Source organism: Dendrobates tinctorius, unplaced genomic scaffold (assembly GCF_039654945.1).
Source record: "Dendrobates tinctorius isolate UK_male_01 unplaced genomic scaffold, ASM3965494v1 ptg000057l, whole genome shotgun sequence".
In the NCBI taxonomy this organism is placed as follows: domain Eukaryota; kingdom Metazoa; phylum Chordata; class Amphibia; order Anura; family Dendrobatidae; genus Dendrobates; species Dendrobates tinctorius.
In genome coordinates this window covers 18,983,855-19,128,033 of record NW_027361725.1, presented here as the reverse complement: position 1 = coordinate 19,128,033, position 144,179 = coordinate 18,983,855, and positions in this window count along the sequence as shown.

Below are 144,179 nucleotides of genomic sequence, written 5' to 3'. Positions count from 1 at the left end.
ATATCCAATGAAAAACGTTATGCTGGGTCCTTGAATTAAAAAATATCCTTGTCTTTATTTATACGACGAAGGCTCTTGCCGAAAAGTGTCAACCAGTTATTGAATACCCTGATGTGATCTTTTAATGATTTTCAAATAAAGACAAGGATAATTTTTAAGTCAAGGACCCAGCATATTTTTTTTCACTGGATATATTTATGCACCCAGCCGATGGGTGGCTGTGTTCCTTATTTGCCTGGATGGGTCAGGTCAGAGGAATTTCTGGTGAGCAACATATCCTTTATTGACTTTTATAATTTTTCCATATTTTGGCCCACAGAGTCATGTGAGGTCTTGTTTTTTGCGGGACGAGCTGACGTTTTTATTGGTATAATTTTCGGGCACATGACTTTTTTGATCACTTTCTATTCCGATTTTTGGGAGACAGAATGAGTTAAAACCAGAAATTCATGAATTTCTTTTGGGGGGGGCGTTTATACCATTCCGTGTGGGGTAAAATTGATAAGGCAGTTTTATTCTTCAGGTCAGTATGATTAGGGCTCATGCTCACTTGCAATGAAATCAGACAAATTCAATCTGATAAAAAAATCGAATTGAATTCGGACCAATGTTAATCTATGATGGTGTCTTCATCTGCATTTTTTTTCCAGCTCGGATCGGATCCTGATCGGACCGGAAAAAAATCGCAACATGCTGCGATTGTTAGCAAAAATTGGATCACATCCCGCAATAGAAGTCAATGGGTTCAATAAAAAAATCGCACCGCACTCGCACCATGCGAGTGCTGTGCAATTTTTACGCATCATTGTCCTTTGAAAAGCCCTCAATTCATATGCCGTGACTGTGAAAACACACTGACAGGTGAGCATAGAAAAGGTAGAATACACAAATACACATATGATAGGTATAGATAGATATTTATGTCAGAGACACACACATATATATCTTTATATTGCATAGAGATAAAGATAGGAAGATTAGTCATTAATTCATTTATCAGCTTCTGTAAAATCAATGCAGGAGCCAACAGGATAGGAGACATGGTTTACATAAACACATGCAGAATAGTTTTATATATAGATGTTTGTGACCAATTTAATTAGTATAGTGTGTGTGAAAATTATGGAACATGTGTGTATTTAATAAAATAATCTTTTTGGGGAAAAAAATGGCGTGTGCTCCTGTGCAATTTTCCTCCCAAAGAAAGGGAAAGTCAGGGACTGGGGGCAGATATTCATGGCCTAGGAAGGGACCATGGTTATTGCCCCCCCGCTAGCTACAAACATCTGCTCCCAGCCTCCCCAGAAATGGTGCATCTTTAAGATGCATCAATTCCAGCACTCAGCCTCTCTCTTCTCACTGACCTGTAGTGGTGGCATATGGGGTAATAGTTGGGGGTTGATGCCACCTTTCTATTGTAAGGTGACATCAAGCCTGGCTTAGTAAAGGACAGGTGTCAATAAGACACCTATCCATTGCTAATCCTATAGTAATAAAAGTGGTAAATAAAGACACACAGCCAGAATAAAGTATTTTAATGAAATAAAACAATAAACACAATTTGCCGTCTTTATTGCTCTGCTAATCCAAGCGACGCCCTCGTTCAACTGTAAGAAATAAAAAAAAAACAACAATATACCATACCTGTCCGGCGTTCAGTCCCACGCCGTAATCCATACCTGGGGACTGTAGAGTTTACAATTGGGAGCGGTGCTAAATGCGACCGTCCCGGCTGTAAACTAGTGCTGAATGACTGAGATGATGTCAGTGCTTGCTTCAGAGACAAGCGCTGACGTCAATGAGTCTGCCCTCCCTGCCAGCCTGACCGGCGCTGAACTCTGCAGCATGGGAGAATGAACTGGCATTTTGCCACGCTCAAGAGTTCAGTGCAGGTCAGGCTGTGAGTCAGCGCAGCATCAGTGATGTCACCGCCATTCACTGATGCTGCTGGTGCTTGCTTCAGTGGCTGTTAATCGATCTATCTAATATATATATATTAGCTTGGCCCGTGCAAAATTTTCACACATTGGTCGTTGGGGGCGCAGGCAATTTCAGAAAAAGCAAGCTGGTCAAATGTAAATGTATTTCATGAGCTGATGAACACAGATAGGTATTTATATATGTAGATTGGTAATACAATAAATTGTTTTGATAAGTAGAGGCCAAAAAATGTTTTCCGGTTGAGGTGCCACCTGCAGGTCATTGTGTCTTTCTGCAGGTTTATGAAAATGAATGTTTAAACTGTATTTAGTGATAAGATCATGAATGTGTGGTTTGTTTGGCTCTTTTCTTGCTGAAGGGAGCAAGTTTACCTTTCAAATGATGTATCATGTTTACAAATGTATTGGTAGTGTGCTTTGGGGTACTGTGGTACCACCTGCAGGTCATTTTTCCTTACTGCAGGTTTATGAAAATTAATGTTTAAACTGTATTTTGTGATCAAATCGTGGAAGTGTGGTTTGTTTTGTTTGCTGAAGGGGGCAAGTTTCAAATGGTGTATCATTTGTGTGTGTGGGTGCAGTATGAACGGAGATACAAAGGAATCACCAAAAACAGTGTTTAGAAATAATAGAATAGATACAGTATACTACCATTCCAAAGGTTAGGGTCACTTAGAAATTTCCTTATTTTTGAAAGAAAAGCACAGTTTTTTTTTCCAATGAAGCTAACATTAAATGATTCAGAAAAACACTCTATACTTTGTTAATGTGGAAAATGACTACTCTAGCTTCAAATGTCTGGTTTGTAATGCAATATCTTCATAGGTGTATAGAGGCCCATTTCCAACAACCATCACTCCAGTGTTCTTATGGTACTTTGTGTTTGCTAACTGTGTAAGAAGGCTAATGGATGGGTAGAATACCTTTAAAACCCTTGTGCAAGTGTGTTAGCACAGCTGAAAACAGTTTGGCTGATTAGAGAACCTATAAACCTGACCTGTCAGGGATTTAGTAAGTAAAATACCCCGTGACAAGTTACTTCGACACAAAATGAAAGAGATTGATAACACTGTTATGGGGGAAATTCCAATCATTACTCAGTATAATGCCAATAGTCATATTTTCAGAAAAATGACCAAACATTGGAGGATATTGAAGAAGGATAAAGTCATTGGGGAGTTATTGCCGGCACATCCTAGGTTTATTTTTAGAAGAGCTAATAACTTGGGCAATATAGTAGCTCCCTCTATTTTAAATCCCTCAATGACCTTAAGCCTCCATTCACAACAACATCCACATGTTTTTTTTCCCTGCAGAAAATGCGCCCCTTGTAATAAATTAAGGGTGAGTAAACAGTTTTCCATTTCTAATAAATCCAAAGAAGTCGCGATTAAAGATTTTATTACATGTGACACAAAGGGGGTGATATATTGCATTATGTGCCCTTGTGAAAAACTCTATATAGGGCGTACTATATGTCCGCTACATGTTAGGATTGGAGAATATTTGCGGAATATCTGCAAGAAACACACAGGACATCCCCTTTCCAACCATTTTTTGCTACACCATGGAGGCTCCATAAGGAATATTAAATTCACAGGTCTTAAAGTAGTCAACAAAAGTTGGAGGAAAGGCAATTTTATACACCAGATGTCCAGAGAGGAAACCCGATGGATATTTGAACTGGATACTTTGATTCCAAGTGGTCTGAATAGTGAGATCGAACTATTTGCTTTTAATGTATGAGTCTTTTTTTTTTTTTAAAGTGATGCAGGCTATATAAGAAGGATCTGTGCTACATGGGGCTATCCCTGAGGAAGGAATCCTAGATTCTGAAACGCGTAAGATTAGCATTCAAGCCCCCTGAAGCGCTTAGTTGCGCTCCTTAGCCTGTCACGTGATAACCCACGTGACTGTGACGTCATGCAAGGTCCTGCAGCGTCTCTGCACCTTGCAGGCTTCCCAGCGAGGCTCCTGTACTTCATACAGATGGCCGATACAGATACAGATCTATAGATAGGACCTTAGTCACCGGCCGGGACTACGTCTTTTCTTAAGACCCTGCTCACTTTCTGGCTTTCAACTTTTGGGCGTTATCTCCCTGTGGAACTTTTATGAGAAGGACCTTCTGACTTCCTGGATGTCAAGCACTGCTCCTGGGATCTCAGTGCCAGTATGCTAATGTTTGCATGAAAGGTAATTCATCTGCTATCTCAGCCCTGCTTTCAGGCATTATCTTTGGCATGTTAATTGCCTTACAGGACTTAACCCTTTAGGCATACATTTTGTTGTGAGTTTCTAAACTTCTATGAGAAGGACTATTTGATTCCTGGCGTCAGTATTTTAATGTTGGCATAAAAGGGAATCTACATGCCATTTCAGTTCTATTTTTTGGCACATGAAATTGTCCTATACGATTTAACCCCTCAGGTATACACTTTAGCGCGAGTTTTTCATCGTTTTTTTTCCAGATTCTCAATTCATTTGGCAACTCCTTTGATTAATAAATGTATGAATTTTCATGGGAAACACAAAATTGTCTGGGTGACCCCAAAGTTTGGAACGGTAGTGTATTTATATATATATATATATATATATATATATATATATGTGTGTGTGAATATATATATATGTATATATATATTTCTGCCCAGTCATGTGCAGCAAGACATTTCTTAAGTGCTGTTCCAGCTATAGCCATTAGATGTCATAGTTGCCCTTCTTTTTCTATTCATGGATGTAAATTCCTTTCCCTTTAATTGTTGTTCTGTTCAGAAACGCCCCTTCAGGTTTCCCGGAATTGAAGCTTGTAGCCATTTCTCCCAGCTCTCTGAGCTACTCACACGTGTCCTGCTCTCTGCAAAATTATTGCTTCTGACAAGCGGATTTCGGTGGGGGTTTAATGCAGTTATGTGCAATATATCTGTGTTAGCTAGCCTTAATCCAGCCTTGTGATATGTGCAATGTATTCCCAGCTCATTGTAATGCCCTTGCTCTGCATGTAGTGCATTTCTGTTCATGGTAGTGCAATGCTAGCAGCCTAAGTTTGCTTAGAGATCTCTTTTCACTTTGCATTGTGTGTTGTATTACTCAGCCTCTGTAATAATGCCTGCTACTGATATGCCAGCACTCTGTAATGATGCCTGCTACTGATATATTAGCACTCTGTATCATTGCCTTTACCTATGTAATAGCACCCTGCATTATTGCTGTGCTGTTATCTGCCAGTACTGATGTATTGTACTGCCTGTTTCTTTATAGTTTTTACCCCATCTCATCCACAATTGTGTTCACCAATCTCCTCCACTATATCATCCATTATCATCTACCATTGTTGTTCACATCATTCCAATAAACTAGACTTAAGCACCCAAACAGTCTTTTTACTGGAAGTGGATGAAGGGTTTAGCCATATGCTGGAATCCACACAGCGTCATACGTGGAAGAAGGCAGAACATATTTACAGTATATATATATTTTGAAGAATATTTCATCTTAAAATGATGTGTAATTGACTTAGAACATTTCTCTATGTAAAAGCTCATGTTAAAATTGCATTGTAGTCTGATAGCAATCGCACTGCATTCGGATGTAAATCGATGCTAGGTGTGAAAAATCAGATTGTAATTGCATAAAAAAGCATGACACTGGCATGACATTTGCATTACACTTGTCCAACTCTCCTACACCAAAATCAGCTATAACTTTTTCATTTTTTCGCTGATGATGCTGTATGGTAGCTTGTTTTTTGTGGGACAAGATGACGTTTTCAGTGGTACCATGTTTATTTATATCCATCTTTTTGATTGCGTGTTATTCCACTTTTTGTTCGGTTTTATGATGATAAAGCATTATTTTTTGCCTTTTTTATGGTGTTCACTAAAGGGGTTAACTAGTGGGACAGTTTTATAGGTTGGGTCATTATGGACTCGACGATACCAAATGTGTTCTTTTATTGTTTAGATTTTTTTTCATCCAAATATTTATTTAGTGATAGAATAAATATTGATTTTTTTTAATTATTTTTTAAAAAAAAATATTTTTACAATTATTTAAACTTTTGCACTTTGTCCCATTATGGGACAATCATCTTTTTACAGCCTGATCGCTTATATAGCATGCAGATGAAGCAGCATCTGCATGCTATAGAAGCTGTCAACGCTGCACTCAGTGCACACTGACCTGAGAGACTTCCTCTCATGCACTGCACATGACAGGAAGTTTCTCAGCTCTGATAACCCGGATGTCATCATGACGACATCGGGTAACCATGACAGCGATTGAGACCCAGAATTGAGTGCATTTACTGAACATACATTTCAGTAGGCCAACATTTTGGATTTTAAAACCATTTTTCAAGCTGGTGTTATAAAGTGTTCTAATTTACTGAGATAATGACTTTTGGGTTTTCATTGGCTGTAAGCCATAATCATCAACATTAACAGAAATGAACACTTGGAACAGATCACTCTGTTTGTAATGACTATATAAAATATACGAGTTTCACTTTTTGAATTGAAGAACTGAAATAAATTAACTTTTAGATGATATTCTAAGTTTGTGAGAAGCACTTGTATGACACATGGATAGTAAAAATGGATAAACAATAGTGTTGAGCGATACCTTCCGATATCGGGAAATATCGGATCAGATTGGATCGGACCGATACCCCAAAAATATCGGATATCGCCGATTCCGATACCGGAAACCAATGCAAGTCAATTGGACACAAATATCGGAATGAAAAAAAACCCTTACTTTCCTTGTAAGTTAATTCTACATGAAGGAAAACAACTAAGAATAATGTAGAATGTATTGGGGAAGGTGGAGGAGACATTAAAGGCATAGAGGTTTAGCCCAATCAAATGGAATAGCAGGAATTAATTTTTTTTAAGACGTTCGGAGTTACAAAGATATTGACTATGTTAAACGGGTTGTCCGGGCTTTTCACATAATCTCAGTGCATATCTGGGCTGCAGAATGCTGACAATAAGTAATTTACCTTCTGTGGATAGTCTGCACGATTTCCAAGATATCATCACTTGCTTCTAAGATAAACGTCCGGGGGGGTGTTCTAGCATTGAAATGAGAACTGGTCGTTTCCTCCTCCCTCACTAGTTTCACTTTCCATAGATCACTGTTCAGCGTGTGTCTAGGGGAGGAGCAGCTGGTTGGTCTGCTCGCAGCCAATCACAGCCATGCCATTAGTTAACATGCCTAACATGCCTAACAGGATGTGCCCACACTTCTTAGGATTCCTCATTGGCTGAATAAAATGGCTCATTGCATTATGGGAACTTCCGATTCCGGTATTCAATATTCTAAAAGTATCGGAACTCAGTATCAGAACTCCGGTACAGCGAATATCGGACGAAACCCGATATTGCAGTATCGGAATGCTCAACACTAATAAACAAGCCATTTCATGGATGACAGACTGATGCAAAATACTGACTGACACAAGTACCATTTAAACACGGATGTATAAATGAAGCCTTAGGCTAATGGAAAAAGTGCTTAGCCAGATATGGAAAAAAGAAAACAAAAGAGTTGCTCCCTGTGTAAATACGCAATATAGTTTTAAAGGTGGTGGGGAGAGAACTACTCTACTGGGCGAATTATGTGCAGCACAACTTTTTTGTAAGTTTGGAAGCTAACACTGGATGGCTGCTGCTGCAGCCACTGCACTCACTACCACCCAAGTGAAGAAGGAAATACAAAGCATTGGAGGAAGATTGGCAGTGGTGTTTGGGCACTGCCAATGTTTGGATTACCAGTGTTTGGACACAATCACCAATCTTCCTCCAATGCTTTGTACAGTACATACAGATATGGAATCAGTTACCACCTCCATCAGAATACTGCAACAAATTGACAAGCACTTTCAAATACAATACATCAAATGTGAACAGGTGCAAGCTGATGTCTGCATATATTGAATACAGCAAATTTGGATGGCATTACTGCTATACAGAATATACTTTTAAAATTAAGATGCTTAGCGCACAAATTGGCCAATTCATGAGAACCCACTAGCCATGACAAGGCATGCTTTTGTAATATTATAATATAATATTCCTTTTGACTTTGTAGGATTTTATCCAAGGAAAGGCACGTTTGATAAATATTTGGTTTAGGTACCCATCAAAGATAGGTTTAAGGTTTCATATGTTCTCGGCTAATTCAAAAAAGTAATTTTTAAAGAGGTTGTGACACGCCCCCCAGGGCTGGGGGTACTCGGAATCGGGCTGGACAGTTCTTTGGGGGAGGTCACGGGGTCGTGATCCATTTCAGTGGCCCTGGCCGTGTAATAAAATGGGGGATAGTTATATGGTATTGAGTCATGACACCACCCATGGTGTTCGACAATGGGTGGCCGACGCTGCGGCTCAGGTCCACCGGGGCCAATAGTGACACAGCAAAGATGATTGAGCTCCCCAGGAGTAGAGCGGGGTCACAGGGCAAATATTTTTGGCTGTTCAATTGATTATGAAAGTTGGTGCAGAGAAAAAGTAAGGGACACAGAGAAGTGCAGTTTCCTTTACCTTTTACGTCTTGGTAGATGAAAATGCAATCCGGGGTACCAGTTACAGATGACAGAAGGAGTCCAGCTAGCCTGGAGGTATGCAGGGGGTCAACACTGCCAGGTGGGTTGGTGTTGGAATCTGTTTAGTTTGTGACTATCCGCCATTTTCTTGTAGTGATCTGACTGCTGGTCTTTTTCCTCTGCTGCTGTGTTTGTCTTGGGTCAGGTGATTGTATCACCCTTTACTAACCTGACCCTGTCTCCCAGTCCTTGCTGGACAACAGTGTTAATCCGCTTGAGTTCTGGCTTGGAGCTTTGCTTTGCCTTCTGTGTGTTTAATTAGTTCAATACTGCGACCTCTGGTTCTGCTAGTCTTAGTTTCTGTTTTCAGTTTGTTTCTGCAGCCTTCTCTTTGTTTTCTATTAGGAGGTTACCCGTTTTTGTACCTGGTCCATAGATCTTTCAGGGAGCCCCTACCCCCTATCTATAGGTCTTCACTTGAGATTAACCTAGGATTCTCGGTGGGTCTATTCGCAAGGAATGGGTTGCCCACTCCATCATAGGGTATCAGCCTAGTCGTAGTGCAGGGTCAGTTTCCCCCTTCTTCCCTAGTCCTGTGCTGCAGATCTGTAACAGTTTGTCCAGCCCGAGAAAGTATATATATAAAAAAACCTCCCAGATTTTTTCAATATGAACAGCATTCAGGATCTTGCTCAATGCTTGCAAGGGTTAACGTTAGAATCTAAGGTGGGTTTCCCTGAATGTGTTTCTGGTAAACAGCAGGAATTTTTTTCATTTAAAAATGCATGTTTGCTTTATTTTTGGCTTAGACCCAGGTCTTCAGGGGCTGAATTACTGCGTGTGGGGATTATTATGTCGTTATTGCAAGGTGAGCCGCAAGTTTGGGCATTTTCATTGCATCCGAATGACCCTTGTTTGATGTCAGTAGAAGCATTTTTTTCCGCAATGCAGGCAATATATGATAACCCTGATCGGGTCCCTACAGCCAAAGCAAAATTCAGATGGCTAAAACAGGGTTCTGACGATGCTGAGAGATATTGTACCCAGTTCAGACGATGGTCTGCAGAATTCAGCTGGAATGATCCAGCACTCAAGAGTCAGTTTTTAGCTGGTTTGAATGACAGGGTTAAAGATTTACTCATTGCTTACCCTGCACATGCTATACTTGAGGCTGCCATGCAGTTAGCTTTCCGGATGGATAGAAGATTGAGAGATAGAATGAGGAGAAGGTTTAAATTGTGCTGGACCCTGTCTCTCAAGAGACCCTCTTGGGGCGATGTCCTCTCGTTCCCAGGAAAGGGAGAGAAGGTTCTCTGAGGGGCTATGCCTTTATAGTGGTAAGACTGGTAATTTTATTAAGCAGTGTAAAGGACGCATAAATCAGAAAAAGAACAAAGAAAGGTCAATCAGAGTAATCCTCCCGTTCGTATTGCATTTTTACGGTCCGCAGGAGTTTCTTTTTCTGGTAGTTCTACCTATCGTGGTCAGTTTATTGAATTTCAAGTGATGGTGGACTGTGGTTCTGCACTTAATTTGATTGATCAACAATTTCTGGACAAGTATAAGATTGATCCTGTACCTTTATCATCCCCTTTTCCAGTAGTGGCGATTGATAACACTCCTCTAGAGCATGGGTGCATTTCTCGAAAGGTCACTGGGTTTCCAATCACTATGAATATGGAACACCAGGAATCTTTAGATTTGTTTGTACTTGATAAATTGCCTTTTCCAGTTGTCCTGGGTTTACCCTGGTTAAAGATGCACAAACCTGTACTGGACTGGTCGGCAAGTACGGTAAGATCCTGGGGTCAGGGGTGTTATGGGAAATGTTGTAATGTGCACACTGCTGCTGTGGTGAAAAATGAGCTACCTGATGCCATTCAGGAATACTGGACAGTATTTTCAGAAGTGGAGTCACAAGCTCTACTGCCTCGTAGAGATTAGGATTGTGCTATTGAGTCCGTCCCAGGTGCTACTCTCCCTAAGAGTCCTTTATTTAATTTGACGATTCCCGAGTGGGAAGCTTTAAAGTAATACCTGCAGACTAGTCTTGCTTCAGGTCATATAAGACCCTCTAAGTCCCCTGTAGCCCTGGGATTCTTTTTTGTAAAAAAAAAAAGATGGGGGTCTTAGGCTGTGCCTGGATTTCAGAGAGATTAATAAGATCACTGTGTGCAATCCTTACCCCTCGCCACTAATTCCGGATTTGTTTAATCAATTAGTTGGAGCCAAGTGGTTCTCTAAGATTGATCTCCGTGGGGCATATAATTTGCTGCGGGTAAAAGAAGGCAATGAATGGAAGACAGTCTTTAATACCCCGGAAGGCCATTTGAGTGTCTGGTAATGCCTTTCGGCCTCACAAATGCCCAGGCGTTCTTTCAAAATTTCATTAATGACATTCTGAGGCCGTTGATCGGTAGGAGTGTCATTGTTTATCTGGATGATATTTTGATCTACTCGCCCGATCTGGAGTTGCATTGGCAGAGAGTCCACGAGGTTCTGCAGATTCTGAGAGAAAATACACTCTTTGCTAAACTGGAGAAATGCGAGTTTGTGGTACAGAAAATCAGTTTTTTGGGGTACTTTGTTTCCAGTGATGGGTTTGAGATGGACCCGGTGAAGGTTCAGGCGGTATTGGAGTGGCCTAGATCTGAATGCTTGAAGTCGATTCAGATATTCTTGGAGTTTGCTAATTATTATAGAAAATTCATAAAGAATTTTTCTGTTATCGCAAAGCCCCTTACTGATCTGACTAAGTAGGGTTGCAATACTGTCCAATGGTCCCCTGATGCTGTTAAGGCCTTTGAACATCTAAAGGAGAAGTTTAGCTCTGCTCCTGTTTTGATCCAGACAGATGAGACTAAGCCCTTTCTGGTAGAGGTGGATGCTTCATCAGTAGGAGTGGGGGCTGTTCTGTCACAGGAGGGAGAGGATGGGGTACATCCCTTTGCATTCTTTTCTAAGAAATTTTCAGAGGTGGAGCTCAACTACGATGTTGGGAACCGAGAATTGCTGGCTATTAAGCTTGCATTTGAGCATTGGCAACATTTTTTGGAGGGCGCTAGACATCCTATACAAGTCTTCACTGATCATAAGAATCTGATCTATCTGGATGCTGCTAAACGTTTGAATGCCCGTCAAGCTAGGTGGGCATTGTTTTTTGCCCGATTCCATTTCTCTGTGACATATATCCCTGGGGCAAAGAATGTTAAAGCTGATGCTTTGTCTTGAAGTTTCTCCCCAGCGGTTAATACTGAAAAAGAGGAATCTATTCTGCAGAGAGGGGTGGTGGTGGCAGCATTAGGTTCTGAGTTGGAAAATAGCATTCTTAAAGCCCAGGATGCAGCACCAACTAATACTCCGTACAGGAAATTATTTGTGACTAAAGTCATGAGGAGAGCTTTGTTTACAGAATGTCATGAGTCTCATTTGGCAGGTCATCCAGGGATTGCCGAGAGTAGAAAGTCAATCGGTCGGAGTTTCTTGTGGCCGGGATGGCTAAGAGAAATCGTCAAGTGGGTGCGTCAGTGTACCGTGTGCGCTAGGTCTAAGGCTTCTCATGCTCCAGCGGCAGGGTTGCTGTGCCCGCTAGAGGTTCCTGTCATGATACCAGTGCTCGGTGACCGGCACTGCTGGGGTTAATGTTCTGACCTCAGTGCAGACTCTCACCTGCACACCTGGGACCTATTATGGTGGCCTCTCATTGGTTCTCCCATCCCCTGTCAGTTATACTTTCGCCCTTGGCATTGTGTGGTGATCCCTGAGTGTGTTAGTGCTGTGTTCTGGTTGCATGTTTCTCTGTACATGACTCGGTCTGTTCTCTGGATTTTGCTTTGGATTCTGCCTGGTACCTTCCACGTCTGTTTGGTTTTGATCTCTTCTTGGCCCTGACTATCCATTCTGTCTCATCCCTTGTACTGTACTGATATCTTGTGTATGACCTTTGGCTTTGTCTGACCTTCCATCTGTTCATCTCTCCTGTACCTTGCTTGTCTGTACTGTGCATGACCCCCGCTTTGCCCGACTTTGAGTTTTCTACCTTCTTTGAAAGCAGGACGCTAAGCCCTGCCCCCTTGCAGTCACATGACCGTAGGTCCTGTGCCGGCTTGCTAAACTTCTACATTCAGGTCCTGTGCATCTTTATTTTCTGGCTGTTCTTGTCCGCAGGTGTCCCTACGGTGCGGGTGAGTCCCTGCTTAGCGGAGGCTGTACGCCGGCACTGTCAGGACCCTGGCAGTTCCTAGTTCCCCACGGACGCATCTTGCAATGGATTTTATCACCGACCTGCCGGTCTCTGAGGTTTTTCTGTCATCTGGGTTGTAGTGGACCGGTTTAGTAAGATGTGTCATCTGGTCCCGTTCAATAAATTACCCTGCGCTAAGACACTTGCCAGGGCATTTGCGAAAGAGATTGTCATACTCCATGGTGTTCCCACGGACAGTTTGTGGCTCGATTTTGGCGTGTCTTTTGTGACAGACTTAAGGTTCATTTGTCATTTTCATCGGGTTATCATACGGAGTCTAATGGACAGATCGAGAGGAAGAACCAGGACGGTGAGCAGTTTTTGAGATGTTTTGTAGCAGACAATCAGGAGATGTGGTCAGAATATCTACCATTAGCTGAGTTTGCTCTCAATAATCATACATCTTCTTCGGCTGGGTGTTCTCCTTTTTTTGTTGCACTGGGAAGCATCCATCTTTTGGTCCTTTTTCTAGGATTGGGGCAGCAGTGCCTGAGGAGGAGAGTTTTTCTGGAAATTTGGAAAGGGTTTGGACCAGTGTGCTCCATAATCTGAATCAGGCTAATAGGAGGTCTAAGAAATATTTTGACAAGAGAAGAAGGGAGGCGAGGTTTGTTGTTGGGGACATGGTTTGGTTGTCCTTTAGGAATCTGCATTTAAAGATCCCTTCTAAATAGTTGGGGCCTAAGTTTGTAGGACCCTTCAAAGTGGTTCAGATTGTCAACTCGTCAGCGGTGAGATTAGACATTCCTTCGCCCTGGAAGATTAATTCAGTTTTTCATGTATGTTTGCTGAAGAAAGTTGACATGCAAGATAAGGTGGCGGTGCCGTCTGCTACTCCAATTGATGAGGACTGCGAGTTTGAGATTTCACGCATTCTTGATTCCAGATGGCACAGAGGAGGGTTACAGCATCTCGTGTCCTGGAAGGGTTTCGGTCCCGAGGACAATTCCTGGGTGAAAGCTGTGGACATCTCAGCCTCAAGATTAATTAAGGATTTTCACAGGAGATTTCCGAATAAGGCCCGGCCTAGAGGATCCGGGGGATCCTCGTTAAAGAGGAGGTTCAGTTAGAATCTGTTTAGTTTGTAGCTATCCGCCATTTTCTTGTAGTGTTCTGGCTGCTGGTCTTTTTCCTCTGGTGCTGGGTTTATCTTGGGTCAGGTGATTGTATCACCCTTTATTAACCTGAACCTGTCTCCCAGTCCTTGCTGGACAACAGTGTTAATCCGCTTGAGTTCTGGCTTGGAGCTTTGCTTTGCCTTCTCTGTGTTTAATTAGTTCAATATTGGGACCTCTGGTTCTGCTAGTCTTAGTTTCTCTTTCAGGGACCCCCTTCCCCCTATCTATAGGTCTTCACTTGACATTAACCTAGGATCGTCGGTGGGTCTATTTGCAAGGAATGGGTCACCCACTCCATTGTAGGGTATCAGCCTAGTCGTAGTGCAGGTTCAGTTTTCCCCCTTCTTCCCTAGTCCTGTGCTGCAGATCCATAACAGTTGGAGACCTCCCTGCTGTGCTCTCTTTTCATGTCTCTGCTGCCTGTAGCTAAGCTTCGACCCTCTCCTGCGTGTTGGTTTTAATCTGTATGTCAGACAGCGTAAGCCTATCATGGACACTGCCTTTTCACTGTCAGCCCCGGGCTCTTGGTCTGATGCAGTACCTCTGGGTGTTCGGTGTGGCGAGGGAGCTTGCAGTCCCCTGCCCTCCAGATTCGGCTGTTGTGGGGTACAGCTCCCACCCAGCCATAACTCTGGGGTCCATTTTGTCAGCGCTCTGCTCCGGGGTCAGCTCTATGCAGCTTCAGTTCCCTTGACTCCGCTCCTATCCCTTCCCTCTCCACCGACCAACTAAACAACAGACTTAAGAGATTCCTCCTCCCGACCAGAGAGAACAACTCCCCTGAAGTCAGGTCTAGAGCTTCCCCCTCTGGCCTGGAGCAGGAATTGTGATTCATGCTGTGTATTACCTGGCATCGGGATCCCCCCTGCCTCTAGGCATGGCATCACCCCTAAGAGGGAGGCAATGTCACCGTGGTAAACGGACTCTGGGGTGCTACATTTGCAAAATGTGATACCTGATATTTTTTAGCAAATCTTACATTGTTTTTGCAAAATGTATGAAGCTAAACAGTTGCAAAACAATTTCAAGACAAAATAAAAGCAATTTTCAACATTGCACAAAGTTCAAAGTACACCATTTTGAAGAATTTGACACAAAAATAATACAAGTCAAAAAAGAAACGTAACTGAAAAAAAGCAAATGATGAGTCGTGGCTATTTTTTTTCCATGCTTCTTAGAATTGTGATCTGACCATCCTGTGGACTAAAATATGGTGTGTTTTTCACTGATGCCAGAAAATTAATAACATTTTGATCACACATACAGAAACATAATGTATGCATTACCTAAGCAAATATAATCAATATAGTGAATCTCTTTTAATTTAACACCAGTGACTTCAGAAAGAGCATCTGCTATGGAGAAACATTAATTAGACGTGTGTTGTTTTGACTATGTTATTGATAGAGGTTGATGCAGACTGACTGCTCAAGTGTTCTTGTGCAGATGAGAAGTAATGAAACATGGACAGAACTGTGGCTGGGTTAATGAAAGTGTTTTGCAAAGTTCACTTCATTCAGTAATTGAAAAATTCTTATGTAAAACTTTAGCATAATAGATAATTGGTAATAAATGTAGAATTTTCTATTTCAAGCAAGCTTTACTATTACAATGAGGGCAACCTCGACTTATTGAACATTATATGGGAAACTGATGAAGAACCTCTATAGGAAAAATGATATGAAGCACTGAGTTAAGCTCCAAAATATTAAAACGACGTGCACAGATATTCAAATCCACTACAGTCTCTTTATAAAGATAGATATACAGCATTTAAAAGGGTTTTCCTAGCATATATTATTGATGATGTATACTTACGATTAGAGTTGGGCGGAGGATCGTGCTTCTGGTTGAGTTTCTTCAAATTTGCAAATACGCACATTTCCAAATTCACCCCCAGAAAAGAAAAACTTGCCTGAGACCATTTTCCACACATTTTTCTTAGGCACTCTGGTTTCCTTTTAGTTCACATGCTCAGTATTTGGTCAATATTTTACATCAGTATTTGTAAGCCAAAATAAGAAGAGGGTGAAAAATTCACAAATGGTGATGTCTTTCTATTATACCTTTCCTCTGATTGTTCCAGTCCTGGTTTTGGCTTACAAATATTGAGGTAAATACTGACCAAATAGTGAACATTTGAACATGGCCTTAATTACCTACAGCTATGACATCTAGTGGATTATCATACATTGCGCAGTGGTGGTCAGTACCTGGGACATCACAGATCAGTGTTTCCCAGTGAAGCACAGTTTGAACAGCAGAGTCATTTTCCATCTCCAATGTTACTGGGTAAGGGCTCATACTCACTTGTGAGAGACTCGCCCGATTCTCATGCGAGTCTCTCGCATGAAAACCCGGCATTGCTACCGGTACTGGGACCGGAGACTGCAGCTGCATAGAAATACATGTAGCCATGTAGGGAAGGTGGACTGACGTACGGACCTGTCTGTAGAAGAAGGGCGGAGGTGTAGTGTATAGAAGGTAGACTGTTGTAGTAAAACAGGGGAAACAGCTGAAGATAGGAAGGAGGGCTGTGGTATTGGATTTTGACCATTAGAGGGCAAAGGAGAGCTGAGAGGTTAGAACTGAACAACAGCCATTGGCTAAGAAAACTGTTGAGTCATGGTGGGCGGGGTTACCAGAACAGAAGTGCATAAAAGAGGGAGAGAAGGTTCTGGAAGAGTGAGTCAGCGAAGGGAGCACAGGAAACAAGAAGCACGGCTGAGGAGAAAGGAAGTTCCTAAGAGGACTGACAGTTGTGCCAGTTACGGGGGGTGGCCCTGACAGGATTAGCCGCAGACAGAGACAGCAGAGGCCACAGACGGAGAGCAAAGAGAGGCCGCAGACAGAGACAGCCGAACGGACTCGGACTGGTGAAACGCTGTGGTGATAGGCCTAGGGCAGCCACAGTGACAGAGCCGTGAGGGACGTCCATTTGTCAACGAAAGAAAGTGAAGGTACCCAGGCCTGTGTGCGAAGTCAAGCAGCTACTGTGTGTAGCTGAGGGAATCGTCGAGCGGCTGCTGTGTGCGGCTGTGGAGAGTGAAGAGCAGCTGCTGTGTGCGGCTGTGGAGATTGGCAAGTAGCTACTGTGTGTGGCTGAGGGGATTGTCGAGCAGCTGCTGTGTGCGGCTGTGAAGATTGACAAGCAGCTGCTGTGTGCGGCTATAGGGATTGTTGAGTAGCTGCCATGTAAGGCTACTGAAATTAACATGCCGTTGCTGTGAGGTGCTGTGGGTCGTGGAAGGACGATCAATAAAGAAGACCTGTTGAACACGATCCTGTCTCTGTCTCAAGTCTGTCTGCGGCAAGTAACGGACCACCCCCCGGTCAGTTGCCCTCACTCCTACCTTACCTACAGCCGCACGCTCTGGTCCGATTGCTGGCGGGAGTGCCAGGTTTTCATGTGAGAGACTCGCACGAGAATCGTGTGAGTCTCTCGCAAGTGAGTATGAGCCCTAAGTCTCTCTTTTGAAGAGTGTAAGATCTTATGGTCAGACTTATTCTCTCTCTCTAATGAGACTTGTAATCCATCTTATGATCAGTGGCATCCTCTCTAGGGATGAGCGAGTATACTCGTTAGGACTCGGTACTCGCGGTACTCGAATCTGAGTAAATTTCACTACTCGCCTTGCAATATTTTGCACAGCCCACACAGGCCCCGCACAGCCCAGCACAGTCCCACACAGCACGGCACAGCCCCCGCACAGCCCGGCACAGTCCCCGCACATCCCCCGCACAGTCCCCGCACAGCTCAGCACAGTCCCGCACAGCTCAGCACAGTCCCCGCGCAGCCCGGCACAGTCCCCGCACAGCCTAGCACAGACCCAGCACAGTCCCCACACAGCCAAGCACAGCTCTGCACAGCTCGGCACAGTCCCCGCACAGTCCCCGCACAGCCCCCGCACAGCCCCTGCACAGTCCCCGCACAGTCCCCGCACAGCCGGGCACAGTCCCCGCACAGCTCCCGCACAGCCCGGCACAGTTCCCGCACAGCCCGGCACAGTCACTGCACAGTCCAGCACAGCCCCACACAGCCCGGCACAGTCCCAGCACAGCCCCGCACAGCCTGACACAGGCCCGGCAGAGCCCGGCACAGGTCAGCACAGCACCCCCCACACACACACAGCCCATTACTCGCATTTCCCATAGACTTACATTGGACTCGCTACTCGTTACGAATACCCGAGTATTAGGAACTACTCGTAACAAGTACAGCGAGTCCGAGTATTTCACTACTCGCTCTTCCCTAATCCTCTCTCCTGTAAAGTGTAAGCTGTTATGGTCACTTCGGATCTCTACCCCATATTGTGGATGCCTTGTCTCAATTGCAGGGCCCATGAGGTACCAAAATGGCCACAAATGACCACATTTTGAAACTAGACCCTTCAAAAACTCCATCTAGAGGTGTACTGAGCATTTTGAACACATAGGTGCTTCACAAAACATTATAACATTTGGGCGTGATAACGAAAAATAATTTTTCATTGTAAAATGTTGTTTTAGCTAAAAGTTTGTAATTTTTACAAGGCGTAATAGGTCTAAATGAACCACATAATTTGTTATGCAATTTTGGTCAAAAATTAATGTTTCAACACATGGCAAAATTCGAAAAGCAAAGAGCAGTATTTAAATTTTTTTTTAACACAAATTTGTACACTATGTTGCATTTGCAGAGCCCTTGAGGTGCCAAGAAAGCAGAAAGCCTGAAAAAGTGACTCCACTTGGGAAACTATGCTCCATAAGGTATTCATCTTGAGGTATAGAAAGCATTTTTAACTTACAGACTACATCACAGAATTTTATAAGATTGGACATTTATCTGCTCTTTTTTTTTAACCCCCAAATTTTAATTCACACAAGGAGTAATAGGAGAAAATGGACATGACAATTTGTTTGTGGGCCCAATTATTCGAGTTCCTGAAGTGTCAGAACAGCAGAAGCACTTAGAGTATGTGCACACATTGCGGATTGCTGTACGGAATTTTCTGCATGGAATCTGCATCTCCCGGCAGAATCTGTAGGTCAATATCTGCACGTTTTTTATGCGGATTTCCTGCAGATTTTGTGCAGATTTAGCATGCGTTTTTACACCTGCGGATTCCTATAATGGAATGGGTGTAAAAACGCTGCGGAATCAGCACAAAGAATTGACATGCTGTGGAAAAAAAACACTGCTATTCCGCGTGGATTTTTCCACAGCAAGTGTGCTGCAATTATTTTTCTATAGGTTAACATTGCTTTGATACACTCTTGCGAATTAAATGTGGATCCGCAGCGGAAAATCCTCTGCGGATCCGCAATAAATCTGCAACGTGTGCACACAGCCTTACAAATAACCCTATAAAGGAAACTTAACGGTTTAAGAAATTTATCTAGAAATGTAGTGAGTATTTATGACATTGAATTTTATAACATTGGCACTTGGAAATATAACATTTTAGGGATATAAATGATTATTTTTGTTAGCTGCAATTTTTTCTTAAGGGTTAATAGGTGAAACTGACCCTACAATTTGTTGTGCATTTTCTCCCAAATGTGTCATCAGAAACTACTGTTAGGCTATATGGCAGGGCTTAGAAGGAAGAAGTCCCTGAGGTGCCAAAACAGCAAAAACATAAATTGATCTCATTTTAGGATTTACACATCTGAATGAATTAATCTAATGCTGTTATGACTATTTTGGCCTTTTAGGTTCATGGAGATGGAAGCTTTCCGCAACCTGATGGCGGCGGCCATCCCTTAGTACTCAGTCCCCAGCCACCACAATTTCTCCCCGTGTGACACAAGCACGTGTTCCACAACATTGTACTTGCCCTCAACATGCTGTTACTGGGAAAGTCCACCTAACCACGGACACATGGACAAGTGGTTGTGGCAGGGATGGTACGTCTCACTGATGGCACATTGGGTTAACATAGTGGAAGCTGGGACCCAGTCGGTCTTTGGGAAGGAAAATATCCTTCCAATGCCAAGTATAGCAGGCCCTAGGTCAGTGGGGTGGCCTCCACAGTCTAAAGCTCCTGCACCTCCTCCTCCTGTTCATCCTCCATCTCTGAAATGAACACATCAGTCATAAGCAGGAAGCACTGCAGCACTGCCTCAGCCAAACAGCAACAGGCTGTACAGAAGCTAATATGCTTAGGTGACAAACCGCACAATGCTAAAGAGTTGTGGACAGCTCTGAAAGAGCAGGCAGATCTGTGGCTGACACCACTGAACCTACAGCCAGGCATGGTCATGTGTGACAATGGCCGTAACCTGGTGGCGGCTCAGAGGTGAGGTGAGCTCACACATGTACCATGCCTGGCCTATGTGCTTAATCCTGTGGTTCAGCGGTTTCTGAAAACCTACCTGAAGATGCCGTACTTGCTTGTCAAAGTATGCAGCCTGTGTGCCTATTTTAGAAAGTCAGCTACAGCTTCCGCCACCCTTGCCATGCTTCAGCACCGTTTGCAGCTTCGGCTCACCGACTGGTGTGTGATGTCTCTACACATTGGAACTCTACACTGCAGATGTTGGGAAAGGCTGTCGGTATGCAGTTCAGACTCCACACATAAGAACTCACAAGTGGACATGGATTTCAGACATATGTACTATCCTCCAAAACTTTGAGGAGTCCACCAAAATGGTGAGCGGCAATGACGCCATAATTAGCATCACCATCCCACTTCTCTGTGTACTGAAACACTCTCTGCTCACAAAGAGGATGCATTGCAGGAAGAGCATGATGAAATGGAGCAAGGAACATTTTGGGGTGATTACACACAGCATAGCCTCATCTCATCCCAATGTGGATTGGGTGACAATGAGGAAGAGGAGGAGGAGGAAGGACAGGACCTAGTTTCAAGTATTTTGACAGCACTACCTGTACAACTGTCATACCGTCTGTTCAGCGTAGATGGCCTGATGACAGGGAGGAGGAGGAACGGATGGTCAGTCGTCCTCTTAGTGAGGACACGGAAGTCTTGCCAGTTAGCAGTCTTGCACGCATGGCTGAGTTTATGCTACGCTGCCTTTCTCATGACCCTCGCATTCTAAAAATTTTGGGTGACAGTCATTACTGGTTTGTGACACTTCTAGACTCATGCTACAAGGAAAACTTTCAATCTCTTATTCCAACACGGACAGGTCTACTAAAATGGGGAAGTACCAGAAGGCCCTTGTTGCAGAATTATTAAAAAAATTCTCATCTTAAAACACTGATGGCAGAGGTCATAGTTCGTTGGACAACCAAGGAGTACAGGTGAGAGAGACACAACTCCAATCCAGCAGAGGCAGAGGAACACTGGCAAAGTTCTGGGAGACTTTTCTCAGACCCTCCCATCGCACAGGCCCTGAGGCGCGGGGTACTCTCACAAGGAGTGCAAAGTTTGAGAAGATGCTGAGCAAGTACCTTGCTGACCGTGTCAATGTCCTCTGTGATTTCTCTGTGCCTTATAATTATTGGGTATCCAAGCAGTGGCTTGAACTGGCTCTTTATGCCTTGGCGGTCCTGGCCTGCCCTGCCGCTAGCGTTTTGTCAGAGCAGGTTTTTAGTGCCGCTGGTAGAATTATAACTGATAAGTGCATCCACCTGTCAACTGAAAATGTTGACAGGCTGACTCTTATAAAAATGAACAAGGGCTGGATTGAGCCAGACTTCTCAACACCACCGAATGATTGCAGCGTGACATAAACTCAAATCCATTGTCTTTCTTGAGAGGTCTATTCCCATGCACCTCTTCACACCCACACATGGGTATACGCTTCCTGATTTTCGCTATTTGCTGGTGTCATCCTCCTTCTCCTCATCCTCCACCACCATATCTCCAGGATGACCGTGGTCCGTGATGCAACCCCCACATAATTTTTTTAAAGGGTGTTTATGATGCCCATAAAAAAATTGTTACACAGTATATTCATGTATACCTCCCAGGGGTAAATGTTTGTCAACCCATAAACTTAGTGTATGGGCATTACAAGTATAGGAGACACACTCCTTTCTAATAGGAACTTTTTTTTATGAGGCCCTCCTCCACGTCTCTTCCAAGGGGCATTGGAGTGCCTCCAGATTTTTTAGCAGCCCTTGTATTCACTGCATAGGCAAACAGTATGGGACACCCACTTCCTAATAATGGGAACATTGTTTTCACGAGGCCCTCCTGTGCATCTCTTCTAAGGGGCAATGGAATGCCTCTAAATTTCTGGCAGCCTTTGCATTCACTGCATAGGCCAAAACTGTGGGAGACCCACTTCCTAATAGTGGGAACATTTTTTCATGAGGCCCTCCTCAATGTCTCTTCAAAGAGTCATTGGAGTGCCTCCAAATTTTTGGCAGCCCTTGCATTTACAGCATAGGCAAACAGTATGGGAGACCCACTTCCTAATTATTGGAACAATGTTTTCAGGAGGCTCTCCTATATGTCTCTTCAAAGGGGTTTTAGGGTGCGTCCAAATTTTGGGCAGCCCTGCCACTCACTGCATACGCAATAACAGTATAGGATACCCACTGTTTAATAATGTGAACAAAAAAGCATAGCCGGCTCATGGCTCTTTAAGAATAGTGAGGGCCAACTGCTGGTCCTTTAAGAATAATAAAGGCCGCCTGATGGCCCTATAAAAATAGACTTTGTGACTTTCAGAGTCGCTCCTTCGTAAATGAAACAGGATGTGTCTGATGATGTGTCACACACCACATGGCCAGATAAGGTTGTAAAATGCTAAAATGACATTTCCCAGTGAATGCATTTGTCTTGGTTGAAGCAATGCTAAAGTTTGAAAGCGCTACGTGTGAACATAGCCCAAGGTGTGGAGGAGCATTTTTGTTTTTGGCTATTTATTTTGCCTTATATACAACTCATTACCCCGGAAAGGATGTTCCTTAACATATTTCCCAGGAAAATCCATTTTGGTTTCATTTTTGTATGTTTTATTGTGAGTCTCTAAAAGTGGCCTAAGAGTCTGACAACATTGTCCACAGCAGTGACCTTGGAGTCAGAAAGGCTTCCAGGGGTCTTCCCCATGCTGTTCCCATATCATTTGAGCCACTGCTCTTATCGATTTCCACAATTTTTAGTCAATCTGCCGTCCGCCGGGGGGGCGCCGGAAAAATGCTCGAGCTTCCCATAGACTTACAATGGGCTCGTTCAAGCACCTGAGCACTCTAATTTACTCGACCCAAGCAACGGGCACCCGGACATTTTAGTGTTCACCCATCACTAGTCTACACCAGTTATGTGTATGTTTTGTTATTTGTTGTCACACAAAAGCTGCATTTTTTATTTTCTACTTACTTATCTTGATTACCCAGCTTCTAAAGCCCCCGTCACAAGTTTTGTGATGCAACAGCGATCTCACCAGCGAGATCGCTGTGTGTGACACTGACCAGCGACCGTCCCCCCTGCCAGTTATCGCTGATCATCCTGGAATGGCCAGGACATTTTTTTGATCGCTGGTCTCCCGCTGGCCAGCAGGCATCACTGCGTGTGACAGGCGGGAGACCAGCGATCAGCATGCTGGTAACTAAGGTAAATGTTGCGTTTCTAAGCGGTGTGCAGCGCTTAGAAACCCGCTGTGTACCTTAGTTACCAGCGCGCTGGTGCAGGGAGCTGGTAACCAAGGTACACATCGGGTTTCTAAGTGCCGTGCGCTGCTTAGAAACCCAATGTGTACCTTGGTTATCAGCTCCCTGCACCAGCACGCTGGTAACTAAGGTACACAGTGGGTAACTAAGCGACGTGCGTCGCTTGTTACCCTCCTGTCGCTGATGCTGATCGCTGGTGAAGCTGCCTGTTTGGCAGCTCACCAGCGATCATGTAGCGAAACACCAGTGATCCTGACAAGGTAATATCGTTGTCGGGATCGCTGGTGCGTCACTATGTGTGACGGGGCCCTTACAGTTCTTTCACCAAACTGCAGCTAAAATATCACACTGGTCAGTACAATCTGCAGCTTTTCCAGGCTGGGTGGACAAAGACTGGATATATTTGTTCTCATAAGCTTTCATCTTTAGCCAAATTTATAAATATAAATAATTTATAAACAATATCAGGATTTTGTATTTTTCCTGACATGAATTTTCAAAATAAGCATATATGCTTTGTCAAGTCTAAGATCTTAAAGATGATTTGCAGATAAGGTATAAAATTAGGCAGGGAGTCTAATATGAGGAATCCTAACAGTGTGTATTGTACACAATGCTATGATTCTGCTCTTTTTGCAGTTCCAGCAATTGCAGCATGAATGCTCATATGAGATTTGCATATTTGTGGTCATGTGCCATCCGCTTTTTCTTCAACTTCTCAGCATTGAGAGAAGCAGAATAGAAAGCAATCAGCACAAAACTGCAAGTATGTAAATACAAAGGAGAGGTAATGGGAGGACCAGTGGAATTTTGAAACACAACGTAATCCTAACGGTGTGTATAACACACACTGTTAGTCCTCATTCAAACATACATGGATTTTCATGTACATAAAAAAATGGAATAAGTGGCATTACTGTTTTGGATCCGAGTGTCATCAGTATTTGGTCATTGTCATTTCTTATAATCACTTTTTCTGCTGTGATTTTCACGTATGGAAAAATAAATTAATAATAATCATTTTTGTTTATATAGCGCCAACATATTCCACAGCACTTTTGACGTGCCCCAGGGGCTGTGGGATACTCAGTACGAGGCCCGTTAACTTCAATGGGAATTGTCACAGTGGCAGTGACCCGGTTCGTGGCTCCAGGCGGTCATGCAATTTGGTGTGTAATTAAAAGAGAATAAAGTTTTTATGTGATTCGTGACGCCACCTGTGGTATTCTGGTCAGAGGCGACCAGCGCTGCAATGCCGTTCCCCTGGGACCGTTGGTATGACGCAGCTGAGGTGAAAATGGCTCTCCACAGGTAGAGCAGTAGTCCCAGGGCCATTGAGAATAGTTTTAGAGGTGGTGACTGTGATGTAATGTGGAGTGAAAATGGAAGCAGTGGTGGGTTGATGACGCAGGAAGGAAACAAATGATGCAGTTGAATGTACTTCCAAGACTTTACTCACAGTTCTGTTCTGCAGTACAGATGCCCGCCTCAGTGCTGTGTTCTTTAGGTGAGGGGTCCAGTAAATTCCCAGGCAAATGAGTACATCTTTCCAACACTCCCTGTCATTATGTACCTTCCCAGGCCATCTCCACCATCCTGCTTTCCACTTTCCTTCCTTTCAGCATCTCACAGTCAGTGTCCCAGGCCTACTGCCACGGATCCTGTCAGATAATGTGACTCAGGCGTTTCTTTGATCATATGTGGCTGCCTTTCTGACAAAGATAACTGTGGTAATTCACTGTGGCCCATAAAGTAGCCACAGCTTCTCCCTCGCTCTTCCCACCTCTGAGCTTCTCCTCTTCCCCAGGGGTGGTGTCTCTTCCCTTTTCCACCATACCAGGCTAGGGCTCGCATTCCCCTGGGCATTGGCCATGATGCTGTAACATAGAAATTCAGACAGGGGAGGCCCAGGACAGTTCGCGCTCTTTTCGAGGTGCCAACCACGATGACACGCCCCTCAGCACTGCTCTGGCAGCCTTTTTGAGAGTCCATTTTACAGTCTATGAAATCCGTCGTTTTGCACATTTTCAGCAATTTTCAAATGTAATAAATCTGTTCATGACGCCAAAATTTGACGCGCCCCAGGGGCTGTGGGATACTTGGTACCAGGCCCATTAACTTCAGTGGGAAATGTTACAGTGGTAGTGACCCGGTCCGTGGCCCCTGGGGCCCCTGGGGCACCTGCATTCCACACACACTTAGAACAGAAGAACACCCTCTATGGCCCCTGCTTAGTTCATAAAGAGTGTTGGGAGGTGGGCGGAGCTTAGGAAAAGAGCAGGAGACTTGTAGTCAGTTGGTGAGTTCCCTCAGAGTGAGGGAAAGTGAAAGGACGTGTTTGGAGCAGCTCCTGTCAGGAGGAGCTGCTGGACGGATTGGTTTTGAAGGAAAGCTCCCTGAAGGAAAGAGTGGTTCTTCTAGAGGCACATGTGGTGAGTGCTCACCGTGGGGCTCGTTCCATGCTGACAGCCATCAGGTGGGGGAAGAATCCAGGTCGCAGAAGGGTCTCAGCCCCTAGCCTAGTGGAGTGCAGCGATTTACCACAGTTATCTTCGCCAGAAAGGCAGCCACATAGGATTAAAGAAACGCCTGAGTCACATTATCTGACAGGATCCGCAGCAGCTGGCCTGTGACACTGACTGTGAGATGCAGAAAGGAACGAAAGTAGCAGGAAGCATTGTGGAGATGGCCTGGGAAGGTACAAACTGACAGGGAGTGCTGGAAGAGTGTACTTTATTTGCCTGGGAGTTGACTGGACCCCCTTGCCTGGAGTACTCAGCACTAAAGAGGGCAGGGCCGGACTGGGACTAAAATTCAGCCCTGGCATTTGAAGTTACACAGGCCCACTAGTCACATGGTGACTATATAATATCTTTGTACACTTGTAGGTTACAAGAAGTGAGAGGAGATTAACATGACTATATAGCATATAGTCACAGCTGTGCCCAGTATTTCAGCTTAGTCCTATTTATTGCTTTTAGTTGCAGTACTCCTCCCAAAGCTCTTTCCCCTTTTGTACGCATGGTGACAAAATTCTTGGCAGAACTGCTATCCATTGGGCAACCAGACCCCCTGGTAATAGCCGCCCATATCATACCTCCCAACTTTTGAAGAAGGGAAAGAGGGCCAAAGACTGCAGTGCGCAAAGCATGCTGCTGCAAATTTTAGACCATGTCACGGCTACACCCATTTCACAACTAGTCACACCTATGTCCACGCCCAACCGCACCCATTTAGCACTGCTGATCACACTGGCTGGTACTGAGGGCACAGTGGCTGGCATTATGGGCACATTTGCTGGTACTGTGGGCACACTGACTGGTACTAAGGAAGAGAGAAAACAGAGAGAGAAAAAAGAAAACAGAGGGAGAAAGAAAGAAAGGAGAGCAAGAGAGGAAGAAAGAACAGAGAGAGAAAGAAAGAGGGAAAAGAAAGAACATAGAGATAGAGAAAGAACAGAGAGAGAAAGATAGAAGTAAAGAAAGAAAGAACAGAGAGAGAGAAAGAAAGAGAGGAAAGAAAAAGAAAGAAAGCGGGGAAAGAAACAACAGAGAGAGAGAAAGAAAATGAGGGAAATACAGAACAGAGAATGAGAAAGAAAGAACAGAGAAAGAAACAGAGAGAAAGAAATAAAGAAAGATTCTATAAAGATACTATAGCAGCCCAGCTCCCATTGTAGTGCCCACCTGAGCCTCCCGGTGCAGGACATATGATCCGCTCACATGGCCGGCATCCCCGATTCCAAGGCGATCCTGCTGTCTGCGCTGTCGGAGGACATGGTGATGGATCTGAAGCATTCCTAGTTCCGTCACAATCTCCTCATAAAATTATCTAATTTCCGGTCAGCTTTCAGCACATCACTTCCGGTGGAACGTCATGTGCGAGTTTTAAAATGCTCCTCGGGGCTCCGCCGTGTACTCCTGTGTCCGTGTGAAAAGTCTGCTTTGTATGCCTCGTACACACTTGGCTCCACACATCCTGTACACATATATGGCTCCACTCTGTACACACACGGCCCCGCTCCGCATACCCCATACACACGCGGCTCCGCTCCATACACATAGTACACACATGACTCCGCTCCATACACCTCATACACGTGCGGCTCCGCTCAGTACACTCCGTACACACGCGGATCCGCTCCGTACACACGCTGCTCCGGTCCGTACACCTCATACACGCGTGACTCCGCTCCGTACACCTCATACACGTGCGGCTCCGCTCCGTACACATTCGTACATGCATGGCTACGCTCCGTACACGCGCAGCTCCGTTCCGTACACCTCGTACACGTGCGGCTCCGCTCCGTACACCTCGTACACGTGCGACTCTGCTCCCTACACCTCGTACACACACGGATCCACTCACATTCACCTTGTACGCAGGTGGCTCTGCTACATCCACCCTGTAAACCCCTCCTGACCCCACACAGAAACTTACCCGCATCCAGCAGTGCACCATGACAATCAGCATGGCAGAGTCCTGCATACACACGGAGGCTCCTGATCTTGTGACCCCTGACTCCTCCCCTTCTGTGACCTCATCACAGGTCCTGTGCACACAGAGCAGCCAATTGCAGCCTGAGAATGGAGCTGCCTGCGGTGGGGTCAAAAATGCCGTGCAGCGTCTCATCCCGTCATTGCAGGAGGGGGACCCCGCATTTGCGTGCAGTGCCCTGGAAGCAGGAACAGATCGAGTGGCCCACTACAGGCATCGGCCCTTCTGGCATTTGCCAGAAGAGCCCGATGGTCAGTCCGGCCCTGAAAGCGGGCATCTGTATCGTGAACAGAACTGTGAGTAAAGTCTTGGAAGTGCATTCAACTGCGTTATCTGTTTCCTTCCTGTGTCATCAACTCGGCACTGCTTCAATTTTTACTCCCCAACACATCTCCACCTCAAAAACTACTCTCAACGTCGTGGGACTGCTGCTCTGCCTGTGGAGAGCCATTTTCACCTCAGTTGCGTCATACATATGGTCCAAGGAGAACGGCATTGCAGCGCTGGTCACCTCTGACCAGAATACCACAGATGGTGTCACGAATCACATATAAACTTTATTCTCATTTAATTACACACCAATTTACATGACCGCCCGGGGCCACGGACCAGGTCACTGCCACTGTGACATTTCCTATTGAAGTTAACGGGCCTGGTACGAGTATCCCATGGCCCCTGGAGCACGTCACTTTACAATTAAGTGGGGAATAAAAACAATGCAATGCACATATTTCAACATTTACAGGAGGAGTGAGGGTCCTGCTCGCAGGCTTACAAGCTATACAAGCTATAAAAAAATAGGGGATAGAATAGGTAAAATGTGGTTGCTATGTACAGTCCAGTCATCATTATAATAAATAAGGGTTTTCATATTAAGCTGCATCATCCGGTCATCACTTAGGATATGCCTGAGCGCAGTTACCATGTGCTATTGGATGCATGGGGAATGTGCAGACAGATGAATAGGCTGGAGCAAATTATAATAAACATTTAGGAGGGTACAGGGGAGATTTTGATTAGTGACTGAAGATAATAGACCTGTCTAAACAAATGTGTTTTTAAAGCACGCTTAAAAACATGGGGGCTAGGCATTAGGTAGATCATTTGGGGTAGTGCATTCCAGAAAACTGGTGCAGCACGAGAGAAGTCTTGGAGACGGAGGTGCAAGGTTCAATTATGGAGGATGTTAGACTTAGATCAGTTGCATAACGGAGGGCAAGGGAAGGGTAATAGGCAGAAATAATGGATGAGATATAGGGTGGTGCAGAACTCTGGAGAGCTTTGTGGGTGAGAGAGATGAGTTTGTGTTGTATTCTGTAGTGAATGGGAAAGCAGTGCAATGACTGACACAGGGTAGAGGCATCGATGAAGTGGCCTGATTGAAATGCGACCCTGGCTACTGCATTCAGGACTGATTGGAGAGGAAAGAGTTTAGTTAGAGGGAGATCGATCAGAAGAGAGTTACAGTAGTCCAGATGAGAGTGAATAAGAGTGACAATAAGAGTTTTTGCAGTTTCAAAGGAGAGACAAGATCGAATTCAAGAGATGTTTTTAAGGTGCAGGTGACACAAGTGAGTGCTTGGATATGGTGAATAAAGGAAAGTTCTGTGTCAAATATGACCCCGACACAGCAAGCTTTCTGCTTGGGAGTTATGGTTGCACCACCCAAGGAAATTGCAAAGTCGGGTATGGATATGTTAGTTGAGGGAGGAAACACAAGGAGCTCAGTTCTGGAGATACTCAATTTCAGATAGAGGGAGGATATGATGTTAAAGACAGCAGACAAACAATTTTTGGTATTTTGTATTAAAGTGGGGGTGATGTCAGGTGAAGAGGTGCATAGTTGGGTGTAATCAGCATAGAGATGATGTTGGAAACCAAATCTGCTGATGGTTTGTCTAACAGGGACAGTATCTAAGGAGAAGAGGAGGAGGCCTAGGACTGAGGATTGAGGCCAAAAGAGAGGAGGATAGTGAAGAGGAGCTGGTGATCCACGGTGTCAAATGCGACAGAGAGATCCAGGAGAAGCAGCAGTGAGTAGTGACCATTGGATTTTGCTGTTAGTAGATTATTAGAGACTTTAGTAAGGGCAATTTTAAGGTTGGGGTGCTGTTTAGGCATCTGACCCCACTCCTTGGGTCTCCCAACACACCAGCCTCACCAGGTCTAGGGCCTCAGCGGGTGCTATTCAGGACGTCCATCCCCTCCTGAGACCGTCCAACACTCACGCTTCACCGGGTGCTATTCAGGGATCCATCCCTACTCCAAGGGACTCCCAACACACCGGCCTCACCAGGTCAAAGGTCGCAGCAGGTGATATTCAGGAAGGCAGCACAGCTTCCAACACCTAGACCCTCCAGGACCTTCCACCCTGAACCAATCAGGTACACATTCTCTCCCCATGTGACCTACCTCAGGCACATTATATGGTCCGTAGCCACACCCACAGGTGATCACATGGCTATGACCTCATTTGCAGGTCCTTCGAAGACACCCAACCATACACACACATATACTTTGGGCATTCAGACACATGCCCCTGGGTGGGTTTGTAGGTGACTGGTGCCACCCATCTCACCAAGTCACCTAGAAGCTTTCCCAATACATACTGTCACAAAACCTCAGCAGTACCTCTGCTGATCAACATGTTTCAGCTTCCATCACAAGGCACCCACCCTTGTGATACTTCTTGGCTATTTACAACCCTGCCGGTCATCCATTCTCCATTACCACAATGGATATGCCTGTGTGCATGACCCATACAGCGTCCCCTAGCTGTCACAGTGGTCACTACATCACAATATATATATATATAATATCCCTAATCTACCTTCTATTTGTACAGTTTAAGGAAGACTTCCTATTATATACTTTCAATAGATGGCACCCTGAGGTGTCACCATTATATGGCAGAACAAGACATAAATTAGTGCACAAGTCCCCCCACATGTTCACCGCACGTGCAGCATCATCAGGGAATGGGACAATGACAGATTAGGGACATTTTTTTATATATACTTATGTATTTTAATCAATTAAATAAAAGTTATATCTTATGGCTTGCTAAAGAGGGATCCAATATGGGTTCTCCCCTTTTTGTATAATGGGCCTTAAAGATGAAAGAATAATGACATGGCCCCTTGCTCATCTGACCTAAACCCTGCTGAGAACTTGTAGGCCTTTTTTAAATGGGAGATTTACAGTGAAGCAAAACAGTGACCGCTCTGACCAGTGTCTGGGAAGCTGTGGTTGATGATGCCCAAAAAGTTATTAGACAACAGATCAAGAAACTGACTTACTCCATGGATGGATGGTTTGTGACTGTTATTGAAAAGAATGGCAGCTACATTCATGGGCAAAATTGTTGGTACCCTTGAAATTGTTCCAGAAAATGAGGTATTCCTCCCAGAAAATTATTGCAAGTACAAGTTTCGTTAAAAACGTTTAAAGATTGTGAGCATTCGTCGTGACTTGTTTTGCTGAAGAGTACTGTACTTGCTTTTATGTATACCCCTTCCTGACATGTAAAGTGCAGTGGAATAAATGGCATAATAATAATAATAATAATAATAATAATAATAATAATAATAATAATAATAATTTATTTTGTGTGCATTGGAACCACACAAATAATAAACTGAGAAAAAAGATAATTGGACATAGTTTCACACAAGGCCCCAAAAATGGGCAGGATGAAATTGTAGACACCTTTCCAAAATTGTGGGTAAAAACAATTTAAACTAACTTGTGGCAAGTAACAGATGTGGGCAACATGCAAATCACACCTGAAACCAGAAATAAAATGGAGAAGTTGGCTTAATCTTTGCATTGTGTGTTTGTGTGTGCTACACAAAACATGGAGAACATAAAAAAGAGAAGAGAACTGTCTGAAGAGTTGAAAACAAAAATTGTTTAAAAATATCAGCAATCTCATGGTTACAAGTCCATCTCAAGCGATCTTGACCTTTCTTTGTCCACAGTATGCAACAGAAAAATCTCCTGCAGGCTCAGGGTTCATTAGTGTCAGTGCTAACTATCCACAGACATTTGAATGAAATGAAATGCTATGTCAGGAGACACACGTGGACCCCACTGCTGACACAAATATATAAAAAAGCTAGACTGCAGTTTCCAAAATGTACTTGAGTAAGCTAAAATTCTTCTGGGAAAGCTTCTTGTGGACAAATGAAACGAAGATAGAGCTTTTTGGTAAAGCACATTATTCTACTATTTACCCAAAATGGAATAAGGCCTACAAAGAAAAGAACACAGTATATACAGTCAAATATCGTGGAGGTTCAAATATGTTTTGGACTTGTTCTGCTTTCTTTGGCATTCGGATCCTTGACTATGTGCTTGGCATTTTGAAATCTGAAGATTACCAAAGTTGGGTTAATGTCCTAGTATATTGGCCTTCCAGCAGGACAATGACCCTAAAAATACTTTAAGAAGCACCCAGAAATGGATGAAAACTAAATGCTAGAGAGTTCAGAAGTGGCCAGCAATGAATCCGGATCTAAATACCATTAAACACCTATGGAGAAATCTTAGAATTGCTGTTGAGAGAAAGCACCCTTCATATATAACAGCAGTTTGCAAAAGAGGAGTCAAAAACTCTATTTGAGTGGTGTAAGTTGAACAGAGCAAGTCAGATATGACCTTGGTCAGATTTGACATCATTTGAAGTGACATCTTTAAAGTGATACATGAGAAATATACCAGATTGATAAACCATGGTATATTCTCCTTCATGCTGCCATGTCCTGATCCATCTGCTTTCATCCACAGGTACGTCTGCTGAACCCCGCTTAATCCCGAATTCCCACTGAATCCCTGAACACTCATGCATTCCCCATCCTCTGTTCTTAATTGCTACGTCTGCTGAACCCCACTTAATCCCTAATACCCACTGAACACCTGAACCCTCATGCCTTCCCCACCCCCTGTTTTTAATTGGTACGTCTGCTGAACCCTGCTTAATCCCAAATACCCACTGAACCCCTGAATCCTCATGCATTCCCCACCCTCTATTTTTAATTGGTACGTCTGTACTCTGTTTTTTCCCCTGACTTTAATTCCATGTATCATACTTCAAATTGACTGTATGCATATTGATATACCCATGCTCCTCACACCTAGTCTTATCCTTCCATCTTATCCTACCTCTTTCTTCAACTTTGATGTTAGTCAAATGTCCTATTAACTGCAATCTGTTAATTGCTCCATGCTGTGAACCGTCCTCCAGCCCCCTTCTCCTTCTCCCTCACCTGGCTTCATTTCATGGACATTTGAATGGTATAAGTTGAACAGAGCAGGTCAGATTTGACATCATTTGAAGTGACATATTTAAAGTGATACATGAAAAATATACCAGAAATAGTCCAGAAATCAGTCAGATGGTAAGACTAACCATTGCTTTCTTACTTTACTTGCCTTTTTGCTTTTTTTTGTTTAAACTGCACTTTAACCATGCTCACATTTGCCATCACCGTTTTTGCTCCACTAATCTTCACTCTCCTTTGCTATCCCCAAACCCCTGCACCCTTGAACCAAATAACAATCTCCCCCTCTCTCTTACCCCCCACCTTGCTTTGTCTGCAGACATACTCCTTAACCTCAGACCTCTCTTACTAAAATACAATACAAGACAATCACTCTCCTTCACCCACCTGATTTCCCTTTATCTGCTTCTTCTCACTGCAGGTGACATATCCCCAATCCTGCCCCCCCTGCCTCATACATCCCACTAATCCTCACCCCTATCCTTCTCACACTAAGAGAAACTACCGCAATCCCTTACACTTAAAATCTTTGCCACTGACCCCCTCTCTCCCGCACCCTCTTTCTGGAGTACTTTGGAATGCTCGCTCCATCTGCAACAAGCTCCATGTGATCCACGACCTCTTTATCTCCCGCAACCTTTCCTTCCTGGCCCTCACTGAGACCTGGCTGACACCCCCTGACACCGCCTCCCCGACCGTGCTGAGTTATGGCGGCCTCCACTTTACCCACACTCCTCGCCCTGGCAACAGACATGGTGGAGGAGTGGGTTTCCTCCTTTCTAAAAACTGCTCCTTCAACCCTATCCAACCCCCACCCTCCCTTGTCCTCCCTTCTTTCGAAGTTCACTCTGTCCGTATTTACTCTCCCTCTAATCTCCAAATGGCTGTCATATACCGACCACTGGGATCAGCCACTGCCTTCATCGACCAATTCTCCACCTGGCTCCTCCACTTTCTCTCTTCTGACATCCCCACCATCATCATGGGGGAATTCAGCATCCCCATTGACACCCACCAGCCAGCAGCCTCCAAACTCCTGTCATTTACCTCATCCTTTGGACTTACTCAGTGGTCCTCCACAGCCACCCACACAGATGGACATACATTAGACCTCATCTTCACCAGCCTCTGTTCCCTACCCAATCTCACAACCTCTCCCTTCCCCCATCTGACCACCACCTACTTACCTTCCCATCTTTGTCCTTCTCACCTGCCCCCCATGTCCAGCCACTAGCACATCCTCGCAGAAACCTCGCACACCTAGACACTCACAGACTTTCTTCTACCTCTGTCCTCCATATCTTCACTCCACAGCACGGACAGTGCCACCGCTTTCTACAACTCCACCCTCACATCAGTCATAGACACAGTCGCTCCTCTCATGCATGGCAAAGTGCGACAAACCAATAGGCAAACCTGGCACAACAACCTCACCAAAAAACTTCGACAAGCATCCAGGGTTGCGGAGCTGCGTTGGAAGAAAACACGCCTGCCAGACGATGTCACTGCTTTCAAACAAGCTACACTTGCCTTTAAATCAGCCCTCACCTCTGCTAAACAGACCTATTTCACAAACCTTGTATCTTCATTATCCCACAACCCAAAACAACTGTTCAGCACATTTAACTCGCTCCTCCGCCCACCACTGCCACCTCCAACTCCCCTCATCTCTGCTGAGGACTTTGCCACCTACTTCAAAAACAAGATCGACCAAACAAGGCAAACCTTTACAGTTCCACCACCCCAACCACTCCACATACCAGACCTCTGCCCTTCCCTAATAACCTCCCTCTCCAATATCACTGAAGGAGAGCTTACTCATCTCCTTTCCAAATCACACCTCACCACCTGTGCACTTGACCCCATCCCTTCCCACCTGCTCCCCAACCTCACTAACATGCTCATTCCAGCCCTAACCCATCTCTTCAACCTATCCCTAACTTCTGGTACCTTCCCCTCTGCCTTCAAACATGCCACCATAACACCCATCCTCAAAAAATCAAACCTTGACCCAACTGCTATGCCCAGCTATCGCCCCATATCACTACTCCCGTTTGCTTCCAAACTCCATGAACAGCATGTCCATGCTCAACTTTCCTCCCACCTCTCATCTAACGCCCTCCTTGACATCCTGTAATCTGGCTTCTGCCCCCACCATTCCACTGAAACTGCCCTGACCATAATTACTAATGACTTACTCACAGCCAAAACTAGCAGACAGTTCTCCATCCTCCTCCTTCTCGATCTGTCCTCTGCCTTTGACACAGTTGACCACTGCCTACTGCTACAGCTTCTTTCTTCCCTTGGCATCAAGGACCTTGCTCTGTCCTGGATTTCCTCATACCTTTCTGACCGCACATTCAGCGTTTCCCACTCCCACACTACCTCCTCATCCCGCCCTCTCTCTGCTGGAGTCCCCCAAGGCTCTGTCCTGGGACCCCTACTTTTTTCCATCTATACTTTTGGCCTAGGACAACTCATAAAGTCCCACGGTTTCCAGTACCACCTGTATGCAGATGACACTCAGATCTATCTCTCTGGCCCAGATGTCAAATCTCTGCTGTCCAGAATCCCGGAATGTCTATCAGCCATATCCTCCTTTTTCACCTCTCGCTTCCTAAAACTCAATGTAGACAAAACTAAACACATTATCTTTCCTCCATCTCACGTATCTTCCCTACCCGATCTATCTATTATGGTAAACGACATCACGCTCTCTCCCGCATCTGAAATCCGCTGCCTCGGAGTAACTCTCGACTCTGCCCTGTCCTTCAAACCACATGTCCAAACTCTTGCCACCTCCTGTTGCCTCCAACTCAAAAATATTTCCAGAATCCTTCCCTTCCTCAGCCCTCAATCTACTAAAACTCTTGTACATACCCTCATCATCTCCCGCCTTGACTACTGCAACACTCTCCTCTGTGGCCTCCCTGCTAACTCTCTTGCACCACTCCAGTCTGTCCTCAATTCTGCTGCCCGACTAAGCCACCTCTCTCCTCGCTACTCCCCTATCTCTCCCCTCTGCAAATCCCTCCACTGGCTCCCAATTCCCCAACGAATCCAGTTTAAACTATTAACACTGACCTACAAAGCCATCCACTACTTTTCCCCTCCCTATATCTCGGAACTAATCCCCCAATATCTTCCCTCACGTAATCTTCGATCCTCCCAAGACCTGCTCCTCTCCTCCACACTTATTCGTTCCTCACACAACCGCCTCCAAGATTTCTCCTGAATATCCCCTATCATTTGGAATTCCATGCCTCAACACATCCGATTATCCACCACCCTCGGATCCTTCAAACGGAACCTGAAAACCCATCTTTTCAGGAAAGCTTACAGCCTGCAATAACCATTCTGCCGCCTCACCACCACCTGAGCTGCCGCCTCATCACCACCAGAGCTGCTGCACCCCTGACCTTCTGTCTCTTCCCCACTATCCCGTAGAATGTAAGTCCGAAAGGACAGGGTCCTCTCCCCTTGACATCAGTCTGTCATTGTAAATTTGTTTACTGTTAATGATATCTACAACTTTGTTTGTAACCCCCTTCTCATGTACAGCACCATGGAATTAATGGCGCTATATAAATAAATAATAATAAGAAGAAGCTTGTTGATGGTTATAGGAAGCTATTGATTGCAGTTATTTGTTCCAAAGAATGTGCAGCCAAATATCAAGTTGAGGGTGTTAGGCACCTGGATTCTCACTCTGCACAGGATGAATCCCAAGCCTTATCTTCTTCTGCGGTCTCCCATTCAGTCTCGACTGCAGTGGATGCTGCTTAACAAAGGCGTCGGACTCAGGGTCTTGCTCAGACTTGGGCTGTGGGCTTTGTTACCGCTGCCTCTCCAGGTCCAACTATGGTAACTTGCAATAGACAGTGGCGAGCAGTCGTTCCTGAGGCTAAGTCCAGGATTCGCTCTACTGAGCATGCTTGTGAGGTGGTGACCTCTCATTGGTGGTTGGCCATCAGCTGCTCAGGTCCAGTGCTGTCTCCGGATTGGTCCGCTAGCAAAGTCCTGTCTGATTAGCAATGTCTATAAAAGGATCTTTGGCGCACCCATTGGTGCACTAAGATCATGCATATTTGCTGTGTGTGTTGGTGTGTCAGTTACCACCCTGTATGCACATGTGCCGCTAATAGCGCTACAAGTGCGTTTCTAGACAGGCACTGTAGGGTAGGAACTCCCGCTTGAACTTAGCGTCTGCATCGGGCGTCCTCAGGCATGGGCTCAAAAGTCACTGTGTATCAGAGCAGGTTCAATCACCAGCGTAGTGGGGGGTGAGTTATAGGGACCCCACTAGCATCAATTCATCTATGCTCCTGTGACATCTAACAGGGCATAGCTTAGAGTGCTCTCAGTCTTGGTACTGCTATTTGGAGTAACAGAGTCAGGCACATTGCACTCTGTTCACATCGAGTGACGTTTAACTCGGTGTGATTACGGTGCTTGCTTACAGCTACACGCAGCCATTGTCTTTTAGCTGCAGCATTTCCATCACCGCACAGTGGACCCTGGGTTGCGATCGCACCTTCTCATAATTTACATTTGGTGCAATCCACAAACCCTAACAGAGGGTGTCAACAATTTTGTTCAGCCTATTTTGGGGGTTTTGTGTGAAATGATTTCCAATTTGCCTTTTTTTCCACTGTTTTTATGTATTGTTCCAATACACACAAATGAAAAAAAAGTGTATGACAAAACGTGTAATTGCAATAATTTACTGGGAGAAATACTTCATTATTCTGAAGAATTCAAAAGGTACCAACAGTTTCGGTCATGATTGTATATTGCTCATATATATATGTTTTTTTAAACCGTCATAAATGTATTTTTGTACATATTGGAACCAATTAATCTAGACTTGCAGGAATAAATTGCTCTGAACTAAGAGGCGCATGCTATTTAATGAATTTAGCGCCTCTCCTAAGTGGTGTATGCCACAGTACGCTGCACCTGAAATCCATTCAGGTATGGAGTTTTGTTTCTGGCTTACAAAAGGGGGCACCTTTCAGGAATTTGATGGGCAGGCTTAGCCCTGACCCATTTTCCGCAACACACATGCACTCGTTTTTGCAAAGCTGATTCAAACTGGCTTGTAAATGCCAAATGTTTTTGTGCAACTCTGTGTTGCAGAAACATTTTATGACTTTTCAAAGCTTTTTACCCTTGACGAATTGGCCCCTTTGAGTTGTTATTATTCTCACTTTTATATATGAAAATAATCGAAATTGGAAAATTTACATTTTTCACTTAGTTGCATAATAATTCTGGACACTAATAGTTGGTCATTAATTTTGCACACATAGATATTCTCCTAAGAAAGACAAAATCTCACTTTTTTTCTTAAATATTCATTTTCAGGTTTAATAATCTTTTGGATTGACTGAGTGCACTGTAGCTGTTCAATAATTCAATTTATTATAATAAAAGTAATTATTAAAAATACTAATTATGCACACTGTGAATTTATGCAGAGCACATACACTCAAATATGCATATGAATATACACACATGTATAATATGCATATCCCAGCCCTAGCCCATCTCTTCAACCTATCATTAGACTCTGGTGCTTTCATGGCAGATGACTTGTAGAGCCTTATACTTGCTTGGCTCTGCTATTAGACAGAAATCCGTCAGAGTCCTCTTGCAATAGCCATGGGACACATGGGTCACTCTTAACATCTACCATTTTTTATTGCAGTTGCGGCATCTCTGGCCTTTACATATATATAAATATAATAATTTTTCCTTAGTGCTGTCCATGCTACCGGGTCATTTCGGATACTAGGCTTTGCATTTAACCTCTTGGTAGTATTTTCATCTATATATATGTATTTTTCCTACTGACAATTGAGTGTTGGTTTTACAGTTGCTATTCTATACATGCATGTGGGGACGCCCACCAATACATATGTCTTTACTTTTTTTACTTTGAGCTATTTATGACTATTTGCATGTTAATATTCAAATAGGTTTGTATTCCACCACCATATTGGTCAAAAATTTTATGCAATCAACCACCCGCACTATAGCCTTCATTGATGGTATCACCTACCAGGGAATGTTATTTATATCACTTCACTTTGTGATTTTTATGTGGTTTTGATTGTTTGTCAGTAGGTGTAATAAAGTTGTTAATCTTTTATATCACTTTACCCTAGGTGTGGGCGTCAATTTGCATGGCCTTTCCTCTTTTTTCTATATACCCTACCTCATGTGGGACACAGCACCCTATCCTTGGCTTACTTTTGATTTAGTAGTGCACCCATTAATCCATATTTATACACAGTAGTTAGCGATCTTTTTGAAAGATGGTAAAGAAAAATCTCTTGAGATAGATGAATATATGACTATGATTATTAGATGTTTTTCCATTAGTTTATAGAAAACTTATCAGTGATTTATAGTACATCTTGTCAATGCATAGCTTTTCTTCAGAATTGCAAAAAGTTGTTTTAGATTCCTAAATCATGATTTTGCCTTCTTGCGGGATATCATCAGCTCATCTTGGCTTTTCGCCTCATAGACCTGTCTTGGTTTCTGTCGCTAGCTGCAGTGGCATTAAATGTCTGTGCTTGCTGAGAATTTCTGCAAACAAACACAGAGCAAATAACTGTGCCATAAACCGACATCTTTGTACGTGTTCCTACTCCCAATCTCTGCATCTCCTCTGCATTATTCCCAATCTTCCACCGGTTCCCCTATCCCCTGATGCTCTGAGTGCCATAAACTCATTCCTCCCTCCCTATGCCTACAAACTGCCTTTGCACAGATGCTGGGAGCTTTCAGGAGTCGGCAGCACAATTACAAATCTCCGAGTCCCTGTGTAACTGGTAAGAAACGTGAGGAGCATGGACAAAATGAACACTGCAGAGATTGTCCGCCTGACCGAGTGTTCATCATGACACCTTCCACCTCTCCATTCCATTACCTGTGTATGGGGAATTCCTTGCATTGTGGTTCGGACATAAAAATCAAACATTAGCTAAGGAGATTTGGCTGAAATCAACTTATGTCAATCAGTTTCTTTTTAGCCAAACACCAATTCTGTACATACAAAAACTTACTTTTATTTCCAAAAAATCCCCACATGGCTCTTTAGATGTTTCATTCATTACAGGAACTGTTAATATTCTAGGAGATAATTTTGATTAAACAAGTTTTTTTCTGGGATTACTTCTGATATATTTTACTTGAAATTCACAAATTATAAAATTATAAAGAAATCGACATCAATAGTAAATGCAACCATTGCTTAGAATGATTAAAAGAGAAAACCTCAATTATGAAATCGAATCTACCGTAATTCTTCTGACAGTTTCATAACGGCAAGAAAAACTCCGTCCTGCATTACGCACGTTGTATTCTCTGTCAGCACCTACGTCTTACACCTTTCACAGAGAGAAAGATATAAAAAATAAAAGAATGAGTCAGACGAAACCCGTTATAAGAATGATATCACAGTTTAACTTGGATGAAATTAAATCATTTCTTTTCATATTAAATGTTCATGCAACACTTGTAGATGATGTTGGGCGTGAAATACCCTTTTTTGGTTTGGAGCATGTGATCGGTAAATGAAAAAAAAATATTACTCAATATAGAAAATATTGTTTTATATTGAAAAAATTGGAGAATGAGTAGAGCAACTTTGTTTCTGGTCAAGCGAATAAATGAGTTTCCTAGATACATGAAATAGTCATAAAGTATGGACAAATAAAAGGAAAATATTAGCATCTGGGGGACAGAGGGAGTTGATAAAAGATGCAAAGGGAGCTTGATTCTTTAAACTTTGTTTCCCCTACCAATAAAGACAGAAAAATTAGTCAATCTTTCCTACTGATTTATTCACACAGTGGTTTTCATGGAATTTTTTAAAGCTTGCAAAAGAAAAATACACACATTTTTAAGCCCTAAATGACTATCGATATGCCCTTTCCTGGATAGGCGTTATTTCTAAGAGCCACCTTTTTTGCGGGTCTGAAGAATAAGTTTATAGCGCCCCCAAGCTGCTGCAGGCTAAGCTAGTGTTAGATGAAACCCTGTTGCATTGGCCACGATCAATGCTGGCATGCTATAGTACAAAGAACCCACTTAATCTATGAGAGGACATGTCTCTTGAAGCACAATATGGGCACTAAAATTTAATATTTCCAACTTTCACTCCGCAAAATCCACTGCATGCTCATTTCTTGTAAATGCAGGTACAGCAAAAATAGTCACTACGCCGGGAGTTGAATTTACTGAGAGGCTAAATTCCCAAAATGGGGTCTCATTGGGGAGGTTTATGCTGTTCCGGCACCTTATAGGCTCTGCAAATGGCACCCGCAAGCTATTCCAGCAATATCTATGCTTCAAAGTCCAATAGTGCTCATTCCTTCCAAGCAATGCAGCGTGCTCAGCCAGCAGGGTATAACTATATATCGGTCATTGCCATATTACAAGATGCAATGTCCATTTTCTCTCATTACCTCTTAATTAATACTTTAAGTACTTAACAGGATTTAATGCACATTGCAATAAAATTTAAAAAAAAAAACAACTTCTGGACAACAGTTTTGAATACTTTCAGGATTGCATTCTTTAAAATCGTATCCTTTTTAGCTTTTTTTTCAATATAAATGGTCAGTCAAAGTCAACTCAGATCTGAATAGATCACTTAACCCCTTCAAGACATGACTATTTTCATTTTCGTGTTTCTGTCCTCTTCTTCCAAAAGCTATTGCTTTTTTATTTTTCCATTAAAAGCGGTAAAAGGGCAAAATTGTGAAAAAAAATGCAATTTCACAATTGTTTTTTTGTCTTTCTTATAAATCTAATGATCACTATACAGCAAAAATTATTCAGCAATATGATTTTCCAGGTCAGTAAGATTGCAGAGTTACCAAAAATGCATTGTTTGTATTTATTTAAAGGGAATCTACCAGTAGGATCAACCCTCCTAAGTCGTCTATATGGGCAGGTAGGTCATAGGAATCTGTATAACATGGTACCTTGTTATCTGCGATCCAAAGAAAAATTTGAATTTCTCCGGAATATATAAATGAATTAAGATCTATTGGCCGGACACTGATTTCACTGAGAATCCACCTCCAAAGCTTATTTTAAATAAAAGGGGTGTCACATGTAACTAATAGAGAACAGTAGAACTGACCTTTGTCGCCTTACAAACGCATTTGCTACAGCTCTTAAAGCTCTGCTGTATTACAACAGAATTGTGACTCTCTGTGAGATGGACGCTATAGCTGAGAGGAACCTGCAGATATCAATCATAATCACGCAGAGAGTGGCCATCGCATGTCACAATGGTAAGGCCATGTTTCATTTAAAATAAGCTCTGAAGGCAGATTCTCAATGAGATCTAAGGCTCATAGCCCTGAACCCCTTATTTACATGTTAGAAAAAAGGTGGATTTCTCTGGAATAAGACATTGGATCGCAGCTATGAAAGTATCATTTTATTCAGCTTGCTATGATCCACATGCCCATATAGATAGATTAGGAGAGTTGATCCTACTGACAGATTGCCTTTAAATGGTGAAAAAAAATTGAAATTTGTAAAAAAAAAAAAAATATATATAATAATAATTTGCTTGTGTCACCATATTCAGAGAACATTTTCAATTTTTGGTCATGAAGGCTCAGTGAGGGCTTTCTTTTTTGCACACTAAGCTCACATTTTTATTGATACCATTTAGTGGTAGATACAATGTTTTGATAGCCTCTTATTACATTTTTTGTAGTGTTACACCGGGCAGAAATTCATAATTCTGGCATTTAGATTTTTCTCTCATTATGCTGTTTACTGATTGAGTTAATTTAATTTATATTTTCATATATGTGACTTTTATGGATGTAGCGATATCACATATGTCTTTTCTAATTATTATTTCTTCATTTTTAATTGGACAATAGAAGGGTGATTTGAACTTTTACATTATTTACACTTTAAAAAATGTTTTACACTTTTCATTGTATTTGTTAGTCCCTATAGTGGACTTGAACCTGTGATTATCTGATCGTTTGTGCTCTATACAGTGTGAGGCAGTAATGGGAGTCATATGTGAGGGTCGTTATGTGTCCCCCAGGATGTGTCTAGCAACATACTGAACCCATTGAAGTGGTTACAGTGCAAAATAAAGGTTTTTGTGGACTGGATCAAGCTAGTTGACTGAGTCAGATTAAGAAAACCTGACATGGGTTTTTATTTTTTGGAAAGATTTGTAGGAAGGTAGTGGGATGGATCTTTCCCTTCAAACCGCATCTTGCAAGTGGCCTATGGCCACGGTTTACATTTAAACCTGCAGGAAAGTATAGCATGTGATTCAGTTTTGGGTTCATGTGCTGCAGAGCTGAAGGTTTTGAGTGTGCCTGGCTGTGTGAGGTCAACACAGACCAGTGCCAGGGTCCTGGGTAAAGCCAATGCCACATTCGAAATTTCTACAGTACAGGTGCTAGAGACCTGGGTAAAGCCAACATAGCACTCGAGATGCCTATGGAAGTGCAGGCGCTCACGCTACCGAACTGGAGGGGGACGATACCAGCTGCAATCCAGACGTAAAAGGTCTGTGTTTAATTTGTGTTTTTGGAAAATGAAGACTTTTTATTTTCATTACACTGAACTTGTCTGCGTCACTGACTCATTACTTTTCTGGAGAAAAAAACAATTTCTTATAGCAAAAATCACTTTCTCTGATGCACACCAACCAGAACCTGGTGTTTGTAGTAATGTCATCATGACAAACAGGTCTTCAGCAGACACCCAGCCATCATGGCACCCCATTAGCACCCCATGATTGCACCATGAAGGTGCTGATGGGCGCATAGAATAACACCACCTACTGTTGGTGTGGTGTAAATTATGCTGTCCATGTGCAGCTGTTAGAGGCAGAAGATCTCTGAATATCACAGCTATCAACTACCTGAAAAAAAATGTGAACTCAGTCAAGTCAGAGCCTTCATCAAGTCAGGGAGCCAACATATGACATACAAGCATCTCATATGTCAGTAAGTGATCGAATAAATGATGTTTTGTAAATTTCATTGAAAAAAAATTACTGAATAACTGTTAAGCTTTCTAACATCTTATCAAAATAACAGGATGTTTAAAACATGATGCTGACATATGGAAGACTTAAAGTAAATGTTGTTTATCAACTTTTATTTGTGGTAGGACTATCTGGTTTAAGGTACAAAAATGTATAAGTGAATAATTTCAATAATTTTCACTTTCATCAACTTTCAGATGTTTGTTTTCATAAATGCAAAATATATCAAGTTAAATTTATTACTACCATTAAGCACAATGTGTTACAAAGAAAAAAACATTTCAAAATCACTGGGATATGTAGAAAAATTCTAAAATGATATATTCAAGTAACACATGTCAGATTTGAAAAAGAAATCTTGGTTATAAACAACAAAACTGGCTGAATCACTATAGGGTTAATCAGATTTTTATACCATTTACTTTGTAGCAATTATAGCATACTTTTTTGGCATCTTTCAAGTCAGAAGAGTACCAGAAATAATATCATGCAAAGAAAATGCTGCATTAAAGAAAAAAAAATATATATATCATTTTTACTTATAATTAAGTTTGTATATTATTTGACCAGATAAAAACACTAACTAAAAAGAAAAATGCTATTTATGAAGACACGTTAAAGGGAATCTGTCACCTGGTTTTGGCGGGCGATGAAAACGAGGCCGGTCCGGTCCGATGGGCAGTGTTCCCAATGTGTGCCGCCTCCCCATCCTTGGCCGCTTTCCGCAGTTTTTTGAGGAATAGGAGTAGGTCTCTGCCGTTTGTTGCGTGTGCGCTAAGCATTCTTGGCTAGCGCACGCGCAGTATGCTTTGCCCAACTGCGGGCAAAGCCGAAAAGCCTGACTGTGCATGCGCCAGTTAACTAAGCCCCGGAAGTATTTTGCTGTGTTCCGGGGGCTTAGTTAACCAGCGCATGCGCAGTCAGGCTTATCGGCTTTGCCCGTGGCTGGGCAAAGCATACTGCGCGTGCGCTAGCCAAGAATGCTTCGCGCACGCGCAACAAATGGTGGAGACCTGCTCCTATTCCTCCAAAAACTGCGGACGGCGGCCAAGGATGGGGAGGCAGCACACATCGGGCTCACCGCCCATCGGACCGGACGGACCTCGTTTTCATCGCCCGCCAAAACCAGGTGACAGATTCCCTTTAAAAGAGATAGAAAGTTTGTATTTGCAATTACACTTGATCAATCTTCAAGTATATCTCCAAAGAAACTTACCGTATATACTTGTGTATAAGCCGAGATTTTCAGCCCATTTTTTGGGCTGAAAGTCCCCCTTCTCGGCTAACACACAAGTCATATATGGGGGTCGGCGGAGGAGGGGGAGTTGGGGATGTCAGAGACCATACTCTCCCCTCCTGGCATGGTCTCTGCAGCCCCCCTGCTTCCCCCATAATCTCAGTGTCCCAGCTGTTCCTGCATTCAGCGGTCACATGGTACCGCTCATTAAACTCATGAATATGCACATATTTAATGAGCGGTACCACATGACCGCTGAATGCAGGAACAGCTTGGACGCCGACATCATGCTGGAAGCAGCTGGGGCTGAAGAGACCGGGTGCCAGGAGGGTGGTGAGTATGACGGGGAGGACGGGGAGGTGAGCAATACTTATGCTCCCATTCCATTGCTGTCTCCGGGTCCTCTGGCTGTGACATTTAGCAGAGGGCATGATGACATAGTCAGTGCGTGCCCTCTGCTAACGTCACTGCACAGGACCCAGAGACAACGATGGAACGGGGAATGGTAAATATAGCCAGTGCCTGGGGCCTGAGCCAGCGGCTACACCGGCGCCTGGCCCCCAGCAACAGAGAGGTGAGTATGTGTTTTTTTTATAGCAGCAGCAGCATATGGGTGGTGTTTATATGTGGAGCATCTAATTGGGCCACTATTAACCCTTGTGCAGCATATGGGGGGTGTTTATATATGGAGCATCTACTTGGGCCACTATTAACCCTTGTGCAGCATATGGGGGGTGTTTATATATGGAGCATATACTTGGGCCACTATTAACCCTTGTGCAGCATATGGGGGGTGTTTATATATGGAGCATCTACTTGGGCCACTATTAACCCTTGTGCAGCATATGGGGGGTGTTTATATATGGAGCATCTACTTGGGCCACTATTAAGCCTTGTGCAGCATATGGGGGATATTTTATGTATGGAGCTTCTACTTGGACCACTATTAACCCTTGTGCAGCATATGGGGGTATTTATGTATGGAGCATCTACTTGGGACAACATTAACCCTTGTGCAGCAATATATGGGGGTATTTATCCTTGGAGCATCTTGTTGGGCCACCATTAACCCTTTTGCAGCATTTTATGGGGGTATTTATCTATGGAGCATCTTTGTGGACCACCATTAACCCTTGTGCAGCACCACCCTCGGCTTATACACAAGTTAATAAGTTTTCCCAGTTTTTTGTGGCAAAATTAGGGGGTCGGCTTATACACGGGTCGGCTTATACACAAGTATATACAGTAATTAACTTTTTTTTTTTTTAAATGGTCAAAAAAAAATAATTAGCCATAGTCAAATTGTTTATCAAAGAAAAAAGCCCCCAAATATTTAACTTCTGCTATAGAGGAATATAAGCGGAAGTAGAATATTTTTAATTGTACTAAATTTTACAGCTGGCCTTAGAAAATAATCTTGATGAAGGATTCCAATTTCTAACCACTTCAGGTTTGTGGGGAATTTTTTTAAAACTCTTCAATTTACACAGAATTTTTACAATGTTAATGAAATTTCTAAGCTAAATTTGGATGATTTTGCCAAATTCAAATTTTGGCAAATTCTCCAGTACCATGTCTATCAGTCCACTAACAACAGATTATGAATGTTGGTGAATGGCAAAAACTCAGGATATAATATTAAAGGGGTTGTTCAAAATCAAAATTTATTTTCATCCTAAATTCCTATCTACTTAATGCCATAAACTAAACTATTTTCTAATATACTTAAGTTAAAAATCCCCTAGCTTTCCCTGACTACACTATCTAACTGCTTTTCTTTTTTTCTACTACTCCTGCTTTATAAAAAGGAGGAAAAGAGACAGCTTACCATTACAGATGTCAATCGCACGTACCACAGGAGAAAAAAGGGTGAAAAATCCAGCATGCAAATCTTCAGTAAAAATAGAAAACTTTATTGGATAAGATTAACCCCTTTCCGACATGTGACATAATTGTACACCCATGTCAGACTCCCTCTGATTGGTGCGGGTTTCTGTGCTAAGTCCGCACCTTTCTGGGCACATGACAGCTGATCTATACAGCTGACATGTGACTGCAACAGCTGTGGGTGGAATAGCAATCCACCCACTGTTGTTAACTAGTTAAATGCAACTGTCAATCTCTGACAGCTTCATTTAACTCACGCTTACAGGATGCATGTCACTAATCCCGCCCATCGGTGACCTCATCACATAATCGTGTGTCACCCATTGTTTGGCATGACAACTAGAGGTCTGCAGCAGATCTCTATGGTTGTCATTGCCAGATTGCTCATAGCAAGTGAGTATTTCTACTACACACAGGAGATCTGATCATTGCCTGTGTGTAGCAGAGATTATTAAAGTACTGCGGTTTCTAGTCTCCCGTGGAGACAATTGAAGCATGCAAAAAGTAAAAAAAAAAAGTTTTTAAAAATATTAAAAAAATAAAAAATAACCGTTCAAATCCCTTCTCTTTCACCCCATTCAAAATAAAACAATAAAAAAACAAATATACACACATTTGATATCACCACATTCAGAATCGCCCGATCGATCAATATAAAATAAAATAGAGAAAGAAATTGGTTAAAACCAAAGCCAGCTCACCAACCAGACCATCAGGTGCATGGAACTCGATCTTGAAGTAATGTCATCTTTCCAGATATAAAGAAAATAGTATGTTCCAGCTCCTTTAAAAATTTGATCTTTATTATTCTAAAAGTTGAAAATTTACACGATAAAAAACTCCACAGACAGTGTGCATCTGTCAGTACAAGCAACGCGTTTCGATCTATTACAGATCTTTCTCAAAGCTCTGCACCCACTAACTTGCATAAGCATATAAGTCATGCAGATACCAACTGGAAAAGCTTGGAAATCAACTAATTATTTGGCAGGTGCTGATCTGTACTAACTTTCCAACATAATTGGTTCCCAACTGGTCTTTGCACCACCCATTTAAAACAGAGAAAACATATAATATTAATCAACATTTATACACAAATAAAACAAAAATTCCTTTCGCTTTAATAGTGAAACATAATTTCATTACTGTTGTTAAAGCTGTTTGGTGTCCTAGTTAGAGTTGAGCGAAACGGGTCGAAAAATTTCAAAAGTCGCCGACTTTTGGCAAAGTCGGGTTTCATGAAACGAAACACGACCCTAGGATGAGGTCGGCCACGAGGTCGGCGACTTACGCGCCAAAGTCGCGTTTCAAAAGTTTGTTTTGCGCTCTTTTTCAGCCAATCAGGATCCACGGACACTGTGGGCAACGTGATGACATAGGCACGGGTCACCACCATCTTTCAGAAGGGCATGCAAGTGATTGGCTTGCTTTGGGGGGCGTCACAGGGGGTATAAAAGGGCGTGCATGCCGACCGCCATGTTACTCATGCTGATCTCAGAATAGGGAGAGCTGCTGCTGATGATGATTTTGTAGGGAGAGCGTTAGGCAGGGAAGAAGACACCAAAAACTGCTTCTGCTGCTAGCAATTTTGCCTGTACAACACACTGTGTGTGCAGTGCAAGGGGAGGCTATATAGTGGTGTATCAGTGGTGTTGGTTGTTGGGCTGCCTTCTAAGGCTTCCTGACATTCCTGCATTGCTGTTTACCCACTGCTCCGCAAACTGCTTTTTTAAAAGCAATCCCAATTTTTTTTTTTTGTCCTGCTGAGGTACTGAGCGTGCATTTTTTCACACCATACAGCGGTGTACGCTCCTCAAACAGTACCGTGTAACGGCTGTTATCACAGCCACAGTGAAGCTATCAGTGTGTCACTGTGAGAATAAAACGAGGACATGTTCCGTTCTTACAGACCTGCACTCTAGGGAGATTCCTATTCTGCCCAATTCTACATACACCTTGTAGTTTGTGATACACTAGCCAATTTCTGCCTGTGACATAGCGCTGTGATATTCAGTGGGCCTCACACAATCCATAAGTGTCCAGTGTCCACAAGTGTGTGCAGAAATTCAAAATCTCCCTTATCCTCTAGTCACTTTGGTCACAGCTGTGCCATCGAGCCTGTGACAGAGCACTCAGATATTCAGCGGGCCTCACACAATCCAAAAGTGTCCAGTGTCCACAAGTGTCTGCTGAAATTCAAAATCTCCCTTATCCTCTAGTCACTTTTGTCACAGCTGTGCCATCGAGCCTGTGACATAGCGCTCAGATATCAGTGGGCCTCACACAATCCAAAAGTGTCCAGTGTCCACAAGTGTCTGCTGAAATTCAAAATCTCCCTTATCCTCTCGTCACTTTTGTCACAGCTGTGCCATCGAGCCTGTCATATAGTGCTCAGATATTCATTGGGCCTCACACAATCCAAAAGTGTCCAGTGTCCACAAGTGTCTGCTGAAATTCAAAATCTCCCTTATCCTCTAGTCACTTTTGTCACAGCTGTGCCATCGAGCCTGTGACATAGCGCTCAGATATCAGTGGGCCTCACACAATCCAAAAGTGTCCAGTGTCCACAAGTGTCTGCAGAAATTCAAAATCTCCCTTATCCTCTCGTCACTTTTTTCACAGCTGTGCCATCGAGCCTGTCACATAGCGCTCAGATATTCATTGGGCCTCACACAATCCAAAAGTGTCCAGTGTCCACAAGTGTCTGCTGAAATTCAAAATCTCACTTATCCTCTAATAACTTTTGTCACAGCTGTGCCATCGAGCCTGTGATATAGCGCTCAGATATCAGTGGGCCTCACACAATCCAAAAGTGTCCAGTGTCCACAAGTGTCTGCAGAAATTCAAAATCTCCCTTATCCTCTCGTCACTTTTTTCACAGCTGTGCCATCGAGCCTGTCACATAGCGCTCAGATATTCATTGGGCCTCACACAATCCAAAAGTGTCCAGTGTCCACAAGTGTCTGCTGAAATTCAAAATCTCCCTTATCCTCTAGTGACTTTTGTCACAGCTGTGCCATCGAGCCTGTGAAATAGCGCTCAGATATCAGTGGGCCTCACACAATCCAAAAGTGTCCAGTGTCCACAAGTGTCTGCAGAAATTCAAAATCTCCCTTATCCTCTCGTCACTTTTGTCACAGCTGTGCCATCGAGCCTGTCACATAGCGCTCAGATATTCATTGGGCCTCACACAATCCAAAAGTGTCCAGTGTCCACAAGTGTCTGCTGAAATTCTAAATCTCCCTTATCCTCTAGTCACGTTTGTCACAGCTGTGCCATCGAGCCTGTGACATAGCGATCAGATATCAGTGGGCCTCACACAATCCAAAAGTGTCCAGTGTCCACAAGTGTCTGCAGAAATTCAAAATCTCCCTTATCCTCTAGTCACTTTTGTCACAGCTGTGCCATCGAGCCTGTGACATAGCGCTCAGATATCAGTGGGCCTCACACAATCCAAAAGTGTCCAGTGTCCACAAGTGTCAGCAGAAATTCAAAATCTCCCTTATCCTCTCGTCACTTTTGTCACAGCTGTGCCATCGAGCCTGTCACATAGCGCTCAGATATTCATTGGGCCTCACACAATCCAAAAGTGTCCAGTGTCTACAAGTGTCTGCTGAAATTCAAAATCTCCCTTATCCTCTAGTCACTTTTGTCACAGCTGTGCCATCGAGCCTGTCACATAGCGCTCAGATATTCATTGGGCCTCACACAATCCATACTGGGCCTAACACCATCTGAGCCTGCCTCCTGATGTATAGACATATATTTTGAATGTGTACGCTATCCATACATGTTATCCGGGGATACGGTACCCTTTCTAACCTTTTTGCAATCACGTGCAATCCATACTGGGCCTAACACCATCTGAGCCTGCCTCCTGATATATAGACATATATTTTGAATGTGTACGCTATCCATACATGTTATCTGGGGATACGGTACCCTTTCTAACCTTTGTGCAATCACGTGCAATCCATACTGGGCCTAACACCGTCTGAGCCTGCCTCCTGATGTATAGACATATATTTTGAATGTGTACGCTATCCATACATGTTATCCGGGGATACGGTACCCTTTCTAACCTTTGTGCAATCACGTGCAATCCATACTGGGCCTAACACCGTCTGAGCCTGCCTCCTGATGTATAGACATATATTTTGAATGTGTACGCTATCCATACATGTTATCTGGGGATACGGTACCCTTTCTCACCTTTGTGCAATCACGTGTAATCCATACTGGGCGTGAGAACGGCTGGCGAGCTGTTAAGCAAGCTACAGCACCTGTGGTTTGCACACGTAAGTTTTTCATTTTTTCAGGAATGACGGTTAGGCCTAATTCCGGAACTGCGGTTGACCTGCACTTACTGGGAAATCATTGTTCGCGGGTAATAATTGTAATCAGTGATCCCCATCACTAACGTTGTTCAGCGGGTTATCTGCACCTGTAAGCGACAAACGCTGGCCTTTTCAGTGTAGCGCACATGCAGCCACGGACATGTAAGGGCATGACACACCAGTTATTGGCCAATCTCATGTGCCAGTGCCTCACGTGTCCCTCTAGTAAGCCGTACTCGGACCGTGTGGCATGACGGAGTCTCGTTCGTTAACGGAATTAAGCTTGCAATGTGTGCATCTGTTCTGTAGCTGGCATGGTTGAGGTTTCCCAGGTGGAGTCGAATTTAACCATAGGCTCCACTCCTGGTGGTGCCCTTCTGGACATTCCTTTAAGGTTCAGCTTTGCAACCATACTGCCCACGTAAAACAAACACTTTGCCTTCATGAACGCTGTTTGGAGGGTCATGACTCGTGGGAATAACGCCGCCCAATCAGTTAACCTGCTAGAGAGATCGTTCGTTGCTCCCAAGCATGACATCACACTCCCTAGGAAGAAGGTAATGCCACTGTGGCGACCGTACTCATGGGGGCGACACAAGTGCACTGATGCCCAGCCACTGCTCGATGAATCTGCTGGTACATTGACCCAGACCACTACATTCCCCTCGCACGCTACACGACCTGAATCTGACCCTGATGAAACTCAGGTTACCCTTCCCATATACAGTTCCATCTTACACGGTGACAAAGAGGAAGCTGCAGATGAAAGTGCAGGTTCAGCCCACCCGCCATCAGACACACCACTGTACTATCAGGGGCCCTGTGCCAGTGCCGTCGCCAACGAGTGGGCCCCCCCTGCTTGCTCAGGATCACAGCACTTGCAAAGTTGAAATACTGTGCAGTGAGATGGAAGATGGGGACGACGAGGAGTCCAGACAAGTACAGGGATTCCCTAGCGAGGAGACTTATTTGATTGTTTTCAATGTTGGGACAGCAATTTTAGGGAGCACTATACTCTGGAGAATGATAGATGGGGCCCACCATACACTGGAACATTCCAAAGGTGGACATCAGACACTGGAGCAGCATTTACAGGGCCCATTATACACTAGAGCATTAGAAATGGGGCCCATTATGTTTGGAGCATTATTTGGGCCCATAAGACAGTGGAGCTTCATCCATGGGGACCAACATATACAGCATTATGTGGAGCTCATCATATACTGTTTCAAACATTATATGGGACCAATGATTCAGTATGGAGAAATAGATAGGCCTCGTCATGAGATGTAAAAAGTGAAGTATTTTTCATTGTACTATACCGCTATTTCTCTGCCGTATCGGAGCATGATGAGTTGTGGTATGTGTTAAAGGGGCGCTCTTTCGCCCAGGGCACATGAAAACCTGCAGCCAGCCCTCCCCCCCACAACTTTAGCCAAATAACCCCCATTTTTCAGTGCGTAACTTGTATTATGAAGTTAATTAAGGTTGACAAGCTTACGTAAGAAGAATTGATGCTTTTGGCATTCAAATGGGCACTGTAGGTGTGTTTCCTGTCCTCCTCTCACTGCCGACTTTTATTCCCCATTGACTTACATTGGGTATCGTGTTTCGGGACGACCCCGACTTTTCCCTATAATCGGACGATCTTGCTCGACCCGACTTTTGGAAAAGTCGGGTTTCACGAAACGAAACTCGACCCTAAAAAACCAAAAGTCGCTCAACTCTTGTCCTAGTATTATATTAATATATCCAGAAGGCTTCACGTATGAGGAGGTGTCTTTTCCTCCACGTTCAGACCTCTGGATTTGTTCTATACCATTAACTTGTAATGATGCTAGCTTACCTCCATGTTCCAAAATAAAATGCTTAGCCGCTCCCGATATATTTCGGCTTATTGCGTTATTGTGGATATGGCTCGCCCCCAGAGGCCGTGGGGTACTCGGTGCCGGGCCCGTTGATTACAATGGGAGATGTCACAGTGGCGGTGACCCAGTCCGTGGCCTCAGGCGGTCAATGTAAAAGGGGATAGAGTGATGGGGATAAAGTTGTTGAGATGATTTGTGACGCCACCTGTGGTTTCTGGTCAGTTTGACCAGCGCTGCAGGGTTGCTTCTCTGGGACAGATGGTGTGATGCAGCAATGATGTTGAAGCTGGCCACAGGTGGAGCTGTAGTCCCAGGGCAGAGTAGATGAAGTTGGCAAGTGGGGAGATGGTGTAAAGAAGTAGATGTAGCAGAGCCGGGTGTAAGGCACAAGAATAAGTGGAGGACACAAGGGCATGTAGTTCCAATTCTTTACTCACAGTCTATTGCACACAGATGCCCGCTTTGGTGCCTTGTCCTCCAGGTCAGGGGCTCAGCCAACTCCCAGGCAAGGTAAAGTACACCTTTCCAGCACTCCTCCAACATGTGCTTTCTCTGAACGTCTCCACACTAGCGCCTAATCTGAAGTACTTGTAGTTGCGTATTAAACTCAAGTTCCTCCTTCTTGATGTTACTTAGAACTCTACTTGTACGGCAGACAGGTGTAGCCTGCTTCGGGGACTCCTTGCTATCATGTCCCGGCTCACCCACATTGCTGTTGTGCCCCCAAGTGTTAGATGGGAATAAAGTGGTGATGACTTCTATTCCACCGGTATCTGCTGCAGGAACATCAGTATCCATACAACCTTGGGGACTGGACCCCGGCCATGTGCTTCAAACTTGAGGAAGGGCTCTGCTCTGACCCTAGTCCTTAGTTCTCTTCTTCTCCTTACATTCTCTTCTAAACTATCTTTCTTCTGAAGAATCAGGCTTTCTATTGCTCTTTCCTGTGCCAGCAGCTCCAGGTCACAGGAGTCTGCTGCAGCACTTCCTTCACTCCATCCCTCCCAGGGAATCTCCTCTCACAGACTGACCCTTTCCTAATATTCTCCTGCTCTCTTGTGCAGTCTAAGCTCCACCCACCTACCAGCACTCTTCGTGTTCCAAGCAGGGAGCCACCAAGGTTTCTCTACTACACTACTGGTGTGCTTGTGGGATGCGAATGTTGGAGTGTGGTCAGGTGTCTCCACCTTACCTGGATAGCAGGGTACCACACCTCAGGAGGAGGTGCAGTACCTCTGTGGTGACTGAACCCTCAGGGGCGCCACAAATATCCCTCAGGTGCTCTGTAATGCTCGTTTTTAGTTTGCGTGTGGTACAACCTATGTATGACATATTACAGATGGAACAATTTATTTTGTACACCACATTTTTTGAATTGCAATTGATATATGTTTAATATTAAACTCTTGTGTGTTTTCCTGATTTTTGAATGTTTTGGTTACCAATGCAAGTTTACATGTAGTGCAATTTTTGCTTCCACATTTATAGAATCCCTGAATCTCCAACCAAGTTTTTTTTTCATACTTTTAGAACTATACATGCTAGTAGATACAGAGTTTCCTATAGTTTTACCTTTCCTTGCCACTACATTAATCACTGGAGGATTCAGTAATGTAGCTGAAATTTTATCTTGAAAGAGAATTGGCAAAAACTTGTTAATAATGGATTTAATTTGTCCAAACTGTGCACTATACTGCAACAAAATATATGATTTATTTTTATAATTATTTTTATTTCTTTTGCTATTTACTTCATTATTTTTATTTTTCGTAGTGGTTGATGTAATTAAATTATCCCGTATTTTCTCATTCGCTATATGTCTCGCTCTGTCTAGCATCCAATCAGGATATTTGCATTTTTTGAGTTTTTCAGTTACCATATCAAACTCTGATTGCATATTACTCTCATTACTACAATTTCTTTTATGTCTTATATACTACCCAACTGGAACCGCCTTTATGGTATGTTTAGGATGACTACTTGTCGCGTGCAAAATGGTATTCCCACTAAATGGTTTTTTATGGGTGTTTGTGATGATAATTTCATTGTTTGTACCTCGTAAATCCAAATCCAAAAAAGAATTAGCATCCAGACTGTGTTTATAGATGAATTTGATATTATATTCATTAGTATTAATTTATTCATAAAATCTAGGTATGGCAGATTTATCTCCATCCCAAATAATTAAGATATCATCAATATATCTGCCATAGCAGACTATATACTTTGAAAATGGATTGTCATGAGAAAATATGACCTCAGATTCCCAAAATGCCATGACTAATTTTGCAAGCGATGGGAAAATTTTGTCCCCATCGCTACTCCTGTTCTTTGCAAAAAAAGCCCATACCATCAAAAGAAAAAAAGTGAGTAAGCAGATAATACGTAGCTTGCAGAATATAATTAATAAGGTCCTCAGAATACAAACTATGTTGGTATAAGTGATGTTGTAAAGCTTGTATAGAGAATTTATGGGGAATATTGGTATATAGTGAAATTACATCACAACTTAACCATGAATAGTTTGGTATCCACTTTTTTTTAAAGAAATCACTTAATACATCCCTAGAATCCCTAATGTAGCCTGGTATTTTTGCCACTAGGGGCTGCAAAAGTGAATCAATCCATTCCCCCTGATGCTCATTAGCGGAGCCTATTCCCGAAACTATAGGTCTCATAGCTGGTATTCCTATTCCTTTGTGTATTTTTGGTGTACCATATATTATGGGAAGAAATGGATCCGTAACATTAAGGAAATCCCCCTGTTTTTTAGTGAGCACCCCTAATTTTAATCCATCCACAATAATCTCATTTATCTCCTTGAACAATCTAGTTGTAGGATTAGTACTTTTTTCATATATATTTGCATCTGATAACATTTCCATAATTTTCATCCTATAATCTTCTGGATTAAGAACCACCACGACTCCTCCTTTGCCCGAAAATTTTATAACTGTGTTTTCCATTTTTTCTTACTCTGACAGCGCTTTTCTTTGATTACTAGATAAATTCATTTTATTGTTACAATAATTATTATGGGTTTTGCTGTCCAGAAGTTTAAGTTCTCTCTCCATGAGTTTCTGAAATTTTTCCATACATTCCAATCTGGTGTTCACCGAATAAAAATATGGATTTTTGACACTGAAGTTTTCTGCTTGCTCAATTTTATCCTGGTTAACATTCCCATCTTTGCATAAATCTTTCAGTGTCAATAGCGCCATTTGTTCCTTAAAATCCATATAACGATATTCATTTGTAGGTGGCTCTACATCAAATTCTGTCACTTCTTCTTCATTCCAAAAGTGTTTCTTTATTGTCAAGTTTCTGATAAATTTGTTAATTTCCAAAATAGTATTGAATAGATAGAATTTTTAACTAGGTACAAAATTAAGTCCCAGAGAAAGAACGTTAATTTGGTCATCTGTCAATTGCTGTGAAGACAGATTTTGTACACTGTTTAGACTATTTTGTCATTTTCTTTTTGTACTGCATGGTTACACCTGGATTTATGCTGGTGTTTCCTGCCTTCTCTCCTCTTCCGTTTTTTGTTTGTTGGAAATTTTTGTTCCTCTGTGTTGTACCATCTTCACGGAATGACGTCTCAGACGTGCTAGAATTGATGTCAGATAAATCCAAATCAGAGGAAGTAAACGACACGTGCATCCTATTTTGTGATCTGTTGTGAGACAGGTTACACTTAAGAATTGATGTTTTTTTTTTTTTTTTAAATTTCCATTGACCCCACTCATACACTTTATTTATGTAGTAGTCATTTAGGTCTCGTGAAAATTAGATTTTGGACTACCCCTTTAACCTACTCATTGCTATCTTTCTGTTAAAAAAGAAGAATAATTTTACCATAAATATGAAAGAAAAATCAGGTCGTATTGTTTTTGCTCTTTGCTTGTCTGTAAGTTTTGAGATTTCCTACAACTATTTAAATCCTTTGGAAGTAATTAGTGATGAGTGAGTATACTCATTGCTCGGGTGATCTCTGGGTATTTTGGCGTGCTCGGAGATTTAGTGTTTGCTGACGCAGCTGCATGATTTGTGGCTCCAAAGAGATGTAGACAAAGAGATGTAGAAGATAAGAAATCACTACGGGTGTATAGATGGCGGAATCCGCAGGACCGTTCAAGATCACAATTTAGGAGCTATTCACGTTCTAGGTCCAGATCTACCTCTAAGAGGTCTAATTATTCGGGAGAGGATGAACAGACTCCCAAAAATTCCATGAAAGCGGGTTCCTCTGGGATTATTTCCACAAATAAACGATTCTGACGAGACAGACGTTGAGAAATAAACCTAACAATTTAAAGGCCTCGCAATCTCAGGGGGGGCTTCAGGTACTCAACTTATCATCACATATATTGTCTGACACCCAATTGGAGGTTCTATCTAGGGGCCTCTCTTTTTGTCCCACTAACTCTTTCCATTTTTTCACAGCCATGAAGGACCTGCATTTATTTTCTCGTAAACTTTTGCTATGCAAACTACATATGAAGAGAGACTCCAGCGAATCAATGTGTGAGGTCGAGAGAGAGGCTTTACGCAATTTGGAGGAGCTCTTAAATGAGCAAACATCTACTACCTCAAGTAGGTTTCCGTCATCTATTTTACCTAGGTCAACAAAATTCCCCCCCTTGTCACTAAGTCCGGCAATTGAGGTCTTTACGAGGCTGGTACAAGAGGAATTTAAGGAGTTAACAACTAGGCGTCACTATGATAATCTTACTCATGTCCAACGCACTGCTATATCTGAACTCCAATCCTTGCCTGATGTTGTCTTTAAACCAGCTGACAAGGGGGGGAATATTGTTATCTGGCCTCATGAGAAATATGAACGTGAGGCATTTTGTCAATTGAGAGATACGAGTACTTATTCTCGTTTATCATATAATCCTCTTGCGACCTTCTCTCTCGACCTACAACGTATTCTCATGGAGGCACTTGAAAATAATATAGAATCATAGAATCATAGAATCATAGAATCGTAGAGTTGGAAGGGACCTCCTGGGCCATCTGGTCCAACCCCCTGCTCAAAGCAGGATTCGCTAAATCATCCCAGTCAGATGTCTGTCCAGCCTCTGTTTGAAGAGTTCCATTGAAGGAGAACTCACCACTTCTCATGGCAGCCTGTTCCACTCATTGATCACTCTAACTGTCAAAAAGTTTTTTCTAATATCTAATCTGTGTCTCCTCCCATTCAGTTTCATCCCATTGCTTCTAGTCTTTCCTTGTGCAAATGAGAATAAAGTTGATCCTTCTACAACGTGACAGCCCTTTAGATATTTGTAGACAGCTATTAAGTCTCCTCTCAGTCTTCTCTTTTGCAAACTAAACATTCCCAAATCCTGCAACCTTTCCTCATAAGACAGGGTTTGCAGACCGGTCACCATTCTGGTCGCTCTTTTCTGAACTTGCTCCAGTTTGTTGATGTCTTTTTTAAAATGTGGCGCCCAAAACTGGACACAATATTCCAGATGAGGTCTGACCAAAGAGGAGTAGAGGGAAATAATGACTTCACGTGATCTAGACTGTATGCTTCTGTTAATACATCCTAGAATTGCATTTGCCTTTTTTGCTGCTGCATCACACTGTTGACTCATATTCAGTCTGTGATCTATTAGTATACCCAAGTCTTTTTCACATGTGCTGTCACTTAGCCCTATTCCTCCCATTCTATATATGCTTTTTCCATTTTTATTGCCCAGATGTAGTACTTTGCATTTCTCCCTGTTAAAAACCATTCTGTTAGTTGCTGCCCACTTCTCCAGTTTATTTAAATCTTTTTGAATCCTCTCTCTCTCTTCTCTAGTATTAGCTATCCCTCCTAGCTTTGTGTCATCAGCAAATTTAATCAGTTTACCCTCAATTCCTTCATCTAAATCGTTGATAAAGATGTTGAACAATACAGGGCCCAGGACAGAGCCCTGTGGTACCCCACTTGAGACATTCTTCCAACTGGATGTGCAGCCATTTACGACCACTCTTTGGGTCCGATCACTAAGCCAGTTATGAATCCACCTAACAGTTTCCTTGTCCATTCCATACTTAATCATTTTTTCAATAAGGATTGTATGAGAGACTTTGTCAAATGCTTTGCTGAAGTCAAGATATACTATATCTACAGCATTTCCTTGATCCAACCAATCAGTGATACCGTCATAGAAGGAAATTAAGTTAGTCTGACATGACTTATTAGTTACAAACCCATGCTGACTCTGTTTAATCACTTCATTCTTATCCAGGTATTGACATACATGTTGTTTAATAATTTGTTCAAAGATCTTTCCTGGTATAGAAGTCAGACTCACCGGCCTATAGTTACCTGGGTCCACCTTCTTCCCCTTTTTGAAGATAGGAACAACATTTGCTCTTCTCCAGTCTTCTGGCACTTCTCCTGTTCTCCAAGAATTTTCAAAGATTATAGAGAGGGGTTCAAAAATTTCTTCTGCTATCTCCTTCAGTACTCTGGGGTGTAATTCATCTGGACCTGGAGACTTGAATTCATTTAGGCTAGCTAAGTGTTTCCTCACTATCTTTCTGTTTATAGATATCCTGGATTCTTCTATTCCCTTAATAGGACAGTGAATAACAGTTGATGTTACATTTCCTTTCTGAGAGAAAACAGATGCAAAATAGGAATTTAAAAGTTCAGCCTTCTCAACATCCTATCTTACCATTTCATCATTTTCATCCTGTAAAAATCCTATAGCATCTTTGACTTTTCTTTTACTTTTGACATATCCCCAAAATCCTTTATTATTGCTTTTGACATCTCTTGCAAGCCTCAATTCATTTTCAGCTTTAGATAATCTGATTTGTGCCCTGCAGGTTCTGCAGACAGCATTATATTCTTCTTTAGATATGCCTCCCTCTTTCCATTTTATAAACATTTTTTTCTTCCTTTTTAGCATGTGCTTAAGTTCTGTGTTCATCCATCCTGGTTTCCTTAACTGCTTCCTATTCTTCCCTCTTTTCGGAATTGTTAACAACTGTGCTTTGAGAATTTCATTTTTCAAGATTTCCCATCCTTCCTGGACATTTTTGTCTTTAAGGATATCCAGCCATTGGATCCCTCCAATTCTCTTTCTGAATCCCTTAAAATCTGCCTTTCTGAAATCTAACCTTGACGTCTGAGTCTTCACAGGTCTTCCGCCTCTAGTTATCCAAAATTCTAAAATAGCATGGTCGCTACCTCCTAGGGTCCCAGCCACTTTTACCTCCTCAACCATTTCCTCCCTGTTTATAAGGATTAGATCCAAGGTAGCAGTTCCCCTTGTTTTCTCCCTTACCTTTTGGAAGATAAAGTTGTCAGCAAGAGAGGATAAGAATTTCCTTGACCTGTTAGTTTTGCCTGAGAGAGATTCCCAACAAATGTCTGGATAGTTGAAATCTCCCATGACAACTATGTCATATTTTTTGGAGAACTTGGCCATTTGATGCATAAAGAGTTCATCCATAGCTTCAGCTTGCACAGGCGGCCTGTAGTAAATGCCTACAATGGTGTCCTTTCCATTGTTCTGTCCTTGTATTCTTACCCAAACAGTTTCCACAGAACTCCCAGTCTCTGAAGCTTCAATCTCTGTGCAGATATACGCGTTTCTAACATACAATGCGACACCCCCTCCTCGTTTATCAAGTCTGTTTCTTGCAAATAAGTTGTATCCTTCTAGTCTTGTATTCCAATCATGTGTATTGTCCCACCAAGTTTCAGTGATTCCAATGACATCATATTTCTTTTCCTGTGTTAGTAGTTCCAATTCTCCTTGTTTGTTGCCCATGCTTTGTGCATTAATATAGAAACATTTTAGTTTGTGATTGGTTTCTCTTTCTCCAATTACTAAGCAGGTCTTTGATGGGCTGATTGCTAAATATCCGAGAGTCCCTACATTTTATTTACTACCTAAAATCCACAAAGATGCCCTCGACCCTCCGGGACGCCCTATAGTGTCGGCCATCGATGGACTATGTGATCCTGTATGTCGTTTTATTGATTTCTACTTAAAACCTCTAGTAGAAACTTTACCATCGTATATACGTGACACTACGGACGCCCTGGCTAGGGTCGATGGCATCTTTGTGGAATGTGGGACATTGTTGGTGACTGCAGACGTGGAGAGCCTCTATACTTGCATTGAACACTCACATGGGATCGATGCGGTCCGCCTCTTCCTGGGCTCCTCCGACCTGGACAGCCCCTTATGTGAGTTGATCCTCGAGCTGTCGCACTACATCCTCACCCACAATTTCTTTACATTCAAGGATCAGTTCTTTCTGCAGAAATGCGGCACAGCCATGGGCGCGGCCTGTGCGCCTGCGTACGCTAATCTCTTCCTCGGATCGTGGGAGAGATCTGTTTTTGGCTACGCGGGCGTGCTGGCCGCCTCCCATGTGCTGTGCTGGCATCGGTATATCGATGACATCCTATTTTTGTGGGATGGGACTGTGCAACAGCTCAGGGATTTTATGAGGACGCTCAATCAAAATGCATTTAATATTGATCTAACTTATATTTTTGATTCTAAAAAAATTAACTTTTTGGATGTCACTCTGAGTGTTGATTCTTCGGGCCACATTCAGACTGACGTCTATCGCAAACCAACATCTGTGAATTCTTTGGTGCATGCGTCCTCTGCTCACTATCCATCTACTATTAGGGCTGTCCCTGTCAGACAGTTCTTACGGATGAGGCGGATCTGCTCATCGGATATGAAATTTGAAGCCCAATCGGCTGATCTAAAATTACGATTTTCCAGCCGTGGATATTCTAATAGATGCATAAAAAATGGCTATCTTAGGGCAAGGGCGACTCCACGATCTGGTCTCCTCAAATCCCACTTTGGGAACTCTCGGACTGGCAATGATGGACCTATTAGGTTCATTTCCACTTTTAATAATCAGTGGGACAATATGAGACGTGCCCTTACTAAACATTGGTCTGTTTTGAGTACTGAGCCTTCCCTGGGGTCGTGTTTGGGTAAGAATCCTCTGATGACTTCAAGGAGGTCTAAAAAGCTTAAGGACCTTCTGGTTAATAGCCATTACGTACCCGCTGTGGTTAATCCATTTGGTACGAGGGGCCCTATTACTGGTTCCATACCCTGCGGTCACTGTCTGGCATGCACAAATGTCCTGCGCTGCTCTACCTTTACCTCCTCTGACGGACAGAAACAATATGATATCCGGCATCGGATATCATGCAGCAGCACAAATGTCATATATTATGCCACATGTGGCTGTTCCAAGATATATATTGGCTTAACGTCTAGGGAGTTAAGAATACGGGTACGTGACCATGTGCGGGACATTTGTGCGTCAAAGACAGTGACCGACCCTTCACTTCTTAAAACATTACCCCGCCATTTCCGGCAATACCATAATAGTGAGTCTTCTTCGCTTAAGATTAGAGGTATTGATCAGGTCCATTTTGGCATAAGAGGTGGTAACTATAAACGTAGATTGGCCCAAGTTGAGGCCAAATGGATAGTAACGTTGGACACTCTGGCCGCGAGGGGCCTTAATGAATCTCTATCTTTTTCCTCCTTTTTGTAGGATGTTTTATTGTAGTGGTTAGACATTCTCAGTATCTTATTATAATATTTTCTCATCTCATCATTTTTCCCTCTCATTTTTCCCTGACCCCCCCCCCCGTCTCTCAGATGAGGGGTTTCTTGTGTTTTTATTATGTGTTTTTAATATTTTCTTATTTTTTTCTTTTTCTCTCTTTTAATCCATTTTCTTAGTTTGTTATGGGACCTTCTGATTCATCTGGAAGTGAAAGTATATTTTCAACACCTCTGGTCATCTATTGTACCATCAAGCTCCTCTACTATATGTTTATATGATCTTTTGTATTGTGCCTGCATGTACGTTTGAAATTATATTCCTGACTTAGGATGTTTTATATATGATTATATATTTGCATACTTGCGATTGTAAGAGCGCACAATTTTGGCACATTTTTGATCTATATTACATTATTTTTATGTGGAGGCTTTCCCCTTTTTTCTACTAAGATATGACTTTCCGGTGGTGATTTAGTGGTTGTGCGCGTGCGCTCTGTTTTCCTTGGTGTTGGCGATCGGGGGCGGCATCTCTTTACCTTCCCCCGGGCTCTGGGAGGGTTTCCTCCTCCTTGCGCCCGGGGTAACGTGTGACGCCTTCCCCTGCATCTGCTGACGCCTCTGGTCTCCAGCGCGCACGCGCCGTTTAGAACCACGCCGATTGGCTCACTGATTCCCATGTGACTCAGTCACATGGGATATAAGAAGGTCCTGTGCTCCACCACACACAGACTTCCCTTGAGAAAGCGTGGTCTTTCCACGCGAAACGCGCGTCCGGCTCTCTCTCACCTGGCCCTGGGGTCATCCCGCTCCTGCCTATACCTGGGTAAGATATCGGGCTACCTATGCTATCTTCAGGCGATCGGTATCTACCTGCACTTCATGGTGTCTTCTTGGACATTACTGCTTGACATGTCGGTTTATGATTGCACCTGCTGTCTACTTTTCTATATATATACCGCATGTACATTTTACTTTATAAGACATGATGTAGTGGGTATTACCCTGGGTGAGCTGTTTCTACCCTGTGGTGTTGTTATTTTATTTACTATATTTCTTGATATGATGTTACTCTATGTATTTCAATAAAGATTATAAGATTTTTTAACCTAATTCACCTGTTGACTCATATTTCCTCTTGCATGCAAAAAAATTTTTTGGAGTGGGTGTCTCTTCTTTTTTAGGGAGCACAATTTATCTCCCTTTGTTGTGACACGCATGATGTCACTGAGGCATTTGTATCTAATATGATTTGTGGCTGCTAGACAGGCTGAATACATGTGGGGATTGCCTGTTTGTTAGGAATTCCACACATGTATTCAGGCTGTATAGCAGTCGCAAATCATGCAGCTGTGTCGACAAACACTAACTCTCCGAGCATGCCAAAGTACTTGGAGATCACCCGAGCATGCTCGGGAAATCCCAAGCAATGAGTATACTCGCTCATCACTAGAAGTAATACGTTAACTGGTCACAGCTATTAACTTGCTGGTATCTATCTGTTCATATAAAAAAATAAATAACAAAATACAGAAAATCTCAGAAAGTGTTTTGGTCAAATGTTCAGTATTCAGTAACTCTACTCTTTCAATGACTGTCGTCACAGTGACTCCCTGTAGCATCTTCATAGTCCAGAGCTTTATTTAAGCACTTAGTGTTCAGAAATATTCAGTAATTCTCCACTAAACTTCTTAATGCATATAAAAATCTCCATCACATCCATTAGTCTCTCTTTATATGTCACCCTCAGCTATAATGGATGTGCTGAATCTAGTTAGTTAGAACAGGTTAGCATTGAAAATTTCTGATTGAAATATTTTTGCACAGTAATAGAACTTAAGATGTCGACATTTGTTGATTAGTCTAAAATTATATTACTCCGTTTTCTGAAAATTATTATATTTATTGAAAATTCTCAAAAAGGTCCTTACTTGTTCCTTATCTGGAAATCTCTCTGTTCATTTGACAAAATTGAATATATACTGAGCAGACACAACATTAAAACCACGGACAGGTGAATGGAATTCTGCTGATTGTCTTGTGACAATGGCTCCAATCAAAGAGTAGGATATTTTGTGCAGCAAGCTAAGTCAAATTGTGTTGAAAGCAGGAAAAATAGGTCCTCAAAATGCTCTAATCCAGATGTCTACCCATTATAATTTATCTCTAGAGGCTCAGATCATCTTTAAAAGTGCAGTCTTACAGTATGCAGTGGTTAGAATACGTCAACATGAATAGAGGTAAAGCAGCACAGGGCCAGAAAAGCTATATAGATTAAATTATTAGCTCAAAAAATGGAACAACCCCCATTTATACAAAAATGCAAGAGATAACTTCAAAGCCAAAATACTGAGCTGGATTATAAACTAGTATACGTGCAAATTTTAAGAGCACATACACATGGTGGCCATTTCATAGACAAAGTCCAAGAAAAAAATAAAATGAGCATACACTGACAAGCAAAAGGGTATACCCTACAGCAAGTAAATCAGTAAATAATAAAAGTACATGTAAATAACATAGGGTACTTAGTTAACCTTATTTTGATCAAATAATACATGGTATTGTTTTAATACTGGACACATGGTAAGGTTTTCATACTAGAAACAGGTTAGGGCCCGATGGGCTTTCATGATTTCTTTAAGTGAGCAGTATCGATGAGTGAATGTGCTCGGATAACACATTATCCAAGCATGCTCGGGTGTTATCAGAGTTTCTTCGGCATGCTTGAATAATATGTTCGAGTCCCTGCGGCTGCATGATTCAGCTGTGATAAATGCGGAGATTGCCTGTTTGCTAGGCAATCTCCACATGTGTGCCAGCTGTCTAACAGCCGCAGGGACTCGAAATATTTTTCGAGCATGCCAAAGAAACTCTGATAACACCTGAGTGTGCTCGGATAACACCTTATCCTAGAACGTTCACTCATCACTAGTGAGTAAACAAAAAGTGACAACAAATACTGATGAATAAAAAAAGCATATTTTATTTGGAATTCATTAAAATGCAAGACAGCTTACTTGGCAAGTGAGCTCACTTGTTTGGCGATCTTAATCCTAACACTGATGTTACGATTAAGACTGTAAAGCTGTCAAAACGCATCCACGAACTTGCTGCTACCCTGTTTTTTGTTTTTTATTGAAGACCAAATGTGCCCCATCTACAAGTAATTGGGACTGTGCGTGCATATTACTACTTTATTAATTCTCTATGTTATTTCCTGAAAAACCCAAGACTGTATTCGGCTCTATCCATAGAAAATTATATGCTGCCCCATAAAGAGTGAATGGAGCAATCATGCGCATGCGCCATAGAACCCCGTTCTCGAGATTGGTGGAGGTTCCAACAGTCTACCCACACTGATCTATAAGTCATCCCCTATCCTATTGGCTAAGTGATATATTCTAACGATTAAAATAACCTTTATAGTCTATGGCTTAATTTATCTATCTGTCCTTACATAACATGAAAGGGATTGAGGAGCAGTTTCCTCTAATTAATCCTGACTTGTTGCTTTCTGTACCCATTTTATACTTTGTTTTCAATGAATGTTGGCAAAACAATGCTGGTTCATAGTAAAGAAATGGTCTGGTAGGTACATCGATAAATTTTATTTGCACACATATATGTAAAAAATGGGCATTCTGATAAAAAAAATGTAGTAATTGTATATTGTTCATTGATATTTCTTTTGAACATTTGTGGTCTATGTAGTAAAGTTAATACAGTTTGCTTAGTGAACATTTGTTTTGGTCTCTTGGCTTGTAGTTGAAGTTGTAGCATGTTGTTATACAACGATACATATCTTTCATTTTACAGCAGATAGAGGCAAGGAAGTCAATATTAATATGGAATACAGACCTTGCTTATTGTTTTGCTATGGGCCCAAGTTAGCAACTACCTGCCTTTAAGTTCTCAGACCCAATAACAAAAAATAAGTTAAGTTTCTGATAACCCCTGTACAATGAATTCAATGTGACATTTTAAAATACAGTTTTAGTTGCTGACATAGATAAAACCCTGTAATGAAGATACATTATTAGGGATTTTCATAGAATTACTAGCATAAAAACTAAAGTTCTCAGAAACTTTTTGTATCCTACAGCTGTCTAATCATATTCTCATCCATACCCTATGACAGTCTCAACTAAATCACTTATGACTAGACTACTGCCTTGTATCCATATCAAATAGTTATTGGACTGTTCATTTCTCATTATCTAATATTAATGCAGGAAAAAGGGCTTACACAGTGGAGTCCATGAACATATTAATTCAGTTATGGAGGTCCTTTTTGCAGCTAGAACTGTATTTGGAAATTACAATCTGTGGATACAGTGTGTTACCATATGAAAATGCAATGCGAATAAAGATACACATCTGTAATATAACATGCATTGTAGCATTCCATGATTTTGTTTCTGATATATTTTTTATAGTGTGAGCCTAAAAAATACTGCTAGAACCCTTGTAGGGATTTATCTGAACCATGCATGTTGGTCTAACTAGCTAACATGCAAGTGCAGTGCTCAGCATAAATGAGTACACCCCCTTTGAAAAGTAATAGGACAACATCTGCAAGGTGTTTGTATGTTCTACCCCTGTTAGCATGGGTTTCCTCCAGTTTCCCTGGTTTTCTCCCACACTCCAAGACATACAGATAGCGAATTTAGATTGTGAGCCCCATTTGGGACAGTAATAATAATGTATGTAAAGTGCTGTGGAATATGACAGCCCTATATAAACAAAGCATAATAAATATACAAATATCTCACTCAACACAAGAATAATTTCCAAAATTCAGAGAACATTTTATCCCACAGTATGAAAGTAAGGCTAACAATATAATTTAATTACAAATCTTCTGTTTTACTCAAATTAAACCCCCGTTACACAGCGATATCGCTGTAACGTCACCAATTTTGTGACGTAGCAGCGATATTGCTAGCGATATCGCTATGTCTGAAACTTACCTCCGACCAGTTCCCCCGCTGCTCATCGCTGATCGCGCGAGAAGGTCCTGGATCATTTCTCGTCGGGCGCTTCCTGCTGGGCTTCCTGTGGCGCCGACGAGCAACGCGTGGACGCGGGCGGTAGGACGTCAGGATCGCTGTGTCTGACAGGTAAGTAGCGATCCCCGACCGCTGCTATGTCACTGGAGAGATCTGCCTGTGTGGCAGCTCACTAGCGACCACTTAGCGATGCACCAGCGATCCATATCGTTGTCGGGATCGCTGGTGCATCGCTAAGTGTAACGGTACCCTTAGTTGATGTAAAACTGAATATACCCCACATCAAAAACTACTACATGAGGGAGTAGCCAAACAAAATGCTAAAAAGTGTATTGAATGAACAAGCACAAACTGACCCTGATTTTTTGGCAAAAATCATCATAGGGGAATAATCTTGGTGTTATGCCTATGATTCTGAAACAAAACAGCAGTCCAGCCGGTGGAAGACAGCTTCATTCCCCAGACCAACAAATTCACAGCAAGTGAAATCAAATTTGAAGTCTATGATGGTTTATTTTTACAGCATCAAAGGAGACGTTCGCATTGAATTTGTTCCTTAGGGTATCACAGTGAACCAACATTACTATCTGCAAGGGCTGAACCGATTGCGTGAGGCAGTGAGAAAAAGACTACCTGAATTGTGGCGATCGGGAGACTGGCTGCTTCATCATGACAATGTGACTACCCACACTCCGTTGAAAATCAACCAGTCTTTCTTGAAAAATGACATGACAATGGTTTCTCACCCCCTTACTTGTCTGATCTAGCCCCCTCTGACTTCTTATTATCAAGAATGAAGAAAAATGTAAAGGGAAAGAGTTTTCAGGACATAAAAAAAGATTAAGAAAAAATAGATAGCGGCACTTAGTAGCATTAGTTAAGAAGAATATTAAAAATGTTTTGAACAGTATAAAAACTGCTGGGACAAGTGCAGATCATCTAATGGGCAGTATTTTGAAGGGGACTAATGTTTTCAAGCTGTTATCTCAAATAGAAAAAATTAAATAAGCAATTCTCATTTTTTAAGTACCTTCTGATATTTTGTATGAACGCCATGATTTTTAACTACAGCACCAAGTCTTCTAGCCATGTAATGAACAAGTTGGCGACATATTGCAACATCTATCTTCTTCCATTTTTCAAGAATGACCTCATTTAAAGCCTGTATCCTGGATGGAGAGTGATGTCAACTTGTCTCTTCAGAATTCCCAATAGGTGTTTGATTGGGATCAAATCAGGAGACACTTGGCCACTGAATCACTTTCACCCTGTTCTGCTCTGTACACCTCACTTTTGCGATGTCAACCAGTTTTGAAGCTATCCATTCCAAAAACATTTACCTTGGTCTCACAAATCCAGAGTATAGATTCCCAGTATTCTTCATATTTATCAGCATGGACCTTGACATATTTTAAATGTGCTTTTTTGTGCATATATTTTAAGAGGCTAAGAAATAAAATTGCACTCTGTAGTGCTAAAGCATGTAAATATTTCATATATGAAATATGAATAGCATTACTGCTCTAGATAATTGGAAAAAATAGAGATGCTTAGCATATAATTTGGCCAATTCATGCATGCCCAGCAACCAACGGCAAAGGTGGTCTCAGATCTGCTGGGAACCTATATATCTAGTGAGAATACCTCTCTTTCTAAGGCTGAAGCCTGAATTTCTGGGTAGGTAGGATTCTGTTGCAATTAAAACCATCACAGGCTGGAGGGCGGAGTGCTTGGTTAGAGGGCTGATATACACATAGCAAAAGACTGACTTTTAACTTCAGTTTTCTGATTTGGAAGTGCCAGTCAGTTTTTCGGTATGTGTATTTTAGGAGAGGCTTCCTTCACGGACAACACCTATGCATGCCTTTACTGCAGTGTACATCGTATTGTGTCATGGGAAATACTAACCTTGGTTTGATTTTCTACTTCTTCATCCAACTGCAGTGAATTTGCAAGTCTTTTTTCTTCTTTTCTTCAACGATTCTCATCAAAACACAGTATTGTTTAGGTGTTGATTTTCTTGGTTGGCTTGGGCGTCTGTGTGAGTTATAGTTGCATTACTTTTGCTACAGTATTCTGACTGATAAGTATTGCTTTGCTGCTGCTCTTTTAAATTTCACCTTTCTTTTAAAAAGAAATTATTTTCTTTCTCAAGTCTTGACATTTCTCTTCCATGTGGTGCCATTGTTGAAAGAACTAAATGGGAAGATGTTTTCTTTATTAAATAACAGCCTTTTATAGTCAACAATCTGCTGGACACCTGTTTAATGAATAACTAGACATACATGTGGAGGAATTTTTGTTAATTAACATTTTGTAGTCTAAACTGTAGCCTTGCTTCTAAGCGTTCAAATGGAGTGTAATCATTTTTGAAACATGGGTTTAATAATAATAATAATAATAAATTTTATTTTTATAGCGCCGACATATTCCGCAGCACTTTACATTGCAGAGGGGATTTGTACAGACAATAGACATTACAGCATAACAATAATCACATAGATTATAACAAATACCAAGAGGAAAGAGGGCCCTGCTTGCAAGCTTACAGTCTATGAGGAAAGAGGTAGACACGAAAGGTGGGTGGTAACAGTTGCCCTGATTGTATGGACCAGCCATAATGTTAAGTGTGTAACAGTACAAACACAGAGGGCTAATGGATGCATAAAGCATGTGGGAACATGATGCAGGAAATCTGGTTATGGTAAAACTTTTGGCTGTGTCACACAGGGATAGATTAGGTTAATGTGTTGAGGCAATAGGCCAGTCTGAATAAATGCATTTTCAGGGCATGCTTAAAATTGTGGGGATTGGGGACTAATCGTATTGACCTGGGAAGTGCATTCCAAAGAATTGGCTCGGCACGTGTAAAGTCTTGGAGACGGGAGTGGGAGGTTCTGGCTATTGAGGATGCTAACCTCAGGTCATCAACAGAACGGAGGGCGCGGGTAGGGTGGTATACTGAAACAAGGGAGGAGATGTAAGGTGGTGCAGAGCTATGGAGGGCTTTGTGGGTGAGGGTAATAAGTTTATACTGAATTCTGGAGTGGATGGGTAGCCAGTGTAATGACTGGCACAAGGTAGAGGCATCGGTGTAACGATTGGTGAGGAATATGATCCTGGCTGCAGCATTCAAGACAGATTGGAGAGGGGAGAGTTTGGTAAGAGGGAGACCGATTAGAAGAGAGTTACAATAGCTGAGACGAGAATTAATAAGAGAAACAGTAAGAGTTTTTGCAGAGTCAAAAGTAAGAAAAGGTCGAATTCTAGAAATGTTTTTGAGGTGCAGATGACAAGAGCGAGCCAGTGATCGAATGTGGGGGGCAAAGGAAAGCTCGGAATCAAGCATGACCCCAAGACAGCGGGCCTGTTGCTGGGGAGTAATAGTGGAACCACACACAGAAATGGCAATGTCGGGTATAGGTACATTAGTAGAGGGAGGAAACACCAGGAGTTCAGTCTTTGACAGGTTCAGTTTCAGATATAGAGAGGACATGAAATTAGACACAGCGTTTAGACAATCGCCGGTGTTTTCTAGAAAGGCTGGCATGATGTCAGGAGTAGAAGCATATAATTGGGTGTCATCAGCATAGAGATGGTACTGGAAGCAAAATCTACTGATTGTTTGACCAATAGGGGCAGTGCACAAGGAGAAGAGGAGGGGGCCTAGAACCAATCCTTGGGGGACCCCAACAGTAAGGGGAAGGTGAGAGGAGGAGGAACCGGCAAAAGATACAGTAAAGGAGCGGTCGGAGAGATAGGAGGAGAACCATGAGACAACGGTGTCCTTGAGGCCAATGGAACGGAGCATAGTGAGGAGGAACTGATGATCCACAGTGTCAAATGCTGCAGAGAGATCCAAGAGAATTAGCATGGAGTAATGATCATTTGATTTAGCTTTTAGCAGATCATTAAAGACTTTAGTGAGGGCAGTTTCAGTGGAGTGTAAAGAGCGGAAACCGGATTGGAGAGGGTCGAGAACAGAGTTTTTTGAGAGATAGCGGATAAGACGGGAGTGGACCAGGCGTTCCAGGAGTTTAGAGATGAAGGGAAGATTAGAGACAGGTCTATAGTTAGCGGCACAGTTTTGGTGGAGGGATGGTTTTTTAAGTAGTGGATGTATGATGACATGCTTAAATGAGGAGGGAAAAATACCAGAAGAGAGAGAGGTTAAATATTTTAGTTAGGTGAGGGGTGACAGCAGGGGAAAGGGAGTGGAGGAGTTGTGACGGAAATGGGTCACTGGTGCAAGTGGTTGGGCGAGAAGATGCAAGGAGCCTGCTTACTTCTTCTGTGACTGGTTCAAAATCAGAGAGTGAGCTAGATGCAGTGGGGGCGGGAGGACAGTGCATGGTATGAGGTGATTGGGAGATAATTTCCTGTCGAATCTGGTCAATTTATTCTTTGAAGTAATTGGCCAGATCGTCAGCTCGCAGCTCCGTGGTTGGGGCCTGTACTCTTTGGTTGAGTAGAGAATAAAAAGTGTCAAAGAGACGTTTTGGGTTATTGGACAGTGAGGTGATGAGGGTGTTGAAATAGGCTTGTTTGGAGAGGTGAAGAGCAGTGTTGTATGTTCTCAGCATAAACTTAAAATGGATGAAATCTTCGGTTTGAATGAATTTGCAGGAAAATTACTTTTTGTGCTGTGCAAATTAACAAATCTTGTTTGCAATCAATGGTCCACATTTGTTGGAGTATATAATAGTATCGTATCTCATAGAAAATGTTTATTCTGAAAGTAAATTAATGGTTTTTTTGCCAAATCTGTTGGGTTGTACTCATTAATGTGGAGCAGTGTATATTACTATTCCAACAGTAGTTACTGGTATGCAGTTTTCTACGGTAAAAACAAATGGATTGGGCCTGTTTTAAAAAAAGCCATTTAAAGATAGCGTATATATACCATCATTGTGACTTTTACACATTCTTCTCTTCACAACTGTACTCCAAGCCACATGCCGTGCTGGGAACTGCAACTCAATGGGGAAGAGTTTTGCGTTATATTCATGAGTTCGGAAGAAAGTGGTGATGCATTACTTGCTACATCAAACTATGGTGGCAGACATCATTTTTATTTCCTTCATAGGGCATACAAGCCAATTAACAGCTGTAGGCTTACTATTGTATTCCAATTTCAATGATGAGATGTGAAATAATTATCTAATAAAGCATGGTTCACCAGGCAATATCTTCAGACTGTAGAAGGTTTAAATTATGACAATTGATGAACTGCTGCTCTAAAAGTAATTTGTGCAGCTAGCGTAAGCAAGAAGAGTAGATGAATGATGGATTTTCTGGAGGGGAGGCTATTTTAGAATTAGTACATTTCGAAAAATGGGAACATTACGTGTGCATAAAAGGGATTTTTGCCACCTAATATGAGAGCAGCATCATGTAGGGTCCACTCTCTTTACCGACATATCCTGCATTAGATATGTGTCACTTTATACACTCTGGCAGTCTACTCTCCACAGCTACTGCATCACAGTCTCATAGCTGTCTCACATGTGGCACTGCTATTCATTTTCAGGTATCAGCTTACATAGGCCATTGATGTGGCTATTGGAGATGAGCAGATATTTTGAAATTCGAAATCGAAAACTCTGTACTGGAATGCTAGTAATTTTTCAAAAATACACATGGGGGAGAGGGAAAGAAAGAATGAATAAATCACGCTAACCATAATGGCTTTCAGTCTACAGGTGAAAGAGAGGGAGAGAAAGGATCCTGCTGATCATAAGAGCTTGCACTGTACCAAAGAGAAAGACTTACCCAGTGACTCTGAAGATAGACAAGGACTCTGTCTTTTAAACTGTTTTCCGTTGGGAACCCCTGATATTTGATGAACCAGATACTGACCACCTCTGTACAAGGTATAATAATCTGTAAGAAGTCATATCTGTAACAAATTATGGGCAGGCTTGGGAGACAATGAAATAAGACATTAGCTTGCTCCCTTATGCTTCTGCAGTGTGGGAAATAGCTCTGGCAAGTGTTTTGGGTTTTGTTTTTTGTTTTTTTTGTAAACCTAAAATCAAATCTTAAAATGTTTGAATTCACATGAAGCCACGAAAATCAGGAAATTTGTCTTGAACTCACAGCTCCGCAGATCAACTCAGCTCATCTCTATTGGCCACTATTCATCTTTTTTGGGCTGTCATTCTGGCAGCGAACTCTTCACATTGCTTTGGCAATCCTCGATTCTTTCAATGGTGGATAAATGTATAAATCTAGAAGTGGAAAGAAGAGTGCACAATAAGGTAATACCCTATGGAAGGAGAGTAGCAGAGTGATGATTATGCTCCCCTTATGGGGTTGTGACAGGCACAGTTCCTATGTAGGCATGAAGAAAAAAAAGCTGCTTCTGCCCCCTGTCTGGTGGATAAATCCTCCAGGAGATATTTGATCCAGTTGGATGAACACTTGTGAATTAAAAGCCTTTCACGCATCATAATTTCTGAAGCATTGATTTACTCCAGCAGCACAGCCCACCTATGTGTTCATCCAACTGGATCCAATGGTTGGTAATTGCAAGCTTGTAGTCTGATCTCCTTTACCACGGACAACCTATAGTGTCTGCAGCTCAGGCTAGATCTTTTTATGCTCCAATATGATACTTAGTTGGTAAACCTCAATAGTGAGTGCTACTCACATCCAATTGCATGCTATCTGTAGTAAACTCAATACATACATTTCCCTTCACTTTTCTGGTCTTTGCGATCAGTGTGTGTCTGACCTGAGTGGTGGAGCATATTTGGCTTTTATATGCTCTGTACACCATCATTGACATTGGGGGCATATCCTAATGCCAACCCCACTGCCCTTTGACACTCGGTATTAAGCATTTTGATATGCCTCACACATTTGCTACTTATTTGTCACAAGCCTGTGATATCGTACACATGGCAAAGTTGCATAAACATATACAGTATATGTACACTACCATTCAAAAGTTTGGGGTCACCCAGACAATTTTGTGTTTTCCATGAAAACGCATACTTTTATTAATCAAATGAGTTGCCAAATGAGATTAAAATCTAGTCCAGACATTGAAAAGGTTTGAAAAAAAAGATTTTTATTTCACATAATAATTTTCTCCTTCAAACTTTCCTTTCGTCAAAGAATGCAACCTTTGCAGCAATTACAGCATTGCAGACCTTTGGCATTCTAGCAGTTAATTTGCTAAGATAATCTGGAGAAATTTCACCCCATGCTTCCAGAAGTTGGTTTGGCTTGATGGGCACTTTTTGCATACCATATGGTCAAGCTGCTCCCACAACAGCTCAATGGAGTTGAGATCTGGTGACTGCGCTGGCCACTCCATTACAGATAGAATACCAGCTGCCTGCTTCTTCCCTAAATAGTTCTTGCATAATTTGGAGGTGTGCTTTGGGTCATTGTCCTGTTGTAGGATGAAATTGGCTCCAATCAAGCGCTGTCCACAGGGTATGGCATGGCGTTGCAAAATGGATTTATAGCCTTGCTTATTCAAAATCCCTTTTACCTTGTACAAATCTTCCACTTTACCAGCACCTAAGCAACCCCAGATCATCACATTACCTCCACCTCCACCATGCTTGACAGATGGCGTCAGGCACTCTTCCAGCATCTTTTCAGTTGCTCTGCATCTCACAAATGTACTTCTGTGTGATCCAAACACCTCAATCTTGGATTCGCCTGTCTATAACACTTTTTTCCATTCTTCCTCTGTCCAATGTCTGTGTTCTTTTACCCATATTAATCTTTTCCTATTAGTAACCAGTCTCAGACATCCTCAGATTTTCATATCTAGCTCTGTCCCTGAGCTTGATTGACAGGACTCCCTTTGCACCTAAACTCAAATCCCTGTTCCTATGTTTGTGCACCGACACTAGAGGGGCCCAACAGCACACTCATAGTGTCAGTGTGGGTGCAGGTAAGCTCAGAGGGGACAAGTGATCTGACAAGAGCAGAAAAAGAGCATACTTTTGTATGGATAATGCCCTGTACACCTCCGAAGTTCGTCACATCTTTGCCTCCTCTCTACCACCCTTTGCTACATAATCATTAACACCTTCAATTCTCTTGTCTTATTTTATGACTCCTACCCCCTATTTTGGGGTCTGTGCTAATTCTTCATCGATTTTTAAGTAACTCCTCTTACTGTTTCCCTCCTGGAATAATTTTTGCATTATCATCTCTATCTCTTACTTTTCAGGCAGACGTCGCTCCTCTTTATGGTACTTGTAAAGATAGACTACAGTCCAAGTACTGAATGGTAAAGACTATGGACAGGTTGCCTGCTGCTTTTTTCAAACTTCATACCGTAGTGTTGAAGAAGATATATTTTAAAATTTAGATGGTATCACCTAAGCAATTTGTAAAACTGTATCACGATGCTTTAGCTTTTTTTTCTATAAAGCTGGGTAAACAACTCTAAGGAAATCAAGAAATAAATGAAATTTCTAGTAGTCAAATTTCAGTGGTCTTCTTCATTGATTTTTCCAGCATAATGTTAGATCTAGGCTCACCACAACAACCATTCAGGCCATGCTGTGAAATCAACTATAAAGATATTAATGCTTCTCCTTCTGTAATGAGGTGATTTCAGCACAAGCCTCATTCAGTTCAATCATTTCAGACGTGTTTTGCCAAGTGACTATAATACCTATTACCTGCAGTACGTCTGTCTGTGAGCAGCACAAAATGTCTCTGGTATGTGGTAACGGGTGATGAGCATCATGAATAGGAATCATAAATGAGCAGTTTTTTCACGACCACTTACATGTCTGATTAAAAGGGAAGAACGCAGATAGGAGTTGCGGAATTATGAATAGTGTATGCAGAACTATCGTTTGATCCTTAAAGGGAACCTGTCACCTGAAAAAACATTATTAACCTGCAGATATGGGGTTTAGCTGCAGGTTAATAGGGTTTTGAACCTGCCTGGCGCAGACAATTAGACCCCTGCTGTCAGTAGAAAATGAACTTAATTCCCCCGGCAGAGTTCCGTTACCACCCCCAGGGGTTGCGCTGGTGAAGGTTCAGTCGTCATTCTGTGTATAGAGAGTGGCGGTTGTTACCAGGCTCATTGCATTTACTAACATCCCGCTCTGATGCTGAGCTGCTGTCAGTCATTGCCGGGGGCGCGGTTACAGCCAATGCGCTCTATGCACAGAGCTGGGACTGAAATTGAAACGCTGCTGGGAACAATAAAGTTAAACTTCCTCCTAGTAGCATGGGTCTCAGTACGGGTGCTTGTCAGGTTCACAACGCTATTAACCTGCAGATTAACCCCACATTTTCAGGCTAATATCTTTTTTTAGGCGACAGGTTCTTTTTAAGATCTTCTGATGAGGATCAATCATGTGGATACAAATTGATTTAAAGAAACACTGCAGCTTATACTTTAAGTGGAAAGGTCTTAAATACATGAGTTAGGACTGTCCCACAAGGGTTGCCATGACGTGGCGGGATGGCTTGTACATTCTTTTGATCAAAATTATGCTTAATAAATACCCTTATTATTATTACTACCGTCATGCAATTTTTGCAATTTATTTTTTACTTTTTTATTTTAGGATATTTGTTTTTGTTTTTTTCAGCTTATACTTTATGTTGTGGCCACTGCCAGGCCTGAGAAGTGGTGCATAACAACAGAGATTTAAAAAAGATAATCTATCGTGCATTGTCTCTACAAGTCTTTAGTGATGAGGGAGTATACCCGTTGCTCGGTGTCTCCGAGTATTTTTGCATGCCTTGGAGATTTAGTTTGGGCCGACATAGCTGCATGATTTGTGGCTGCTGGACAGGCTTAATGCATGTGATGAATGCCTGTTTGTTAGGGAATTCCTACACTTATTCAGGCTGTCTATCAGCCGTAAGTCATGCAGATGCGTCGACAGACGCAAACTAAATCTTCTAGCACTCCAAAATATACAGCCGAGTATGCTCAGGAAAACCCGAGCAACGAGTATACCCGCTCATCACTACAAGTCTTAGATTAGATTGTCCAGAACGTTCCTTTGAGGCCTCGTCTGTAAGAGGGTGAGAGGAGATGGAGGCAGCGATGTGCGATGCCCTTTAAGGCTGGAACTATCAGGGCTGTCACCACTGCTAGCAGGGGAGATTTCCCCTGGGAGGGAGAAACATTTCAGTCAGACTGCAGGGGGCACAGGGTACTTAAGGGGGCCTGAGCGCGGGCACGGGGCAGATTTGGCGGGAAGGCGACAGGAGATGGTTAACTCCCTCTCCCCAGCTCCTACGGACGAATCCTCTACTCCTGAACCTCTGCACACTGACATGGAAGTCACCCCTCAAGTTACTGAGTTGCCATCTGTGAAAAGACTGCTTCATACTGCTTCCTAACCTGAGATATAGTTACCATCGCATAGAGACTGCTCTGAGAGGCCGCAAACTGCTGCGCCATTTTTTGGACATTCGTCTGAAGGATTGTTTCCATCGATTAGCGTCATCAAGACAAAGAGGACTGCATCCTTCGGTACTGTCCGGCGATAGTGTTGTTCTTTCCTGTGGAATAGAACTAAAGACTTTGTGCACCGTTTGCGACTCCGCCGTGAGATATTCCAGCCTCCTCCTTGCCGGAACTTCTATCGATAAGTGCACTGTCTCTCTTGCCTTTTTAGTTTGTTCTTGCCTTTGCCTCCCTGGAAGGAGTATTGCTGTTATTAACTGTCTAGTAAAACTTGTTAACCCTTCTCTGTCTCCAGTTTCCCACTGCATCACAGGAACTGCTTGTTGCTCTTACACGTGCACACAACCATATTTTGGTTCCGAGTGCGATCCGACAAAACATTGTATCACATTCGAAAAAAGTTATGCCATGGTGTCGTGCACTTGTATAACCTTTTTCCATGGACCTAGTCTGTTCAAGGGAAAAACTGGAGCATGCGCAATTTGCATCCATAAATCAGATTTCACTAGGTCATGCAAGTCAATGGGTATGTCAAAAAAATCAGACGGCACTAAAATGATATCCGGGTGCTGTCTGATTTTCACAGAATGACAGACTGGAGAAGGTGTAGAATTATTTTTTCCATCATGCAATAGGATTAGATCAGACTATGATCACACACTGAGAAGATTGTGATTAGTACAATCTGATTGATTCTCTCTGATGGGAGAAAATACAGTAGTGTGACCCTAACCAAATAATTAAACTTGTAGTCCCATGACTGGGAAGTTCCTGCTTGTGCTGGCATAGGTTCTAAATAATAATAAGTGAACATGCTCGGATAATGACTCTTAGGGCTCATACTCACTTGCGAGAGACTCGCACAATTCTCGTGCAAGTCTCTTGCATGAAAACCTGGCACTGCCACCAGCACTCGGACTGGAGCATGCGGCTACGTGTATTTCTATGCAGCCGCATGCTCGGGTCCCAGTGCTGGCGGTAGTGCCGGGTTTTCATGCAAGAGACTCGCAAGTGAGTATGAGCCCTTATCCAAGCATGCTGGGACGTTATCCAAGCATCTGGGAGTGCTCGTATATATGTCTGAGTCCCCGCAGTTGCATGATTTGAGGTTATTAGACAGCCTGAACATATTGAGAGATTTCATAACAAACAGGTAATCCCCGCATGTGTTGAGGCTGTCTAATCGCCGCAAATCATGCAGCTGGCGTGGAATCGAACATAATATATGAGCGCTCCCAAGATACTCTGATAACACCCGAGCATGCTCAAATAAGATAAGATAGTATCCAAACATGTTTGTTCATCACGAGTGCTGAACATTAAATGTGGTGTGAGCGAGCCAATAGAAGGTGTCATAAAACAGGAAAAGTCTGGCTTGGCATTGTGCAGATTAATCAATAGGGTGTGGGGCCAAGTGGTAAATCCAGAGCTTGCTGCACTGGGAGATGGACTAGTACATCATTTTTATTGTTCGCTAGTAATTAAAGCCCACCTTTTATGAACTTGCCATTGATCTATTCTTTACAAAAACCATAAGATGTTCATCATCTGTATACAAAAAAAATAAGGACACTGGTATATGGTATAAATTATAGTATGTGTAATCTGTTTTGGGATCTTGTACTATAGTAATATGAGTGTTTTTCACTTGTATTTCCAATATGCACATATATATATATATATATATATATATATATATATATATATATCTTGTATTAGTTGTGTCCTCACATGCAGAACTACACTATCAATGGTCCGGCATGATCACGTCTCTCCAATTAGGATGATTGATAATGTGCACTTATAGGTAAGCAGAAATCCACCTTTTCGCTTGCAGCTTCAAAGCTTTCACCACCACGTCCTCATGCAGCAATTCCAACAAACTGCTTGAGACTAGAAATTACACCTGACAGGCTGATTGTTATGGATAGATGGAGCCAAAATGCTAGTGAAAGGAGACGGATCAATGCTGTTGGCTCTCCAGAAAGGTAATTAGGGAGACCAGTTCATTAGTTTTCCAAGGCTGCGCTGTGTATAAAGCCTGTCCATTTAGATTTTTTTTCTAGATAAGAAAGTGCTTGGGCATCATTTCCTTATGTCATATGCTGTTAAGTCCCTTCCATCACATGAAGGCTGCTTGGCATTTCGGGAGCGGTTTGAACCCGCGCAGCCAATGCTTCTAGAATGATAATTGCAAAGACATTTGAGAAATTGTTTTGCTTTTAGGCAAAAGCATAGGAGCAGCTGTAAACAGGTTGGATATGAAATCTGTTACATGGCGTCCATGGAGAGTACAAGCAATCTAACAGTTCAGCAACCCTGTCTAGAGTAGGGGTCGGCTGCCAGGATCTGCTGGGATATATAGTTCCACAACAGGTGGAGAGCCACAAGTTGGCAAATACTACTTCTTAGTAAATGTCATTGCTTTCTCATCCATCACGTTTAGTTATATCCCACAGGAAATCTCACTGTTTGACAGAAAATATTAGACGTTACTATGACTAGCTGCCTTTCTTTTCTATGAATTTTATGGCAATATTTACAAAATATTTTTACAGTAAAATAAAGGATAACGTGTGCTTTTCTGAGTTAGCACCTCACCATCAAGTATTTGTCGCGTAATGAATCAGTTTTCTTGAGACTTTGCTCAAATCTGAGTTAGAGGATTCCTTTGAAGCACAATTGTAGCCAAAAATTCAGGACAAAATAGAAATCATGATGCGCTATTTTGTCTGGAAAAGTGTTGGACAAAGGTCAAACACATTATAGTCCTGCACTTCTGTTATTTTATGTTTTTATCATGATTACCACTTCTCACATTGGGTTTTACTACTTCCATTATACAGAAAGAAATGTTTCTTGCTTCCCCTGATGCACCCTATTAATGGGTTTTGCCAGTGGGGTATCACAGTTAGGCCACATGCACACATCCAGTATTTGGTGAGTTTTTTACCCCAGTATTTTTAAGCCAAAACCAGGAGTGGGTGAAAAATGAAGAAGTGGTGCATATGTTTCTATTATGCTTTTCCTCTGACCGTTCCGCTCCTGGTTTTGGCTTACAAATACTGGGGTAAAAAACTCACCAAATACTCAATGTGTACACATGACCTTATGCAGTATATCCCCAAGATGCTCACCCACCCTCCTAAAGTCTCTTTGGGCTTTCCTATATAGTCCAAAGGACAGGTCCATGTAGCAAGATGTACCTGATCCACAGTTTTGCAGTTGGAGAAATTCCTCTAGTAGAAGGTTTTGTCCGTGGAAGAATTGGAGAACCATTTACATGATCTCATCCATTAACATGTTCAACAGTCATCACATCTGAAAAGCCACAGGATTTTCTATCTAACCACATTCCACTCAAGTGTAGGCCTTTTAAAGTAACTGTGCATCCATCTGTCTCTAAGGGAGCTCCCCTTTCAAAACATAATTGTCGGACTGGTCCCTACAACCCCTCTAAGGGACATTTTTCACAGGTTTAAAGTGCCAGAGAGGAGCCAGAAGACCACAACATCTGATTTCATGAACTCTTGCACTGATTAGAAGCATTTCTCCTTCATATTAAATTGTGAAGGTTTCTGTTAGCAGTACAGGGGATTAACTGTTCAGCTTAGACTCTCTGAAGCTTTCCTGCTTGGATCATCTCAGCTTTTCAGTATTGGCCAGTCCCCGCTCCAATACATACTCATCTCTGCACTATCTGGCAAAACCAATGGTGTTGTTCAAAAGTACAACTCTTCCCACAAAAAAACAAGTCCTCACATGGTCATCTGGAAGGGATAAATAAAAAAGTTATGGCTCTGGGTAGCAGGGGAGCAAAAAACAGAAATTGGCCAGGGAATGAAGGGGTTAAGCCACACAGATTTATTCTGATTGTATTAATTAACAAGTAGCAATACTTTTTTAAAACCATAGGAAAATACCTGTACATCTAGGTGGGCACCCTGGAACCCACTTCGATACTGACTTTTTTGGTAGTGGTTTTTGGAAGACCTCTTGTTGAGCTGATTGGTGAAACGCGCTGAGGCAACAGTCTGAACACAGATCTGGATAAATACTACATTTCTCTTCACCTAAGGCATTAACAATCATATATGTCATGATATTACTTTGTGTTTAATATTCAGGTGTTTGATATATAGAACCCAGTTAAGCACAACTATTTTTGTATCCTTAAATATCTAGTGCATTTTTATTTTCAATCTCTGTACCAATTCCACTACTAGGGCTATTCAGCACAAGTAAAAGATTATCGACAAGGAGCAGGGAACCATTCGGCCTATCTAGAGTGGCAACCTTTGCTGGTAGGTTGAAGTCAGTTCATCAGACACATATTAGGGTGATGCAATGAACATTATGCCACACATAATTATCTCGTCCTCCCATTTTTTGCGTCAGTGATTGTTTCGGGTACATTTGTCCCTCATATGCTACAGAGTCTAGTTGTACTTTTTTTTTTGTATCATTTTGATCTTTTCATACATATACTAGGGCACATCTTGGTTTCCAGGGACAGCCAATGAGAAGCTAGGGTGCCATTGTCAAATTATTAGGGTGCCAATCTCCGCTGTTTAGGTAGGAACTGAGAATTAGGTGTCCTAACAGGGAATACCCGTGGTTGAATATCAGTAAATGTTTACAGTGTATTGTTTTTGTTTTTTACTTATAGGTTTTCTAATTTGCTGGATTATAAGGACCTTGAGGATGATAAAATTATATACAGATCATACTGCACTGTTGATTTCAGCTGCAATATTTGTGCCAGAAAACAAGTATAGCATATATGTATACCATTCCCTGCTTGTTGGATTACATTAACATGGACATTCTCAGCAAAAGTCTACCATGATTTTTCTTGTACGGAGAAAAAACCGGATCAAGTTTCATATGTGCTTGGCCAGTGTGTCAGTTTTTACCATCAGTTTTTGATCAATGATTTTCACATATGACAAAAAAAAATTGCAAAGCTTCATCTATTCATTGCAATATTAGTTAGGACAGCATATGGGCAGCACATAGATGATAATTATTGATGAAAAGATCAATTTAAAGGGAATCTGTCACCTCATTTTCAGCTTATCAGATAAAAAAATCATTGTATTGAGTGTTTTCTATACATTTCCAACCTAGTTTTGAATTCCCCTAACTCCCCTTGTATTACCCAAAAATACCTTTTTTCTTTCACCGGCGCTGTATGTAAATTAATTGGGTCCGGTCTAATGTGCGGTGTTTTTGCTCCTTCCCTCCACATCTCCTTGGCCGCTGTACGCAATATTTCAGGTAATTTCCGTAGTTCTCGTCCATATTTCACCCATGCGTATTCCAATCTCCATTCGCACGTGCTCAGTTTGCTTTGCCCAACTGTGTGCAAAGCCGAAAAGCATTAGTGCGCATGCGCCAGTGAACTATGTACCGGAATACAGAAGTGGCAGCGAAATACTTCCGGGACATAGTACTTCCGGCGCATGCAAATATTTTTTTTCTGGCTTTACCCTCTAAGGCAGATAGATGAAACTGCAATCCATAATGAGGTCCTTGTTATGGGGGACTTTAACTACCCGAATGTTAACTGGGAAACAGAGACCTGCAGAACCCATAAAGGCAACAGGTTTCTGCTAATAATCAAGAAAAATTATCTTTCACAATTCGTGCAGAATCCAACCAGAGGAGCAGCACTTTTAGACCTAATACTATCTAATAGACTTGACAAAATCACCATCTCCACATTTTGAGAGCTATAATTTTTCTATATTTTGGCCCACAGAGTCATATGAGGTCTTGTTTTTTTGCGGGACAAGCTGACATTGTTATTGGTACCATTTTCGGTCACATGACACTTTTTGATTGCTTTTTATTCCGGTTTTTGGGAGACAGAATGAACAAAAACCAGCATTTCATGAATTTCTCTTGGGTGGGCTTTTATACCATTCCGTGTGTGGTAAAATTGATAAAGCAGCTTTATTCTTCGGGTCAGTACGATGACAGTGATACCTCATTTATATTTTTTTATGTTTTGGCGCTTTTATACCATAAAAACTATTTTATATAAAAAATAATTATTTTTGCATCTCTTTTTTCTGAGACCTATAAATTTTTTAGTTTTTCTTTGGTGCCGGGTGTCAGCTGTGAGAATCAGCTGACACCTGGCCGCAATCAGCCGCACTCCCCCCGTGAGCACGGCTGATCACACATGACATGACGTACTATTCCCTACATGGGCATTAAGGCCCAGGGCACATGGATGGTATAGTACGTTAATTGTCACAATGGGGTTAAACACCTTCTTCAACACGGTATTCAACGTGGGAAAAAAATACTAGGTGAGATGCCGAGAGACAAAGAAAACCCTATATTAAGGGTCACCAATCTAACCCAAACATCGGTGCGAAACCGGCTAAATAAGATTAACCCCTTCACCCCCAAGGGTGGTTTGCACGTTCATGACCGGGCCAATTTTTACAATTCTGACCACTGTCCCTTTATGAGGTCATAACTCTGAAACGCTTCCATGGATCCCGGTGATTCTGACATTGTTTCCTCGTGACATATTGTACTTCATGTTAGTGGTAAAATTTCATTCAAATAACTTGCGTTTATTTGTGAAAAAAACGGAAATTTGGCAAATATTTTGAAAATTTCGCAATTTCCAACTTTGAATTTTTATGCCCTTAAATCACAGAGATACGGCACACAAAAAACTTGATAAGTAACATTTCCCACATGTTTACTTTACATCAGCACAATTTTGGAACCAAAATTTTTTTGTTAGGAAGTTATAAGGGTTAAAAATTGACCAGCGATTTCTCATTTTTGCAACACCATTTTATTTTTACGGACCACATCACATTTGAAGCCACTTTGAGGGGTCTATATGATAGAAAATACCCAAAAGTGACACCATTCTAAAAACTGCACCCCTTAAGGTGCTCAAAACCATATTCAAGAAGTTTATGAACCCTTTAGGTGCGTCACAGGAATTTTTTGAATATTTAAAAAAAATGAATATCTAACTTTTTTTCACGAAAAAAATATTCAGGTTCAATTTTTTTTATTTTACCAAGGGTAACAGGACAAATTGGACTGCAAAAGTTATTGTGCATATGTTGGGGGGAACCACTGTTTCGGCGCATGGCAGAGCTCAGAAGGGAAGGAGCGCTGTTTGACTTTTTCAATGCAAAATTGGCTGGAATTCAGATCGGACGCCATGTCACGTTTGGAGAACCCCTGATGTACCTAAACAGTGGAAACCCCCCACAAGTGACCCCATTTTGGAAACTAGACCCCCCAAGGAACTTGTCTTGATATGTGGTGAGAACATTGAACCCACAAGGGCTTCACAGAAGTTTATAACGTACAGCGGTACAATTAAAAAATCATATTTTTTCCACAAAAATGATCTTTTCACCCCCAATTTTTATTTTCCCAAGGATAACAGGACCCTAAAAGTTATTGTGCAATTTGTCCTGAGTGCGCTGATACCCCACATGTAGGGGTAAACCACTATTTGGGCACATGGCAGAGCTTGGAAGGGAAGCAGCGCCATTTGATGTTTTTGGCTGGAATTGAGATCGGACACCATGTCGCGATTGGAAAAACCCTGATGTACCAAAACAGTGGAAACCCCCCACAAATGACACCATTTTGGAAACTAGACCCCCCAAGGAACTTATCTAGATGTGTGGTGAGAACTTTGAACCCCCAAGGGCTTCATAGAAGTTTATAACATACAGCCGTACAATTAAAAAATCATTTTTTCCATAAAAATGATCTTTTCACCCTCAATTCTTATTTTTCCTAGGGTAACAGGACCCTAAACATTATTGTGCAATTTGTCCTGAGTAGAGTTGAGCGAAACGGGTCGAAAAATTTCAAAAGTCGCCGACTTTTGGCAAAGTCGGGTTTCATGAAACGAAACCCGACCCTAGGATGAGGTCGGCCACGAGGTCGGCGACTTACGCGCCAGAGTCGCGTTTCAAAAGTTTGTTTTGCGCTCTTTTTCAGCCAATCAGGATCCACGGACACTGTGGGCAACGTGATGACATAGGCAGGGGTCACCACCATCTTTCAGAAGGGCATGCAAGTGATTGGCTCGCTTTGGTGGGCGTCACAGGGGTTATAAAAGGGCGTGCACGCCGACCGCCATCTTATTTCTGCCGATATCAGTATAGGGAGAGGTTGCTGCTGATTCTGTAGGGAGAGCATTAGGCAGGGAAGAAGACAAAAAAACTGCTTCTGCTGCTAGCGATTTGGAATGCACAACACACCAGTCACTGTGTGTGCAGTGCAAGGGGAGGCTATATAGTGGTGTATCAGTGGTTTTGGTTGTTGGGCTGCCTTCTAAGGCTTCCTGACATTCCTGCATTGCTGTTTACCCACTGCTCCGCAAACTGCTTTTTTAAAAGCAATCCCAATTTTTTTTTTTGTCCTGCTGAGAAGAAAAAAAAACTGCTTCTGCTGCTAGCGATTTGGCCTGTACAGCACACCAGTCACTGTGTGTGCAGTGCAATGGGAGGCTATATAGTGGTGTATCAGTGGTGTTGGTTGTTGGGCTGCCTTCTAAGGCTTCCTGACATTCCTGCATTGCTGTTTACCCACTGCTCCGCAAACTGCTTTTTTAAAAGCAATCCCATTTTTTTTTTTTGTCCTGCTGAGAAGAAAAAAAAACTGCTTCTGCTGCTAGCGATTTGTCCTGCACAACACACCAGTCACTGTGTGTGCAGTGCAAGGGGAGGCTATATTGTGGTGTATCAGTGGTGTTGGTTGTTGGGCTGCCTTCTAAGGCTTCCTGACATTCCTGCATTGCTGTTTACCCACTGTTCCGCAAACTGCTTTTTTAAAAGCAATCCAATCTCTCTTATCCTCTAGTCACTTTTGTCACAGCTGTGCCATCGAGCCTGTGACATAGCGCTCAGATATCAGTGGGCCTCACACAATCCAAAAGTGTCCAGTGTCCACAAGTGTGTGCAGAAATTCAAAATCTCCATTATCCTCTAGTCACTTTGGTCACAGCTGTGCCATCGAGCCTGTCACATAGCACTCAGATATTCATTGGGCCTCACACAATCCAAAAGTGTCCAGTGTCCACAAGTGTGTGCAGAAATTCAAAATCTCCTTTATCCTCTAGTCACTTTGGTCACAGCTGTGCCATCGAGCCTGTCACATAGCGCTCAGATATTCATTGGGCCTCACACAATCCAAAAGTGTCCAGTGTCCACAAGTGTGTGCAGAAATTCAAAATCTCCTTTATCCTCTAGTCACTTTGGTCACAGCTGTGCCATCGAGCCTGTCACATAGTGCTCAGATATTCAGTGGGCCTCACACAATCCAAAAGTGTCCAGTGTCCACAAGTGTGTGCAGAAATTCAAAATCTCCTTTATCCTCTAGTCACTTTGGTCACAGCTGTGCCATCGAGCATGTCACATAGCGCTCAGATATTCATTGGGCCTCACACAATCCAAAAGTGTCCAGTGTCCACAAGTGTGTGCAGAAATTCAAAATCTCCCTTATCCTCTCGTCACTTTTGTCACAGCTGTGCCATCGAGCCTGTCACATAGCGCTCAGATATCAGTGGGCCTCACACAATCCAAAAGTGTCCAGTGTCCACAAGTGTGTGCAGAAATTCAAAATCTCCCTTATCCTCTAGTCACTTTGGTCACAGCTGTGCCATCGAGCCTGTGACATAGCGCTCAGATATCAGTGGGCCTCACACAATCCAAAAGTGTCCAGTGTCCACAAGTGTCTGCAGAAATTCAAAATCTCCCTTATCCTCTCGTCACTTTTGTCACAGCTGTGCCATCGAGCCTGTCACATAGCGCTCAGATATTCATTGGGCCTCACACAATCCAAAAGTGTCCAGTGTCTACAAGTGTGTGCAGAAATTCAAAATCTCCTTTATCCTCTAGTCACTTTGGTCACAGCTGTGCCATCGATCCTGTCACATAGCGCTCAGATATTAATTGGGCCTCACACAATCCAAAAGTGTCCAGTGTCCACAAGTGTGTGCAGAAATTCAAAATCTCCTTTATCCTCTAGTCACTTTGGTCACAGCTGTGCCATCGAGCCTGTCACATAGCGCTCAGATATCAGTGGGCCTCACACAATCCAAAAGTGTCCAGTGTCCACAAGTGTCTGCAGAAATTCAAAATCTCCTTTATCCTCTAGTCACTTTGGTCACAGCTGTGCCATCGAGCCAGTCACATAGCGCTCAGATATTCATTGGGCCTCACACAATCCAAAAGTGTCCAGTGTCCACAAGTGTGTGCAGAAATTCAAAATCTCCTTTATCCTCTAGTCACTTTGGTCACAGCTGTGCCATCGAGCCTGTCACATAGCGCTCAGATATTCATTGGGCCTCACACAATCCAAAAGTGTCCAGTGTCCACAAGTGTGTGCAGAAATTCAAAATCTCCTTTATCCTCTAGTCACTTTGGTCACAGCTGTGCCATCGAGCCTGTCACATAGCGCTCAGATATCAGTGGGCCTCACACAATTCAAAAGTGTCCAGTGTCCACAAGTGTCTGCAGAAATTCAAAATCTCCCTTATCCTCTCGTCACTTTTGTCACAGCTGTGCCATCGAGCCAGTCACATAGCGCTCAGATATTCATTGGGCCTCACACAATCCAAAAGTGTCCAGTGTCCACAAGTGTGTGCAGAAATTCAAAATCTCCTTTATCCTCTAGTCACTTTGGTCACAGCTGTGCCATCGAGCCTGTCACATAGCGCTCAGATATTCATTGGGCCTCACACAATCCAAAAGTGTCCAGTGTCCACAAGTGTGTGCAGAAATTCAAAATCTCCTTTATCCTCTAGTCACTTTGGTCACAGCTGTGCCATAGAGCCTGTCACATAGCGCTCAGATATCAGTGGGCTTCACACAATCCAAAAGTGTCCAGTGTCCACAAGTGTGTGCAGAAATTCAAAATCTCCCTTATTCTCTAGTCACTTTTGTCACAACTGTGCCATCGAGCCTGTCACATAGCGCTCAGATATCAGTGGGCCTCACACAATCCAAAAGTGTCCAGTGTCCACAAGTGTGTGCAGAAATTCAAAATCTCCTTTATCCTCTAGTCACTTTGGTCACAGCTGTGCCATCGAGCCAGTCACATAGCGCTCAGATATTCATTGGGCCTCACACAATCCAAAAGTGTCCAGTGTCCACAAGTGTGTGCAGAAATTCAAAATCTCCTTTATCCTCTAGTCACTTTGGTCACAGCTGTGCCATCGAGCCTGTCACATAGCGCTCAGATATTCATTGGGCCTCACACAATCCAAAAGTGTCCAGTGTCCACAAGTGTGTGCAGAAATTCAAAATCTCCTTTATCCTCTAGTCACTTTGGTCACAGCTGTGCCATCGAGCCTGTCACATAGCGCTCAGATATCAGTGGGCCTCACACAATCCAAAAGTGTCCAGTGTCCACAAGTGTGTGCAGAAATTCAAAATCTCCGTTATTCTCTAGTCACTTTTGTCACAGCTGTGCCATCGAGGCTGTCACATAGCGCTCAGATATCAGTGGGCCTCACACAATCCAAAAGTGTCCAGTGTCCACAAGTGTCTGCAGAAATTCAAAATCTCCCTTATCCTCTAGTCACTTTGGTCACAGCTGTGCCATCGAGCCTGTCACATAGCGCTCAGATATCAGTGGGCCTCACACAATCCAAAAGTGTCCAGTGTCCACAAGCTTGTGCAGAAATTCAAAATCTCCCTTATCCTCTCGTCACTTTTGTCACAGCTGTGCCATCGAGCCTGTCACATAGCGTTCAGATATCAGTGGGCCTCACACAATCCAAAAGTGTCCAGTGTCCACAAGTGTGTGCAGAAATTCAAAATCTCCCTTATCCTCTAGTCACTTTGGTCACAGCTGTGCCATCGAGCCTGTGACATAGCGCTCAGATATCAGTGGGCCTCACACAATCCAAAAGTGTCCAGTGTCCACAAGTGTCTGCAGAAATTCAAAATCTCATTTATCCTCTAGTCACTTTGGTCACAGCTGTGCCATCGAGCCTGTCACATAGCGCTCAGATATCAGTGGGCCTCACACAATCCAAAAGTGTCCAGTGTCCACAAGTGTGTGCAGAAATTCAAAATCTCCCTTATCCTCTAGTCACTTTTATCACAGCTGTGCCATCGAGCCTGTCACATAGCGCTCAGATATCATTGGGCCTCACACAATCCAAAAGTGTCCAGTGTCCACAAGTGTGTGCAGAAATTCAAAATCTCCCTTATCCTCTAGTCACTTTGGTCACAGCTGTGCCATCGAGCCTGTGACATAGCGCTCAGATATCAGTGGGCCTCACACAATCCAAAAGTGTCCAGTGTCCACAAGTGTCTGCAGAAATTCAAAATCTCCCCTGTCCTATAGACACCTTGTACCTTGTTTTACATTACTATATAGTTTGTTGGATTTTGTCAACATTTCTACCAAAAATGAGGAAAGCTGGTGGAAGAGGCCGTGGAATTGGGCGGGGGTTGGCAGCTGGTAATGATGGTGTTGGAGGTGGATCTGATGGTAGTGGCAAGAGCAAAATAGGACCGAATGCAGGAGGTGTTGAGCCTGCGTCATCGTCTGGCTACATAAGGCCTCGAACGCTTAGTTTTCTAGGAGTTGGCAAACCGCTTTTAAAGCCAGAGCATCAGGAAAAAGTTTTGTCTTACATTGCTGACTCAGCCTCCAGCTCTATCGCCTCCTCTTCTTCAGTTGTAAAAAGTAAAAGCACTGAGTCGTCATTGGAGGCTCATGTTCATGAACCACACCTTTCCTTGTGTCCTTCACCCCAACCAAGATTGAAGGATGACGCAGGCCATACTACTGATTACTCCATGCAGCTGTTTTCACATACCATGCCTGGATTATCAAGTCAAATGGTGAATTACCCAGGCCTAGAAGAATCTGACATGGAGTGCACTGATGCACAGCCGCTGATGGATGATTCTGCTGGTACATTCACTCAGAGCACTACATTGTCCTTGCAGTGTACAGAGCCAGATTCTGACCCTGATGAGACTCAGGTGCCCCTTCCCGCATACTATACCACCATACACGGTGACACAGAGGAAGGTGCACATGATATAGAAGAGGAGGTGATGGATGACCCAGTTGTTGACCCAGATTGGCATCCATTGGGAGAAGAGGGTGCTGCTTCCAATAGCTCAGATGAGGAGCATCCACAGCAGACATCGACATCGCAACAGCTGTTATCTGGCAGGCCCGGAGCACTCCAAATACAGGTTCCAAACATCAAAAGAGTTGCTGGACAGCTTGTCCAGAGGGTCAAAAGATCACAGCGTGCTAGGCCGCAAAATGTCTGCCATAGTAGGAAGAGTGCAGTGTGGCACTTTTTTGACCAAAATCCTCATGATCAGGCCAAGGTTATCTGTAAGAAGTGCGCAAAGACCTTTAGCCGAGGGAAAAATCTGAAAAATTTGAATACCAGTTGCATGCTTAGACATTTAACCAGCATGCACTTGCAAGCGTGGACACAACACCAAACCTCAAGTGCCACATGTGCAACTGATCACAACGAAGTTAGTCAGCAACGCTACATTGTTTCCCCCACTGTAAGCCCACCGGTTAGCACAGCAGCAAATGTTGAGGTGTCGTTGCAAGGCCACAGCAGTCAGGGAATCCCACTGTTATATCAACGAAAGACTGATTCTAGGCCATCAGAAAGAACACCAACTCCATCACCATCATCAACCCTCTCTCAGTCCGCCCTGTCCACCGCTACTTCCACCATATGCAGCTCTCAAGTCCAGCTCACCCTCCCAGACACTATGAGTAGGTCAAGAAAGTACTCAGTCTCTCATCCGCGTACACTGGGTTTGAACGCCCACATTGCCAAACTAATCTCGTTTGAGATGATGCCCTTTCGGTTGGTGGAAAGCACAGCTTTCCGCGAACTCATGGCCTATGCAGTACCACGCTATGACCTACCCAGTCGCCACTTCTTCTCTCGCAAAGCCATCCCAGCCCTCCACCATCATGTGAAAGACCGCATTGTCCATGCACTCAAGCAGTCAGTGAGCGGAAAGGTGCACCTCACAACTGATGCATGGTCCAGTCGGCATGGCCAGGGACGTTACATGTCCATCACTGCGCACTGGGTTAATGTGGTGGATGCAGGGTCCACAGGGGACAGTGGTGGTGGGACAGTGCTGCCTAGCCCACGGTATAGGAAACAGTTGGCTGTAGGCGTTCGACCCTCCTCCTCCTCCTCCTCCAGAAGCGAAAGCTCGTCCACAGAGCGCAGTCGTACGAGCACTCCATCTGCAGCTGCCACTGTTGCACACGATGTGTCCCCCTATCGAGCAGCTAGTGGAAAGCGTCAGCAGGCTGTGTTGCAGATGATGTGTTTGGGCAACAGACACACCGCCGAGGTGCTGGCCGAGTACTTAAAGCGACAAACTGAGTCATGGCTTTGCAGTGTACATCTTGAGGCAGGCAAGGTAGTTAGTGATAACGGCCGTAATTTTGTGGCAGCCATAGCCCTTTCAAAACTCAGCCATATACCTTGCTTGGCTCACACCTTGAACCTGGTGGTGCAGTGCTTCCTCAAAAATTATCAGGAGTTAACAGCCCTGCTCCAGAAGGTGCGAAGACTGTGCGCGCACATCCGCCGGTCGCCTGTACACTCCGTTCGTATGCAGAAGCTGCAGCGATTGCTCCACCTTCCCAACCACCGCCTCATTATCGACATTGCAACAAGGTGGAACTCCACCCTGCACATGGTGGAGCGGCTGTGCGAGCAGAGGCAGGCCATAATGCATTTGTGGGAGGATACACGGCCAGGCACTTTGAGAGCAGACATGGAGTTGACAGGTGTGCAGTGGTCGAAGCTGAAAGACCTCTGTAAAGTCCTTCAGTGTTTTGAGGAATGCACACGGCTGGTAAGCGCAGACGACGCCATCCTAAGCATGAGCATCCCACTTATGCGTCTGCTCATGCAAACTTTGACGCACCTTAAGGAGCAGGCGTCTGCAGCCAATGTTGATGAGGAGGAAGAGGAGGAGGGAATCCTTGATGACATTCAGCCATTGTCTGCTCAGGGACCTCTCCTGGACGAGGTGGAGGAAGAAGAGGAGGAGGAGGAGGATGATGGGGATGATTACTTAGGGGAGGAGGATGCATCTCGTGGGGCAAGTGAAAATGTTGGCGTGGCAAGGTCTGGTACAGGGTTTGTGCGTGACTGGAGGGATGTGGATTTGCCAGAAAGTGCTCCTCCACCCAGCACTCGCAGTGCATCATTGACACCGGGAACATTGGCCCACATGTCAGATTATGCCTTGCAGATCCTAAAAAGGGACCCACGCATTGCCAAAATGATGAACGATGACGACTACTGGTTGGCCAGCATCCTGGATCCACGCTATAAAGGCAAATTACAAAACATCATGCCACAGGAGAACCTTGACCTAATATTGGCTAATAAACAAGCAACTCTGGTAAATCGGTTGCTGGAGGCATTCCCAGCACACAGCAGCGGTGATGGTTCTCACACGAGCCATACGGGCCGGGGGCAGCTTGGCAGAGGTGTTCGTGGTGCACACAGCAGAAGTGGCGTTGGAGACAGGGGTTTCATGACAATGTTGTGGACTGATTTTTCAAATACCGCTCACACAACTGGTAATACTGCATCGATGGAAAGTGACAGGAGACAGCAGTTGTCAACTATGGTTACAAACTACTTTTCCTCCCATATCGATGTTCTCCCACACAGGTTTGACTATTGGGCCGCTAAACTGGACACCTGGCCTGAATTGGCCCAATATGCCTTACAGGAGCTCGCTTGCCCAGCTGCAAGTGTGCTATCGGAAAGAGTCTTCAGTGCAGCTGGATCAATCCTGACAGAAAAAAGGACCCGTCTGTCAACCCAAAATGTGGATGATCTAACCTTCATCAAAATGAACCATGCATGGGTTTCCAAGGATTTTGTCCCACCTTCCCCTGATGACACATAGGGTGACAGAAAAATGGCTTGCTTTGGTCCACCTCTTCCTGGGACTTCACCTATTTTGCCTTTTGCATCAGCTGAATGTCCAACATCAACATATGCCACTTTCTAAAACTCCCTAACTGTGCTGCCTCCCCCCCGCATGGCCGGGGTCACCACCTAGCGCATGACACCGTGCGAGTGCCGTTGCCCTGGACAGGTGGGTAGGCCGACTCTTGGGTGCGGGCACTGGCACAGGGTCCCTCATAGTGCAATCAAGTGTCTCTGACGGTGGTGGTGCCCACCCGCCGTCAGACACACCGCCGTACTATGAGGGGCCCAGTGCCAGTACCGACGCCCACGAGTGGGCCCCCCTTGCTTGGGCAGGGCCCCAGCATTTGCAATCTTTACCTCTCCCTGCTCCTCCGCTGTGTAATCTGGGCCGTCAAATCCATACTGTGCCTGACACCGTCTGAGCCTGCCTCCTGATGTACAGACATATATTTTGAATGTGTACGCTATCCATACATGTTATCCGGGGATACGGTACCCTTTCTAACCTTTGTGCAATCACGTACAATCCATACTGGGCCTAACACCGTCTGAGCCTGCCTCCTGATGTACAGACATATATTTTGAATGTGTACGCTATCCATACATGTTATGCGGGGATACGGTACCCTTTCTAACCTTTGTGCAATCGCGTGCAATCCAAACTGGGCCAAACACCGTCTGAGCCTGCCTCCTGATGTACAGACATATATTTTGAATGTGTACACTATCCATACATGTTATCCGGGGATACGGTACCCTTTCTAACCTTTGTGCAATCACGTGCAATCCATACTGGGCCTAACACCGTCTGAGCCTGCCTCCTGATGTATAGACATATATTTCGAATGTGTACGCTATCCATACATGTTATCCAGGGATACGGTACCCTTTCTAACCTTTGTGCAATCACGTGCAATCCATACTGGGCCTAACACCGTCTGAGCCTGCCTCCTGATGTACAGACACATATTTTGAATGTGTACGCTATCCATACATGTTATCCAGGGATACGGTACCCTTTCTAACCTTTGTGCAATCACGTGCAATCCATACTGGGCCTAACACCGTCTGAGCCAGCCTCCTGATGTACAGACATATATTTTGAATGTGTACGCTATCCATACATGTTATCCGGGGATACGGTACCCTTTCTAACCTTTGTGCAATCACGTGCAATCCATACTGGGCCTAACACCGTCTGAGCCTGCCTCCTGATGTATAGACATATATTTTGAATGTGTACGCTATCCATACATGTTATCCAGGGATACGGTACCCTTTCTAACCTTTGTGCAATCACGTGCAATCCATACTGGGCCTAACACCGTCTGAGCCTGCCTCCTGATGTACAGACATATATTTTGAATGTGTACGCTATCCATACATGTTATCCGGGGATACGGTACCCTTTCTAACCTTTGTGCAATCACGTGCAATCCATACTGGGCCTAACACCGTCTGAGCCTGCCTCCTGATGTATAGACATATATTTTGAATGTGTACGCTATCCATACATGTTATCCAGGGATACGGTACCCTTTCTAACCTTTGTGCAATCACGTGCAATCCATACTGGGCCTAACACCGTCTGAGCCTGCCTCCTGATGTACAGACATATATTTTGAATGTGTACGCTATCCATACATGTTATCCGGGGATACGGTACCCTTTCTAACCTTTGTGCAATCACGTGCAATCCATACTGGCCTAACACCGTCTGAGCCTGCCTCCTGATGTATAGACATATATTTTGAATGTGTACGCTCTCCTTACATGTTATCAAGGGATACGGTACACTTTCTAACCTTTGTGCAATCACGTGCAATCCATACTGGGCCTAACACCGTCTGAGCCTGCCTCCTGATGTACAGACATATATTTTGAATGTGTACGCTATCCATACATGTTATCCAGGGATACGGTACCCTTTCTAACCTTTGTGCAATCACGTGCAATCCATACTGGGCCTAACACTGTCTGAGCCTGCCTCCTGATGCACAGACATATATTTTGAATGTGTACGCTATCCATACATGTTATCCGGGGATACGGTACCCTTTCTAACCTTTGTGCAATCACGTGCAATCCATACTGGGCCTAACACCGTCTGAGCCTGCCTCCTGATGTATAGTCATATATTTTGAATCTGTACGCTATCCATACATGTTATCCAGGGATACGGTACCCTTTCTAACCTTTGTGCAATCACGTGCAATCCATACTGGCCCTAACACCGTCTGAGCCTGCCTCCTGATGTACAGACATATATTTTGAATGTGTACGCTATCCATACATGTTATCCGGGGATACGGTACCCTTTCTAACCTTTGTGCAATCACGTGCAATCCATACTGGGACTAACACCGTCTGAGCCTGCCTCCTGATGTATAGACATATATTTTGAATGTGTACGCTATCCATACATGTTATCCAGGGATACGGTACCCTTTCTAACCTTTGTGCAATCACGTGCAATCCATACTGGGCCTAACACCATCTGAGCCTGCCTCCTGATGTATAGACATATATTTTGAATGTGTACGCTATCCATACATGTTATCCGGGGATACGGTACCCTTTCTAACCTTTGTGCAATCACATGCAATCCATACTGGGCCTAACACCGTCTGAGCCTGCCTCCTGATGTATAGACATATATTTTGAATGTGTACGCTATCCATACATGTTATCGGGGATACGGTACCCTTTCTAACCTTTGTGCAATCACATGCAATCCATACTGGGCCTAACACCGTCTGAGCCTGCCTCCTGATGTATAGACATATATTTTGAATGTGTACGCTATCCATACATGTTATCCAGGGATACGGTACCCTTTCTAACCTTTGTGCAATCACGTGCAATCCATACTGGGCCTAACACCGTCTGAGCCTGCCTCCTGATGTACAGACATATATTTTGAATGTGTACGCTATCCATACATGTTATCCGGGGATACGGTACCCTTTCTAACCTTTGTGCAATCACGTGCAATCCATACTGGGCCTAACACCGTCTGAGCCTGCCTCCTGATGTATAGACATATATTTTGAATGTGTACGCTATCCATACATGTTATCCAGGGATACGGTACCCTTTCTAACCTTTGTGCAATCACTTGCAATCCATACTGGGCCTAACACCGTCTGAGCCTGCCTCCTGATGTACAGACATATATTTTGAATGTGTACGCTATCCATACATGTTATCGGGGATACGGTACCCTTTCTAACCTTTGTGCAATCACGTGCAATCCATACTGGGACTAACACCGTCTGAGCCTGCCTCCTGATGTATAGACATATATTTTGAATGTGTACGCTATCCATACATGTTATCCAGGGATACGGTACCCTTTCTAACCTTTGTGCAATCGCGTGCAATCCATACTGGGCCTAACACCGTCTGAGCCTGCCTCCTGATGTACAGACATATATTTTGAATGTGTATGCTATCCATACATGTTATCCGGGGATACGGTACCCTTTCTAACCTTTGTGCAATCACGTGCAATCCATACTGGGCCTAACACCGTCTGAGCCTGCCTCCTGATGTATAGACATATATTTTGAATGTGTACGCTATCCATACATGTTATCCAGGGATACGGTACCCTTTCTAACCTTTGTGCAATCACGTGCAATCCATACTGGGCCTAACACCGTCTGAGCCTGCCTCCTGATGTACAGACATATATTTTGAATGTGTACGCTATCCATACATGTTATCCGGGGATACGGTACCCTTTCTAACCTTTGTGCAATCACGTGCAATCCATGCTGGGCGTGAGAACGGCTGGCGAGCTGTTAAGCAAGCTACAGCACCTGTGGTTTGCACACGCAAGTTTTTCATTTTTTCAGGAATGACGGTTAGGCCTAATTCCGGAACTGCGGTTGACCTGCACTTACTGGGAAATCATTGTTCGCGGGTAATAATTGTCATCAGTGATCCCCATCACTAACGTTGTTCAGCGGGTTATCTGCACCTGTAAGCGACAAACGCTGGCCTTTTCAGTGTAGCGCACATGCAGCCACGGACATGTAAAGGAATGACACACCAGTTATTGGCCAATCTCATGTGCCAGAGCCTCAAGTGTCCCTCTAGTAAGCCGGACTCGGACCGCGGGGCATGACGGAGTCTCGTTCGTTAACGGAATTAAGCTTGCAATGTGTGCATCTGTTCTGTAGCTGGCATGGTTGAGGTTTCCCAGGTGGAGTCGAATTTAACCATAGGCTCCGCACCTGGTGGTGCCCTTCTGGACATTCCTTTAAGGTTCAGCTTTGCAACCATACTGCCCACGTAAAACAAACACTTTGCCTTCATGAACGCTGTTTGGAGGGTCATGACTCGTGGGAATAACGCCGCCCAATCAGTTAACCTGCTAGAGAGATCGTTCGTTGCTCCCAAGCATGACATCACACTCCCTAGGAAGAAGGTAATGCCACTGTGGCGACCGTACTCCTGGGGGCGACACAAGTGCACTGATGCCCAGCCACTGCTCGATGAATCTGCTGGTACATTGACCGAGACCACTACATTCCCCTCGCACGCTACTCGGCCTGAATCTGACCCTGATGAAACTCAGGTTACCCTTCCCATATACAGTTCCATCTTACACGGTGACAAAGAGGAAGCTGCAGATGAAAGTGCAGGTTCGGCCCACCCGCCATCAGTCACACCACCGTACTATCAGGGGCCCTGTGCCAGTGCCGTCGCCAACGAGTTGGCCCCCCCTGCTTGCTCAGGATCACAGCACTTGCAAAGTTGAAATACTGTGCAGTGAGATGGAAGATGGGGACGACGAGGAGTCCAGATAAGTACAGAGATTCCCTAGCGAGGAGACTTATTTGATTGTTTTCAATGTTGGGACAGCAATTTTTGGGGAGCACTATACTCTGGAGAATGATAGATGGTGCCCACCATACACTGGAACATTCCAAAGGTGGACTTCAGACACTGGAGCAGCATTTACAGGGCCCATTATACACTAGAGCATTAGAAATGGGGCCCATTATGTTTGGAGCATTATTTGGGCCCATAAGACAGTGGAGCTTCATCCATGGGGACCAACATATACTGTAGCATTATGTGGAGCTCATCATATACTGTTTCAAACATTATATGGGACCAATGATTCTGTATGGAGAAATAGATGGGCCTCGTCATGAGATGTAAAAAGTGAGGTATTTTTCATTGTACTATACCGCTATTTCTCTGCCGTATCGGAGCATGATGAGTTGTGGTATGTGTTAAAGGGGCGCTCTTTTGCCCAGGGCACATGAAAACCTGGAGCCAGCCCTACCCCCCACAACTTTAGCCAAATAACCCCCATTTTTCAGTGCGTAACTTGTATTATGAAGTTAATTAAGGTTGACAAGCTTAAGTAAGAGGAATTGATGCTTTTGGCATTCAAATGGGCACTGTAGGTGTGTTTCCTGTCCTCCTCTCACTGCCGACTTTTATTCCCCATTGACTTACATTGGGTTTCGTGTTTCGGGACGACCCCGACTTCTCCCTATAATCGGACTATCTTGCTCGACCCGACTTTTGGAAAAGTCGGGTTTCACGAAACGAAACGCGACCCTAAAAAACCAAAAGTCGCTCAACTCTAGTCCTGAGTACGCTGATACCCCACATGTGAGGGTAAACCACTATTTGGGTGCATGGCAGAGCTCGGAAGGGAAGCAGCACCATTTGACATTTTTGGCTGGAATTGAGATCTGACACCATGTCGCGTTTGGAAAGCCCCTGATGTACCAAAACAGTGAAAACCTCCCACAAATGACACCATTTTGGAAACTAGACCCCCCAAGGAACTTATCTAGATATGTGGTGAGAACTTTGAACCCCCAAGGGCTTCATAGAAGTTTATAACATACAGCCGTACAATTAAAAAATCATATTTTTTCCACAAAAATGATCTTTTGACCCTCAATTCTTATTTTTCCAAGGGTAACAGGACCCTAAAAGGTATTGTGCAATTTGTCCTGAGTACGCTGATGCCCCACATGTGGGGGTAAACCACTATTTGGGCGCATAGCAGAGCTCGGAAGGGAAGCAGCGCCATTTGACGTTTTTGGCTGGAATTGAGATCTGACACCATGTCGCGTTTGGAAATCCCTTGATGTACCAAAACAGTGGAAACCCCCCACAAATGACACCATTTTGGAAACTAGACCCCCAAGGAACTTATCTAGATGTGTGGTGAGCACTTTGACCCCTCCAGTGCTTCACAGAAGTTTATAACGCCCGGGCATGAAAATAAAAAATTTGTATTTTTTCCACAAACATGATCTTTCAGTCACCAATTTTTTTATTTTCCCAAGCGTACCAGGAGAAATTGGACCCCAAAAATTGTTGTTCAATTTGTCCTGAGTACGCTGATACCCCATATGTGGGAGAAAACTACTGTATGGGCACATGTCGGGGCTCGGAAGGGAAGTAGTGACGTTTTGGAATGCAGACTTTGATGGAATGGTCTGCGGGTGTCATGTTGTCTTTGGAGAGCCCCTAATGTACCTAAACAGTGGAAACCCCCCACAAATGACCCCATTTTGGAAACTAGACCCCCTAAGGAACCTATTTAGATGTGTGATTAGCACTTTGAACCCCCAAGGGCTTCACAGAAGTTTATAGTGCCCGGGCTTGAAAATATAAAAATCGTATTTTTTCCACAAACATGATCAATTAGTCCCCAATTTTTTTTATTTTCCCAAGGGTAACAGGAGAAATTGGACCCCAAAAGTTGTTGTGCAATTTGTCCTGAGTACGCTGACACCCCATTTGTGGGAGAAAACTACTGTATGGGCACACGTCGGGGCTTGGAAGGGAAGTAGTGACGTTTTGGAATGCAGACTTTGATGGAATGGTCTGCGGGTGTCATGTACGTTTGGAGAGCCCCTGACCTACCTAAACTATTGAAACTCCCCACAAGTGACCCCATTTTGGACACTAGACCCCCCATGGAACTTATCTAGATGTGTGGTGAGCACTTTAAACCCCCAAGTGCTTCACAGAAGTTTATAATGCCCGGGCATGAAAATAAAAAAATCATATTTTTTACACAAACTTGATCAATTAGTCCCCAATTTTTTTATTTTCCCAAGGGTAACAGGAGAAATTGAACCCCAAAAGTTGTTGTCCAATTTTTCGTGAGTACGCAGACACCCCATTTGTGGGAGAAAACTACTGTATGGGCACACGTCGGGGCTCGGAATGGAAGTAGTGACGTTTTGGAATGCAGACTTTGATGGAATGGTCTGCGGGTGTCATGTGCGTTTGGAGAGCCCCTAATCTACCTAAACTATTGAAACTCCCCACAAGTGACCCCATTTTGGACACTAGACCCCCCACGGAACTTATCTAGATGTGTTGTGAGCACTTTGAACCCCCAAGTGCTTCACAGAAGTTTATAACGCCCGGGCGTGAAAATAAAAAAATCATTTTTTTCACAAAAATGATATTTTTGCCCCCAATTTTTTATTTTCCTAATGGTAACAGGAGAAATTGGACCCCAAAAGTTGTTTTGCAATTTGTCCTGAGTAGGCTGATACCCTACATGTGGGGGTAAAACACTGTTTGGGCGCATGGCAGAGCTTGGAATGGAAGGAGCACCATTTGACTTTTTCAACTCAGAATTGGCTGGAATTGAGATCAGACGCCATGTTGCATTTGGAGAGCACCTGATGTGCCCAAACAGTGGAAACCCCCAATTCTAACTCCAACCCTAACGCCAACACACCCCTAACCCTAATCTCAGCCCTAACCCTAACCCTAGCCCTAACCCTAGCCTTAACCCTAATCCTAGCCCTAACCCTAACCCTAACCCTGGCCCTAACCCTAGCCCTGGCCCTAACCCTAGCCCTAGCCCTAACCCTAATGGGAAAATGGAAATAAATACATTTTCTTTTAATTTTATTATTATTCCCTTACTAAGGGGGTGATAACGGGGGGTTTGATTTACTATTTATGGTGGTATTTATTTTTGGTGGCTGTCGCACTCTAAAAGACGCTTTTTATTGTAAAAATAGTTTTTGCATCACCACATATTGAGAGCTATAATTTTTCCGTATTTTGACTCACTGAGTCATGTGAGGTCTTATTTTTTGCGGGACGAGTTGACGTGTTTATTGGTACCATTTTCGGGCATGTGACATTTTTTGATCGCTTTTTATTCCGATTTTTGTGACGCAGAATAAACAAAAACCAGCGTTTCATGAATATCTTTTGGGGGGATGCGTTTACACCGTTCTGCGTGCGGTAAAATTGATAAAGCGATTTTATTCTTCGGGTCAGTACGGTTACAGCGATACCTCATTTAGGTCTTTTTTTATGTTTTGTCGGTTTTATGCAATGAAAACTATTTTATATAAAAAATAATTATTTTTGTATCGCTTTATTCTGCAAGCTATAACTTTTTTATTTTTTCTCTGATGATGCTGTATGGTGGCTCGTTTTTTGCGGGACAAGATGTCATTTTCAGCGGTACCATGGATATTTATATGCGTCTTTTTGATCGCGCGTTATTGCACTTTTTGTTTGGCGGTATGATAATAAATCATTATTTTTTGCTTCGTTTTTTATTTTTATTTTTTAAGGGGTTCGCTAAAGGGGTTAACTAATGGGAGACTTTTATAGGGCAGGTCGTTACGGACGCGGCGATACCTAATATGTGTACTTTTATTGTTTTTTTTTTTATTATTTCCAAAAAATGGATTTATTGAGGGAATATTTTTTTTTTTTTCTAATTTATTTGGCGATTTTTTTTTTAAATTGTTTTAACACTTTTTTTTTTTTAACTTTGTTACATAGTCCCAGGTGGGACATCACTGTCCTGTGACAGATCACTGATCTGTCACATCACAGATCACTGTGACAGATCAGCAATCTGTCACAGGCAGTGCAGAAGGCTTCCTCATGCCTGTGCTTTGCAGGCACTGAGGAAGTCAGCTCCCTACAGGCCCCCGAAGGCCCCCGTCGCCATCTTGGATTCGGGGGCCTGTAGGGAAAGAGACCCCCGCAGCAGCGCTGCACATTACGCTGCCGTGGGGGGCTCAGGGAAGCACGGAGGGAGCCCCCTCCCTGCCGATGCTTCCCTTTAACCCCCGGTACACCGCGATCATGTTTGATCGCGGTGTGCAAGGGGTTAACGTGTCGGGGGTGGTCCATGACCGCCCCTGACATATAGTGCCGGGTGTCAGCTGTGATAATCAGCTGACACCCGGCCGCGATCAGCGGCGATCACCACGTGGGTGCCGCTGATCGCGGTAGACGTACTATCCCGTCCATGGGCATAGGGGCCCTGGTCCCATGGACGGGATAGTACGTCTGATGTCAGGAAGGGGTTAAAATAGATAAACCTCTGGGTCCGAATGGCATACACCCATGAGTACTAAGAGAACATGCCATTATTTCTTATATTTAGGGACTCTATAGCGACAGGGTATGATCCACAGGACTGGCGCATAGAAAATTTGGTACCAATATTCAAAAAGGGCTCTAAAAGTGAACCTGGAAATTATAGGCCAGTAAGTCTAACCTCTATTGTTGGTAAAATATTTGAAGGTTTTCTGAGGGATGTTAATCTGGATTATCTCAATCAGAATAACTGTTTAACTCCATATCAGCATGGTTTTATGAGGATTTGCTCCTGTCAATCCAATCTATTCATTTTTTATGAAGAGGTAAGCTATAGACTGGACCAAGGTGAGTCATTTTACATGGCATATCTTGATTTTTCCAAAGCGTTTGATACCGTGTCACACAAGAGGTTGGTACACAAAATGAGAATGCTGGGTCTTGGGGAAAGTGTGTGAAAATGGGTAAGTAACTAGCTTAGAGATAGAAAGCAGAGGGTGGTTATAAATGGTATATTCTCTAGCTGGGTTACTGTGACCAGTGGGGTACCGCAGGGGTGGGTGTTGGGACCTATTCTCTTCAACATATTTGTTAACGATCTGGTAGACAGTTTACACAGTAAAATATCTATATTTGCAGATGATACAAAGCTATGTAAAACAGTCAATACAAGAGAAGATAGTATTCTGCTACAGATGGATCTGAATAAGTTGGAAACTTGGGCCGAAAGGTGGCATATGCAGTTTAACAATGATAAATGTAAGGTTATGCACATGGGAACAAGGAATGAATATCAACATTACACACTGATCGGGAAACCACTGGGTAAATCTGACATGGAGAATGACTTGGGGATCCTAGTTAATGATAAACTTACCTGGAGCAGCCAGTGCAAGGCAGCAGCCACCAAGGCAAACAGGATCATGGGGTGCATTAAAAGAGGTCTGGATACACATGATGACAGCACTATACTGCCTCTGTACAAATCCCTGGTTAGACCGCACATGGAGTACTGTGAACAGTTTTGGGCACTGGTGCTCAGGAAGGATATAATGGAACTAGAGCGAGTACAAAGGAGGGCAACAAATTTAATAAGGGGACAATACAAATCTCTCTGCGAGGATCTGTTTATACCAGGGAAGGTGATGGTCACAAGGGGGCATTCTCTGAAACTGGAGGAGAGAAGGTTTTACCACCAACATAGGTGAGGATTCTTTACTGTTAAGGCAGTGAGAATCTAGAATTCCCTGCCTGAGGAGGTGGTGATGGCTAACTCAGTCGAGGGGTTGAAAAGAAGTCTGGATGTCTTCCTGGAGAGCAACAATATTGTATCTTACAGTTATTAGGTTCTTTAGAAGGACGTAGATCTGTGGATTTATTCTGACGGAATATAGACTGAACTGGATGGACAAATGTCTTTTTTCGGCCTTGCTAACTATGTTACTATGTTACTATGTTAGCAGTCTGTATCTCCTATGTGATGAGTAAGTATAGCAGTCTCTGTGTCTCTTATGTAAAGTATATGCAGCAGTCTGAGTGTATGATGTATTTTCAGCAGACTCAGTGTCTCCTATGTGATGTATATACAGCAGTCTCAGTGTCTCCTATGTAATGTAATGTAGACAGCAGTCACGGTTTTTTACATTGTAATTCAAATGCAGTAGTCTCTGTCTCGTATGTGATATGTACCTACAGTGGGGAAAAAGAGTATTTGGTCAGCCACCAATTCTGCAAGTTCTACCACTTAAACAGATGAGAGAATAGGTAGACCACATCTATAAGAGTCAAAATGAGAAAACAAATCGAGGAAATCACCGTGTCTGATTTGGCAAGATTTTGTCATGGCTAGGACATGGTTAACGTCCTGTTCTCTCAGGGTTAATTTTGCTGGCCTCCCTTTGGATCTGGGAGGGGTATTTATACTCACTCCTGACTAGGATTCCCTGTCAGCTATACTTTTGTTAAGTCTGTGTGTCTGACCCCTGGAGTGTGTACTCGGTTTACAATTGTTTTGCTTGCTCTCCGTGCAGTACTCTGTTTGTTCTTTTGGATTTCTGACCTCTGGCTTCCCTTCTGACAATCCCCTGTCTCACCCCATTGGTATCCTGTGATCTCCTGGTTCTGATCTTAACTTGTATGACTACTCTCCTGTGTTTATCGTCTCCTCTGCACCCCGGCATCTGGCTCTGCCCCGACCACCTCCTACTCTGTCACATGGTTCAGGTCCTGGTTGTTACCTGGTTAGTTACCCGGCGCTCTGCTCTCAGCTCCCTTGCTGCGGCACACAGCTCTCCCAGCAGCAGTAATACCCTGGAGTCATGACAGATTTATTTTGCAAATTATGGTGGAAAATAAGTATTTGGTCATTAACAAAAGTTCATCTCAATATTCTGTTATATATCCTTTGTTGGCAATGACAAGAGGTCAAAGGTTGTCTGTAATTCTTCCCAAGGTTGGCACACGCTGTTGGTGGTATGTTGACCCATTCCTCTATGCAGATATCCTCTAGAGCAGTGATGTTTTGGGCCTGTCGCTAGGCAACACATACTTTCAAATCCCTCCAAAGGTTTTCTATGGGTTTGAGATATGTGGCTAAGCCACTTCAGGACCTTCGTATGCTTCTTACAAAGCCACTCCTTCATTGCACTGGCGGTGAACTTGGGATCATTATCATGCTGAAAGACCCATATATGTTTCATCTTCAATGCCCTTGCTGATGGAAGGAGGTTTTCACTTAAAATCTCATGATTAGTGTTGAGCGATACCATCCGATATCCAGAAATATCGGATCGGATTGGATCGGCCCGATACACAAAAAGTATCGGGTATCGCCGATTCCGATAACCGAAGTCCCATTCAAGTCAATTGGACAGAAATATCGGATTTTAAAAAAAACCTTTCTTTCCTTGTACATTCAGTTCGGGAGGGGGGAAGAGTGTGGGCGGACACTGTGCGTGTCTGTGTGTGCGGGTGGGCTATGTGCGGGCCTCTCGTGGGTCTGTATGGGCCTAATGGGGGTCTGTGCTGGCTGCCGGCGGTCTGTATGGGCCTGCCAGGGGTCTGTGCCGGCTGCCGGGGGTCTGTACGGGCCTGCCGGGGGTCTGTGCTAGCTGCCGGGGGGTCTGTGCCGGCTGCCGGCAGTCTGTACGGGCCTGCCGGGGGTCTGTGCCAGCTGCCGGGGGGTCTGTGCTGGCTGCCGGCAGTCTGTACAGGCCTGCCGGGGGTCTGTGCCGTCTGCCAGGAGTCTGTACGGGCCTGCCAGGGGTCTGTGCCGGCTGCCGAGGGGTCTGTGCCGGCTGCCGGGGGTCTGTACGGGCCTGCCAGGGGTCTGTGCCGGCTGCTGGGGGGTCTGTTCCAGCTGCCGACGGTCTGTACGGGCCTGCCGGGGGTCTGTGCCGGCTGCCGGGGATCTGTGCCGGCTGCCGGGGGGTCTGTGCCAGCTATCGGCTGTCTGTATGGGCCTGCCGGGGGTTTGTGCCGGCTGCCGGGGGGTCTGTGCCAGCTATCGGCTGTCTGTATGGGCTTGCCGGGGGTTTGTGCCGGCTGCCGGGGGGTCTGTGCCGGCTGCCGGCGGTCTGTACAGGCCTGCTGAGGGTCTGTGCCGGCTGCCGGGAGTCTGTACGGGCCTGCCGGGGGTCTGTGCTAGCTGCCGGGGGGTCTGTGCCGGCTGCCGGCGGTCTGTACGGGCCTGCCGGGGGTCTGTGCCAGCTGCCGGGGGTCTGTGCCGGCTGCCGGCGGTTTGTACGGGCCTGCCGGGGGTCTGTGTGTGTGTGCAGGCATCGTCCAATGGGACTACAAGTCCCATCGGGCGATGCCTGCTACAATGACAGTGATTGACACATTAGACATCATCCGGCATTGCTGTGTGAGAAAGTTCCCACGCAGCTTTTGCCATAAAGTGAGACTAGGAACTATTTTTATTACAGTGGCAGAGGAATACAGTGCGGAAGGATACCTACCTCCCATCATTGGATTCCTGGAGCCTCCTAGAGAGCGGTCACATCAGCTGACGCTGCTGTTCTCCACGGGAGATCGGCGTGCGATACTCGTGGATTTCTGCGGAACAGGGAGTATTTGGTGGTTTGTTTTTTTCATATTTTTTCACAGATGACACTGGCTTCGGGGAACAATGTGACAAGTAATGGTGAGTATGTACTCTATGTTATATGTACTGTATGTCTATATGTATGTATTGTATGAATGCTGAATGTATTGTATGTAGTATGTACAGTATGTAGTATGTATGTATGTAGTATGTATGTATGCTGTATGAATGTAGTACATATGTAGTATATATGTAGTATGTATGCTGTATGAATGTAGTATATATGTAGCATGTATGTAGAATATCTGTAGCATGTTTTATGTATGTTGTATGTATGTATGTAGTATGTATGTATGCTGTATGAATGTAGTATATGTGTAGTATATATGTAGTATGTATGTATGCTGTATGAATGTAGTATGTTTGTAGTATATATGCAGTATGTATGTATGCTGTATGAATGTAGTATATATGTAGTATGTATGTATGCTGTATGAATGTAGTATATATGTAGTATGTATGTAGTATATCTGTAGCATGTTTTATGTATGTTGTATTTATGTATGCAGTATGTATGTTGTATGAATGTTGTATATATGTAGTATGTATGTAGTATGTTTCTATGCTGTATGAATATAGTATATATGAAGTATGTATGTAGTATGTGTGTATGCTGTATGAATGTACTATATATGTAGTACTTATGTATGCTGTATGAATGTAGTATATATGTAGCATGTATGTAATACGTATGTGTTGTATGAATGTAGTATATATGAAGTATGTATGTAGTATGTATGTTGTATGTATGTAGTATGTATGTTTTTTTTTTTACATTCAACACATTAGCCGGATGATGGGACTACTACTGTCCCATCATTGGCTAATGTGTCAATCACTGTCATTGTAGCAGGCATCGCCCGATGGGACTTGTAGTCCCATCGGACAATGCCTGCACACACACACAGACCCCCGGCAGGCCCGTACAGACCGTCGGCAGCCAGCACAGACCCCCGGCAGCCAGCACAGACCCCCGGCAGGCCCGCACTGACCGCGCATCATGATGCGCACAGACCGCGCATCATGATGACATCATTTCAGAGCCAATCACAGCCACAACAGTGGCTCATTGCATTATGGGAACTTCCGATTCCGGTATTCGATATTGAAAAAATATCGGTACTCGGTATTGGAATTCCGATACAGCGAATATCAGCCAATACCCGATATTTGCAGTATCGGAATGCTCAACACTACTCATGATACATGGCCCCATTCATTCTTTCATGTGCACCGATCAATCTTTTGCAGAGAAACAGCCCCAAAGCATGATGTTGACACCCCCATGCTTCACAGTAGGTATGGTGTTCTTTGGATGCAACTAAGCATCCTGTCTCCTCCAAACACGATGAGTTTTGTTTCTACTAAACAGCTCTACATTGGTTTCATCAGACCATATGACATTCTCCCAATACTCTTCTGGATAATACAAATGCTCTCTAGCAAAGTTAAGACTGGCCTAGACATGTACTGGCTTAAGCAGGGGGACATGTCTGGCACTGCAGGATCAGAGTCCCTGGCGGCATAGTGTGTTACTGATGGTAACCTTTGTTATGGAGGTCCCAGCTCTATGCAGGTCATTCACTAGGTCCACCCATGTGGATCTGGGATTTTTGCTCACCATTCTTGTGATGATTTTAACTCCATGGGGTGAGATCTTGCATGGAGCCACAGATCGAGGGAGATTATCAGTGGTCTTGTATATCTTCTATTTTCTTATTCTTGCTCCCACAGTTGAATTTAAAACACTAAGCTGCTTGCCTATTGCAGATTAAGTTTTCCCAGCCTGGTGCAGGGCTACAATTTTGTTTCTGGCGTACTTCAACAGCTCTTTGGTCTTCACCATAGTTGTGTTTGGAGTGTGACTGTTTGAGGTTGTGGACAGGTGTCTTTTACGTATACTGATAAGTTCAAACAGGTGCCATTCCTACAGGTAATTGTAAGAGAGTGAACTGTAATTACACCAGGAGAGCACTAGGACCCTGTGGCGTTTGCCTGCTGCAGCTAAGAGCAGGTAATAAACATGTGTGACATCAAGCCTCCTTGATGAAGCATTGCAAAACACGTGTCAGGGCATAAGGGACGCCACAGGAAGCACCATAAATCACTGGTATGTTGTAGTGGATTTTTGTTACACGTTTAATATCTGGGATAGCCGGTGGGAATTAACAGTTTAAATTACATGCGTTAAGATATCAGTAGGTGAAATTCTCCTTTACTCATTTATATCTGATGATAATTAGTAATTGACATGGAGCAAGTTTATTATAATGTCTTTCTCCTGATATTTATGCAGTATTTTGAATTGTATTCACCATTTTGCTTCCTGACCATGGGAGTGTCTTTGTATGGTGGTTCTATGTTTGGTTGCTGTCTCTCATAAATTGTTCAGCACCTTCTTTTTATGATCATAATATTGTGATATTTATAAATAAAGATGTTTTTTTAATGTACCATTGTGTGGAAGCTTCTTGTAGATATTTGAGAATGAGGTGACCACAAAAGAGGTTTATTATTGTGTTGTGGTCATTTACCAGTATTAGTTGTTAATAACTGATTTGAGCATTTTGTGACTATAGCTAAGAGCAGGTGTTGTGAGTGCCAGGGAATCTGTGTGTGCTGGGGGGTGGGGCTTAGTGTCAGCTGTCTAGAGCTGTAAGTGAAGCTTCCAGAAGAGGAAGAGAGACTGCCCTGAGAGACATTGTGTGTGTGGAGCAGCTTGTGAGAAGCAAAGTGATTGAACGCTGTAAGAGACTATGTATTGCAACCCTTCATCTTGGAAGCCTGAGACCTTGCTGTGGAACAAAGACTGAGCATTCTTGAGAGCTGTGTGACTGTGGAGTTCTGTGGGGTCCCTGTTGTGATGAGCTGAAAAGCAATATTGGACAGATATTTTATACAGAAGCAGGCACATTGCTTCTAGGAGAATTTGTGAGGACTACAGGAGGAGAGACTGCATCTTGAGGCTGCAGAACTATAAGTCCCTGGCGTTTGGGCTCGGCAATGGCCGACAAGACGAGGAACCTTGTGTTGCTGCAACTGTTTGGCTCTGAAGATTTGGGACTGGCTGGGGGGTGCGGCCCAGTGTTGGCTGTCTAGGGCTGTAAGGGAAGCTTCCAGAAGACAAGAGAGACTGCTCTGAGAGACACTGTGTGTGTGGAGCAGCTTGTGAGAAGCAAATATATTGAAAGCTGTAAGAGACTGTGTACTGCGACTCTTCATCTTGGGAGCCTGAGACCTTGCTGTGGAACAAAGACTGAGCGTTCCTAAGAGCTGTGTGACTGTGGAGCTCTGTGGAGTCCCTGTTGTGATGAGCTGAGAAACAATATTGGGCAGACATTTTATACAGAAATAGACGTATTGCTTCTAGGAGAATTTGTGAGGACTAGAGAAGGAGAGACGGCATCTTGAGGCTACAGAAATAGAAGTCCCCGACGTTTGGGCTCGGCACTGGACGACAAGACAAGCAACATTGTCTTGCAGCAACAGATTGGCACTGAAGATTTGTGACTGGCTGCAGTCAATACAATCTATATGCCTAAGAGGAGACTCACCTCAGGTTAAAGGTACCATAGTCATAGATACCCGGCTATCCCTAGTTGAAGCGCTTAAGGACCTTTGTATTATATTTATATGGATTGCTATTGTAGGTTTGTATAGGTTATACTAAGTGTGCCATTCAATTTCTTGATATCACTATATTAGATTTACACCTGTTCTCTGAGTACCTCCATTGAACTTTCTGATAGGTAAATTTATTTCAAATCCCTGTGTAATACACTCTTCAGGGAACCTTGGATTGGCATAGTGTATAGTAATTTCAGCTCCGGCTGAGTGAGTGTACTGTATAAGGGTATTCAATTTGTTTCTTCCATATACTGAGTTCTACTTTATATGCTGTTTGAGTAAAGACTCTTTTGGGATTTCTACCTCAATCTCGGTTTGTGACCCACTGGATCTTATTCGGACCTCTGGTAGTTACATAATGAGAGGAGGACAGAGGAGCCTCTTGAAGAAGTTACAGGTCTGTGAAAGCCAGAAATCTTGCATGTTTTTAGCTGACCAAATACTTATTTTCCACCATAATTTGCAAAATAAATGTTGCCAAATCAGACAAGGAGATTTTCTGGATTTGTCTTCTCATTTTGATTCTCATAGCTATGGTCTAACTGTAAGAGGGTGAACTGTGATTACACCGGGAGAGCATTAGGACCCTGTGGTGTTTGCCTGCTGCAGCTATGAGTAGAAGCTGTGAGTGTCCGGGACTCTGTGTGTGCTGGGGGGGTGGGGCCCAGTGTCCGCTGTCTAGAGCTGTAAGGGAAGCTTCCAGAAGAGAAGAAAGACTGCCCTGAGAGACACTGTGTGTGTGGAGCAGCTTGTGAGAAGCAAAGAGATTAAAAGCTGTAAGAGACTGTGTACTGCAACTCTTCATCTTGGGAACCTGAGACCTTGCTGTGGAACAAAGACTGAGCGTTCCTGAGAGCTGTGTGTCTGTGGAGCTCTGTGGAGTCCGTGTTGTTATGAGCTGAGAAACAATATTGGACAGACATTTTATACAGAAACAGACGTATTGCTTCTAGGAGAATTTGTGAGGACTACAGGAGGAGAGACGGCATCTTGAGGCCACAGAACTATAAGTCCCCAGAGTTTAGGCTCGGTACCGGCCAAGAAGGCGAGGAACCTTGTGTTGCTGCAACTGTTTGGTGCTGAAGATTTGGGACTGGCTGCAGCCTATGCAATCTATGTACCGGAGAGGAGACTCCCCTCAGGTTAGGTACCATAGTCATAGATACCCGGGTATCCATAGTTGAAGCGCTTAAGGACCTTGTATTATATTTATATGTATTGTTATTGTAGGTTTGTATAGGTTATACTCAGTGTGACATTCCATTTCTTGATATCACTACATTCGATTTACACTTGTTCTCTGAGTACCTGCATTGACCTTTCTGATAGGTAAATTTATTTCAAATCCCTGTGTAATACACTCTTCAGGGAACCTTGGATTGGCATAGTGATTTCAGCTCCGGCTGAGTGAGTGTACTGTTTTAGGGTATTCAATCTGTTTCTTCCATATACTAAGTTCTACTTTATCTGCTTTTTGAGTAAAGACTCTTTTGGGATTTCTTCCTCAGTCTCGGCTTGTAACCCACTGGATCTTATTCGGACCTCCGGTCATTACATTTTTGGCGTAGTCGGCAGGATCCAGTGTTTGTCATGGATGGAGGTGAGGAAAGAAATGACTCCGCTGCACCAGCATCCCCCTCTGGGGTTGAGGGTCCTCTGGCGGCCGCTGCAACTTCGGGAGGGTATGTGCCCATAGGAGCTTTACTTCAGCACATGCCAAAATATGACGGACGCAACATGGCATTGCAGGATTGGGCCGAGAGGGTCCAGAGTATTCTGCGTATTTGTAATCTGGCCCCCATGCTACATGCTGAGCTGGCATTAAATGCACTAGAGGGTGATACCAGGTGGATGGTGATGGTGTGCCCAGAATCAGAGAGGGATATGTTAGAGAAGATTTTGGAAGGGAGGGGAGTTTGGGAGGCAGTGCTCGTCTGACCCAGCTACGGTCCCTATTCTTTAATCGCCCCCAAAGGGAATGTGAGTCTCTGATGAAGTACTCTAATATCTTGCAAGAGATGTTGAATGAGGTGCAGTGACTAGATCCAGGGACCATGGGGGTGTTCCGAGAGGTAGACCGCTTGCTCCAGGATCAATTCATCACCGGGTTAGCCAGTAGACTTCTCCGAGACAAACTGATGGAGATGGCCTGGACTGCACCGGAATTATCTTTCTGGCACATTTATCGGACTGCGGTGGAAAGGGAGGAGGAGTCTGCCTTGATGCCCGAGGGGTCAGTGAACAGTGCCCAGCTGGAGGGAAGCCGTTCATCAGTGTCAGGAGAAGGTCTGGTAAGCATGGTACAAGCTCTGCTTACCGAGTTGAAGTAGCTGATACTGGAGGTGTCTAAACTTAGAGCTGGGTCGGCCTCTACCCCCACAGGGAGACTGTCTGCCATACCCCCTGGAATGGTAGCCCTGCAGACTGCCAGGTCGCCCTCCCAGAATGAGCCAAGTCCACGTCCACAAGCAGCAGTCACCTGCTGAAAGTGTGGATGCCGGGGACACATCTCCCGTTACTGCCGGATGCCTGTAGCCCCAGAGGCCCCAACGCCAGCTTTAAACTCCCAGCTGCTGCCATGAGAAGGCGAGCAGCAGCCGCCCCACCCCTACAAAGCCCTAAACAGGATGAGCAAGATTTGTTTGCATGCAGTCAAGTGATGGAAGCAGAGTTTGAACGGCGGAAGATGAGGTGCTTAGTTGACAGGGGATCCAAATGTACTATAATGCCTTTAGAAGTGTATGACAGATACTTGAGTCAACTAGTGGTTCCAGAAGTTAGCCGAGTGATACGACTTACCGCCACTAATAATGGCCAACTGTCGGTTAAGGGTATCGTGTGGATGCAGCTAAAAATGTTTTGTCAAGAACTGGGACAGAAAGGGATAGTGCTGGTGGATCACCCCCCCAGAAGAGGAATAGAGGTGATGCTCAGAATGAACGTGCTGCGAGACTTGAACCACTAGATGTGTGCCAGTGAGGGACCCCGATACTGGACCTGTCCTACAAGCCACCGACCCACACAGAGAATGTTACACTGTCTAGTGCTGAGCTGCGACTTGCTGAAAAGTGCAATCCCAGGGTGGGCCTGGTCCGAGTGCCATCACAGACCCTGATCCTGCTGGCACACAGACAAGAGGAACTCTTAATGCTGCTGGTGGGAGTTGCACAGAGATTGGATGGGCTTGAAGTGATACTCGAGCCAACCCAAGAGAAGTCCTCATTTGCCAAGGTACATGTGGCCTGGTCTCTGGCGATTGTGGAGAATTGACGGGTGCCGGTCCAATGCATCAATGTTTTAGATGAGGCTGTTACAATTCCTGCTGGAACAATTCTGGCTGAACTGTTTGTGCCGGCGGAGAAGGTGTCTGACAAGGCAGGATTCGAACTGTGCCAAGACCAACAGTCATCCTGGACATTGGTGGTCGAGGTAGGCCGGACTGAACCCCCTACCGAAGAAAGGAATGGTAATGTGATCATGGAACATATGGGAGTGGATTAGGAGAACCTGACCTCCGTGCAGTTGGAGCAGTTGGAGAGAGTTTTGTGGGAGCATCAAGAGACCTTTTCGCGACATGGTGAGGACTTTGGATGTGCCCGAACGATTGACCATGAGATCCCCACAGGGAATATGTCTTCCATTAGGGAAAGATATCGTTAAGTCCCTGGGCAGTTCCTGTAGTCTTGGTCTGGAAGAAGGATGGGACCCTTCGATTTTGTTTGGACTATTGAAAATTGAATACCCACATGGTCCGGGACGCATATCGAAACCCTGTATTGAAGAATCCCTGTCGGCATTGGGTCGGGCCAAGTATTTCTCGACATTGAATTTGGCTAGTGGTTACTGTCAGGTCTCAATGGCTGAAAAAGATCGGGCCAAGGCGGCGTTTGTATTGCCAATGGGGCTCTATGAGTTCAACCGGATGCCCTTCGGCCTCGCTACAGCCCTGGGAACCTTTCAACGTCTGATGGAACATTGCGTAGGTGATTTGAATTTTGAATCAGTGCTGATATATCTAGATGACATTGTGGTGTTCAGGACCTCATTTGAAGATCATCTTAAAAAGCTGTGTCAAGTTCTCCGGCAACTCAGTAGCTACGGCCTGAGAATAAAGCTCTGTGGAGTCCCTGTTGTGATGAGAAACAATATTGGACAGACATTTTATACAGAAATAGACGTAATGCTTCTAGGAGAATTTGTGACGAGGAGAGACGGCATCTTGAGGCTACAGAAATATAAGTCCCTGACGTTTGGGCTCGGCACTGGCCGACAAGACGAGCAACATTGTGTTGCAGCAACAGATTGGCACTGAAGATTTGGGACTGGCTGCAGCCGATGCAATCTATATGCCTGAGAGGAGACTCACTTCAGGTTAAAGGTACCATAGTCATAGATACCCGGGTATCCCTAGTTGAAGAGCTTAAGGACATGAGGTTCTTAAGATGGCTGACAGAATGAGAAATAAGGGAGAGGTTGCAGACATCAGAGTTAGGGAGGCAGACAGGGAGTGAGGGAGGACAGACTTCTTAAAGTCAAACCTTGCTGCAAAGCTACGCAACAGCAACAATTCAGCACAATAAAATACTGTATGATTCTCATGTCGTAAGACATGACAGATGTCACTATTTGATTTATGATTTGCTGCTTTTGATTTTGATGTGGTACCCAAAGGTCAGGTAGAAGAAGTTTACTAAATTACTATATATATATATATATATATATATATATATATATAATATAACTGGCTAAACGTCACTCTGTCCGAAGTCTTTATAGACTGCGCAAGAGCGACGCGCATGCGCAGTCTGGCTCCAGACAGAATGAGGCAGCCAGCGGTGAGGAGTGTGTATGGTGCCCAGAGATGGCGGTATGATTACATGCTGCGATCTCGGGCGCCGTACATATACTTACCTGACCGGGAGGAGCGTTGCCGCAGCGCTACTCTTCGGCTGGAGACCGGGGCAGGAGTGCGGCCGGAATTGCGCATGCGCATAGTGCGATCCAGCACCATTTTACTGAAGACACATTTGCAGTGTGTCTTCAGCAATATGGCGCCGGACATGCTATGGGCATGCGCATACTCCGGAGCCACACTCCTTCCCGGCCTCCAGCGGAACGTGACAACGCTGGAGCACAGAAAAGAAGGGTGAGTATAATTTTTTTTTTGTATGTGTGCAGTTTAATAGGGGTGAGGGGGACCATGCATACCAGGATAGGGGGTGAGAGGACCATGCATACCAGGAAAGGGGGGGGTGAGGGGACCATGCATACCAGGATAGGGGGTGAGGGGACAATGCATACCAGGATAGGGGGGTGAGAAGACCATGCATACCATGAAAGGGGGGTGGGGGGACCATGCATACCATGAAAGGGGGGTGAGGGGACCATGCATACAATGAAAGGGGGGTGAGGGGACCATGCATACTATGAAAGGGGGGTGAGGAGTAGCATGCATACCACAAAAGGGGGGTGAGGGGACCATGCAGACCACGAAAGGGGGGTGAGGGGACCATGCATACCACGAAAGGAGGGTGGGGGGACCATGCATACCACAAAAGGAGGGTGAGAGGACCATGCATACAATGAAAGGGGGGTTAGGGGACCACGCAGACCACGAAAGGGAAGTGAGGGGACCATGCATACCACGAAAGGGGAGTGAGAGGACCGTGCATACCACGAAAGGGGAGTGAGGGGACCGTGCATACCACAAAATGGGAGTGAGGGGACCGTGCATACCACGAAAGGGGGGTGAGGGGACTGTGCATACCATGAAAGGGGGTGAGGGGACAGTGCATACCACGAAAGGGGGGTGAGGGGACCATGCATACCACGAAAAGGGGGGTGAGGGGACCATGTACACCAGGATTGGGGGGTGAGGGGACCATGCATACCAGGATGGGGGGGTGAGAGGACCATGCATACCAGGATAGCGGGGTGAGAGGACCATGCAAACCAGGATACGGGAGTGAGATGACCTTGCATACCAGGATAGGTGAGTGAGGGGACCATGCATACCACGGAAGGGGGGTGAGGGGACCATGCATACCATGAAAGGAGGGTGAGGGGACCATGCATACCATGAAAGGAGGGTGAGGGGACCATGCATACCACGAAAGGGGGGTGAGGGAACCATGCATACCACGTAAGGGGGGTGAGGGGACCATGCATACCACGAAAGGAGGGTGAGGGGACCATGCAGACCATGAAAGGGGAGTGAGGGGACCATGTAGACCACAAAAGGGGAGTGAGGGGATCATGCAGACCACAAAAGGGGAGTGAGGGGACCATGCAGACCTCAAAAGGGGAGTGAGGGGACAATGCATACCACGAAAGGGGAGTGAGGGGACCATGCATACCATGAAAGGGGAGTTAGGGGACCATGCATATCACGAAAGGGGAGTGAGGGGGGTGAGAGGACCATGCATACCAGGATAGCGGGGTGAGAAGACTATGCAAACCAGGATACGGGAGTGAGAGGACCATGCATATCAGGATAGGTGGGTGAGGGGACCATGCATACCAGGATTGGAGGGTGAGAGGACCATGCATAACAGGATTGGGGGGTGAGGGGGCCAAGAGTACCGGGATAGGGGGGTGAAGGGACCATACATACCAGGATAGGGATAAGGGGGTACCACACATACCAAGATTGGGGGTGAGGGGACCATGAAAACCAGGATGAGGGATAGGGTGCCATGCTTACCATGATTAGGGGGGTCCAGGCATATCAGGATGAGGAATAGGGTGCCATGCATACCAGGATAGGGATGAGGGGTGCCATGCACACCAGGATAGGAGGGGGGCAGCACATACCAGAATGGGAGTCCATATACCAATAAAAATGCTCGCCACCCGGGCGTAGAACGGGTTTATAGCTAATATATAAAGCTCAATGTGTGTGTGTATGTATGTATGTATGTATGTGTGTGTGTGTCCGAGATTGGCATCCGCACCGTCACAGCTACAGCCACAAAACTTGGCACAGTCACACGTCTGGACTTCGAGAGCGTCATAGGCTATGTTGTGAGGTGAAAATTTAAACCCGCGCTTTCTAATTCACCAAACAATTTTGCCCCTATCTATATAATGGGGAAAAAGTGTGTGCATATCAAGCCCTGCCCCTCATTATGATGTCATAATGGTTGCCATGGCGACGCTGATTCATCATAGGCTGCAAGCCCCGCCGCTCATTATGATGTCATAATGGTTGACTATGGGATGGAGGATGTGTGATGGGTATATGGGCACTGGACTATAGGATTGAGGATATGTATGATGGGTATATGGGTACGGGACTATGGGATGGCGGATATGTATGATGGGTATATGGACACGGGACTATGGGATGGAGAATATGTATGATGGGTATATGGGCATGGGACTATGAGATGAAGGATGTGTGATGGGCATATGGGCACTCGACTATGGGATGGAGGATATGTATGATGGGTATATGGGCAAGGGACTATGGGATGGAGGATAATTATAATTTGTTATAACTAACCACAGTTAGTTACCATGCCCGGGCAGCGCCGGACTCTTCAGCTAGTATATATATATATATATATACACAGTTAGGTCCATATATATTTGGACAGAGACAACATTTTTCTAATTTTGCGTCTACTGTAGACATTACCACAATGAATTTTAAACAAAACAATTCAGATGCAGTTGAAGTTCAGACTTTCAGCTTTCATTTGAGGGTATCCAGATTAAATTTTATTAAGGGTTTAGGAGTTTCAGATCCTTAACATGTGCCACCTTGTTTTTAAAGGGACCAAAAGTAATTGGACAATTGACTCCAAGGCTATTTCATGGACAGGTGTGGGCAATCCCTTCGTTATGTCATTCTCAATTAAGCAGATAAAAGGCCTGGAGTTGATTTGAGGTGTGGTGCTTGCATTTGGAAGGTTTTGCTGTGAAGGAAACATGCGATCAAAGGAGCTCTCCATGCAGGTGAAACAAGCCATCCTTAAACTGCAAAAACAGAAAAAACCCATCCGAGAAATTGCTACAACATTAGGAGTGGCAAAATCTACAGTTTGGTACATCCTGAGAAAGCAAGAAAGAAAGCACTGGTGAACTCATCAATGCAAAAAGACCTGGGTGCCCACGGAAGACCACAGTGGTGGATTATTGCAGAATAGTCTCCATGGTGAAGAGAAACCCCATCACAACAGCTAACCAAGTGAACAACACTCTCCAGGAGGTAGGCGTATCAATATCCAAATCTACCATAAAGAGAAGACTGCATGAAAGTAAATACAGAGGGTTCACTGCACGGTGCAAGTCACTCATAAGCATCAAGAATAAAAAGGCTAGACTGGGCTTTGCTAAAAAAACATCTAAAAAAGCCAGCACAGTTCTGGAAGAACATTCTTTGGACAGATGAAACCAAGATCAACCTCTACCAGAATGATGGAAAGAGAAAAGTATGGCGAAGGCGTGGTACAGCTCATGATCCAAAGCATCATCTGTAAAACACAGCGGAGGCAGTGTGATGGCTTGGGCATGCATGGCTGCCAGTGGCACTGGGTCACTAGTGTTTATTGATGATGTGACACAGGACAGAAGCAGCCGAATGAATTCTGAGGTATTCTGAGCCATACTGTGTGCTCAGATCCAGCCAAATGCAGCCAAACTGAATGGTCGTCGTTTCATACTACAGATGGACAATGGCCCAAAACATAAAGCCAAAGCAATTCAGGAGTTTATTAAAGCAAAGAAGTGGAATATTCTTGAATGGCCAAGTCAGTCACCTGATCTCAACCCAACTGAGCATGCATTTCACTTGTTAAAGACTAAACTTTAGACAGAAAGGCCCACAAGGAAACAGCAACTGAAAACCGCTGCAGTGAAGGCCTGGCAGAGCATCAAAAAGGAGGAAACACAGCGTCTGGTGATGTCCATGAGTTCAAGACTTCAGGCAGTCATTGCCAACAAAGAGTTTTCAACTAAGTACTAGAAATGAACATTTTATTTACAATTAATTAATCTGTCCAATTACTTTTGGTCCCTTTAAAAACAGGGTGGCACATGTTAAGGAGCTGAAACTAATAAAACCCTTTATCTAATTTTAATGTGGATACCCTCAAATGAAAGCTGAAAGTCTGAACTTCAACTGCATCTGAATTGTTTTGTTTAAAATTCATTGTGGTAATGTCTAGAACCAAAATTAGAAAAATGTTGTCTCTGTCCAAATATATATGGACCTAACTGTACATATATATATAATATGGAAAAAACAGCACAAATTGGAAAAAGGATACGGGTGCAGGCCCTCCAGGTACATACCAAACCTCCAGATAGTCCATCAAAAGAGAAAGCAGCATACCATGTTAGTTTTCAATAAAGTGCTTTTTTAATAGCCCATGTGGCTATGTGCTCATGCAGCAACGTTTTGGTTCAATGGGTGTGAACCTTTTTCAAGCATACTTTATTGAAAACTAACATGGTGTGGTGCTTTCTTTTTGATGGACTATTTATATATATGCATAGATAGATTGTATTCCATTAATTTTATCACAATCAAAATTTAATTGACTTAAGTTAGGAATGCTTATTTTGATAAAGGGTTACTATTGGAATTTTCCATGTTGAATGCTTTTCCCACCATGTATGAACCTCAATGAGCCTATTCTGAAACATACCACCATCAAATTCCAATTATGCCTTGACATATGTTGTGTTCGAAATTCTCCATTTGCGCCAAGAAAAGAGAGAGGGTTTAATCAGCTTCCTGCATAATGCATACCATTAGTGGTGTCTGCAATATTTCATCCAGGGCCCACTTAATTAGTCATTTCAGTTTTGTTAGCTATAGACAACATTTCTGTATGACAGAAGGAAGATCCTCCAGAGTAAATAGAGGGGTAAAATCTTCACTCCTGATGCGCACTTAGAAATTTAAAAGAAGATTGACCTGTGAAAGCTTACTTGTGGTCAGACAGCTTAATTGTTTCAGTCCAGATAATGAGACTAAACACCCTTCCTTATAATAAGCAAATTGGGAAATGTGACTATAAAAGAATAGCGGCAAGTTTGGCAGCTTTCAGGATGGGCATCCTACAACTCTATTGTTTGATTGCTAATTTGCATAATATGACCACACATTACAGTATCTGCATGTTACAAATAACACATGGAAAGCATTTCTTTGTACTGGTGGGTAGAGCGCTCTCTAAGTAGATAGAAAATAATGCAATGTGCTGTTCTCGCTAGAATGTTTTTATACAATAGTCAAATATAATTGGTAAGCTGTGACTTGCATATGCAATGGAAATAGGCCCTGAACGGTACCTGTTTTCCAGTAAACTAAATTACATTTTAATGAAGTGCCGATAATTCTGGCTTTTATAGATGATTTTTTAGGGACATTGGCACATTTACACTTGATTATATTCGCAGGAATTCTCTTGGGTTGTCAGATCATGCACACAGCCATGTTGTAACTCAGCTTTTATATGAAACTGTACCTTGATAACATTCAGATTTTATACATAAGTCTGTTGCTGATATGTGTATGCCCAGGGACAATCTAAGTCTGTAAAGCAGATCTAGAAAAGCAGAGACTATCACAATGTGCGACTGCTCTCTTGCAAAGGATGTGATCCAGACAGTATAAGTAAGGTTTTTTATTCATTCCAGTGCATTTCGACACCAGACTGGCACATTTCGACAGGTACAAAAACAGGCGTGCTCAATACAGTAACAGCATTATTTTTTTTAAACTCTGCTGTTACTCTATTGTGCACATTTGCGCACAGGTCCAGTGTCAAAACACATTGCTGTGAATAAAACACCTTGCTTATTCTCTCCTGATCTCATCCTGAGAAAAGCACAGGTCCGGTGCCGAAATGTACTGCTGTGAATAAAACACCTTGCTTATTCTCTCCTGATCTCATCCTGAGAAAAGCACAGGTCCAGTGCCGAAATGTACTGCTGTGAATAAAACACCTTGCTTATTCTCTCCTGATCTCATCCTGAGAAAAGCACAGGTCCGGTGCCGAAATGTACTGCTGTGAAAAAAAACACCTTGCTTATTCTCTCCTGATCTCATCCTGAGAAAAGCACAGGTCCGGTGCCGAAACGTATTGCCGTGAATAAAACACCTTGCTTATTCTCTCCTGATCTCATCCTGAGAAAGGCATAGGTCGGTGCCGAAACGTATTGCCATGAATAATACACCTTGCTTATTCTCTCCCGATCTCATCCTGAGAAAGGCATAGGTCCGGTGCCGAAATGTACTGTCGTGAATAAAACACCTTGCTTATTCTCTCCTGATCTCATCCTGAGAAAAGCACAGGTCTGGTGCCGAAACGTATTGCCGTGAATAAAACACCTTGCTTATTCTCTCCTGATCTCATCCTGAGAAAGGCATAGGTCCGGTGCCGAAATGTACTGTCGTGAATAAAACACCTTGCTTATTCTCTCCTGATCTCATCCTGAGAAAGGCATAGGTCGGTGCTGAAACGTATTGCCATGAATTATACACCTTGCTTATTCTCTCCCTATCTCATACTTTCTGTGAGTGTAGCCCGAACATCGTGATAATTTCTACTTTGCCAAACTGCTATGTGGATGATGCTCTCCTGCAACCACAGGGCTGCAGCTTTAGCACATGAAGCTTTAAAGGTGTTGTGTCCACACACAACCTTTAGGCTGAGTGCAGACGTACTTTTTGGCCCTGCGGATTTTTCCGCGCAGAATGGAAGAAATCCGCAGGTCAAATGACCTGCATTTTTCCTGCGGATTTCTTCCATTTTTCATGCGGTTTTCATGAGGTTTTCCATCGCGGTTTTCCCCCTGCGGATTTGGTGACAGGGGAGATGGAAAACCGCACAAAAGAAGTAACATGCTGCGGATTTTGTACCGCGGGAAAACTGCGCGGAAAAATCCGCAGCGTCTGCACAGCGGTTTTTTTTACATTGATTTTAAGGCTACTGTACATCACAATGCGGATATGCAACGTTTCTGCCCGGTAAAATCCGCTGCGGAACCGCTGCAAATCTGCATCGTGTGCACACAGTCTTACAGGTGATCGCTACTGTAAGGTTCGGCCAGGGCGGTAGTCGTGACTGAGGTAAACCGCCCAGGCACGCCCTGGCCTCCCCTCACATGCACATCACAGTTCTCTGTCAGCATACCTGTAGCTCCATTCCTCTCACCTTCAGGGCCTTTCCCGGGTGGCTGTACATTTTTTCCACAAATTTTAGTACAAACGAGTCACAGTCCAATTACAACTTTAAACAAGAAACTTTAGTCATATTCGTTCTCAGTCAGTTCACTTCAGTTACAGTATTTATGTCAGGTAACACACAGGTTTCCTTCTCTTTCCCTATTTTCTCACTGTCACATTCTAGAGTGTTCCCGGGTCGTCCCATTCCAGTCAGCATCACAGCATCCTCCCTGTCCAGCATTGCTATCTTTGGGAGTTCCCTTGTCTATTTTGCCTCAGACAAAAGGGCATGTTCCCACGTAGTAAGCTGCTTCATGATGAGTAGTGTTGAGCATTCCGATACCGCAAGTATCGGGTATCGGCCGATATTAGCTGTATCGGAATTCCGATACTTAGTTCCGATACTTTTTTCATATTGAATACCGGAATCGGAAGTTCCCATAATGCTAGGAGCCCGCTCGATTTGATTCAGCCAATGGGGATCCTCAGAAGTGTGGGCACATCCTGTTAGGCATGTAGGCATGTTAACTACTGGCATGGCTGTGATTGGTTGCTGAAATGATGTCATGATGCACTATAAAAAGCGCTGCAGCCGCCATTTCTGGTCACTCTGCTGTGAATTCAGTTAGGGACAGGCTGCTGTTGAAGACTGTGAGGGACAGTTAGAAATAGCGATTCCACAAAACATATAATGCTTAACCCAGGCTACATAAACCACCACTGTAGCTTGCTTTTCCCTAGCAGCGCTGTTTTCACAGCTGTCTGCAAGGGCTGTGTGAGTGCAGACCCACGCTGTGTAGTGTGTCCTGCAGGCACGTCTGCTTGTAGGCCGCCCAGAGTGTGTCTCTGCCTCATACACATTTTTCTTTTATTGCTGCTTTTTTTTTCTCCTGTATAGTGTGCTTCCATACGTATCCATATACGTTGGTTGCAAACACTAAAGGAGTGGACAGCGGAGCCTTTCAGCAGCCTTTCAGTGCTATAGCCCATTTCTCTGCACTGTTTTTGGCTGTCTGATAGGTCTCTCTGTGTGTGAGTGCAGCTCACGTTGCAGTGTGTTCTACAGCCACCGCTAGCTGTAGTCCGCTCAGCGTGCGTCACTGCCTCATACATAGTCCTTTTTTTGCAGCTAATTTAGCCAGATTTTTGCTCCTATATTAGTGTGCTTCCAACCGCATCCATTGTCATTGGTTGGTTGCAAACACTATATAGGATTAGATAGAGGAGCCTTTTTGCTGGCTTGTGCCCTTCAGGGCCAGCCAGGCTAGTATCACCCTATTTTTTGGAGCCTCATCAACTGCATTGTAGGTTAGCTTCCTGCATTGTAATCGCTCCAAAAAGTTTGTGATACTATAGCTTTCAAACTTTGGTCACATCCTTTCCTTCCCCTCCCAAAAAAAAAAGGAAATAAAGTTCACCAAACACTCCACTTTACTGTTGTCTAGGCCACATTAGATCATATTAAAGTGTAGTACACACTCTTAGCCAAATTAGTGTTTCTTATACTGGTTAGCAGGTGTTCAGGAATAAGAACACTAAGCCACCCCTTTTTTACTTTTCTGCCTATCTTTATCAGTCTACCAAGATGAAGAAGGCAGGGAGTAAGGCACGTGGTCGTGGCCGTGGAGTTTCAGCAGGGAGAGGACGGGGGGATTCAGCAGGGAGAGGACGTGGGGATTCGGTGTCTGCTGCGGCCACCAGTGACCCGGCATCCCCCACTTTTACCAGGCAACAGTCCTTCATGCGCAGCTTTGTAGGACCTCGCCGTACCCCACTGCTGCGTGACGAACAAATTGAAGCCGTTGTCGGATGGATGGCAGCTAACGCATCCACTTCAATGACTTCCGCATCCTCCCAAGGCCAGAGCACTGAAGAGCAACCATATGTCTCTTCACCACCTGCCAAATTGCCCAGGCAGTCTGAGAGCCCTGGACAGGAGCCATCTCAATCTTTACTTCTGTTCTCAGAATCTGTTGGCTTGGAAAGAGGTGGCCAGCGAAGCAGCATTCTAGAGCGTGAAGAAGAGGGAGTATGCAGTGATGCGCAACTGCTTTGTCCCTCTGAATCTGAAGAGGCGGGTGGGCCAGTGCCTATTGTCAGCACACCTCAGTGCTCATCTGATGATGATAAGAGAAAACAAGGGCGGGGGCGCAGACATAGGGCTTCACCTGGTATAAATCAATTAAAATATAAAAGTACTCTGGAGTACTCACCCTTTATGGGTTGTGTTCAGACACAACCACTCTCAACGTTTGTTGCAGTCATATAGCTGCTGCAGAGCTCGTGCAGGTGGACAACGTCTACTAGGTATCATAGGTTGAGGATCCAAGAAAAGCACTTCTGAGCATCCGCGCTGCTTTAGTGATAAGAATTCTTCAGAAATCCATATAAATCTTTCAAGTTCTTTATTATATGTACTACAGAAACTACGCGTTTCGAGGTGACAAACCGCACCTCTTCTTCAGGTTACATCTGATGATGGTGAGACTCAGTTGCCAATTTCTGGTGCGTACGGTGCTGGCGAGACAACCCAGGACCAGCCGGTGCTTGAAGAGGGGAGTGGAGATGATGAGGTCCTTGACCCATCATGGCGTCAGCCACAGGAAGGTGGTGGGAACAGCTCTGAGGAAGAGATTCCCCGAACGGCCAAAAGAGGAGGGAGAGAGCGGGGGCAGACTTGGTTGCCTGTAGCCTCCACTTTGGCACCCGTGAGGAGCAATCCTCTTCCAAAACACAAAACGGGCGCTCCCAGGACTTGCAGTGCGTGGTCTTTTTTTGACACAGTTGCAGATGACATTTGCTTTGTCAAATGCAAGCTGTGTCATCAGAAAGTGAAACGAGGGAAAAATGTGACCAACCTCAATACCACAAATATGTGGAAACATGTGTGTACCAAGCGCGAAGTGGAGTTACACAGACACACTGAAGATGTAGGCCAACCTTCAGCAGCACCTACCACCTCTTCAGCTCGTGTTGGGGCCTCTTCCTCCAGCTCACACACAGCTGGTTCGGCTTCCTCACTGGAACGCCATGGAAGAACCACTGCCACTGTTGTCCAGAGACCCAGTGAAATTCCACCCAATGAACCACGTTCGCAGTCATCAGCACACTCCCAGGCCACTCACCAGCAATCGGTAGCACAGGCATGGGAGAAAAAGCGGCCATACTCGGCAAACCATCCCCGAGCACTGGCTCTGAATGCCGGCATTGCCAAACTTCTGGCCCTTGAGATGCTGTCATTCAGGCTGGTGGAGACTGACACCTTCCGGAACTTTATGTCATTGGCAGTTCCACAATACAATGTGCCCAGCCGCTTTTATTTCAGCAGGCAAGCTGTCCCTGCCCTGCAAAAGCATGTGGAGGGAAAAATTAAAAATGCGCTACTAAATGCCGTCAGTTGCAAGGTCCACCTGACCACCGAAGCGTGGACCAGTAGCCATGGACAGGGACGATACCTTTCCCTCACTGCCCATTGGGTCAATGTTGTGGAGCCGGGTACAGATCTGGAGAGTGGCTCTGTACGTGTTCTGCCAACTCCAAGGATTGCAGGAATGCAGTCTGTACATATTGAGTCCTCCTCCTACTCTAGTTCCTCGGAATCAGCACTGCGTGAGCCTGTTAGGCCAGATATGAGCACAGGTGTGGCCAAACGTCAACAGGCCGTCCTTAAATTAATTTCTTTGGGGAATCGGAGCCACACAGCACAGGAGCTCTGGAATGCCATCAAGCAGGAGAGCGATGTGTGGTTTGTGCCAGCGAATCTCCAGCCAGGTTTGGTAGTGAGTGACAATGGCCGAAATCTAGAGGCAGCTCTGGGCCTAGGCAACCTCACTCACATACCATGTCTGGCACACGTGCTCAATTTGGTCGTGCAGAGCTTTCTGAGGGACTATCCGGATCTTGATGCACTGCTGCACAAGGTTCGCCTAGAGTGTGCTCACTTGCGGCATTCCAGCATGGCAAGATCGCGCATTGCATCTCTGCAACGCCGATTCCGCCTGCCAGAACATCGCATCATATGTGACCTCCCCACCAGGTGGAATTCAACGTTACATATGTTGGAGCGGTTGTGTGAGCAGCAGGCAGCAGTAATGGAGTACCAGCTGCATCAGGCGCAAACAAGTCGCACTGTGCGCCGGACACACTTCACCACCACTGAGTGGGCCACTATAAGGGACATCTGCCAAGTTTTGCGTGCCTTCGATGACTCCACGCGGATGGCCAGTGCAGATGATGCACTAATCAGCATGACTGTCCCCCTCATCTGTCTGCTTCAAAACACCTTACAAGCACTAAGTGAGGAGGTTTTTGAAGAGGTCGAGGATGAGCAGTCAGAAATGCCATCTGCTTCTGGCTAGTCTGCGCAACGTGCTTCCACACAAAGGCCCAGGCAGGGGACACTTAGTGAGGAGGATGACGAGGAGTCAATGGAGGAGGAGGAACACATCTCTCCAGAGGAGGGAGGTACACAAGGCTCTAGTAGTCAGTGTGTACAGCGAGGGTGGGGTGATGCTGAGCAGGCAGAGATGCTGCCTCAAGCTGGGGACAGCGTTTCCGGTCCAGTTGGCAGTCTGCAGCACATGGTTGATTTCATGCTGCAGTGCTTGTTAAATGACCGCCGCATCGCCAACATTCTCCACACGGCTGATTATTGGGTGTACACCCTCCTAGATCCTCGCTACCGGGACAACTTACAAAGCCTCATACCACAGTTGAACCGGGAGCGAAAAATGCGGGAGTACCAAGAAACACTTGTGCAGGCCATAATGTTCTCCATTCCCCCCAGAAGTGTTGCTGGTAGTGCTTTTCAAAGCAGCCATGTGGGTAGAGGCAGTGGAGGAAGCTCTGCACAAAGAGGTAGCAGAGGCAGTGCCGCAGGACAAGGCAAGGCCAGTATGGCCCAAATGTGGAAAAGTTTTGTGGGACCGCCACAAACGGCTACACCATCACAGACGGCTCCAGTCAGCAGGAGGCAACGTTTCCGTCAGATGGTGACAGACTACTTGTCGTGCCCTGTTAGTGTTCTCCCAGATGGCTCTTCCCTGTTCAAGTATTGGGTCTCTAAGCTGGATACATGGCCAGAGCTTAGCCAGTATGCATTGGAGATGCTGGCTTGCCCTGCTGCCAGTGTATTATCAGAACGTGTCTTTAGTGCTGCAGGTGGTGTGGTAACAGACCGTCGCACGCGACTATCCGCCGATAATGTTGACCGGCTTACTTTTGTGAAAATGAACAAGGCCTGGATCTCACCTGAATTTGCCAGTCCTCTTCCAGAATAAATAATTGGCTGGCAACAGGATCCAGGTCTCCTGTTGTGTTAATGTTTCTATGACCTGAACTTTATTTCCTGGGCTACAGCAACGCCCGTTGTTGCTCAGAAGTGCTGTCCACACAGACAAAACACTTGCTCATGTGTAAGTGGGGTTCGGTAACGTCAGCTGATCCCCTGCTGTGTGTATGGCAAAGTGTCCTGCTCCCTCCACAGTCAAACAACCTCAGATTTACACCTGGCTCCAAGTAGGCCTCGGCCTACTACCTGATTTTCCCTTGGGCTCCGACACCGCCAGTTGGTGCTCAGAAATGCTGTCTGCACAGACAAAACACTCGCTCATGTGTAAGTGGGGTTCGGTAACGTCAGCTGATCTCCTGCTGTGTGTATGGCAAAGTGTCTTGCTCCCTCCACAGTCAAACAACCTCAGATTTACACCTGGCTCCAAGTAGGCTTCGGCCTACTACCTGATTTTCCCTGGGCTCCGACACCACCAGTTGGTGCTCAGAAGTGCTGTCCGCACAGACAAAACACTCGCTCATGTGTAAGTGGGGTTCGGTAACGTCAGCTGATCCCCTGCTGTGTGTACGGCAAACTCTCCTGCTGCCTACAACTTCTGACTACCTCTGATTTAATATGTTCTCTGAATTGCCCTCTGTCTCCACTCTGTTTTGAGTATTTCCTCCGGCCTACAACACCGCCTGTTTCTGCTCTCAAGTGCCGTCTGCACAATCCACACTTGTTCCTGTGGTACCTGGGTCCTGTAACATCTGCTCATCTCCAGAGTTGAGCACGGCAATGTCTCCTGCTTTGTCTACATTCCCACTACTTGTAGTGGAAATGTGGACAGAGCAGGAGACATTGCCTGACTCACCTCTAGGGAGAAGCTGCTGTTACAGAACCCCAGTAACACAGGAACAAGTGTGGGTTGTGCAGACGGCATTTCAGAGCAGCAACTGGCATGGTTGGAAACCAGAGGAAATACTCGAAACAGAGTGAAGACAGAGGCCTAATTGGAGTACGTTGACAGTTAGTAGTAGTCTAGAAACAATCGCAAACTGCCACCAAGTAGGCCTCGGCCTACTACCTGATTTTCCCTGGGCTCCGACACCGCCAGTTGGTGCTCAAAAGTGCTGTCCGCACAGACAAAACACTCGCTCATGTGTAAGTGGGGTTTGGTAACGTCAGCTGATCCCCTGCTGTGTGTATGGCAAAGTGTCCTGCTCCCTCCGCAGTCAAACAACCTCAGATTTACACCTGGCTCCAAGTAGGCCTCGGCCTACTACCTGATTTTCCATGGGCTCCGACACCGCCAGTTGGTGCTCGGAAGTGCTGTCCACACAGAAAAACACACTCGTTCATGTGAAAGTGGAGGTCAGTAATGTCAGCTGATCCCCTGCTGTGTGGAGGGCAAACTGCTGCTGCCTCCAAATTGTAACTACTTCAGATTTAAACATTCTCTGATTTGGCCTCTGTCTCCACTCTGTCTCTAGTATTTCCCCTGACCTCCAACACCGCCAGTTCCTGCTCACAGTTGCCGTCCACGCATTCCACACGTGTTCCTGTGTTACTGGGGTTCTGTAACGTCAGCAGATCCCCCAATATGTGTCTGCCACTGTCTCCTGCGCTGTCCACCTTCCCACTGCAAGCGGTGGGAACGTGGACAGAGCAGGAGACAGTGGCAGACACACATCAGGGGATCTGCTGACATTACAGAATCCCAGTAACACAGGAACACGTGTGGATTGGGCAGACGGCTGCTGTACGCATAAACTGGCAGTGTTGGTGGTCACGTGAAATCCTGGAAACAGAGTGGAGACAGATGCCTAATTGGAGCACGTTGACAGTCTGTTGTAGCCTACAAACAATCTAAAACTGCCACCAAGTAGGCCTCGGCCTGCACCCTGGTTCTCCCTGGGCTCCAACAACGCTAGTTGGTGCTCGGAAGTGCTGTCCACACAGAAAAACACACTCGTTCATGTGAAAGTGGGGGTCAGTAATGTCAGCTGATCCCCTGCTGTGTGGAGGGCAAACTGCTGCTGCCTCCAAATTCAAACAACGTCTTATCTTAAACTGCCTCCAAGTAGGCCTCAGCCTACAAAATGACTATCCCTGGGCTCCAACATCGTCAGTTGTTGCTCGGAAGTGCTGTCCACACAGAAAAACACACTCGTTCATGTGAAAGTGGGGTTCGGTAACGTCAGCTGATCCCCTGCTGTGTGGAGGGCAAAGTGTCCTGCTCCCTCCAAAGTCAAAATACCTCAGTTTTACACCTGGCTCCTAGTAGGCCTCGGCCTGCACCATGATTGTCCCTGGGTTCCAACAACGCTAGTTAGTGCTCGGAAGTGCTGTCCACACAGAAAAACACACTCGTTCATGTGAAAGTGGAGTTTGGTAACGTCGGCTGATCCCCTGCTGTGTGGAGGGCAAAGTGTCCTGCTCCCTCCAATGTCAAAATACCTCAGCTTTACACCTGGCTCCTAGTAGGCCTCGGCCTGCACCATGATTGTCCCTGGGCTCCAACAACGCCAGTTGGTGCTCGGAAGTGCTGTCCACACAGAAAAACACACTCGTTCATGTGAAAGTGGGGTTCGGTAACGTCAGCTGATCCCCTGCTGTGTGGAGGGCAAACTGCTGCTGCCTCCAAATTGTAACTACTTCAGATTTAAACATTCTCTGATTTGGCCTCTGTCTCCACTCTGTCTCTAGTATTTCCCCTGACCTCCAACACCGCCAGTTCCTGCTCACAGTTGCCGTCCACGCATTCCACACTTGTTCCTGTGTTCCTGGTGTTCTGTAACGTGAGCTGATCCCCCAATGTGTGTCCGGCACTGTCTCCTGAGCTGTCCACCTTCCCACTGCAAGTGGTGGGAATGTGGCCAGAGCAGGAGACATTGGCAGACAAACATCAGGGGATCTGCTGACATTACAGAACACCAGTAACACAGGAACACGTGTGGATTGGGCAGACGGCTACTGTACGCATAAACTGGCGGTGTTGGTGGTCACGTGAAATCCTGGAAACAGAGTGGAGACAGATGCCTAATTGGAGCACGTTGACAGTCTGTTGTAGCCTACAAACAATCTAAAACTGCCACCAAGTAGGCCTCGGCCTGCACCCTGGTTCTCCCTGGGCTCCAACAACGCTAGTTGGTGCTCGGAAGTGCTGTCCACACAGAAAAACACACTCGTTCATGTGAAAGTGGGGGTCAGTAATGTCAGCTGATCCCCTGCTGTGTGGAGGGCAAACTGCTGCTGCCTCCAAATTCAAACAACGTCTTATCTTAAACTGCCTCCATGTAGGCCTCAGCCTACAAAATGACTATCCCTGGGCTCCAACATCATCAGTTGTTGCTCGGAAGTGCTGTCCACACAGAAAAACACACTCGTTCATGTGAAAGTGGGGTTCGGTAACGTCAGCTGATCCCCTGCTGTGTGGAGGGCAAAGTGTCCTGCTCCCTCCAAAGTCAAAATACCTCAGCTTTACACCTGGCTCCTAGTAGGCCTCGGCCTGCACCATGATTGTCCCTGGGCTCCAACAACGCCAGTTGGTGCTCGGAAGTGCTGTCCACACAGAAAAACACACTCGTTCATGTGAAAGTGGGGTTCGGTAACGTCAGCTGATCCCCTGCTGTGTGGAGGGCAAAGTGTCCTGCTCCCTCCAAAGTCAAAATACCTCAGCTTTACACCTGGCTCCTAGTAGGCCTCGGCCTGCACCATGATTGTCCCTGGGTTCCAACAACGCTAGTTAGTGCTCGGAAGTGCTGTCCACACAGAAAAACACACTCGTTCATGTGAAAGTGGAGTTTGGTAACGTCGGCTGATCCCCTGCTGTGTGGAGGGCAAAGTGTCCTGCTCCCTCCAATGTCAAAATACCTCAGCTTTACACCTGGCTCCTAGTAGGCCTCGGCCTGCACCATGATTGTCCCTGGGCTCCAACAACGCCAGTTGGTGCTCGTAAGTGCTGTCCACACAGAAAAACACACTCGTTCATGTGAAAGTGGGGTTCGGTAACGTCAGCTGATCCCCTGCTGTGTGGAGGGCAAACTGCTGCTGCCTCCAAATTGTAACTACTTCAGATTTAAACATTCTCTGATTTGGCCTCTGTCTCCACTCTGTCTCTAGTATTTCCCCTGACCTCCAACACCGCCAGATCCTGCTCACAGTTGCCGTCCACGCATTCCACACTTGTTCCTGTGTTCCTGGTGTTCTGTAACGTGAGCTGATCCCCCAATGTGTGTCCGGCACTGTCTCCTGAGCTGTCCACCTTCCCACTGCAAGTGGTGGGAATGTGGCCAGAGCAGGAGACATTGGCAGACAAACATCAGGGGATCTGCTGACATTACAGAACACCAGTAACACAGGAACACGTGTGGATTGGGCAGACGGCTACTGTACGCATAAACTGGCGGTGTTGGTGGTCACGTGAAATCCTGGAAACAGAGTGGAGACAGATGCCTAATTGGAGCACGTTGACAGTCTGTTGTAGCCTACAAACAATCTAAAACTGCCACCAAGTAGGCCTCGGCCTGCACCCTGGTTCTCCCTGGGCTCCAACAACGCTAGTTGGTGCTCGGAAGTGCTGTCCACACAGAAAAACACACTCGTTCATGTGAAAGTGGGGGTCAGTAATGTCAGCTGATCCCCTGCTGTGTGGAGGGCAAACTGCTGCTGCCTCCAAATTCAAACAACGTCTTATCTTAAACTGCCTCCATGTAGGCCTCAGCCTACAAAATGACTATCCCTGGGCTCCAACATCATCAGTTGTTGCTCGGAAGTGCTGTCCACACAGAAAAACACACTCGTTCATGTGAAAGTGGGGTTCGGTAACGTCAGCTGATCCCCTGCTGTGTGGAGGGCAAAGTGTCCTGCTCCCTCCAAAGTCAAAATACCTCAGCTTTACACCTGGCTCCTAGTAGGCCTCGGCCTGCACCATGATTGTCCCTGGGCTCCAACAACGCCAGTTGGTGCTCGGAAGTGCTGTCCACACAGAAAAACACACTCGTTCATGTGAAAGTGGGGTTCGGTAACGTCAGCTGATCCCCTGCTGTGTGGAGGGCAAACTGCTGCTGCCTCCAAATTGTAACTACTTCAGATTTAAACATTTTCTGATTTGGCCTCTGTCTCCACTCTGTCTCTAGTATTTCCCCTGACCTCCAACACCGCCAGTTCCTGCTCACAGTTGCCGTCCACGCATTCCACACGTGTTCCTGTGTTACTGGGGTTCTGTAACGTCAGCAGATCCCCCAATATGTGTCCGCCACTGTCTCCTGCGCTGTCCACCTTCCCACTGCAAGCGATGGGAAAGTGGACAGAGCAGGAGACAGTGGCAGACACACATCAGGGGATCTGCTGACATTACAGAATCCCAGTAACACAGGAACACGTGTGGATTGGGCAGACGGCTGCTGTACGCATAAACTGACGGTGTTGGTGGTCATGTGAAATCCTGGAAACAGAGTGGAGACAGATGCCTAATTGGAGCACGTTGACAGTCTGTTGTAGCCTACAAACAATCTAAAACTACCACCAAGTAGGCCTCGGCCTACACCATGATTGTCCCTGGGCTCCAACAACGCCAGTTGGTGCTCGGCAGTGTCTTTGGCACGGGGAATCCCTGTTGCCCAGCCTGGTTCCAGCACGCCTGCTGTTTCCGGGTAGTGTCAAGGTCACTATGCCACCAATCCGTTGTCCTGTCGTCTTGCGGCCTGGTTAGCCGACTCTACGGTGCCTGCAGGTTAGGTGACTCCTATGTGGGCTGCGGGAACTGGCACTGAAGGCTGGATCCGTAGTGCCAATGGGACATGGACCCCCTGTAGGACTGTGGGTTTCGGTAACTGCGGCCGGCTTGCGGCCTGGCTACTTTGCTTTGAATGGGTACCTTCTGCTACCCACCCAGGTTCCAGCACTGTCTGCTGGTTCTCGCCAGAGCCTTTGGCCTAGGTGCCTCCATCTCGGTATCCGAGGTCCAGCACCGTCAGCTGGTCCTTGGTAGTGCTTTCTAGCACAGGTACCTCCTGCCTAGTAACCGTGGTCCAGCACCGTCAGCTGTTCCTCGGTAGTGCCATTGGCTCTTGTAGCTTCTGCTACCCACCCGGGTTCCAGCACTGTCTGCTGGTTCTCGCCAGAGCCTTTGGCCTAGGTGCCTCCATCTCGGTATCCGAGGTCCAGCACCGTCAGCTGGTCCTTGGTAGTGCTTTCTAGCACAGGTACCTCCTGCCTAGTAACCGTGGTCCAGCACCGTCAGCTGTTCCTCGGTAGTGCCATTGGCTCTTGTAGCTTTTGCTACCCATCTGGGTTCCAGCACCGTCAGCTGGTTCTCGGCAGTGTCTTTGGCACGCGTACTCCCTGTTGCCCAGCCTGTTTTCAGCACGCCTGCTGTTTCCGGGTAGTGTCAAGGTCACTATGCCACCAATCCGTTGTCCTGTCGTCTTGCGGCCGGGTTAGCCGACTCTACGGTGCCTGCAGTTTAGGTGACTCCTATGTGGGCTGCGGGAACTGGCACTCAAGGCTGGATCCGTAGTGCCAATGGGACATGGACCCCCTGTAGGACTGTGGGTTTCGGTAACTGCGGCCGGCTTGCGGCCTGGCTACTTTGCTTTCAATGGGTACCTTCTGCTACCCACCCGGGTTCCAGCACTGTCTGCTGTTCTCGCCAGAGCCTTTGGCCTAGGTGCCTCCATCTCGGTATCCGAAGTCCAGCACCGTCAGCTGGTCCTTGGTAGTGTTTTTTAGCACAGGTACCTTCTGCTTAGTAACCGTGGTCCAGCACCGTCAGTTGGTCCTCGGTAGTGCCATTGGCTCTTGTTCCTTCTGCTACCCATCCGGGTGCCAGCACTGTCTGCTGGTTCTCGCCACAGCCTTTGGCCTAGGTGCCTCCATCTCGGTATCCGAGGTCCAGCACCGTCAGCTGGTCCTTGGTAGTGCTTTTTAGCACAGGTACCTTCTGCTTAGTAACCGTGGTCCAGCACCGTCAGTTGGTCCTCAGAAGTGCCATTGGCTCTTGTTCCTTCTGCTACCCATCCGGGTGCCAGCACTGTCTGCTGGTTCTCGCCACAGCCTTTGGCCTAGGTGCCTCCATCTCGGTATCCGAGGTCCAGCACCGTCAGCTGGTCCTTGGTAGTGCTTTTTAGCACAGGTACCTTCTGCTTCGTAATCGTGGTCCAGCACCGTCAGTTGGTCCTCGGTAGTGCCATTGGCTCTTGTTCCTTCTGCTACCCATCCGGGTGCCAGCACTGTCTGCTGGTTCTCGCCAGTTTCTCAGCCTTCTTGTACCTTCTGCTACATTTCCAAGATCAAGCTTTTTGAAATTGTCTTTGGTAATCCTTATTGATCTCCATGACGACGACCCTGATGATGACGACCCTGAAGACCACACCAAAGAAGACCAGAAATATGACCCTAAATAATAAGACCAAGAGGACAAAGAACATGAAGGCAACCACCAAGATACAGAACAAAAGACAGAAGAACAAGAAGCAGAAGAAGCAAAAGCAGAAGAACAGAAAGCAGAAGAACATTAAGCATAAGACTAAAAATCAGCATAGAAGAAATCAAAATTATAAGCAGAAGAAGACTAAGCAGTAAATGGGGGTGAGTCCGTTCCTCCTCGTGGTGCCCCTGGAAAATGCCTGCTGCTGCAGGCCAAACTGAACGCGGACAAATCCTGTTGTAAATCTTTAGTGACAGGCAGAACGTAAGGTGTAATCTTATAACTTTTATAGATAAGTACTACAGGAATGCCTGTCACCATAAGAAAATGAAGACAAAGAAGAATAGGAAGAAGATGAAGAAATAGCATATTAAAATTGATAACACTGGTCAACAGCATTTTTGGTGCCAAAGATATTTCATCGAATTTAGGGTATTTTTGGGGTGCTGATTCTGAATATGTCATCAGTTTTGCCAGATTGGCTCAAGTTTTTGAGATTTTTGGTATCTTATTTATAGCACTTGTTGGTAAATGCGACGCATCATCTCATTAATTTCTTTGGATTAGTACTTGAACTGAGCAGTTCTCAATATAGTTTTGTGTTAATTAGTGTTCTAAAAGTTTGTTCATAGCTTGATTTTTGCACTAACTTTATGTTGTTGTCTGTTTTCCAGTGAAAAGCATGAACTCATCAAGAAGAAGTTGTCTTAACGATCCAGACTCATTCTGTTACATTTGTGGTGAATACACACTGCCAAAACATAGAAGAAACATAACAGACTTCGTAAAAAAAGTGTATTTTGCCTATTTTGGGGTTATGCTTGGGGACCAAGACAAGTTTTGGGCACCACACATAGTGTGCAAAGCATGTATCGAATTATTACGAAAATGGAGCAAAGGACAAAGAAAAAGCTTCAAATTTGGTGTTCCAATGGTGTGGAGAGAGCCAAAAAATCATCATGATGACTGTTATTTATGGTAAACACAGGTACAGGCACATCTTCACAATGAGGGACAGGCCTTCTTGCAGATTCCATGTTACTCCCATTTTCGTTTCTTATGCTTATTGAATCCTTGCACTTGCACTGCACAGAAATAACAGTCATCATGATGATTTTTTGGCTCTCTCCACACCATTGGAACACCAAATTTGAAGCTTTTTCTTTGTCCTTTGCTCCATTTTCGTAATAATTCGATACATGCTTTGCACACTATGTGTGGTGCCCAAAACTTGTCTTGGTCCCCAAGCATAACCCCAAAATAGGCAAAATACACTTTTTTTACGAAGTCTGTTATGTTTCTTCTATGTTTTGGCAGTGTATATTCACCACAAATGTAACAGAATGAGTCTGGATCGTTAAGACAACTTCTTCATGATGAGTTCATGCTTTTCACTGGAAAACAGACAACAACATAAAGTTAGTGCAAAAATCAAGCTATGAACAAACTTTTAGAACACTAATTAACACAAAACTATATTGAGAACTGCTCAGTTCAAGTACTAATCCAAAGAAATTAATGAGATGATGCGTCGCATTTACCAACAAGTGCTATAAATAAGATACCAAAAATCTCAAAAACTTGAGCCAATCTGGCAAAACTGATGACATATTCAGAATCAGCACCCCAAAAATACCCCAAATTCATTAAAATATTTTGGACACCAGAAAAAAAAATTTTTTTCGTTGACCTGTGTAATAGCTGAATAAGAAGAATATGAAGAATGGAAAAAAAAATTAATGGGAAGAAGATGAAGAAGAAGAAGATGAATAAGGTGAAGAAAAAGTTGATGAAAAAAATGCTACTGCTGCGGATCATGAAGGAGAAAGTGTGGGAGAAGTACAAAAGAACGTGAAGAGCATGGAAGTTGTGAAACATACATATCTGACAAAATATAAAAAAGGTTAACATAGTCAATATCTTTTTAACTCCGAACGTACTGAAAAAAAAAATTGGAATTAATGCTATGCCATGTGATTTGAATAAACCACTATGCTTTTAATGTCTCCTCCACCTCCCACAATACATTCTACATGATTCTTATTTGTTTTCAATTATGTAGAATTAGCCAACAAGGAAATAAAGGGCTTTTTTTAATTCCGATACCGGAAGTCCCATTGACTTGAATGGGACTTCCGGTATCGGAATCGGCGATACCCGATATTTTTTTCGTATCGGGCGATACCATCCGATACGATATTTTTGGGTATCGAACGGTATCGCTCAACACTAATGATGAGCGATCTGTGCTGCCGTACTGCTGCCAACAATCTTACTACCATCTTCGTGTAGTGCTCTATACTGCAATATTCTACACTGCTGTCATCTGTGGCCCTCAGGCCCTGAACAGCTGGGCTCATATCCTTAAACATTATGTAACGCTCAAGGGATAGACTAAGTCCGAGAGTGGACCCTCTGGGTCACGGATCTGGAGCCCCTGGGTCGAGCGCGCCAGGTGATGACCGGCCCCTATACAGGGATCGTTAGGGGCAAAACCACAGAGGACAGAACCGCGACAGCCGGTACCAGGAGGGACGGCTCAAGGACAGCAACCAGAAGGAGGCTAGGTCACAGGACAGAGACAGGAGTGCCCGAGCAGGTTATAGGAAGCGGGGAACACCCAGGCGGCAGAGGCAAGTAGGGAGAGCAGGAATAGCCACGGGGACAGAAGGAATGCAACGAAGGAGACGCCAGGGAGGGTAAGGGTGGCGATAGGCTGGAGGAGAGGAAAAACAGGGGAGAAGGAGAACGAGGGAGGAGGACAGGACAACCCGGGAGCTGACAGGAGAAAGCAGGAGAATTCACTGGAGTAACTATAGAGGCTAGAGAGGCCAGGAAGGCGTGGGTTAACACAACAATCCTCAGGCATCCTCTCAACAGTGAGGACGCCTGAAATACCTTAGGAACCGGAAGGAAGATGACAAGCGCCGCCCTCAACGCCGCCCACCACCAGCAGAAGAGGAAGCGCTGGCGCGCGCCCGCGGCCTAAGGAAGGGGCGCAGGAGCGCCGCAGTGCTGGAGGCAGGACGGGAGTGCGTGCTGCGGCGGAGACGCCGGTAAGAGGAGGCGGCGGCGGGCGCCGCTGCAGAAGGCGTGGCCGCCGATGTTACACATTACAGGGCTAACTGCCCTGTCAGGGCTACCTAGCCCAACTGACAAAAATGCCAGATGCTCTCCGGCTTAACCACAGTTAGCCCCTCCTACATTTAACTATTTACATTCTGAGCATAACTTTACCTCCATCTATAGGAGTAAATAGGGTACTACACTCTCCCTACCATAAAGCATAATAACAATGTTAGGCGTTGGGTTTCTTCCTCTGCACAGGAGGAATCCCGAGCCTTGCCTTCTGCAGTCTCCCATTCAGTTGTGACTGCAGAGGAGGCAGCTCAGCAGAGACATCAATCCCAGTGTCTTGCTCAGGCTAGTGCTGTCGGTGTGGTTACTGCTGCCACCCCTGGTTCAGCTATTGTAACCTGCACTAGCCAGCAGCGAGTAGGTCTTGGGACTAAGTCCTTCTTTCAGCCTACTGAGCATGCCCGTGGGACGACCACTCATTGGAGGCCAGAGGTCAATGCTCAGGTCCTGTTGCTGCTCTGATTGGACCACTGGGAATGTCCCCGAAGTTTGCATCTACAATAGGTTCGCATGGCCGCCAGGCCATGCACTAGTATACAAAACTACTTATGTGTGCATGGATGTGTGTATGTATCTGGTGACTGACTCATTATGATCCCCTACCCTCTAGTTGTGCATGTGGTAGGGTGTTTACAGCGTCATTAACAGCGACCGCCAGTTCGGCGCAGTGCGCAACTAGTGCGCTTTCCAGGCCCTAGTTAGGGTGGCTAGTGGCGTCCGCCAGAGTGGCGATGTATGCACTTATTGCGGTAATCATCTATCAGCTGCACCCTGTGACTGCTAACAGGGCACAGCATTCATTAAACGTTTATCAGCTGCACCCTGTGACTGCTAACAGGGCACAGCATTCATTTTGCAAGTCTGTGAAGCAACAGAGTTTGCTTCCCTTCACACTGGGCGAGGTTAACCCTCGTGTGAGCAAGCGTTCATCCACCTTCATGTTCCGTCATTACTCAGCAGCAGGTTCCATCTCTGCACGGTGGACCCCTCTCTGTGAACGCACCTCATAGCTCCCTTTTTATTATTTGGTGCATTCCGCCAGCCCTAACATTATACTAGCGCCCTGGTCTGGCTAGTAATGGTGGACGAACAGAGCCTGCAGCGGTACATCCAGAAGCTGGAGGGCAGGTTGGCGGCTCTTGAGCGCACAACTTCAGCTGTCGATGTTACTGCAGTAGCTGTTCAGGCTGCTAGCATGGCTGCAGCAAGTTTGTCCACTGCCACCCCTGTTCCGACCTTATCCCGCCTCCCGCTGCCAGATAAATACTCTGGCGTTAGCAAGTCATGTAGGGGATTAGTGAGCCAGTATGTGATACACCTTGAGCTCCTGGCTGCACGTTTTCCCTCAGAGCGGGCTATGGTGGGATTTATTATATCCCTCTTGTCGGACAGGGTGTTGGGTGTTTCCTATCTCCCCAAGCACTATTGGCCCTATGCAGACGTGTTCTCCAAGAGGGCAGCGGAGACCATTCCACCTCACCGCCCCTATGACTGTCCTATTGACCTCTTGCCTGGTGCAGAGCCTCCCCGGGGTCGAGTCTATCCCAGAGACAGAGGCAATGACCCAATACATCCAGGAAAATCTGGCAAGAGGATTCATCAGGAAGTCAGTGTCACCTGCAGGGGCGGGATTCTCCTTCGTGGAGAAGAAGAATGGAGAACTATGTCAATGCATAGATTACAGGGGTCTTAACGCCATCACCATTAAGAAAAAGTACCCTCTGCCTCTGATATCTGAGCTCTTTGATAGGCTGCGGGGAGCGAGGGTATTTACTAAACTTGATCTGTGGCGTGCCTACAATCTGATTCACATCCGTGAGGGGGACGAATGGAAGATGGCATTTAACACCAGGGATGTGCACTATGAATACCAGGTGATGCCCTTCAGGCTCTGTAAGGCCCCAGCCGTTTTCCAAGACTTTGTGAATGATATCTTCCGGGATTTGCTCTCCACCTCGGTTGTAGTCTATCTGGATGATATTCTCATCTACTCTCCAGATATAGACTCCCACCGGAGAGATGTTTGCAAAGTCTTTGAATTCCTACGGTCAAACTCCCTCTATGCCAAGTTGGAGAAGTGTGTGTTTGAGCAGGAGTCCTTGCCTTTCCTGGGCCATATCACCTATGCCCAAGAATTGGGTATGGATCCTGCCAAGCTACAGGCTGTGATGGACTGGCAGGAACCCCATTCTCTCAAAGTGGTGCAGCGCTTTATGGGGTCATTAACTATTATCGCCAGTTCATTCCCCACTTCTCAACTTTGGTAGTTCCCTTGGTAGCCCTCACCAAGAAGGGAGCAAATCCTAAATTGTGGTTGGGGAAGGGCTCCAAGGCCTTCCTCTCCATAAAGTCCAACTTTGCTAGCGCTCCTATTCTTTGTTGCCCCGATGTCCCGCGAAAAATGTGGGCTCAGCACCGGAGCCCACATCAAAGGGAGGGAAGCGACCTCTGCTGTACTTGTATGACAGAGGTTATAAAGGTGTTAAAGATGAGCTAGTGCATATTTTTCATCTATAAGTCACTGACCATCACTGGTATGATAATTTTATGAGATTTAGCTCTTAAGGAAATCAGATAGTCAATACCTTTTCAAATCATTAGTACTGTTGTTTGTTTTAGGCCGGGGTCACACTTGCGAGTGTGATGCGGGAAACTCGCATCAATACCTGGCACTGCCGCCGGCACTCGGGACCTGAGTTTGCAGGTGCATAGAAATACATGCAGCCGCACACTCCTGTCCCGAGTGCCAGCGGCAGTGCCGGGTATTGATGCGAGAGACTCGCACAAATTTCTCGCATCACAATCGCAAGTGTGACCCCTGCCTTACTCTTATGATAGCTCTAAATGTGTTCTCTTTCATGACTTAAAAGCTGCATTTTCAAGAAGACCCCTCCTGAGAGAAAGAGTGTTGTGAGCTCTTCAAGAATGACAAAAGGAGAGAATTGTGGAAAACCAGGGTCCATTTTGTCTTCTCAGTCCTCATTTTATGTTGTAAATTTATCACGCAGAACATTTACACAGACTTCCCCCCATACAATTTCCAAGTCCCTGAGATTCTGGATCGAACCAGACACTTAGACACAACTATCTCTGAAACCCGCAAAACAGTTTCTTGCTTGTTGGCATAAAGCCCTTTCTATTAGGGGTGTATATAAACCCCTCCCGCATTTTATTAAAGTGGAATCTTATGCTGAACACTACGTGTACGTGTACTGTATTGATTCTCCAAGCTCGTTAATCACAAAACCTCTAATCAGGCCTTGCACTTCCACTCTGGTGGGCTTGTTGCCCCCACAGTAAATTTCCTCAGCGTTATTCTGACTCTCTGACTCTGACAGAGGTCACACTGACCTCACTACAGCACTCTGTCTGTGCTGAGATGTCAGAGAAAGTCAGAACAACACTGAGCAGACCTGACCAGAGCAGTGAACACTGTAACACTGGCAGCAGGGAACAGGGAGAGGTGAGCATTTGATTTTTTTCATTGAATGGAGTAATATATGGGGCCCATTCTACTGTATTGAGCAATATATGCGGCCATTATACTGCTTAGGGAATTATATGGAGCCATTACTGTGTATGGAGCAATATACAGTATGAGGCCCATTATATTGTGTGCAGCAAATATGGGGCCATTATACTGTATTGAGCATTATAGGGGATCATTATTCTGTATTGAGCAATATACAGTATATGGTCATTATTCTGTATGGAGCAATATGTGGGGCCCATTATACTGTATGGAGCAATATATGGGGCCCAGTATACTATATAGAGCAATATATGGGACCCATTATACTGTATGAAGAACTATGTGGGGCCATTATACTGGCCTATGTGGTGCTCAAAATACTGTACGGAGTACTATGTGTTATGTCTTATGTTGTTCTTTGTGTTTGACTATCTGTACATCACAGACAGATCAGGTATGATTTTTGTCCTCTGAGATTCCTTTCTTGTCTTTCGGGGGCGTGGTCTTTAGTTAGCTTGGTCTTTGGGGGCGTCTCAAATGTCCATAAAAATTTTATGTCGTCCGTGAATTTGAGTCCAAGTGTCCAGAATTTTTTTTCAGGAGGTTGTCAACCCTGCTGTAGAATATAATATAAGCTCTTATCATTAATAGTGTTCTCTCTGTCTACTGTAGAGTGTAAGCTCTAGTGATCAGCGGGGTCCTCTCTCTCTTCTGTAGAGTGTAAATGTGGCACTCCCAGGAGTACGGTCGCCACAGTGGCATGGCATTACCTCCCTCCTAGGGAGTGTGATGTCATGCTTGGAAGCAATGAAGGGTCTCTCTGTCAGGTAATTTCAGCACACAGCACAGTTCCTACTCCAGGCCAACAGGGGGAGCTCTTAACCTAACTTCTGAGGAGCTGCTCTCTGTGGTCGGTAGGAAGGAAGTTAGTCAGTTCGTGCAGAGAGAGGGAAGAGTGTAGATGTGTGGAGATGAGCTGGGGAGGACAGAACTGGAATTAAGCTCACCCCTAGCTGAAGCGCATTGACCGGACCCTGGCAT